General features: G+C 39.6%; 5 protein-coding genes across 11 annotated transcripts in view; 3 read left to right on the top strand and 2 right to left on the bottom strand.

The window, feature by feature from the left end:
- The window catches only part of gatb (glutamyl-tRNA(Gln) amidotransferase, subunit B), a 16,772-nt gene extending 9,038 nt beyond the window's left edge, over positions 1-7,734 (top strand). For both annotated transcript variants that reach the window (XM_042429665.1, XM_042429675.1), the window contains exons 7-13: positions 11-95; positions 1,735-1,779; positions 2,166-2,358; positions 2,581-2,714; positions 6,704-6,782; positions 6,913-7,047; positions 7,147-7,734. In XM_042429665.1, the coding sequence (XP_042285599.1) occupies positions 11-95; positions 1,735-1,779; positions 2,166-2,358; positions 2,581-2,714; positions 6,704-6,782; positions 6,913-7,047; positions 7,147-7,272 (797 nt within the window). In that variant the 3' untranslated portion in view covers positions 7,273-7,734. The remainder of the gene's footprint in view (positions 1-10; positions 96-1,734; positions 1,780-2,165; positions 2,359-2,580; positions 2,715-6,703; positions 6,783-6,912; positions 7,048-7,146) is intronic.
- A 1,444-nt stretch (positions 7,735-9,178) lies between these two features.
- Positions 9,179-42,762, bottom strand: fhip1aa (FHF complex subunit HOOK interacting protein 1Aa). The gene is made up of 13 exons (XM_042425257.1): positions 42,473-42,762; positions 30,235-30,296; positions 28,024-28,244; positions 21,959-22,642; positions 19,931-20,089; positions 19,720-19,806; positions 18,621-18,788; positions 17,492-17,571; positions 17,086-17,288; positions 14,868-15,899; positions 14,581-14,759; positions 14,124-14,244; positions 9,179-11,930 (listed from the first exon to the last, which is right to left on the bottom strand). Exons 3-13 carry the CDS (start codon positions 28,129-28,131, stop codon positions 11,734-11,736), a joined length of 3,018 nt encoding a protein of 1,005 aa, XP_042281191.1. The 5' UTR covers positions 28,132-28,244; positions 30,235-30,296; positions 42,473-42,762; the 3' UTR covers positions 9,179-11,733.
- On the top strand, positions 42,116-62,168 carry sh3d19 (SH3 domain containing 19). 2 transcript variants are annotated; one of them, XM_042425235.1, is made up of 22 exons: positions 42,116-42,170; positions 44,813-44,884; positions 51,778-51,817; positions 53,253-53,293; positions 53,633-53,672; positions 53,935-54,061; positions 54,531-54,720; positions 54,807-55,862; positions 56,619-56,732; positions 56,949-57,067; positions 57,570-57,610; positions 57,715-57,928; positions 58,023-58,091; positions 58,218-58,361; positions 58,481-58,544; positions 59,206-59,336; positions 59,458-59,516; positions 59,611-59,840; positions 60,597-60,646; positions 60,788-60,974; positions 61,589-61,695; positions 61,809-62,168. In XM_042425235.1, exons 1-22 carry the CDS (start codon positions 42,131-42,133, stop codon positions 61,914-61,916), a joined length of 3,243 nt encoding a protein of 1,080 aa, XP_042281169.1. In that variant the 5' UTR covers positions 42,116-42,130; the 3' UTR covers positions 61,917-62,168. The 2 variants fall into 2 exon arrangements, with proteins under 2 accessions (XP_042281169.1, XP_042281179.1); XM_042425245.1 differs by having other exon boundaries at positions 61,592-61,695.
- A 634-nt stretch (positions 62,169-62,802) lies between these two features.
- On the bottom strand, positions 62,803-68,111 carry rps3a (ribosomal protein S3A). The gene is made up of 6 exons (XM_042425267.1): positions 68,004-68,111; positions 67,231-67,334; positions 65,980-66,167; positions 63,607-63,815; positions 63,217-63,326; positions 62,803-62,971 (listed from the first exon to the last, which is right to left on the bottom strand). The coding sequence occupies exons 1-6, from the start codon at positions 68,063-68,065 to the stop codon at positions 62,844-62,846; spliced, it is 801 nt and encodes a 266-aa protein (XP_042281201.1). The 5' UTR covers positions 68,066-68,111; the 3' UTR covers positions 62,803-62,843.
- Positions 68,112-73,619: 5,508 nt separating this feature from the next.
- lrba (LPS responsive beige-like anchor protein) overlaps positions 73,620-144,179 on the top strand; it is a 190,916-nt gene continuing 120,356 nt past the window's right edge. For 4 of the 5 annotated variants that reach the window (XM_042427272.1, XM_042427281.1, XM_042427298.1 and 1 more), the window contains exons 1-33: positions 73,620-74,485; positions 100,631-100,862; positions 102,264-102,364; positions 104,032-104,127; positions 106,583-106,704; positions 107,507-107,633; positions 108,392-108,511; positions 109,733-109,879; positions 110,439-110,636; positions 111,984-112,117; positions 113,128-113,236; positions 113,629-113,781; positions 114,224-114,392; positions 114,764-114,843; positions 115,495-115,557; positions 116,188-116,285; positions 116,663-116,755; positions 117,757-117,865; positions 118,269-118,350; positions 120,458-120,581; positions 120,723-120,915; positions 127,068-128,507; positions 128,621-128,823; positions 129,507-129,660; positions 130,382-130,562; positions 132,312-132,445; positions 133,109-133,216; positions 133,389-133,530; positions 133,959-134,316; positions 140,562-140,731; positions 142,604-142,688; positions 142,973-143,106; positions 143,902-143,963. In XM_042427272.1, the coding sequence (XP_042283206.1) occupies positions 74,315-74,485; positions 100,631-100,862; positions 102,264-102,364; positions 104,032-104,127; positions 106,583-106,704; positions 107,507-107,633; positions 108,392-108,511; positions 109,733-109,879; positions 110,439-110,636; positions 111,984-112,117; positions 113,128-113,236; positions 113,629-113,781; positions 114,224-114,392; positions 114,764-114,843; positions 115,495-115,557; positions 116,188-116,285; positions 116,663-116,755; positions 117,757-117,865; positions 118,269-118,350; positions 120,458-120,581; positions 120,723-120,915; positions 127,068-128,507; positions 128,621-128,823; positions 129,507-129,660; positions 130,382-130,562; positions 132,312-132,445; positions 133,109-133,216; positions 133,389-133,530; positions 133,959-134,316; positions 140,562-140,731; positions 142,604-142,688; positions 142,973-143,106; positions 143,902-143,963 (5,892 nt within the window). In that variant the 5' untranslated portion in view covers positions 73,620-74,314. The remainder of the gene's footprint in view (positions 74,486-100,630; positions 100,863-102,263; positions 102,365-104,031; positions 104,128-106,582; positions 106,705-107,506; positions 107,634-108,391; positions 108,512-109,732; positions 109,880-110,438; positions 110,637-111,983; positions 112,118-113,127; positions 113,237-113,628; positions 113,782-114,223; positions 114,393-114,763; positions 114,844-115,494; positions 115,558-116,187; positions 116,286-116,662; positions 116,756-117,756; positions 117,866-118,268; positions 118,351-120,457; positions 120,582-120,722; positions 120,916-127,067; positions 128,508-128,620; positions 128,824-129,506; positions 129,661-130,381; positions 130,563-132,311; positions 132,446-133,108; positions 133,217-133,388; positions 133,531-133,958; positions 134,317-140,561; positions 140,732-142,603; positions 142,689-142,972; positions 143,107-143,901; positions 143,964-144,179) is intronic. The other variant, XM_042427290.1, reaches the window with a different exon arrangement.

Below are 144,179 nucleotides of genomic sequence, written 5' to 3' on the forward strand. Positions count from 1 at the left end.
ACATCACCAGACTATGAGATCCAGAGACAGATCGATGTCCTGCTGAGAGGAGGAACGGTACAAAATGAGACCCGGGCATATGATTCCAAATTGGGGTAAGAGGATGAAAGAGCAGCGCCGTGTAATGCCAAGCTTTAGCCGCTACAACACCCGGATCTCTGTCTGGTTCATTAGTCCCAAGCTTTGCTGAGGAGGAACCATCATGATAATGATGATGAATAGAGTCATTTGGATGCCGCTGTCGTCCTCTGTTATCTGTGAGCTATGTGCTACTCACAGGCTTATGAGCTCACACAATGAGCCAGCTCCCACACAGCTGAGGCCTTGATCATCTTCTGGTTTTCTGCCTCCTTCCCATGAGGCCTTGCATGTCCGAGTTACATGGTGAAGCGTGTTAAATAGTGTGTTTGATGGCCTGTGATTGGTTCTTTCTTCTCGTTCCTGTGAAGGTGGCTACAGATCTGACTACATTGGTTTGCAGAGAGCCAGAATGACTGGAAGGCATCACTTCACATATGTTCCCACGCTTATTTATTTATTTGTAATTAGCAGTTCTAATACACAGTCTGAGTCACATCTGAGGTTACCAGTTAGCAGGGCTGCAACAAATATTTTTTGTTTTCAATTAATTATCAATTAATTTGCCAAATATTCCCTCAATTAATAAATAATTTAATTTAGTTTAGTTTATTACATCTATAGATAGATAGATAGATAGATACTTTATTGTCATTGTAGTAATACACAATGAAATACAGTTTGGCAGCAATCCTTAGTGTAGCAGCTTGGATAAAACCAAATTTATTTGGTTTTGGAACCAATTTATTTGTCAGGCACCATGAACAAAAAGACATCCATGTCACATAAGGAGAAGAGATGTATTTAGCTACTGGCTCATTTCTATCCACAGTCCCTGGGCAGGTAGACAAAACAGATACAACACTAATACAACGAATGCAATCAATACAAATACAATAAAGTTCAAAATACAACAAATAAATACTTTACTACATGATCTATAAATTATCAGAGTTAAATGCTAATGTCAGCATGCTAACATGCGCATAATGACAGTGCTAACTGTCACTGATGTTTAGCAGGTATAATGTTTATCATAGTTCACCATCATAGTATCTTAGCATGTTAGCATGCTAAAATTTGCTAATTAGCACTAAATAGTGAAAAAAAAGTACAACTGAGGCTGATGGGAATGTCTTTAGTTTTGAAGATATTTAGTAATAAACTGATGATGCCACCGGAAGAAAAGTCAGGGGATTACCAGAGTTATTAGGATTCATTCTCTGGAGACCATGAATTTCTGTACAGAATTTCATCGCAATCCTTTCAGTAGTTACAGATATCTCAGTCTTGGCCATGATTGATTGACAAACCAACATTGCCATCCCTTTACAATTTTCAATGTTAGCACAGGTTGACTTATTCGAATGTCTTGTTTTGTCCGACAAACAATCCAAAACCCAAAGATATTTAATTTACTATTATAGAAAACAAAGATCTAACGTAACCGCAACATCCCTGGTTCAAAACTGGCCGTGGACCTTTGTTGCATGTCATTCGCATCTCTGTCCCCACATTTCCTACCTGCCTCTCAACTATATACCAACAATTAAAGGCAAAAATACCCCAAAAATCGATTTAAAAAAAGAATAACAATTTATTTTTCAAAAGAATGTTATTCATGATCATTTATAATGTTTGCATCTTGTCTTCTAGGGAGACTATTCCTATGAGGGACAAAGAGGGTCTTCAGGACTACAGGTGAGTGTGAGTTTGTGGACTTTCTGCATGTACGTGCTCATTCTTCTCCTGACAACTTGTGTTTATCGACAGTTATGATATCAGAAGGTGATCTTGTCCTCAGTTAGGACTGAAAGCTGATGAGACCCTTTGAGTGACAGCAAGATAGAGAGAAATAAACAGACAGCACTCAAGGTCCGGACCTTAGTGTGTGTTGGGAAGAAGAATGACAGATGATGGTGTCAAATGATTAGGGGAGTAAGTGAAATGTGACAAGTGTGATGTCGAGGACTATAAGTAGCTCAACAAAAGCCTACCTCCTCTTCTCCCAGCTTATCTGTACTGCTGATAAAGTATTCTCCACCTTCCTCTTGTTCCTTTTTTTTTACCACCTGTCCTCCTTTCAGGTTTATGCCGGAGCCCAACCTGCCCCCTCTGATTGTGTATGAGGATAACGCGTCGCTGCCCCCTGGCACTGATGCATGCCAGGCGGTAGTGGTGCAGAAGATAAGGGAAAGTCTGCCAGAGCTACCCAGCATCAAACGAGACAGGCTGGTGCAAACGTACGGCATCCTGCCTGAGCACAGTTTCACTCTGGTGGTGAGTTTATAAGTGGGCGAAAGCAACCGGGTAGAGAGAAGTTGATTTCCTCACTAAATCTGTTTCATGCATCTTTCTTTTAAGTGCCATCTGATCAAGTCCGAGCAGAGTTAGCTTGGCCGCTGTTCTGCTTGAGTCCAGCACTCCGCTGGGCTAATTTGATCCTAATTAGATAATGGGCATGTGAAATGATTAAAGCGTTTTCTTGCCGTTTTGTTGCAGAATGAGGATGGACTTGTGGAGTACTTTGAGGCGGTGTTGAAGGCGACCAAGAGGGAGCCAAGGAAGGTGATTGGCTGGGTGACAAATGAGCTGTTGGGTCACCTCAAACAACAAGACATGAGTGTGAGCCAGAGGTGAGACACAGACACATACAGGCACATGTCTTCACTTTGCTTTTACATTTACGTCTACTTGTTTGTCTCGCAGTTTAGGTTTTTCAGCAGTTTTGAATTTTCAGTGTAGCTGCCTTTAACTTGAGAGTTTAGGGGTAATGAGATACTGTTTTTGTCTCAAACATTTGCTTTATTCTTGTGAAATACTAGATAGTTTTGTGCATCCTGTGCATAATTAATCAAATGAATCCGCCTTGCTTAAACAATTCATCTCTCCCCTGGCACAGTCTGTGTCTGTAGGACTTTATTTTAAGGTGTTACAAGCCACCACTTCAGGGGTTTAAATCATGCGAAAAAGTGCGATTTTATGTCAAGTTAAGCTAAATTGGTAACTAGAAGTGATTCAGTATATCTGATATCAGGCATATCAGCTCCATATCCTGCAACTCATGACTGAAATTTAGTCAGTGACACTCGCATTGAGGAGTTGAACATTTATAGCAAATGGTTATTCAGTTATATTTGGCAGAAGAAGCTGTGCTCTCGCGGCAACAAGGTTTCTGAAGAGGGAACTAATCCCCCCTCTTAAAAAACACATACCTGAATATTAAATCTTAGTTAAATCAACAATTCAAAAACGAAGCTCATAAGGAGGTTACAAGAAGCATTAAGTTTTAATCTATTACACCTGCATGAATATGATTGAATGTTACTAGTCAGCTAGTAGTCAAGCAGCTGATGAATGAGTCAGTGATTGTGAGGCATAAATGAAGCAGCTGATGCCAATTAGCTAATACAAGTGCAACTTCAGTGCTCTGCCTGAGCTAACGCAATGCTCCACATCTAATGAATAATAATAATAATACATTTAATTTGTACGGCACTTTTCATTTGTTGTGAAACTCAAAGTGCTACAGTATTAATAACATAGAACACACAACATAAGGAAAGTGTGGTGCAGCAGAGCAGAAGGCTCAATCCTCCATAGTGCAGAGCTCAGTACTGGGGGGCCCGGAGGAGCAAGCTGCTGGCAGATCAGAGGATGCGGGTGGAGGTTTGTGGTGTGATCAGTTCCACTAGGTAGGGAGGTGCAGGTCCGCTGATGGATATATATGTGAGTAGCAGGACTTTGTAGTCAACCCTGAAGGAGACGGGGAGGCAATGCAGTGAAAACAGAATTGGTGTTGTGTGCTGGTGTTTTCGTACTTTCATCAGGATCCTGGCAGCGCTGTTCTGAATGTACTGGAGCTTCTGGATGCTCCTGCCAGGGATCCCTCTGAAGAGCGTATTGCAGTAGTCCAGTCTTGAGGAGATAAAGACTTGGACAAGTTTCTCTGCATCAGACAGAGTTGGAGATGGGTGGGGTTTAGAGATGTTTTTGAGTTGGTAGAAAGAAGTTTTGCATAGATGTCTTATATGGTCCTCTACAGTCTAACAGCCAGATTGGTGTACCACTAACTTAATGGCGGTAAATATTCTGACATTTCTGTATGCTCAGCAGTCAAAGGTCACATCATATTGAATAAAATCAGAGCCAGGATCCTAAAGATATTCACTTTACTAAGCTAGGAAATGTAATAAGTAGCTCTCCACTGAATTAAGTGGAAGCAAATGTATAAATTAACAAGAATCAAGACAACAAACTCACTTTAGTAAAAGTCTAATTTCAGGCCTCCATTCACTCACAGTTGTTCTTGGCTCAGTATGAAATAGCACTAAAATCCAAGTTATTGAACTGTTTCCTCTCAATTCCCCAAGATGATTTGCACTGGATTAATGAGCATTTGGCCAGGAAAATAAAGATTTTTTTCTGTGTTATAGTGTTCAGAATATTTTTTATAGTCAGGCTGCACAATGCTGCAATGAAACAATGACAGCACATCAACCTAAGTTAGATAGCATTACTCCTTAGTTTCTCATTCTTCATGATCCATTTCTACGCCATACTCTAGTGTGACTGACATCAAGGATTATTAGATTCTTAATGTTCACAAATACTGATTAAACCATCACATGCCATATAAGGTGTGAGTTCATAAGAACACCTGCTACAGTCCTGACAGCCTGTCGGAGAGAAAGCCTGTTTTGACAAATCCAATTACATTTGTGAAATCATTACCTTTTTGGGAGAAGATGTTATTTTGATCTCTCCCTGCTGAAGGGCTGTTAGCTGGAACATGTTGGGTTTTGTAAATCTTCCAAAACGCTCCAGAAATTGAATGAAGTCTTTTTAATATTTAGTAGCAAAAAGAAGTTGCCATGGTTCCTTTCACACTTGTGCTTCCAAAAAAAAAAAAAACCCACAAAGATGCCTATCTTGCCACCGGCAATGAGAAAATAACACCAGTTGTCTCCCACTGTTTCTGTTTATGGCAAACTGTGACACTAAAAAAACAAACACTCATTTCATTGGAGTAGTTTTCTTAAAATGTCAGTTTAATTGAGATTGCAGCTAAAAGAAAAATGAGAATGGTGGGACACATCTGAGTTGTAGTTGTGAAGCTGTGATTGAGGGTCAGTCGCAAGATCACGACGGTTGAAACTTCACTTCACCCCGCTGAGTCCATCTCTTAGCAATATGGTAATTCCTTCAAATGAAAAGTGGTGAGTCATTAGAGAGCGTATGAAACTAAAACAAGTAATGGACTGACATCAGCACGAATGCTGTGAGCTTTACTTTATCTACCAGACTGTTGTGAAGTATTTGTTTGCGAATAAAGCTCAAAGTAGCTGGTGTTTATTTATGCATAATGTTGCATTTGCTTTTGTTGAAAGGAGGAGAGAGTTACAGAAAAACAAAGAGTGGCCAGCAGGACTGTCAGACGCTGCAGGCAGGGAAGAAAACATAGAAACTCAGACTCAGACGTACTTAAAGAAACATTAGGTAGAGTAGGGCTGATGAATACCTGCGACATAAGGTTTTTTCATTATTGATTAATTTGTTTTGTTTTTTTTATTTGCACAGGCAGAAAATACCAAGATATATAATAAATAATTGACAGGGATTGTGCTAGTGAGGTCAACCCCACACTCACGCCAAAAAATAAAGAAATAGGAGAAAAAAAAGGACAGAAAATAGTGAAAAATTTATTGTTTTGTCTGACCAACAGTCCAAAACCTAAATATCACCAGTTTACTAGCATGTATGACAAAGAAAAGCATTAAATAATCACATTTTCGAAGCTTAAAGCAGCACATTTTTGCATTTTTGCTTTAAAAAATTACATTAAAAATTGCACATCGAGTCTTATCAATTAATCGTTGCAGCTCTAATTTTGAGTTCAATGAGATAACTGGCATTCTGGGTATCAAGTAAAAGGTCTGTTTTTGTCTGTCCTGTGAAGTCTGCCCAAAGCTTGTTTGACCCCTCTGACTCCAAAGCCTTGAATAGGATAAATGAAATAAGAAATTGGGGAGGAATAATGGTCAGACAGCCAGAGAGGTAAAACTCCAGACATGTCATTAAAAGCTCGTCCGCGCTCTTCCACCAGCTGAGACAAGTCACTGTTCCAGGGGTTTTTTACCCATGACTGCCTATGTGGGGAAACTCACTGCGGGTCCATTGGCAGATTTGTGGCAGGATGGTGACAGTGTGATGACAGAATTGTGAAATATCTCACTAGGTCTACATTAATGTCACATTAAAAAATGTGAACGATTCGAAAACACAAATATCATGAGAGCTCTCTATTTGACAAATAAACGTTCGGCCAAACTGAGGCGTGCTTGTAAAGATGGATACTTTTCATCAGTTTTTTTCCAGAGTGGAGATGGATTGTCTGGCTTGCAGTGCACTTAATATATTCTAATCTGTTTGTCTGGTAGCCTGGGGAATAAACAAGCAGACATAGGAAACACATTCTAGTCAAATCACAAATGCTGATAGAATTTTTCCTTCTTTCAGTCTGACACTCACTCTTTCTCGCTCTGTCTCCCCCCTCTGTTTATATCTCTAATTCTTCAGTCCATCTATTAAAGTGTAATTAAATTCTCCCTTCATGTGATTTCAGCCCAGTCTCTCCCCCCGCCCTCGCTGAGCTGCTGGAACTCCAGGAAACGGGACACATCTCCTCTTCAGTTGCCAAGCAGGTCAGTCAGCTGCATCGACCCTACAATTATCCCCCTCTGTCTATTACTCAATACAGACACAGCAGCTAGAACTCGTTTGTATTCCTCTTCTCACCTGCGTCCTCCTCGGTGCCTCCTGCACCGCCCTCAGGTGTTCCAGGAGATGTGGAGGTCATCGGGTAAGACGGCCCCGCAGATCATCCAAGAGCAGGATTTGGGACTTGTTAGTGACACTGCAAAGCTGCACAGCATCTGCCAGAAGGTGGTGGACTCGCATCCTGATGAGGTGAGAGTGCAAATGCAAGATCTCACAGGCAATTATATGTGTTATTTTTGCATCTTGTTTAAAATGGGGTTTTTTTTGTATCACTGTGTCTCTTTGTAGGTTAACGCCATCAGAAATGGGAACAAGAAGGTTCTGAACAAGCTGATGGGACTGGTTCAGAAAGAAACCAAAGGCAGAGCTGATCCAGTTCTGGTACGGACGATTCTACAGGAGAAGACTACATGAAAATTGGACTGTTCTTAGAGACACAACTACATCACAGACTGAGAGTGGAATCATGACATATGTAACCTGTGCTTTTATGAAAGACAAAAGACAAGGCGTTAATGTTTTCTGTCTGTGTGAAAATGCAGATATTCAGTCATCATGTCACATGGTGGTACAAGGTACTTGGTCTTCTGTGGGTTGATAAAACTATTGACCATCTGTACTTTCTGAGATTAACATTCTGTAAAAACTGTACAATGTGTTCACTGAACAACAGCTGTTATCTTCTGTATTTATGTGTTTAAAAAAAATGATAAAGCTTTTCAGAGTATTACTCTCTGTAGCAATGTTGTACCATCCTTTGGTTGATTTTTTTCAGGGAAAAGAAGGCACTCATGAATCCAAAGATGCAGTAAATGTATGTTTTGATATTCTCACCAGGTGATGAAATTAAACGCACCATTAAGCTTATACTTTGAATTTTTCTGCTGAAACAGTTAGTTCTGCTTGAAAAATGATGCAAAAAGATCATCAATGGAAAAAAAAGATCTAATGTTTCAGATCAATGAAATGGTCCTGATAGTCAGGAAATTTTAGATTTTGTCTAAACAGACATGCATATAATTTAATAAAACCCTTCCCATATAACTCTATGTGCTACTGGCCACTGCCATATTGGCCATTATGGTCATTTGTGATGCCTGAAAAACACACAGGCAGAAGATAAAACTGTTGACATGACAGATGCTCTCTGTCCAGAGAGGCGAGGTGAGCAGGTAAGCAAGCAGTGAGCTCCCTCTTGTGGTTGAAACACATGTTATTGAGCTTGTATTACTTTTCACACCATGGTACATTTAGTATGAATTTCCTCTTTTCTAGAGGTGCAGATCCTTTGCACAATCTTCAACACTTTTTTTTAACACTTCTATCTTCTTATCTGCACTTATTCTACTTTGTGGTCGATTTATATGTAATAGAGGAAATTCCCTGACCTCATCAGTTGGCTTCAAATTGCTAATATTGCGTACATTCAATTTAGTTTACTCAAATTTCATTTTCAAACAAAGTAATTCCAAAACTAATATGGCAGCTGATCCCACATGGAGATCAGAAAATGAAATCTTTCACATAACACTAACTTCATAAGCAAGAGTGTCATTCAGTGTTGTTTTCTGGTTGGCTGTAACTGTGTGCAGACTGTCTGCAAGGCAACTGCAGAGCCCTGAGGGCTGTTGGGGCTTTTTCATTACAAAATAATTTGATTTCAGTTTTGGTTGCATTAGCTACAAATTATTGTATGTGTTTCAGGAGACCTTGTTTTCAAAGACAACAGCTGTAGCCTGAGGGTTGACTTGGTTTACCTCACTTGACGTGGCAGAAATATTGAGTTACATCAAATCACATTCTGCTGTAACATTGCCAGATGCATGTGACCAACAGACTGAATCTATAGTCTATGATGTGACCATTTATCTTGCCGTGTCATGCTGTTTTTGACCGATGTAATAACCTGTTTGCATGCCCAGGCATGAAGTGGTGCTCTTTACAAAGGATGTTCTTGTGCACTAATGATGCACAGGATGTTTACGAGCTGTCAAAAGCATCTCCATCACAGTTTGCTTCATCTAATGTGTCATAGTTGGTGCATATGAAGCGAGAGTGTAAGCTCCTGTGTTTACCCAAGAACAAGACCTTGTTTTGAACAAAACCTCTCTGGGGGATGGGCTGTTGGGAAAGTAAATGTAGATTAAATGAGGACGTCCACAGAGTAAACAGCCCCAAACCACCTCTGTCAAAAGGGAAACAATATATTGATGGTGTCAGCTGAAAGCTGTTAGGCAAAGTAGCTGAGTTTCTGGTTTGGAAATCTGGCAGTATTTAATTTAGTTTATGGGGTGAAAATAAATGTCAACACACAAATGCATACAGTTTCATTTACCAGAAGTTGTCTTTATTAAAAGAGGCATGCCTTTGTGTCTCAGACACCAGCAACAAACAGCGACCTGATTACATCTGGGACAGAAAACTGAGGCCAAATGGTGTCAGAAAGAACCTTTGATATAAGAATCTACTGAGACAAAAACTGCTCTGTGATCTTTTTGCCAACTTGCAATACCCGTTTTGCTCAAACAGTGATTGTTATACTGTGCTTGGTGTGTTAACACAGACTGAACCGGTTCTGGTTGAGGGGCTGTTTCAGCATGACTCAGTGCAGAGTGGCACTGTAGTATATAAAGGCTGATAAAGTGCTCTGCAACATTCTTTTGCCAGAGAGAAAAACTTACTCAACAATTCAGAAAATGGCATAGATTGATAGAAATATATTTGCAGCCATCTTTGTAGAAAAATACGAGCACACAAGGATTCTACTGCATAATTAATTGTCTGCATAGCATCAAATAGAAACCAAATGGATTTAAATAAGAACAAAAACAAACCAGATTTAAAGTGATCTTGTTGGCTGAACTCATGAGATGACAACATCCATCATTCAGTGTAATTTTACAGCACCGCCAGATATGCAGAGACCTTTTCATCCCATCTTTCTTTTCTTCTGATAACTTCTGTTTGTACAAAAGTGCATTTACCTTTTGTTAGATATACTCAAAGCAGTCCATGATCTCAGATGATCTTGGATCTTTAGGATCCAATGATGGCCATGCAACAAATTGTCTTAAAAGGTAAATCTACCAGGTAATTGTCCACATGATATTAACTGTATCATTCTATCAAGTTATGAATGGAAAGTGATTTTTTTTTTTATTCCTACTCCTAGTTTTTGTCTTCTACACAGTTAAAAGTTAATATAAAGCAGAACTCGGCTGAAATATTAGGACAAAACAATACATGTTGCACTTCTTCAGTCCCTACAGCCGTTACACTTTGACAATGGACAGCTTTAAGTAAGAAAGGAAATATTTCACTATAAACTGTAAGCATAACCTATGAAAGCCTGTATTACACCTGTGTAAACCCATTCTAAAATCAGGCAATAATGTGAACTAAAATCCTAATGTAGGCACTAATTTAAAAGTCTTTCTGTTCTGGTAAATTCATTTAAAAGAGGCATGCTTTGTAACAAAATACATCTCTTGAATTTATCTCATTATAACAACTGTGCTCACCACCTGGACTCAAATAAAGGCAATTTACAACTGGTTGCCCTCGGTAACAGTTACAGTCTGAGATGGTTTTCAATAAATGCAAAACTACGACTCTCCCAACAGTGATATTTAAGACTTATCACAACTAAAACAACACCCTACACAATGCCTAAATAGAAGGTAGTGTTGACAAACCGTCACAACTAAAAAGCCTCCAACATTGTTGAAAAAAAAAAAATATGGCAATAGAAAGTCTCGAAAAAAAGCTTAAATACCCCTTCCCATTCTGAAAATATTCAAAACTTAATTATAACCAAAATATCCTTGATTTGCATAGTTGTTTTCTTACAATATGTACATTGTAAAGCTTTACTAATGTAAGGCAAATTAAATATAGCATCAATAATCCTGGTTTTGGTGCTCTGGTCTGTTAATTTGTATGGATATAGAGAACATGTGGAGCCCATAAGTGTGAGATACTCGTGCATTGTAGTGTAAATTGCTTTACCCAAAGGCTGTTTAAGAACTTAGAACAGATGTGTTAATGTGCATTAAAAAGACTCCTGAGGTACCATCATGAATCAACAGAAAAACACCAAAAGAAATGTACATCTAACACACAATGATAGTGTGAAAACACCCCTTTGTGAGGTTTAAAGAGTTAAGTGACCAAACGTGTTTTCCCCCCCCCCCCCCAAAAATAGTCGGTTGCATAATAATTAAGTTTGGATGTTTTTCTGTGATGACAACAGTTATAATCAAATTACATTTTCATGCTGCTAATTCAAAGGCTCGTCCTCTCAAAGCCAAACAGAGGCTCCACATTGTGCTCAGCTATAGTTTGTACTGTAATCCTACGGCAATGAGGCAACAACACTCCAGAAAGGCCACCTGAGTATTTTTATAGAACCGCACTGAGCAGCAGACATCATACTGTGGTTGGAGCTGGTTGTAGAAGACATTCAGATCGAGGGCTGATGATTGCTTAAAAAATAGCCGTTTTTCTTTTTGATTTGTTAAAAATCGTCTCCCTACAGTCTTTGGTTGGTGGACCTGGAGCTCACTTTTATGAAAATTATTTGCTCATGCAGGTCAAGATTTTCTAGCTCAAAGTTTGGACCTCCTCCGTGGCTGCCGGACACTATACAGAGCTAGAATGATGAAATTAAAAAGCACATGAAAGTGATTATCTTTGCTTGGAAAATAAATAGTCATTTTAAAAATAGTTGTATAAATCACTCGATCTAAGAGGTTTCTTCATGGAGTAGTGCCTGAAAAAGACAACAACAAAAAAAAAAGAAAACCATCCAAAAACAGAGTTTTAAAATCTTTCAGAGTTCAGTTTGACTCATCACAGAGGCCTATCAGGACACGACTACTCTTCCATAGGAATGTATGATAAGATGGAGTGTTCTTGTGCAATGGCAGCCAGTTCTTTGAGGAACTCCGTGAAGAGGACGGTGGCGAACACGTCTGTCCGGTCCAGAGAGATGGCTTTGGGTTTCGGTGGCGGGGAACTCTTCAACATCCTCCCCACATCACCGTGCTTGGAGCCACCACCGCTGTTTTTGTCTGAGAATATGAGGAAGACAATGTAAACAACATGCAGTACATTAAGTATGTTCATATGTGATTATAATAATGCTATGCATATGTTTGAATTTGAAGGATAAGGCTGAGGTTATTCTATGTTCTTCCCATGAAAGGACCAAATCCAACAATTTGTTAGTTCTCTTGTGGGAATTTTCTGTCTTAAAGGAGAGTTCACAAACAGCCCGATGTCTTTAAGTCATTATTGCAATATCAACACCAACATTTGCAAATGGATCAGACAGCTTGTGAGGCTAAAAGATGCTGTGGTGAAGTTCAATGATCATATTTGTACGTACAGCTGCATGCACCACAAAACATCCCGTATTCATCACCCGCGAAGACAAACAGGTGTCTTTTAATTAATACACAATATTCCTTCTGTTCATTCGTATAATTCGTTCACTTATTTATCTTTCTTCCCCGGGAGGTTTCCTCCTTTCTATCTGCTTAGCATAAAAAGTTGAAGGCTTAATCACAGCTTCGCCTCTGATAACTTATCCACACCTGCTGCTAACTGGCAGTTGAACATTTTCATAGGAGAAGCAGAGAAGACAAAGTATTGCACTGTGCATTTAGCCATAAAACAGTATAACATCAGACAGTGCACACAATCTTAAAACTATAATAAATATATGTTGTCTGTCTGTATGAGTTCTCTACCCTGTCTGTGGCTCTCAGCTCCAAAGCCATGTGGTCGTGCTGAAGGCTGAAGTTTTAAAAAAGGCAGCTGGGCACTTTAGTTTTTAGCAAATGTCAGACAATTAAAAAATAGATAAATGGCGCGTCTGTTGGGGACTATTTTCAGCACAGATTACTACACATTTAGTGCACTAGTGAGTGTTAATGGCAGTGTATGTGGAATTAACTCAAAATAAACTACAGTGCCCATGTTCATCCTAATGAAGAAACATGTCATCGAGTGCAACAGTGTGGCTAATTTATGTGTTTTTAACAGTTTCTGAACAACAATGGAGCTCTATGGGACAAATTAATAATCTACACTGTATCAGGCTTTGATACACAGATCACACTCGTTAGTGGGATCAGTTCATTGTTGGTTTTGGTCTTTTCATTGACAATAAGAAATATGTAGAAATTCACTAGCTTAATCCTTTAAGACATTTTGTAAACATAATATATTCCTGTTAATGATTTCTGCATGTATAAGTAATAAGTTCAACCAAAAAGTAAGATCTTAAGTGCTGCTTCTCAGAAAGGAAGAAAGGAGAGTGATCCAGTTAACCAACTTAAAAATTCCCTTTTAAATTCGTGGCTTCTTATCTTTCCACAAACATTCTTCTAACAACATTTTTTTGTAGTCTGTATAGCTCTGAAACTGAGAGGAATCCAGTTCAAAAACATGCCTAAAACTCCAGGGCTCGACTGAAAAGACACAACTTAACAAAATCAAGTAGAATTTATTCTGCTTCCCAACAGAAACCAAAACACAGCCGACAATGAATACAGCGGCTGTTTTGAACTCGAACCATTTTGACAGCATGTTAATGAGTTAATGAGGAACTCAATCATCAGGGTGCCACCAAAATATGCTCCAAAATCTTACAAAACCATAATGAAAGATATCTCAGGTCACTGATACTAATTATTAACTAAATGTTGGATTAAAAATACATTATTAATTTGAAATCTGGTGTCCAATTACATTAGTTTAATAAAGCTGAACCTTATAGAGTATTTTAGTGATGATATTAATATGCTAATTAAAAGTCAAAATATAGAGCATGAGCCTTTCTTGTAACAATTAACCAAGTTAATGAAAGATTTGCAAATACATGACAGCTACCCAGAGTTACAACTGAATATGAATGTTTTAAATACTGGATTTTTCATGTATGAGTCATCCTGTTAAAAGGCACTGAAACCTGTTTTTTTAAATAAATACTTAAACATTACACTTATTTGCTTCCGTGCCCAGAGTTAGATGACAAGATACCACGTGTCTCATGTCTGTGCCTTAAAAATCAGTAGCCAGGCAATCAGTGGAGACACAATCTCAAATTATCGACACCACATGAGAGCTCTTTCAATCTCCTAATCTAACGAAAGAAAATGAGCATATTTACCACATTTAGTAATAAATATTTATCGTTATAAGGAGTGTGAATAACGCTGGCATACAAACAAAGATCGTAGATGTGGGTGTATTATCACCTGCTGCTCCGAACGACGCCTCCCTGGCCAGGAGCCAGTGTTGGGCGGCAGTAATCAGCTCTGGAAAGTCCTTTCTGGTGGCAGCCAGCTCTTCTATCTGGTTCTTCACGGTGGCTAGTACCTGAAGGTAAACACAGAAAAGAAACTGAGGATCCAATTCACACCTGCATTGGTTACAGTGATGCAAATAAACCTAATGAGCACAACCTTCAAATCTAATTGCAGCCTGATTGTCTTAATCAAGGATCGCTTATTCAGTTACACGCCATCATTTATGTTAAGTTAATCAAGAGCAGCCGGAGTACTACGCTCAAATTTCAAACAATTCACTGTAATCATATCTCCACTCACACTTCTAAAAGGTAAACTGCATGTTTCAACATATTGCAGTTTACCCGATAATACAAAAGCCTTCACTCCTGCCTACACGTGCACACACAAAACAAGTTTTTGTTACCTGGTACAAGGAGCGAACTGTCGGCTGAAAGACCAAGTTGGTGTTGAGGAGGAATGAGCGCAGCAGAGGCTGAGGAAAGGCTGCCAACTGGGCCAGTATGCCCGTCAACAACAAGTTGACATGAAGCGAGTTGGACAGCATGTTCTCCAGACGAGACAAAAGCACACTGACAAACGGCCCTGCAGAGAGAATAATTATAAACAATATTTTAATTGTGCAGTCTTAATGTAATTTTTTTTTTTTTGGTGATTAATGAGGCTGCTGCAGCACTATGATTTCTGACTCACCTGTAAAAGGCACTGAATGGTTTCTACTTGTACTTCCGCTTCGAAGCGTGGGGCCAAATGGCGAATGCACTTTCTCTGGCTCTGGCGTCTCAGCAGAGAAGGAGGTGAAATCCATCTCCTCCTGTTCCTCCTCCGCCTCCACGGGTGTGGTGGGCTTCTTCAACTCTCCATCAGATTTGACCGTTTTTCCACCTGCTTCTGTGTCCAACGTACGAATGAGCTCCTCATACTGAGCCAAAAGGTCTTCACCCAGCTCAGCAGCAGCAGCGGCAGCGGCAGTGGCGGTTGTGGTGGTATTTTGGAGGTTGGAATTACAATCTGTTTGACCTTTGGCCTTTATGTCCGAGCTATTCTTACCATTATCAGCTATCACAGAGGTTGGAAGCGTTAGACTGAGTCCGTTTTTTAGGGGAGCTTCAGGTGAACCTGGTTGGGGTTCTTCTGATTCTGACCCGTTGGGTCTGTGCTTACCACGCTCAACATCTGTGCTATCTTTCTTTGCAACAAGATCGTAAACCATGACGTCGTCCTGGAACTCAGATTCCTCAATGTATGAGCCTTTTACCAACATGATGGCTGTTCTCCTCATCTCTTGGATGTGCTTCGGAGGCTCGGCAGAAGGCAGCTGTGGAGGTTTACTCTCAACAGGAGCCTCAGCAGTCTGCACCGGGCATGCATCGTAACTATCATCCCACTCCAGCTCCAACTGGTTGACGGAGGGCGGCTCTGACTTCGGCGGCGGGGCAGGGCGAGGGCGCGGTGCTAGCGGCTGTGGAGCTCTCTTGAGAGTTATCTGGGTTTGCGGCCTCTTCAGTACCGGCTCCTCGAGGACGCCCGGCTGGTATTTCTCAGGAGGCGGGTCCTCGCCGTCGTACAGGGCTGACCAAACCCGGCAGGCCCGGATGCAGCTGCTGATGCTCAGTCGGGCATCGTAGAGGTAATGGAGATAACTGACATCCAAGTAGATTTCTGACCCGATGGTGCAGGAGTTACCCGAGTCATCATCCTCTTCTGAGAAGCTTTCTTTTTCCTCTGGGAAAAACAGATAGGATATGTTGATAAAAGCTGGCGTGCAGCACTTCAGCACAGCGCTAACACAGAGCAGAACTAATGAGTTTGACATGTAACTACAGGGGGTAAAGTGATGTAATACAGGGAAACAGCAGGAAATCTCACTATTTGATCGAATACTTATATTCATCCATGTTATATGTTCATGTCCCCATGAAATGCACATCAACACCTTGCAGTGCACTAAACTCAGAACTGTGTGCAGATTTTGAAAATGTAATATGAGTAAATAAATATTTTGCTTATGCTTTTGAGAGCACTTATATAACTGCCCCTTTTAATGACTTTGCATTTATCCTCCACTTGTTTTGTTTGTTTTGACTGCACACCCCAAGGTCATAACATGCACACAATCAAACGGGGTTACGAATATTCAAATCTGCTGGAAGAATTCAGCCTTGCAGCTGACTTGAAAGCAGCAAATAAAAAGAAAAAAACAACCTATAAAAGCCGATTATAAATATGGTTGAAAAGCAGTCATACATTTTGACTATTCTGTAGCACATAGAGTACTTTAAAATTCAAAAATATTCAGTAGTCTCCAAGGGCATTATTAAAATCTAGCTCTCCTCTCTCCTGCAGTCTGTTCAGGACACCTCAACTACGATAATAATTAGCTCTACTCCATATAGTGCACTATATACTCTCTTTAAGTGATGGCTGGCTGGATAATTCATCTGACATCATTGTGATGACGAAGTTCATTGCTGAGATTTGAAAATATAGAGACATCACTAAAGCCCAACATGGCAAAAAACAAAAGCAGTCAGACAATCAGGCAGGTTGTAAATAAATACCACTTAGCTAAACAAAGGCCAGAAGGCAAAATTATTACAGATAAACTCTCTGTGCACTGAGGGATTATTACCAACATTTTAGGTGTGCAAACTTTCTGTTTTACTGTCAAATAAAGTGGTTTAGATAATCTGGCAAAACTGATGGCTTGTTTACAACCTGTATGATCATCTGAGTGTCCATGTTTCTTGTCTCATCAGACTTCATTATAGCAATGTCTCCATGTTCTCAGATCAGAGCAATTATTTTAGTGATTACAATGTTATGATAACCCAATGAAAACTGCAAAAATAAGACCCACATTGTAATAAACCAGACTAAAAATGTCCCTTCAATGTCCTGCCCCTCTTACCTGTGGTGCTGGTGTTGTTGGGAGTCTCTGCACCTTTTGAAAAGAGGATGGAGTCCAGCTGTCGGAGGGGCGGGGGGCTGTGATCGGGAGAGCAGCAGGACGGCGTTAATGCCAGGATCTTGGCTGCTGACACCGAGTAGCAGTCCCTCTCCCTCACCACACGTCTCTGGCTCAACATCATGTGATTACAGGGGATCAGGTACCTGGGGAGGCAGATAGGAACAGATCCTGTTAGGAAAACCGACGGGTGGTTGTGGGAGGGGTATTGGGAGGGGGTGAGCGGACAGATGGTAGCACAAGTCTGCACAGTGGGAGGCAGAGAGTAAAAGCTCATCACGTCGTACAACCAATTAGATGTACCGACGCTTCATAAGTGGGATAAGCAAGCAGTGCGTGTGCTACTCACCTCAATACGAGCTGCAGCATCACGTCTTCACAGTATAAGCCAATGAGAGTGCGGAAAAGTGCCAGTGACACAATGCCCAGCTGGACCGGTGAATGGAAAGATACAATGAGACAAATGTGAATGACAGCAAACTGTTCCAAATGTCTTCTTTGACACTAGTGCTGAAATGATAAGTCAGTTAATCAACAACTATTCTGATAATTGATGAATCATTTACTTCGCTTATCGAGCAAAAATGCCAAACACGCACTGGTTCCCAGCTTCTCAAATGTGTAGATTTGCTGGATTTCCCCTTTTTAAACTATTGTAAATTCAATATATTTGGATTTTGGACAGTTGGTGATGCTCTGGACTTATGAAATTCTTATGGATGTTTTTCACTGGTTTCTGACATTTTATAGACTAAAGGATCTTCAATAAATTATAAATAAATTGAAAATACAATCTGTAAAATACAGCTATTCAGGAGGTTGTTATCCTCAGTGGTACAGGCATTTATCCTTTGGTTAGCCTAAGTATAAAGTTTAAATATAATTATCTGCCAATAATTTTCTAAGCACTCCTTTCAATCAGAGGCACAAAACCTCTAAAAACTGACATCTCATGCAGCATAAACCTGGAAAACAAACATGGCTACCTTAAAAATGCTGTTGTGCATCAAAGGTAAAGGCAAACGGGAGAGCAAAACTAGCTTAAATGTGGAGCATCTGCATGTTAATCGAAGTTTCATTTGGCTCGAGGAGAAAAATGTGAAAAACAAACATGTTTCTTATTTTTCACTGAATTGCAGGCGCGTCAAAGCCGACTGTCTGCAAACACTGGAGGGAACTCCTTGAGCAATTTACACAGTCGAACAGCAATGTAAAGAACACGTTACTTATTCATGTTAATGATTCATTTTTAGCAAAATATTTGAACAAGATGTTTCAATATATAGGAATCTTTTCCAATGCTGTTATCAGCTGCTTTTATTAACAGAAGAAGCCACTGCAACTGAGCATCACCATGGCAACAATCTACCAGCTTGGGCGCTGACATTTTAAGTTTCTCCAAGGGATTCTGGGGTAGCTTCAAATCTTAGAAACCTGAGTTCATCAGTGTTTTTTTGCCCATTCGGTCCATCCCGTACCTGGAAGGGAGTGTTGATGCGGCTGACCAGAGTATCTAAGATGTGGACGCTCTCATGTTGGTGCAGGAGGATGAAGGAGAGGAAAGTCTGCAGCAGGGCTGGCTCAGTGACACTTCTCAGGAAGAGGTCGAGGTACGCTGTGGTGGTCATCACTTCCTCTAGCGTCAGCTACACAGAGGGAGGACTCGTTAGTCAGCAGTAAGTGTGAGTATGTTAGTGTGTGTGTTTACAGAACAAATAAGATCATGATGCCAGAGAAGAATCTGTTGCATGTGTCTATAAAGCAAGTTTTTTGCATGTTAAGTAGATTTTCTTAAACAAATTAGACTACAGACTGTTTATTAATATGCATGCCCTATTTTTGCAGCACTGCAGAGTTCAGAGCAAACGGAGCAGTTTAAAATGGTCTTCTGGAAATGAAACTACTGAGTAAAGCCACGTTAGAACAGGATTTATTCCTCTGGGGGGAAAATTTTAACAATGCATGCATTGATTTAGAATTTTAATCCCATTCAGACTGCAAAAGACACTAATTAATGTCCCTCTAATAACTATTAAAGTCCAAAATTACCCCAAAAATGGCTTGTCTTATGATTTAAGTTTCATCTGGACAAAGATAATATACTTTGAAGTGTGTCACATGATTTTCCACAGGAATTTCCTTGTCTTCTAAACACCCCCTCCTGTATTTTGGCAATAGCCAAAATGCGGTCCAGAACAATGAGTGGACTGTAGATACTGAGGAGTATGGCAAATATTTGATTACAATTTCCCCCTGGATTATTTAAGGGATGGATACAGTCTCAAAGAAATGTGGTTCTAAACAGTGAATACCTGAGTATTCACATGTTTTTTAGCACAGACAGGGCGTGTTGAATAGGTCACAATTTGCCTGATTTTACCATCTTTATGACCACACCAGGAATGTCCGTTCAGTGAATGCGTAACAGCACTAAAACCAGATAAATTGTGATCTGTTCCACGCTGCATATATCAGCCCACATGATCGTTAGCAACATGGATGCAGAAAATATAAATTGGGCTTCATGGTGTCTATGGGGAATTACACGGATGTGAGAGGAGTAGAAAGAATTTCCACCTTGTGGAGTGCTGGTGCGAGAACAGGCACGAGGAATCCGTTGTAGATGTAGCTCACCAGCTGGTCTCTGATATCAGGGTGGGCCACCTGGGAACAGCACATATTAGTTCAGAGTGCAGTGAAGTAGAAGGCTGTAGCCATTTATCACGTGTAAATAAATTTTTCATGTGGGCAGAGTCATCGTGCATGCAGCTCTCTCACATGTTTTTACCTGAATAACAGCGTTGCAGAATTCCAGTGAGTTAAGAAACTGGACGAGGGACGGCATCTGTAGCCAGTCCTCTCTGTGCAGGCTGTGCCACTCCTCATTGGGAACCTCCAGTTTGGTGGGGAGAGATGAGTACAGGCCGCTCAGCCCTGTGGCCAGCACCTGGGGGAGGAAGAGAAGTGTCAACATCAATGTCAATGTTATTGACTACTGGTACTGTGCGTTTCACCCCTGTTCATTTAGTAAGAAAGTCTGTTGGTTAGTCCACCCTTGGGTCCACTCTTATCTCAAAAACTTGCCACAAAAGTTTGTACAGAAATTCATGGTGCCCTGAAGGATGAATTCTAATGACTTTGGTGTTCCTCAGACCTTTCCTCTAGTGCCACCAGCAGCAGAGTTTGCACTTATCCAGTGAGATATCTGAACATCAGAAATTCATAGTTTCCACATGATGAATCTGGAAACCATCTTTATTAATTTACAAGTCTTTTAACTCTATCCAGTAGAACCGGCACACAGATGTCACCATTTGTTATAGAGGTTTTTCAGAGCACTTACGAAAATGTGTTTTAATGCTAAACTGTAATCCCATTTTAATTTGTCTTTAATGCCATTCAGCCATTCAGCAAAACTACTCTCTGAAAAAGATTCAACCGATAAGATATTTTAAATGTATCGTAGAAAACAGACTGTAAACATAGGGATTGCAGCACATGTAATCTGTATATTGTCTAATGTAGCAGTATATACACAGCTTCTCTGCAGTCAGTTTTACCTTCAGCTTCACAAAACAGACTTATTACAGTATTTTATTACTCACTACAAAGCAAAAACACTTTGGGAAATCATTTCTTCTTTTCCCCTTTTGGATAATGTAATGCAGATGTAAGCACAGCACTGCAGCAGCCTTTCACATACATACAGTATATTACCTGTTCCTCCCCGCATAGTAAGACAGCATGCATATGGATTTATGCCTCCTACATGTCAACTCCGAGACCTTAATAAATATTTGAGCAGCAGAGTGTTTTACTGCCTATAACGCTCTTCCCATAATCACAGTGATATGGTAATTAGGTCACTAATTAATGCATTAATGTCAACATACTTTCAGCATAACTCAGGGCCAGTGTTGATATCATTCTGTCTGTTCTTAATGAAGTAATTCTTAATATTTACAGAGCAGTATTTCAAACAACAGAGCCTATAGCGTCGCAGTCTCATTTAACTGTAGGATGAGTGCATCATTAGTGTTGCATTTATGTATACATCCTCTATAGGATTATCCTTGTTGCCTGCCAGTGGAACCAATTAAATTCAGACTCCTCTTGTTAAACTGGCATTGCATCAAAAGCAATTTTTCATTGCGCTGTCTGCGGCTGTGGGTAATAGGCATTATTTACATGGGATTAGCTTGCAACCGTGCTATAATCCTATGAATGCCAGACATTTGTAACGTTCAGTGCCAAAGATGTTTTAGTTCATCTCTCTGTCTTTCCCCCCAAGTGTACGTCATGTCCAATTTAGTTAGATTTACTGTTAAATATGGACTGTAGATGGAGAAAATGATGGCCATGTTGGTAAAAGCAATTTAAGATTTTTCCTTAAAGGTTAAGCAATCTCTAAGTTCTTGTGTTTTCCTTTTTTTCCCTACATCAGCCTCTATAATTAACTCATCTCTCTCATTCACTTTCTTTCTGCTAATGCTAAACTTGGCTTCCTGTTATATCTTATCTCTCCATCTTTCGAGCGGGTCCGTAGGAGAGGAAAGAGTTTGAGTGTGTTGATTCATTATCTAATCTATTAATTTGTCAAATATTTTATCATGATTATTAAGTCCCTGGTCACAGAAAAGTCAGGGAGTAATAATGATTATTAAGTCCAAACAGTCCTTCATTCAAAAAGGTTCAGTTAACAAGGGAAATAAAAAAGGGAGGGCCTGAGTCTGAGGAGATTTACAGATAAAAAACCACAGAAAGAGAGCAAGAGGAAGGGATAGGGAAAAGTATCTTATTATTTTTAAGGACTGACCGGACAGAAGTAGGTATTCTCTGCTATGTGTTTGGCCACTCGCTCGTTCTCAGCAGACAGCGACATAATGAGCAGCAGGGCGTCTCTGGCTTGCTGGCCCACTGTGCCCTCCCTGTGGATGAAGGGGATGAGCAGGGAGAAGATGAGGAAGTTGGTGGCTCCCTGGTCCTCGCTAGTGTGAAAAAACAGCTCCAGAACTGAAGGGTCCTTGGCCAGAACGCAGCACAGCTGGTTGAGCAGCAGCACCAGCTCGTCTTCAACATCTGGCACTGCGGTGCCCGAACATGATGACAGCAGCATCATGAGCGGCCGCAGTATGGGCTTGTGATGCAACAGAGGCTGGCGTGCTTGGCCCACCAGCATCTCGTACATCTTCAGCTGCTCCAGCTTCATGTCGTCAGTGAACTCTCTACGGAGGCTCCACACAAAGAGACGCTCCATCACGTTCTCCATCACCACAAACTCCAGGATGGGGCCCATGGCGCCGACCTGACCGCTGTCCTCCTCTATTAGCAGGAACAGCATGTGTTCCACATAGTTCTGCACAGCACTCGCCTCGTCTCCGGGGATGGGGCCGCCGAAACGAGAGCCGCCGCTAGAGCCACCGCTGAGGTTGATGACACTTAGGGAGGGCAGTGTAGAGCTGCTGCGAAGGGGATCATGCTTTTCTAGGATCTTCACCACCTATAGCAAGAGACAAGAAGGATATTACTTGAACTGAACCTTACAAGAGTGTGAATGTCAAGAGTTAAATTATGCTTCTGCTACAACATTACTACACCCGCACAGAATGGGAAAAATGCCAGATTGTAGAATTGTATCTCTTTGTGTGAAGATGTACTACTCAGTAAATTCACCCACTGACTCATTTATTCAGACAGCGCTTGTATACCATGTTAAAGTAAAACTAATACATTCATTAAACAGGTAAAATCCTTTTCCTAATCCTAACAGGTTAACTATCAACAAATATGGAGTGTAAACAGACCAGCAGCACAGCACAGATAAACTCAGTTTGGTAGCACAGAGTGAAACAGTCCTTTGTGTATCCAGCCCTTCCCTTGTGTGTCCGCTGCGTAGAAACCAGAGTAACAATAATGGAGCCAGTGTCCCCAGCCTACCACTGCTGCCATGACAATAATTGGCTGTGCACAAGAGAACTGGCTGATGGAAACAGGAGAACAGACTTTATAATCCCTGCCTAAGCCCGAGGGGGCCTGGCCCAGTGGCCTGAGCCTCGGGCATCAGTCCAGTTCAGGCTTTCCAGCCATTACTGCGGTGACAGGTAGGGGCCAAAGTTTGAGATTCACTCAAGGATTTTACCTCCTGGACATCTACAGGAGTCAGACTGTGGTTGTGATCTGCCTGCTGGTATGATACTGACACTATCAAGGTCAGTTGCAGATATGGTTGAGGTTTAATAAACCTCTTGTACAGCAATATATTTATTCATATTTTCAAATAACCTTCAACAATAAGGAAAGAAAATATTCACATTCAGTATTAGGGATAGTATTAAGTGCAATTAAATGAAAATCAGGCATTCCCTTACAGGTTTATTAAACTTTGATGCGTAGAGTATGTGTGTTATTTGTAAAACAGCTGCTAGTAAGTGTGATTTTTTTTCTTGCTGCAGGTCTGGGAGCGCTGACAGGCCAGTTAATAGTCTGTACCACTTGTCAGAATATGGTTTATACGGCTTTACAAATGCAACCAAGCACCTGGCTCAGGCTGGATCAACGTCAGCTCTGGCTGGTCTTGGCTTTGAGTTTTATTTCTCTCTACAGACCATACCCAGGTGAATGATGGGTGTTGGCACAACAGTAGGGTGAGTCATGGGAGGTTTTTCAGATTGTAGATGTGAAGGAAGAGCAGTGAAATTAGTCTCACATTTATGGACTATATCTTTTCTGCTTCCCCACTCTTGCCATTCAAATTAAGTTTCATTCTGCCAGACAGAATAATATTTCTGTTTTGAGGTTCTGTCCTTTAAAACTAACCAACTTGTTTCATATTTAATCATCACAGGACACCACGTGCAGTATAAATCTGAGTGCAGGAAAGTGAAAGAGCAGCTTTTGCTCTTCCCTCATTAACCACAATCGCTCTGGTTAAACTTCTCAGTAGTCAGCAGATCAAATCTGTGCTCTTTATGAAACTTCCCTGAATAAATGAGAAGTTTTAAGAAATACAAGTGAAAGTGATTTATAATCATATCAGAAAAATCATGAAAATGCTGAAACATGTGTCATTTTTTTAAACCAAAGTCTGTACTTTAAAGCATATTTTGAGCTTAACACTTAAAGAAAAACCGCCACAGGCAAGCAAGTAGGTAACAACGTGCATAAATACATTCTTAACAGGAATTTTAACATTTAAAATGTGGCACTATCTGTTTTTTTGGAGGTTTCTCATTAAAATGCATGGGTCTACATATTAATATGCTTGTAAAGTGCAAGCCTGGATAAGCGTCTTGTGCATTTTCGATACTAGATGACATATACAGTGTCACGTTCAGACAATGCACTGAATTATTGATTTATACTGCAGGTGCAGACACTGCAGTTACAAACAAACCCCAAATATTAATTAGGTGACATTTCCTGTCTGTAACAGAAAACAGAAAATGTTTGTTTCTTGCCCACAAACGTAACTTCACCTGAGGGATGGGAGTAGTGACAAAGCCATTTTAAGTGATCCTGACCCTTTTGGTCTATCAAATGGTCCAGTTTAGTCTGAGGTCTGAGAGCTAAAGCTGAGGTCTGAATATGTTCTTAAATGTACACTGGATGGGGGTGTTGTGACACAAACGTTATCAGAAGCACACTCATAAAACTGACAGATTTATTAGGAGGTTACGTGGCATTAATCATGAATGGTATGAGCGAGTCACTCTGAAGAGCCATAGTGACGGGGAGCAAACTGCCCACAATGCACGGTCTATAGTTAAAGATTGTTGGCAGCCGCAGCAACAGACAGCTCACTTTGCGTGTCACAACAAACACAATGAGCTCTGTGAGGCCTGGAGAGCAGCAGATAAGACACAGCAAATGAACATAAACCTAATCTTCAGATGAACCAAGCAGGGTGTCTTACGAGGGTGCAAGGCCAATATTACTTACAACATGTTACTTGGATTTCAAGGCTTTCCGAACTAAAACCAAAGTCAAGAGCACTCTTATCAGGCTACAGATTAACTACGCATGGAAATAAGACTCTGCAGGAGTGAAATTGTGCTGCCAGTTTGCCTAAAGCAAAACAAGCTTTAATCTGGAACAGGGAGTTCTCTCTTTTTTTTTCTCTTCACAGTCAGTAGCTGGGACTAGTCAGTCTCTTGTATTTTTGATTACAATGTCAATCTCAGCTTAAAGGAGAAAATTAAAACCAAGCAGACAGCTAGAGACAAACTCATTTATTGTTTATTATTAAGCTCAATTCAGGTAGTTATTAACACACACAAAAAATGTTTTTTTGTATTATTATAATAGATAAAATATATCCATTTTATTTCAAACCAACAGAAGCCTAAAAAGCAAAATAAAAGTCATATATATCAATCATCATATTAAGCACATAGTCTGTCACTAGTCTGGACTACAATGTCAACCCCGCTAAACACGGTGACCTGCTATATAATGTTAGTTTATAATCAAAACAATAAAAGCTCACTTACAGCACATGGCCTCCACATCAATCTGAACTCACAAGCCACATTAACAGATACATCCAACATAGCGCTTGTCGCTAGAGTGATTCACCAACACCCCCGCCAAAAATATCAAACTGGTATGACAAAAAATTCTTAGCACTCTGTGTAATTATGGGGAAAGTAAGTTCCTTTAAGTGGACCGTGTGCTTAGGAACTATTTCTAAGGTCAATAATAAACCTTCAAGACCAACTGATCAAAGTAATATAAAATAATATAATTCCACAAGAAACCAAGGAAGGCACTTGAGTTACACTAGAAAACCCAAAAAAACACTGAATACTGAAAACTGCACTGAAAACAAATTTAACTGTTAAAGATCCCCTCCAATACTACAATACTCTTCTCGGAATAATAATTAGTGTATGATATAGTTTTTGCATCAAAAAAGTTAAATTACCTTGTTAAATATTCTTAAAATTACATCTACTCCTGCATTGCAAAATCCAGAATCTATGAATGTGATTTTCTGTTTAACTGCTGGACACAAGATGTCTCCTATTTCACTGTAAAGTCCGTTCTCAGTGTATGTGCTTCTGGAGGCTTCAACTTTCCACCTCACACTTGTGCAAGTTTCATATTGAACTGGGAGTGGTTTCCAGAATAGTCAAATCGTGCTCGTACGTCTTAAACCAGTGAAACTTTTGCCTTCAGCAGCTGAATGTGGGAAAAGAGTTTAAAGTACACACACAACTTCCAACCAAATCACACACAAGCTTGCCACAGTGGAATTCAGCTTAATTAAAACTGTGAGCACCATGCTGCCTCCTCATTGACAGACCCCACACTGACAACCACTACTGTAGACATAAATGCAGCTGACACTTAGTTAAAGTACCAACACACTTTTCTATCCCGTCAAAGTCTGGCTAGTGTTATACTGATGTCAGTACGTATAAAGTTTGTTCATGTTGGTGTGGGAGGAGTAGGTCTAGCAGGCTGCCAGGTCCCACAGGGGTGAACAGGGACACATGCTGCTGCTGCTGCAAAGAGCCAGGAGTCTGAGACAGTCGGCGTCTCACTGCCAAGATTCCACTGGCCGTGACCGCACAAAGTTTAGTGTTGTTGGGACAGCAGTGGAGTCAGTTTCTACTGTCAGAGTGTGAGGCACAAGTTAAGTAGAATATGTGTCTTAAAAAGAACAACCTTGACACTCTTTGCGTGTGCTGATGCAAATTTAGTGTAACTTTTGATGTGTCACTTAGAAGTGGAAATTACATAGAGGTTTTGTTTAAAGCGAATACAAGGTCAAAAGTTTGGGAACCACTGTTTTTCGTGAAGGAAAACTAACAGCACGTAATTCCTTCTACAAGCACTGAGGCCCCATTTAAACCTGGGATTAACATGTGATCTGTATCTGGAAGTCATTCATTTCTAAATCACTTTTTGCAAGGGAAGACTTCTAGCTACTATTACTTAGCTGTAGCTTTTGTGGTGCTTGCTTTAGCTGGCAGGAAGAGGCAGAGCTAGGTGACTGTACAGATTGAATTTACACCTGGCTGAGAACCAATCATAACACGAGCCTGACCACCTCCAAATGTGGTCTGGCTGAGCCGATCCCAGTGAATTTACACCTTGCATTAACATACATTTTTCCTTATCCAGGTATATCCAGATTACATTTTAATACCAGGTGTAAATGGGATAAAATTGTCATTTTTAAATTTATGTTTGTGTCCATGTTAAACCAATGAGATACAACATATTAAATAGTGAACTTTAGGGGTGTTAATAGGAGGATTTTTTGATTTTGGACAGAACCAGGCTAGGTTTTTCCCTCTGCTTCCAGTCTTTAGGCTTCACTAAGGTGAGTGTCTCCGTGCTCTAGCTCCATACTTAATGCACAGACATGACAGTAATACTGATCTTCTCATCTAAAGCCTAATTTATAGTAGGTTGTTCAACACTTTTGATAAGTGTCGATGACAGAAATAACATATTTTCAACATTTTCCTTTCATGTTGTGCACCTGGAGAATTTAGCTATGTTGTGGACAGCGTCATATTTTGTCGCGCAATGTGATTGGGTCGTGTTACTAACGTCGCCATGGAGATTGTAGTTTTCACTGAACTTCCTTATTGATATTGTGGTTTGTAATTTTAAATAACTTGCAACGAACGTCCTTGTTTAATTAGTTTAACTAGCTCGTAACCTTTCGCTGAAGCATAAATCGAAAACGTCATGTGACTCTTTAATTTCTGTCGAGTGACATGTATCAAAAGTGTAGAGTGAACTATCATAAATTACCCTCAACTCTCCGCAAGAAAGCTAATTTGCGTATATCTGGAAATGTTCTAATGTATATCCAAAAACCATTTCTTCAAGTTGTGGGATTCTTGATTTGGTGCTGGAGTTTACCTGAGCCCAGTGGTTCTTGAACACAATCATGCAGGTCTCTGGATCCACCCCTTTCAAGACCAGAGACTGCCCGTCTTGGTTTCCATTGGCAACCATGGAGGCCATCATGGTGACCAGATCATTCGTGAGTTAAACCATGTCATAGGCAGGAGAAGGAAGACATTCCTGACTGCTTACTGGGTGCAACCATAACCACAGGAGGAGGAATAATCACAGAGGACCTGAGGAGGAAGGAAAAAAAAAAAAAAAAAACACGTCATCAAACTCAGATCAACAGAAGGTTTTTGCTTCATAAAATAGCAGCATAGTTGCAGTGATATGACTGGTGATTGCTGTACATTGCTCTCCTTCTCTCCCTCTGCATGGCTAGACAGCAACTATGACAGGCATGCAGGAAAGAGAACAATAACAGGCAATGTCAGATGACTCAGTAGAGGAGAGAAAGAGACACATCAGGCTCGACTTTGGCTCGGAGAGTTGCCTCCTGCATTCTGGACTTCAGACAGAGCTGTCAGATTGCTTTTGGAATACCTCAGACGCCCAAGCGGATTCCAGCAGGCCCCCTGACATCACTCTCATTACAGAAACATTTTTTGACATCAGAAGACGAACAACAACTGGGTGTGAACTACTCTGGCTGACTGTGGAGAGTTAAAAAAAGTAAGGAGAGGGAAGGAAAAAAAAAAGAAAACTGCTTGTTTTGTAGATCAGACATGATTTTGGTATGTGCTGTTTTCATTTCTGGAGGAAATATTTGACAAGATTTTAAGCAAGCGAGGTCTGATTTCCTCACACCGCTTGTTTGGATTATATAGATCTATATTTTATGTGTTTAAGGGCAGCTTTGCAGTCAGTTCCAACACTCACATTGGCATCATGGAAATTTGGAAGTTGCCCATATTTTGCCCCAGAAAGGACTTAATTTGTTGTTTCCCTTGGAGAGGACGTTACTGGAAAGATTGATTCTTGTTAAAACAAGACAGAGGTTTTCTTTGACAACACTGGGAACAGAGAGAGTTGTGCTTTTTCAAAATCCCTAATATGAGAGGATTAAGAACTAAAACAACATCTCAGCTAAATCCGGTTCCATAATATAACATGTTTTCAGTTCAGGAGGAAGGATGATAGAATGTGTTTTATCTGCTTGCAACAAGTGAATGTTTTTCATGACTATCATCACAATCTGAAATCACACAATCACAGTCACGCTCTAGAGATCCTACACATGATTCCTCCTAAAACCAAGAACATTTTACAAGAGTTTACAGCCATGTAAGCACCTCTGTGATGCACAGCGGTGCTTTGGGCTAGATGCTAAGAGTAGCAATGATAACACATTCACATATGCTAACATGCTAATGCTAAGGAGGTAATGTTTACCATCTTAGCTTGGCATGTTAGCATGCTAATGTTTGCTATAAAGCACTGACGCTGAAGGGGATATCATTAGATGTCTTTGGTTTGGCATGTATTCAGTCATATTATATATATATTGGGCTACTAAAAGTCTCCAAAGTTATAACTATTCTTCCTGTGGGGAACATGAATGTGTGTACCAAGTTTCAAGGCAACTCATCCAATGGTTGCAGGGATATTTCCCTCAAAATATCAACGTAAACCTCATGGTGGCGCTAGATGAGAAGTCAGCAGATCATGGAAGTCAGTAGACTTCATCCTCTGGGGACCATGAACGTCTGTACTAAATTTCATGGCAATCCATCAAACAGTTGTTGAGATGTTTCACACCTAAGTGGTGGACTGACTGACATTGCCATCCCTTAAGCTACACCGCTATCGTGGCTAACAACAAACTTCCCAATGAGTGGCTAAACAAATCTGTCTCTGAACACCAACACAAACTCAGGACAAACTTTAACACTCACTACCCAATACAGAAAGATATGGACTCTGTCACCGCAGGGGATCAACTGTGAAACAAGCAGCAGCTGCACACCACAACACCAAACCAGAGCTTTGAGGTTCCTGCCCCTAAATGTTCCTCTAAACCAATCACAGCAAGCCCCCTTCTTTTGAATTCACTTTGCCCCAGTACCACAGAAACATCCCCAACAACCGCAGAGTTTAGGCATAACAAGGCACACAGTCAAACTTGCAACATCTGCTTTTGGTTAAAGGAGAATGCCAGCTGGTTGGATTCCTGAAAAGGAATGTTAAAGCAGCGTGGAGAGCGTGTCGATGGGTTTTTCTTACCTTTGCTGAAGCATCTTTAACAGGGACGGGCCGCTAAAGCAGACGAAGAGCTCATTCTTGTCCTGTTGTCACAAAGAAAAGAAAAGAAAGAAAAAAAGACAAAGATGTGTGAGGCGCAGGAAGTGAGTGTCCGTATGAGAGGCGAGGCATGGTGGGAAGTGACTGGACATGAGTAAGCTGCTCCGAACGCCACTTGGATGGAGAGGAGGAGGTTACGAGGAGGAAGGGAGGGGAGAGAAGGAGGAGGGGGAGGAGTAAAAAGGGAAAAGCAGGGTGATAGAAAGTCTAGAGAGAAAGGAGCAGGTATGAGAAAAATGACAACAGTGTTTACATGCATAAATAAGTAAAACCAATCATATGTCAGCACTTAATATTTCTGTAGGAATTTAGCATCAATATCACATCCTCATGATCCCTCTCTCACAGGAGAATAACACTATTGTCCCCTCCAATTAGTGCCGTGATGCAATTGGCGTCCTTCTCAACTGTGAGAGGCCCGTCCCTAACCAACAATACAACTGCCCACTCCAGCACCAGCACCATCCATCGTGGGAATCATGTCACATGACCCTGCAGCTTTAAAACTCTCAGAATCTAGGTTTTACTTTCATGTACAATATAATACACGGACTGCATAAAACTACTGTTGAACCTGCATGCTTTAATCGACTGTTGATGTTTTGGGCGGTAGCAATTCAAAAATGTGGGTTTCTTGGAAAACAAGCACCCTTTCATAAAAGCGTGATGTCGTGTAAACAGAGAGAGTGAGAGGGAGACAGATGGAGAGGGATGTGTGTGTGTGGGTGAGTGTGCTAAGACGAGTCATCAAACACTCATTTCGGCTTTTCAGGCTGATTTTGTGCCTCGCTGTGGACTCATACATGCATTTTTTCCGCTAGCACCACAGTTTAGGCCACCCATGTTCATTACATTCATTTGTAAATTACATTTATGCATTACATCCAATGTGAGTTGCTTACATTTTTTGTTGCATGCACATATATTCGGAGCAATTCTAAGCACAGCGTCTTTGCTCAAGGACTCTTCGACACGTGGACAGAGAGAAATTGAACCACAAATCTTGTGATTAATGGTCGGCCTGCTCTAACAACAGAGATACAGCCGCCCCAAACTCCTTTTCCAATCGAAAGCAGCAGGTTTAAGACATCATCCACAATCATCAGCTGTTGATTGCCAATCTTAACAGAATGGTTGCCATATTTTAAACATTTATAACTTGAATCATAATGTGTAATCATACCTCCAATATCAGTGATGAAAAACAGATGAAAAACACATTTTGCCTGCAGCTCTGTTAAACATCTCACATAAGTGGATTTAACTAAAAACAAGCTAGCCGATCACCTCTGTGAGGATGTACTTAGACACAGTGCTGCTTTGAGCTAAATGCTAACGTCAATATGCTCACTGACAAATGTTAATATAATGCAATGTCATTAGTTTTGCAGGTATTTGGTCGCTCTCAAGTATTTGACAAATTAAAGTTTTGACCTGATGGAGAGAGGAAAAGTCCGGGATCACGAATTAGGAATCATCCTCTAAGGTCCATGATTGTTTGTCCACAGAAATCCATCCAATAATTGTTGAGATATTTCTGTCTTGACTTAAGCAGTGGACTGACGGACAGAAAGAGAAATATTGCAATATTGAATACATTTTTAATTTTCTTTTTTTTTTTGTCAGTGCTACAACAGACTGCTAGATTAGCCTGATGTAATCAGTTGTTAGTCCCTCTCAGACAACAATACACTGGCAACAACTGCCTTCCTACTCACAAATATGCCCCATTTAGTTAAGTATATTTCTCTTGAACTATGAGCCAAATAGGTCAAGACTTGGATTCAATGTACCAACATCTTATAATACTCTAAATTATCCAATGAGGGTTTGAAATATGCATTTTTTTCACCCGGCACAAGAAAGCCTCTTGTTTTTGCAGGATAAAAATGTGCTTTTTCTACAAATCTAGTACAGGCCTATTACTGGAAGTCATGACCTAAATCGTGCTCTCATTTACAGTACCTACTGTTATGCTGTCACAGAGGGAGAGTCTACAGTTACCCACAAGACACTGTTCTACTTGCTCGAAATAGCTTAAAATACAGTAGAGCCAGAAATGGGACAAGCAGAGCGCACATCAAAATGTAGGTTGTTAAAAATACATCTTTTGTGTGTGTGCATCACAGTTAGTTTAAACTATTTGAAGGTTTATATGAGAATACAGTATTGTGTGTGTGTGTGTGTGTGTGTTTGTGTGTGTGTGTGTGTGTGTGTGTTTACAGTCTCTAACTGCCGGCATGCCAGTCTCATCATTATACAGCTCTCACTGGATTCTTCCAATCTGGTCATTTCCAATTATCCAATTAAGGCAATTTGATGATTACACATATTTGTTATCTCCACAGGCTACACGGCCAAGGACACAATAAACAGAACAGAAAAAAAGGCAGTACTGTACATTATACATCCGTCCTTTCCTACATGAGAGCATATTAGATGTCACAGGATCACATTTTTTAGGAAAGCACAATGCTAATGCTAATAAATGTCATTCTGGCAGTGTTTTTCATTCATTCTCTCCTTACAGTATGTTGCTATTAAGGACTACTGACAATTGAACAATCCCTTTCTTCCACCCAATGCCAATCAGCATTTTATGTTGCATTTTACGTATCATGATATTAAATCGAACAATGAGCCTTGACGTATCTATCATCTATCAGTCAGAAAATAAACGCAGTGTAACACATTGCAGTAAGATGCATAAGACACATAATGTTTTTCTTAAAAAATTCTCCCCTCACAACGAGGTGAGGGGAAAATGGCTGCTGCTTTGCATAAACAACATTTGTTTATTTGACCTTTTCCCAAATAATTTTCTATTTATACAATATGAAATGTAATATTTTATTATTTACTGTATAAAAATACTATGCTTGGAATAATAATGTATGTCTGATATGGTTATGGCTTAAACTTCCGAATCTATGAATATGCAAATATTTTTCGTTTTAGCAGTTTAACAGCTGAACACAAGATGTGTCCTACTTCTCTGGAAAGTCCATTCTCAATGTATGTGCACTGGACGCTTCAAGTTTCAACATCACACTTGTGTAGGTTGCATAATGGACCGAGATTGGCTTACAAAATAGGTGTGATGTCATGTCACAAATCCTGCTCATAAACCCGCCCCTTAAAAATCTGATTTTCAATGAGCACGGAAAAACTTTCCACTTTCAGCAGATAAACGTGAAAACAGCCTTTCAGTGTCAAACTCTGTAGCTCAAACATCCAACTGTAGGGAAATCATATTTTTTTTGAGAAGAGGGGGACTTCAAACATAAACTTAGTTTGAAATTACTTTGACATTCAAGCTCTCTAAGACAGACTACATAAAAAGACACAAATGCAACATAATTTGTAAAATAATCCATTTTTGAGGATTATTTTGTTATTTTATCTGTGAGTCTAAGGTAATTGACAGTAAGCACACCAAAAACATAAAGCCCTCATTAAATCTCTGTGTCTTATTTACATGTAAATTACTAAACACAATGCACCCAAACCTTTTACGCTTACTGTGTGTTGTTTCTATAATGGCTCTGGTATTGTTTAGAAGCCCGACTCGTCTTGTTTGGATTACAGCGCAAGTGTCACACACAATGCATTTTTTACTGAAACATGTCTACTGTTCCTGCATTGCCAACAGCAAATTGGTGCATCAATTTAAGTAATTATTTACAACTATACAAATATGGCAGAAAACTGGAATTTCCCCATTCTATTCAACATCAATGGAAATGGTTTGGTGTTGCATAAAGAGCAACAGGCTCTTCGTCTCCTCACTCCCAAGGTAAACATAATGACAAAATGAGAATGTGGGCTATTGTGTTGCACCTCTGTGTTTTGGCAAAGTGGCTTCTGGCAAATCAAAAAACACAAACAAACACATAAAGCTCCAGGCTGATAGGAGCGAACAGAGCAAACATGAGAGAGAAATGTTCGCCTTTAGGGATTTTGTCATCTTTTTTTTTTATTTTTTTTATCTGGTTTCAGGCATTGTCAGCTTTCTGACATCCCTGAGGGTTTCATACACACAGGCGTGGTCTGGACAAACAGCTTAAAGGCAACACACACCCTTGACTCAGAATACAGATCATCTTTCTTGCGAAACAGGAGTGTTTTAACCTCCAGAACAGAAGCTTGTTTTATGAGCATTCAGAGTAGATATGAAATTTAAAATATACAAAAACACTTTTTCTTTTATAAAATAGTCTTTTGTCTTCAGTCAGGCATTTTGAATAATAAATATTTGATCATAAGCCAGTCCTCTGAGTTTCATTTGTCCAGTCTTACAGTCTCTTCTCTCACAGAGGAGAAATTCACAGCGGCCAGGGGGCAGCCATGGCAACCCAGTGACAGACAGGCCCATTAAAGTGATAGCAGCTGCTGAAATATTTAGGGCTACAGGTGAAGTCACTGAAGGGCCAGAGAGCGCCTGTCCTTACTATTTATAGTCTTCACCACCCTTATCTAATCAAAAACACAGCAGGAAGGGAAAAGCCATTCAGTTTCTATGTCTCTATTATTCCCTTCAGCCAGCAGGGCAGTGACCTCTATGATGGACCATTCATCTTTAGGAGAGACAGACTCTGATTGAATTCATAGTCAGAGCAGATTCCAAAGTTGAAATAGATAAGAATATCGTAAATGACTGGACAGCATCTTACTATTTTTAACTACTAAATTTCAAAAGGAGCAATTTACGCTCAGATTAAACATTTTTCACTAATTACTAACCGAGCTCATTTTCATGACAGCAAATAAATGTTGTTTGTTTTTCTGGCAGTATAATCGGTCCTGAATCGTTTGGGTCATTTAGGACTTCTGACCAATGAAAAAGCTGGAGGTGGACATGAAAGGCTGTTGAAGACGTTGTTTATTTAGTAGAATTTTACACGGAAGATACTGAGCGACATTACTATTCATTTGGAGTCATGTTTCTGACCACCTGATGAATGTAAGTCCAATATTCACTGTTTTTTTAAGCTTTGTTTTTGGTCTCCACCAACTCCTGAGGGAAAATCTGGCTCTTTAGCTGCTAAACTGCTCCACGCTTTTTACCAGCTAGTTGCTTACTGTGTCTTTTTGCTGTTTGGTGCTTTGAAGGTAGAGTACAGTAGGTTTTTACAGCTTTTTTTGCTAAAACTGCTGCAGCTGAAAAATGACACTATGAGAGCAGTGATGGCTGAACCAAAAACAGTAAAAGTGTACGCTGGAAAATCAAAACAATTAGCCACAAGCTGAAGGAGCAGAGCTGAAGGAAACTGCAGAGTGGGCTGATAATTCTTTGTGGTTCCATAACCATGAGTGACCCCTTCACATTACACATCATTACACAGTCATTTGATACATTGTTAATATGAAAAAAAAGAAAGATTATGGTCGCTTTAAAGTCTGTGTAAGGCATTGAGTCTGATGCAAAAAAATGAGAAGAACCCTAAAGGATTACTATGAAAAATTAAAAGTTACAGGTTAACAAGATCCATTCTCCTTTGGTCTCCATCAAAAGACAATAACAGAAATATTCTTTACTCATCTAAGAGTAAAGAATGTTAAAATAATATATAATATTATTTGAATATTGCTTTCCTTACTATATCTCCTATAGTTGTAAGAATAGCAAGTGTTTGGGACCTGTTGTACGGAAACTGAAATGAGCCTCCAATGAATGTCATTGTATCAGACATACAGTAAAATTTTCCATATCAAGTCCCTTCAAAACCTGCGAAAGGCTGTTTCCTAAACAACACAACACCAGGCCAACAGGTGCTGAATAATGACTGTAACTAGCTTAGCTGATAAGACCGATTACGTAAGCATGTTGCTCCATGCTGCACGTCTGTGGATTTTCACATGCACGTGAAGGCTAACAGGGTGTGTTCACCTCGAAACTGGTTTCAAAGAGATGTTCCTACCATACTGTTCACTCATCACGGGAAGAGATTCATTAACATGTCCAAACACACACTCAGGTGCCTCATTTAACTGGGAGGGAAGAAAAGGAGAAGGTAAAAGAGTTCAATCGGTACAGCAGTGGTGCCAAACAACCAGAAAGGGGAGAGAACACTGAGCTCTCTATGAAGTAGATAAAGGCTATAAAAGGCCAGCCAGAGGACACGAGAGGCCACATGCACCACTGTTAATATCAAAGACTTCTTGGTCAGATTCACGTGCAGCAACTTCCTTCAGTTTAGTCTACAGTGAAGAGATAAGACTTGGAAGGGCTAAGGACATTGTGTTTCCTGCCATGGATATTCAAGTCTAAGTGTTATCTATGTTTGCACCTGTCAATTCATGTACAGTGTATAGTGTATATAGTATGTGTGTATTGATTTTATGACTTCACCGCCCAGGGAGTAACCTATGACCTTGGAGCTTACCAACCAAGTTACCAAGTTACCAACCAAATCACATTATAAAAAAAGGTTGCAATAGCCTCTAAAAAATAACAATTTAACAATAAGATTATTTATTCGTGTTGGAGCTGCAATGATCAGATAATTTATCAATTAGTCCATCACAAGAAACTTAATCTGAAACTACAACTTGGGGAAAATGTGATGGACGAAACAATTAATGAAATAATGAAAATAACTGTTAGTTGCAATCCTTAATTTAGGGGTAAATTAAGGCCTCATTTATTCAAATATGTTACAGCATTCTTCACATTCAATAACATTCTTTGAAATCATTATGGCTGTTTTGTTCTCTTTAGTTTTAGGTAACGTTAAACCATAATATAGTGTGATTGTGAATGTTTTTTCTCCATAAAACCTAAAGAATACACTCTCTGGTCTCTGAAAGCTTCATTAAGGATTAAACCCCCATTTATTAATGTCTGATGAGGTATTTATGAATGAAAAATAAGATTTGTGGCTCAGAAGTTTGGTACCGAGAACAATTATGAGGAGATACTGTGAAGGCTCAGAATATGAGGGTTAAAAAGTTTCAACATTTGGAAAAAAAAACTGAATCAGTCTTAAAAAACATCTATGTGTGTCATCGTAGAATGAAACTCCTCTTTGAGTCATTATAAACCTGCACAAATTTCCAGAAATGTTACTGAGGACATGTCCTCTGTGTTGCTTTGAATACATTTTTCCCTGTTTTCTTGTGACTCATACAAGCTAAATTACTATATTGTATGTACACAATGCGGGGCTGGTGACATCACTCTAACTTTCATGTTGGTATGAGGAGACCTCAGCCTTTTCCGACTCTACAATAGACTTCTGTCTGTGATAAGAATGTGTTTAGTGTGGGTACATCCTATCTGTGCTCCTGCTACTTCCTCTGTAGCTCGTTTGCATCACATCTTACTTACTGATAAAAAGCCGTGTTTGCATGTGGAATGGAAGGGGGAGGACAGACGATACAGCGTGTCTGTGAAGTTCAGAGATGTTTATCAGATAGACGAGAGTGAGCTGCAGCGCTACACCCGTGTAATTAGTCAAATGGATGTGAAGAGGGTTTTTGATATGTAACGGAGTGAAAAATCTATGGTACACAGCTGACTCGAAACATGGAGTTTTAAAAAGGAATGCTGTGCATACCAAAATGCCTCTCGGGCTCATCTGTGTCAAATATTTGCTTGGGTGTGGATAACTGTGAACCTGTTTTTTTTTCTCTGCTCTGTTTCCTTTTTTCATTGTGAGGACTAAACTTTCGTTACCTTTAAAGCTTTAAAGAATTTATCTGAGAAAAGAAAATGTTTAAATTTCCCTTCAAGTGACTTCACCCTTCTATCTGTTTCCTGCCATGGATATTGTCTATCTAAAATATTTTCCATCTGTTGACTTTTTTCCTCATGATTTTCAAGGCAAAAGAGATGCAAACTCCTAATGACTCCTCTGACAATTTTACTTCACGTCAGTGACTTTACACATAAAACAGAGCAACGGGCTCCATGAACATAACACGTTCCTTCATTCCAGTTCATTCCTGAACAACAGAAGTGGTTCAACCAGATTTTCTTACAATCTCTATTCTCACCACATTACTCTAAAGGAGAGGCCTTTGAAGATAGCACAGAGAGTTTGTGAGGGAAAAGAGGGCAACTCTCTGTACTAAGCTGGAACATGGTCTTGCCCAGCCCCCAAGGGGCCCTAAGAAAAATCTAAGGGTTAACTAGATAATTGAAAGGCATTGGAAAGAAAAAATATTTCTGTTACACAAAATTTTGTTGATCTTTTCTGACTCTTCTCTATATTCTTCTTGTGAATTACTGCATAATTTTGTTTATTCAAGGATCTAAAAATCCTTCAAATGAAACAAATTGAACAGCTTGCATCACGAGGGGTCACAAGTAGACATTCGTTCATGCATTTTAAGGGCCCACAAGCCAAAAAAAGCCAACAAACTGGGCAATGTCCCAGTTGCTGACAATAATAAATCCCTAATCTGAATTTGTCAGAATTTTCATACTATAGTATATGTGGTGTGTGAGTTAACCGGTGGGCTGGGACTAATGGTTGCTACAGTTGAATAACTACCACGTCCGCAGACCTTTGATGCACGTCATACCCCTCTCTCTACCCTACCCATGTTTCCTGTCCCTCACTCCACTTTTGACTATCAAATCAAGGCTTTAAATGTCATTTAAAAATAGTTCGACATTTGAAATAACTGAAATAAATGTAATCACTTTCTTTGCAAGAATTAGATGAGAAGATCGATACCACTGTCATGTCTTTCCATTAATTATGAAGCTAAAGCCAGCAGGCAGTTAGCCTATCTTAGCGTTAATGCTGGAAGCAAGGGGAGACAGCTAGCTGGGCTCTGTCCAAACTTCAAAAATACATCTACCAGCACCTCTAAACAGAAATGTAAAAACACACATTTGTAATTTTGTTGGAGCTGTTCCCCTCGCTTCAGGTTTTATGCTAAAATAGGCTAATCCAGCTTCATACTTTACACACACACAGGAGTGGTATCAACCTTTTCATCTAGGAAAGAAAGCAAAAGGGCATATTTGCCAAAATGTTACACTTTTATTACAATTTTAAAATGGTTATATGAAAAGCTGACACTTTTTCCCCCATTAATGTTATTGCCACAAAGTTTATAGGTTGCTTGTTACTTCTCAGGGTCAGTGTGGGGGCGCGAGCAGGGAGGGTTGGTGGAGCTAATCCCCAACACGGGACAGAGCTGAGCTGGCTGTGTCTGCGGTGGGAAAGAAGAAACAGGTTAACACACACAAACACACCTGCTGCTGCTGTGTTGACAACAGCACCCGTTCCACTTGGATTACCAACAGGTTTTTGTCGTTTTATGTCATTTCTGACTGATTTTAAAAAGAAACTGTTCCTTGCTAATCTATTTTAGCAATATTTGAAAAAAAAACACCAGTTGACTGCCGGTTGTTTATGACCAAATATTCTTGAAAACAATTCTAATTTAAGAGCAACCGCTATTAAGAAAAATTCAACCGTGTTCATAACATTTTGTTTACTATGGGCAGCAACAAGCAAGGTGAAGCTAATCAGATCCAGATCGCTAACTTGTGACCTGAACCTATACATGTAATCACATTAGTATGACCATTATTCACAGTCTAGCATGCTGTGATGCAGACTAACAGAGATCCAGTGTGTGAATATCTTAGTTTCATGCAGGTCCGAGCACTGCCACTATTTAAGACCTGAGTCCCATCTGAACATCACCAGTAATCACACAGATGACTGATTAGCTGCACATTCCCTTCATTCCTCAGAAACTATATCAAAACACTCACATCATAAAGTTTGCTTGCTGCATGTAAGCATTTATGTTCATGTTTTGGATGCCGTTATGAAAAGTGGGAGAAATTGTTCAGATTTACATCTTTGCTGTAGTCTCTGGAGTGGAACAGATTATGAAGCAGAGCCTACGCAGCATGTAACCAATTACAAACAGCAGAGATCACACTGTATAAATTAAGGCAGCATCAGAGAGATTTCTCTATAAAAGTCTTGAATAAGTGCAGCTTTTTTTGAAACCACAGTAAACTACTTCCCTACAATCATCAAAACTTTGTATTTTCACATCCTTTAAAAGTACCGGCATTAACAAACACCGCCTGAAGACCTTCTGTTATGAGATCACACTAAAGAGGAACCCTGATGTATTTACATCCTGTCCCCTCGCAGCAAACCGTCTCCAGTGAGAGTGCAGGGAAGACTCAGTGCGTCAGAGCTTTAAACAGCCTCCACATGAAGAGCATTTCAAGACCAGCTCAATGACCTCATCAGCCACATCTGATGATGACATGCAGACATTTGTGGAGGACACGTGCTCTCATAATTAGCAACGGACAGTTTAGCACGTGGGTTCCCAAACTTGTGGCCTCTTGTACAATGCAATACTTGAAACCCATTATCACAGGTTTGACAGACTTTTTGTAGCTTTATCTTTGTTTTGTTTTTTTCGTCTTTGACCCTGATAATTATCTAGAGAGGCAATGATTAGTCAACTAGTAGGCAACTATTTTTAGAATCAAATAATCATTTTAGCCATTTTTAAGAAAAAATGGCAAGTATTTGATAGTTGCAGCTTCTTAAATGTGGGGATTTTAAACTTCTTTGTGTCATACATGATCAATTTTGGATGTTGGACTGCTGATCAGACCAAAAAGAAGACGTCAATAAGGGCTCTAAGAAATTATGATGGTAATTTTTCACAATTTTCTGACATTTTATAGACAAAACGATTAATTGTGAATAAAAAAAATCATTCATCATTAGTTGCAGCCCTATAATTATGCCATGGCCCCTTTAGATTCATCTCACGACACCTCGGGGATCCCGACCAGGTTGGAAACCAATGGTTTTAGGTGATAACTTTAGGGGTTGGTTAGCTGAAGTCGAAGGTATTAGTGCACAATCCTCATAATATATTTATCCTTTTATAGTCACAGAAAAGGTCTGTATACTTTTAAGCAGTATCTCATTTAAGATCAGCATCAAAATACGCTTGGTGATTGCCAATAATGGGACACATATGTTCAGTTTTTGTCATTCAAGTACAAACATTCATGCAGGTCCAGCAGTTCAAGAGGAAATATGTATGTATATTATATAATTCCATACCAAGGTCACGAGACAAGTTCAAGAATTAACCTTAAAGCTCAAACCAAGAGAAAATTGTTTTTAAAAATGTTGGGAAAAGTTCATGACAAAAGCCATATGTTTCATTATTCAAATGTCCAGTCCACCGAATGTCATTATCATCTGTTAACAAACACACAAACAAATAGGATGGAAAAAATAGCCTCCCTGGCAACAGAGTTATAAATCAGACAGAAGACGGTTTCTCTACAGACAGAAACTAGTTTCAGTCATTCATGTCTGACATCTTTTATCCCCCAAGACCAGCCTGAAAAGCTCATCAGGTGAGAATAAACATTGATTTAGCAGGTGGAAGAGAACACCTGTAGAGGAATGACACTCACACACACACACACAAACAGAAGATGGTCAGCCGTGAAACATTGATGATGTTTGCTGGTAACTCAACACCACCACCGTTCTGCCTCCCTCACAATGGATATTTGAGTTCAAAGCTCATTAGAACCGGGGCCTGAAAGGTGAATCAGGACAGGTACAGGTACTCCAGGCCTCTCCTGTATAGGCTGTAAAATGACTTAAACCAGGAGCTAACAAAAGCAATACGTGGATATTTTTTGTTGGAATGACACTGAGGACATAACATGTTCCTGCAAGATTATGAAACCAGATACATTTAAGAACATGTCATTAAGCAGTGGCTGATATATTGGCAGTGGTTCTGAAATTGTAAATATAGCCTACAGATAGGGTGGGTCTACTTAGTCTCTATGGTGAAGACACAACAGGAAAGCCAAACCGACCAGAAATGTAAGTACGCAGTTTAGTTTTAAACTGCCTCAACTTCAAAATGAAGTCGTTATTTTTACTGGGAATCCCTCAATAAACCAAAGCAGACCACTGGTTACCCCCCCTGACAGCAGTTTGGAGATACCCAACACTTCCACGCACCCGCACATGTCAATCACAGAGCCAAACAAAAACAACAAAACACACATGGTCCAATAAAAGCCAGAAATGTCACGATGAAAGTATAATTTCACAGGTAAGTAAAAGCTACAAGTGTAAACACGGTAATTAAGTGTTGTTTTCGAGCTTTCTTTCCTTCTTACCGTCGGACGGACGGATCCTCCGGTTGGACGGAGAGAGAGAGAGAGCGCACAGCAGTCGGTCCGCCGTCGATCTGCAGGTTTCTAACCACCACAAACACACACACACACGCACATACACACACACACACTCAGTATGTCCTCCCAAGGACTAAATCACCGGGTTCGATCTCGGTCACAGCTGTACAATTTCCCCCTTTAGTAGCCTAACAGTGCGTGGAGGTATTATATGCGTGACCAAGCTCCTTAACCTGGTCCACAGCGCACAAAGGTGAAACTGCTCTAATCCTCATTTGAACTCCTCCCACTGCGCGTTAAACCAGGCCCACATCCACCCGAGCACTGTTTTCATTCTCATATGTCATGCTGTAGTCTCTCTTATGAAAAATAGCGATATGGAAAAATCATAAGTGGCCTCTATCACAATGAAAGCATGAATCACTTCAGGGGCATGATTAGTATGTGGGAAACTATATAAATATTATGATAATGTATTATCGTAATCCAGCCAACACCGTTTGTTTAATCTGTCTGGTCCTGCCTGAAAAAGCAACAAGTTTTCCATGACACACTTTCCAAAAGCTGAATTTGGATCAGAATTTCAGAAATTTCATCGTCTTCCTTGACTGAATTGCGAGATCAGTCTGATTCTGTTGATTTTGAGGCAAGTTAAAAACAGGTGTCATATACAGTAGGTTCCTTTGATCCAGATAAGATTAGATCATTCACAGTTGATACACAGTAAATATCTACAATATGTCGCCACCTGTTGGACGAAGAAGTGAGGCTCAACGAATAAGAGCTACAGTATATGATTGTTTAATGGAGGCAAAAGGAATGTCAAATTGATTTTTTTTTAAATGGGAAAGTCTCCTGTTATTTAATGTCCAGCTAATCCCCCAAAAAACACTCTCAGGTTTTTAAAATCGTCTCGTTGTTGGTAATAAATTCTGTTTTTAAACTAAATGCAAGATGTAGGATGTATATTTTTATCCTCACATCACCTTTTCTATAATAACTGGTTCTGTACAAAGCCAGCTCAGTGTCTCTAAATCCATCTGTATCTTGTATCCATACTCTATAGATATATATACAAAGATACCACCAGTATGTGTGATGCTTGATTAAATATAGGCTTATATAGACCACAATTTAAACAATTAGTATCAAATGTATACATTAAAAAAGCAATAAAACAGACTGTACGAAATGGATGAGTCTGTAGTGACACCTGGTGGACGGGCAATTGAACTGCACTTATCCAAACGTAAATATCAGTGAGCAGGCACCATTGTGTATCCGTGTTAAATCAGTTAAGTTGATCAGGAGATATTCATGCTGAATGAGTATCTGAAAGGGATTCCTGCCACCAAATTCAACAAAAATCACTTTTGTTAAACAGCTGCCTTTGAGGGCATTGAGTTCATGTCCTCACTAACTCAGAAGGTTTTTACAGTTTAAAACGATATTTTCTTGGTTGATTCCAGTATTTTAGACTTATATGACGTTATGTCGATGTTTAAATTTGACCACTTTGAAACCAACACATTTCTCCTCTAGAACCGTGTTCCTGGCGCTGTTTAGCAACATTTAGACCTTCATTTTAGGAAATAACAGAAAATATGATTGCTGAACTTCTGGTGCCCGGTCAAAGATTCCTGAGAAGGGGGGTGCTGCTTGGATTGGACTACATCCCTGTTTGAAGAGTAAATATTATTTGGATATTCAAGCCATATGTGTTTTTCCTGTCTAACACCACCGTCTATTAAGGCTTCCTTATCAATGACTTATGACTGAACTATGAAGCATGGTAAATTATTTGCTAGCCATTGATAAATCCATTAATTACAGTTTATAATCTTATATTAAACACAGTGTCTTGGTTCTTTTAAGTTTCAGTCATAGATTCGCCTGAGGAGACAAAGCACCAAAATCACTGCCTATTTACTTTTTTTTTTTTTTTTTAAGTTTCAAACTCCAAGGCTTGTCTGTTTGCTGATGTTTTACAAATTTAAAAAGAAAGTTGTACCCATGAGTTAATGGGTTAATATCAGTCTAACCCTCCTGCTTTGACTGTGTCCATACAATGTTGGCCTGTGTTGGCTGTTGTGGTCCGGACAGTGGCACCACCTCCACCCTCTGCAGGGAGAGAAAGTGCTGCTGTGAGCAGGACACACTGCAGAAACTTCTAGCGGACAGGATAGAAACCGATGTTTTATCGACCGTGTACAGAGATGAACGAGCACTCAACTGCTCCTAAAGCGTTATTGTTTATTTAGACAAGTTATTTTCTTTCTTTATTTTAATTTAATTTTACATTGTTTTAAACCCCGATGGCTGAAGCCCGGAGAGAAGAGGAGGAAGAGGGGGAGCGCAGAGATCTGCGGGACGTGCGGAGCAGAATCCAGCCAGCAGGTATGTTTGGGAATATAGTGGTTTACAATCCTCTGATGAGCTGAATATAATAATTTCATCTAGTTTTAAAATAATATATATATTTTTTTGTAGTTCAAAATAGGACACAATTTAATTTTGACGTTTGAAAACGGGCAGCAGTGGAGTATAAATTAACCAGACGTTTTGTAACTGGCGCTGAAGTGCAATTAAATGATTTGTTTAAGTTGTTTTGCGTGTTTAACACCTTCACTACAAATCACATAAACATTACATCACTGTTTAGCTATCCAGACTGCTGTGTTTTAAAAATGTTAATGTACTTATCCCAGGCAGCCATATTTCCCCCCATTAATTTCTGTACAATGAAAATCAATATGATCAATAGACTCTTGAAACTTCTGGAGACTTATAATTCATCATAGTCTACATTTGTTTTTGTCAAAGTTATATTATCCTTTCAGCCCAGATGGATATGAAATGTCTGCACTGCTAAGAATAATGTAAAATTCACAAAAGTGAATGCAGACTTGATGTTCATAATAATGGATTGCACAAATTAAGCACATTTCAAGAGTCTGTCATTTGATTTTCATGACTGGAAAGCAATGTCTGTTTAGAAAGAAAGGAAAAATACATCAGAAATCTATAACTGTTCTTCATGCTTTTTGAAAAGACGACATGATTTATAGTTACGGAGCCAAACATGCCAAAATACTAGTATGGTCCTTCAACAACTCAATGACTTATCCTCTTTTCACACACAAAAAAACTGTTTATATGTGTCGTGTACGAGCAGACACACACATCAAAAACATTAGACTTGTCTTTAGCATGGGTGAAAATCTTGAATAACCTAAAAATATCTTTACTAAGTGTGTCAATAGCTGTGAAAACATGGGTGAAACAAACATTAGATTTTTTTTGTGTGTATTTGAGCTTTGACATCTCTCCTTCAGTTGCTATGAAACACAAAACTGTATGAAGCAGTGTGGCTGCAAAACCTGCAGCTGACTGTCATGTTTATTCTACTGAGTGGAAGTGACTGTTAGTAAAAAGTATTTTTTTAATATTTCTTACAAAATACCAGACAGGAAAGTGTGCTTTTTGCTAACTGTACACATCCAGTCTAAAACAATAATTTGATTAACAATGACTTGACGTTACAGATAAAATTCATGAAGTGAAAGTATCATTATTACAAGCCACTGGCCTCTTTGTTCACCATCATCACGCACCACTGATGAGTGTCTCGGTAGATAAAATATGTGGCTGTTACAATTAAAAGTAGCTGCAAGCAACAGAGCTGAAAACCTGTTTGTCTGTATCTTTTTCTATTACTGTAACATTATTTACCTTTTCAGTAAACCAGCTAGTGGGTACAGAAACTTTGGCTCACATCTCATAGTAATGTGTGTCACTTTAAGTTTTGATTTGTCTGTACTCACCCTGTGATTTACCTTAGTGAACAAACATTAGCTTGACATACAAGCAGAACTGTCTTAGTCATAAGTCTTAGTTAGAATTTCTTTCCATTACGGTCCAGAAGAAAGTTTCTCGTCAATATGACACGGTTTCCTTTGTTCGTCATTTTCTCAGCAACACCTGGTGTTCAAACACTTACATCCCCTTTTCCCCTGTGCCCTGCCCTTCCCAGCTATCTGCAGCCGGTGAATCAGCTCAGACTAACCCCCCTAAACCCCCCCACCCAACCGCACCCCGACCCCACCAGCTGTCTAGATGGGAATTCCTGTCAGTCCCTCTGGGCAGACAGGCTGCTGTGTCATGAACAAGTTGTCATTTCTTTTCCTCCCCCTTTTAAAATAACGTTATAATATGATGCATTCCATCATAAGTGGTTTGCATTGGCCTCAGAGCATTTACGGTGTTTCAGGTAGTTTCCGCTTTGAATCACTTGTCTGCATTGACACCATCTAATCTTCTTTGACTAAGGTGCACAACAGCTACTGACATTGTGTTATTCACACATGACACCATAATCTGTCCGCTTCACACAAAATCTGTTGTTTTGACCTGGATTTTATCACAAATTATGCTTCATTGTTTAAATTTTACATGAGCTTGGTGCTGGGTATCACGGTTTGGCCTTTAAATCCAGAAATGTTGTATTTATTCCAGCATGTATCACTAAACTTTTTAGAAATTGTCTCTAACTAAAGTTGGAGACAGACTAAAACTAAACTGTCATTGAGACTTTTCTTATTCTGTCTTCTCTAGTATCTATAGAGTTCTGGCTGGAGCAGCATGACACAGAGAGACAGAGAGGCAGATTGTTTTTCTTTCTTTCCCTTTGTTGCCAGCCTTCTCGCCAGCTGCTCTGCGACTGCTGCTGCTGTGCTGAGTAATGACAGCATGTGTTCAAGTGAGAGCGCGGCTGTGAAGGGAAACCTCTCCTGCTGACCTCAGCAGCTTTGTCGTTCGCTTGTGGTGTCTTTTCAGGTGTCAGCGTTCCCCAAATACGAGGAGTATTTACTGATTTGAAACTTTATGAGCTTTTTCACTGGAAATGTCAAGGAATGTGGGAGCGTTTTCCATTTTCTCAACCTCAGTGCTTAGTCAGTTGAATAATGTTAAATGAGCTTTTATTTGGTAAATCATATGTTAAGTAAATCACTATTCCAAGAGTACTTAATGAGTAAGTATAGCACACTTTGTGCAAGTCAATGTCACTGCAAATTAAAACTGCTCTTTCAAATAACTCCATGTTCTGTTAGGGATGGTAATGCTGGTTGGTCATGTGGGTTCAGAGTCAAATATCTCGATACCTGTTGGATGGATTGTGATGAAATTTTGTACAGACATTCAAGGTTCAAAGAGTATAAGTGATCTCGTGATGGTCACACCAAATTAAGCAGTTTGACATAATTGAGAAGATGTTATTAAGCATCCTTCTGAACAATATATGAACCTGGACCTGACCAGTGCTCAGTTAAGATCTGGCATCATTTTTTGGTTTCCACCCACTCCCACAGGAAGTCAGAAAATGTCAACTATGTGACTTGGATGAGGTTGAGAAGGAAATGCATTTTATTTTCTGCTGTCCATTGTACCATCATCTTAGAGTTAAGCATTTCCTGAAAATGTCTGAAAAAGTGTATATCTGATATAATGTGTTTTAAAACAATACTGTGTATCGACTTGATTTCCTTTTCTTTTGTTCTTCTTGATCCTGTAAGAAGAGTCTTGTAAACCCATGTGGGCTGAGCACCTGGAGTGTATGACACTCCAATAAAAAAATCAATTCATTCAATTACTGTCCTGTAATCTTTGGGTCATGAATTAGGTCAACACTGATAACAGATGAAAACAATTACAGGGCCCTCACCAGGTTTATATTCACCTAAAAAAAATTGACATAACCTGTAACTTGTTTTCCCACAGGTTATAGCAGGATCAAATGTGTTGCCTTTCGATCTACATACCAGTGTGTTTTTCCTTGACACTCTCATTAGTGTCCCCTTTCATGGCTAAGCTCATAATACACAATGCATAACGCTCTTTATAAATGTCTTGTATTTGAGATAACATTGTCTCAGTGCTGCACACTTTCCTACAGCTCAACCTAGATAAAAGTGAAGTGCTGGTTATTGGTACAAAGGCCAATGAACTAATTTTTACAGAGACTTAACCACAGCCCAGCCAACTGGTGAGCTATTAAAATGTTATTTTTGAGTCTGCAGTATCACTAAAACTGCTACTTACCACCTCCAATTATCATCATCATCAAGTGCATCAATTTCCCACCCAAAGCTATACAAAAAGACTAATGTTAATATAGTCGGCTCGACTTTTGTAAAGCAATCTATGATATGACTGAGAACTGAGAAGAAACTTTAGAAGACAAACAACACACATTACACCTATTTTAAAGTCCAAAAACAGACCTGTTAGTTTTTATATTGATTTTAAAATTCTCAATATATATTTTCAAAGCGCTTCATGGTCTTATATCAGACTACTTATCTAAAATGCTTTTAATATATGGACCAGAAGGGCTCCTTGGGTGCTTTGGGAGTGTTTAAACTGAGTTTAGTTCCTGTGCTCCAGGTTGTTTGAACAGACTCCCAGAACATCACAGAGTAGATACTTTTAAATGTAAACTCAAAAGCTTGTTTTTTAGCCTGGATTTTGCTTAGAGTGTTTCTATGATCATAAGCTGCCTCTTAATGTTTGTGGTTTTTAGTATTAGCTGTGTATGTGTGTACTTTCCTCCAATTTATTTGCTTCAGCATTTTGCTTATACTTGTGTGCAATAGTCTCCATTGATTCAGGCTTTTGTTTTGTGTTCTAGATGTAATTTGTCAGTTGTCCTAACCTGTATGAAAGATGCTGTGTATATAAAGTTTAATTAGTTTATTGATAGGTCCATCTTTATTTTTTTAGCCAAACAAAAAGGTAGTGAAGTTGATTACTGTAGCACTTGTAGACTCATGCCAGTTATGGATGGCACAGAGCGACCTGCATGTCCCTGTGACCTTTTACTTGGCAGGAAAAAGACAGTGCAGTATCGTGTAGCACAACCACAGCTTCCTGAATGACCACATTCCTGTTCGTTAGATTGGCCAAGTAAACACAGGAGAGCTGAGATATTACAAGCAGAGCCCTCCCACTCTTCTCTGTTATCTGTGGGTGTGTAACTGCAAGCCTCGAGTTCTTTTCCACATTGAAACATCACCGAGACACTCATTCGGTGGACCTGGAAGGAGGTATGGAGATATCCATGTTGATGGAGATATCCATGTTGATCCTGGAGGTTTTATATTTATTGGTTTAATTCCTCAGCAGGTAGGGTGCCTTGTTGCATAGTATCACCAAAGAGTCGACTTCCGTACAAGGTGACACAACTGTGTCTTTATGTTACGTTTGTGAGACTGCACATGTACAAGGAAGTGATGATACTTTGTTTAAAATACCAAAGCTTAATTCTTTGTCAGGCAAATGCTAAAAAGACTTCCCACCATTAAGTGAAAGTACAGAATCTCTATTCTCACGTGTTGTTAAAGTGTAACTTGAGGCAGCAGCAATAGCGGCACTAAACAGATAACAAGTAACAGGTGTGACAGGTGGATCTGACTGTGAACGAGGTCATGGTTTCAGGCCCACGGCATTAACAACAAAGCTGACTTTGCCGCTCATATTTTTACTTCCTCCAACAAGTGTTGTCTCAAATGGGAGGACTACACTTGAAATTACTCCTGAGAGATTAGATTATTTGCGTTAATGATATTGCTCCTTAGATTGGCTGTTAACTAATAGACTGTGATGTGAAAGCTACTTTGTTTACATCTTGTTGTTTGATTAAGACATGAAAATTAGGTGACTGCCAAATACTAAAGCAAATAATAGAAGTAAGTGTATTGTATGTGTCTGAAGCTTTGCCTGGAAAGTACCAGTGTAGCCGAAGTACACAGTGCTTTTTGTATGGGAGTAGTTTGCCTTTCAACAAACATAATGTACAGTCAGTGTGTCATCTAGATACAGTGCAGCAGACAAAATTAAATGTACATTCATGAAGTTTAAAAATGAGGAATGGTGTAGCATTGTCATCATAGTTTGTCTTTATCTTTTAAAGATAACATGCATCATGTTTACATAATAATTACTTCTTTGTAAATTTAGATTCGAAAGCACAAACACAGTTGTTTTACACTAACTGGTTCATCAAGATTGAATGGTTGATCCTGTTGATTAGAGTTAGGTTCTTGTATTTCTTGTTTAAACAGTCCAGACTCTAAACAGAAACAAATAGGATTTTAAATAAAACGATACCTGTGAGTTCAATTACTGACTCTCAGCTTCAATTTGAAGGTGTTGAAATCCACACCAGATCAATAGCCTATGAATTGTAACCCTTTTTACATTAGAGTCCCCTAATTTTTGTAGAACCAAAATCTATGGGAGTAGGTTGCAAATCTATTTACATTAGTGAGTATCTAAAGTCTGGTAACCATAGTGATGCTTTGCTAGGCCTGTGCTGCATTTCTTGCCCATTTCGGTGACTTTTACCTTCAGTCTACTCTTCATCAATTGAAACACGTGATCGGATGCATTGAGTTCATGTTTCTCACTTGGCCAGTGAAGAGCATTCCACTCTTTGCCCTACAAACTCCTTGGTTGCCTTGTTTGTATACCTACCATCATTGTCCTGCTGTTATTCACTAAATGCATATACAGAAGTGCTAAAAGTTCTTTTCTGTTCAGTCAATATGGATGTGACTGTGAGCACCTTCAAACACCCCTAACTAACAAACTGTGTCACTGTCCTGCTACTGACACACAAAGGATGGTCGATATGACCATATATAGGAAAAGAGTAACGTCCATACACTTACTCCAAAGCCACAATTTTTATTATTCAAATAGACAATGTTTTGATTCAAGTCAGATCTTCATCAGGTCAAAATGTATATATTTTCTTTTCCTATTGGTGCTGTACATAGGTGATATAATTGTACCCCTTCAATATGACCATATACAGTGTATCATGAGATGATATAAATTTGTCTACCATCAGATTTTGCCATATGGTTTATGGGGTGGTAGCAACCCCTTAATATTTCTGAGTGTACAGTATTAGGCCATCATGGGCTATGCTGTAAATCAATGAGCAGGACTGTTTTATGGTAATATTTGATTTTTACATTGATTTCTGCATCAATGTGATAAAGTGTTCCAATTTGTCAGGTATTTCATTCACTGGACAAGGCAAAAGCAGACGTTCAAATCTGGTCAGTTTCCATAAAATGTACTGTATCCTGTTCATATCAATATTGCACAAAAAACCTTACATATATTCTGATAGAGAGATGTATGATAGAGATGAGTTGCCAGGATGCTACCGTGGTTACAACACCTCACTTATGGAAAAAGCAACACTCTGTTTTCCTTCACAGATCTTCCTGAGAGAACCAAGCCAGATCATTTTAATTCCAGGTATGCCATTTTCCTTCTTGAACTTGTGGTTTTATACATCATATCTAGTTGTGTAGCTTCACCAAACTGAATCTGTAGCTGGCAAAATAACACTGTCCCTTTAACAGTCAGATCTGCTGATGGTGAGGTTGTGAATGGACCAAACAATGCACTGATCTATCCTCTCTGAATGACAGACTGAGGTCAAAATGGGGACGGATGCATCATGCTGCTTTTTTAGTTGTTGTTTAGAGACATTAAGGAGACTTTCTAACTGACCCTTGTAGACCTCAGCAAGATCAGGGAAATGATTTAAAAACATAGTTCATGATAGATCACACAGGATATGTTAAGATCCTGGTGTTTACATCTTAAGTAATCAATTAACTTAACCACATGGAACAAAGAGGTGGGCAAGGATTTTTTGGTTTTTCCCCCAGATAGTTTACATCACCCTGCTGCAGTCAGTCCTTAATGAGCAGGATATGTGTTAATGATACGCCTGCCTCCTCCGTCAAGGGAATTCAACATAGCCTTGATGAAGAGAGTGTTGGCGCAGAGTATCATATTAGTTTAATCCCTGCACAAAAACAAGGGATCTTAATGTAATATTGCCGCTGCTGTGAAGTGAAGACAGTTTAGGATTAGAAAAGATCTAAAACCTTTTGAGAGGAAAACAGTCTGAGGATAAAGTGCTTGGTTCCTGTCTGGAGATGATGTAGTAAACAAGAACAGTCATTTGAATTATGATTGTTACGCCTGTATTGACCTAGAAGTGGTACCATCCACTGGTCATCATGTTTTTGTATGGTAGGTGGATTTTAAAGGAGCACATACATCTCTTATGTAACTTTTTTACAATGCTGGAGGCATGTTTGGTGATATAAATCTGTGGCTTTTTTTTTTTACCCATATATAAAATATTTATGCTGAATAGTAATGTAGAAGTGAACTAATCACTCCATTTGTTTCTATTCATGTGTGTCACTTTTATGTTTACATCTCAGTGGGCAATAGTTTGTTCCCTCAGCAATTTCACTGCATACTAAAATGCACTGTATAGTGTATCTTACTGTTTCATATTATGATGCAGACATCTTAAAATCTCAGTCATAAAAGTATCTTTTTTAAATCACTTCAGCCTGTTTTATTGTATTTCCTTTAGATTTTACTTTTCTATTGTTTTGCCCAGCCTCTTTTATTCCCCTATGTATTATCATTTTCCTCTTTTTAGTTTAAAGTTAGACATTATTTTAAATATTTTGTCATTAGATACCTTAGCATCAACAGTATAAAGTATCTGCATTGCCAGAACATATTGTACTGTGTTGCTGAGCGGCAAGTGAAGAGATTTATTTTAACCATTGAGTCACCACTAAGGTATGACACTGATCTTTTCCGTTTGTGTCCCACACCTTAGTGATAAATGGATTTCCTGTTGTGTTCTGTCTTTCAGCCAAGGGCCTCTGTCTTCTATACGAGCTGCTATCAAACGAAGTAAGTTTGCCGACATCAAGGGTTTATCCCTTGAATGTGCAGTTTGTAGAAAGTGAAAAATCCAGAATTATAACATGCTTTATATCTGAGACTAACCTGAGTCCCTGGATGACAGCGTGTCACCTGTGATAGTCTAGGATAAACACATTGTTTTTAAATGAAAGTTTTCAACCAGAAATTTGATGAAAGCTTGATAGCTTGCTTTTAATGAAATCTTCAAGTTTCCATCTGAAATGTAAAAAAGCAGTGTAAAAAATGTGATATACTGTATATAGATTAAATTAAAGTGCTGAGCAGGCAAAGTTATGACAGTTCATATGACTTTTTTTCTTCCTTCAGCAAGAACAAACTCTCAGAGTGACCATACCAGAGACAGAAGGTAATGTGAACACAACTATCTTTATAATCCCTGTTTATATTTACTTGATCATTGTATACTTTGCTGCTCATTAATGCTGATTGAAATACACTAAGATCTACAAAATCTACATCTAATTTGTTGCATGTTGCTTTGCAAATAACCATAACAAAAGCACCATTGTTTGCCAGCAAGACACAAATCGAGGAGTCAATAACAAATCATTCATAACCATTCATTTTGGCATTTTGATTGTGTCACATACATATAAACGGCATTTCAGGCGACCAGAGATCACCATCATCTCAGCAGAACCTCTGGTCAGCAACAACTGGTTCCCAGGAACGTCTGTGGTTTTCTCACCTCCCCCTCAGTCAGGCTGGTCTGCAGGCATCCAAGCTGTTTCCCAGGTAGGCCTGATCTGAATGTCTGTGACAGGGCTTAATTCAATTGGCTATCTGCCAGTATGTGGAGGTTCTCAGAGATTAAGTGTGGTATGACTGTGCTGTTGAAGAATATTTCTTCCTAATGAGGGAAAAAAAAACACTGAACGGGGTCATAGACAGAATTTTTGAAATACTTCGGTGTGAGCTAAAATCCCCCCATTTTCAGAAAGTTTTTACTAGACACCAATTAGGTCTTATTTTATCATATTTTATTTCTTCAGTTAAGTGTTAAAGAGTACGGTCTAGACCTGCTCTATGTGAAGTGCCCTGAGATGACTTTTGTTGTGATTTGGCGCTATATAAATTAAATAAAATCGAATTGAATTGAACACATAACTAAGTAAAATATCCCACCACATACTGTAAATGCTAAAGTACATGGGGAAATAATATGTGTGCATGTGTGTGAACACCTTTCTTTTTCATGACTTAGCCCCCACCATCCTATGACCAGGTGATTAAAGAGACCCAAGAAGAGCACATTTTCAAGCCTACTGCAGCCCCCCGCCAGTCCACCTGCACCACCACAAGTGCCACGCAGACCGACCCTGTGAAGGAAGACACCTCCACTACTGTCCAACAGTGCGTTGCCACTCCACCGACAGCAAAGAAAAGATCTGCTGGTGAGGCATTTGAGAATCACTTGTGGTCAGTTTTAAGTTTCAGTCTATTTCTACAACACAAGATCATTCTTTACATTTACCTGCAGGTAAAAAGCCGCAAAAACCACCAAGGCCATCATTGCCGAAACCAGTGGACAGAGAATCGGCTGCCGAAACTGTTGGACCCAGTGATGAGAAGGTTGCAACAACTACAACAGAATCCACAAACACTGAGGAGCAAAGTGACTCTAAGACTGATGTAAAAGAAGCCAACCAGGCAGACTCTACTCATACATGTACCAGATCTGTTACTGTGCACTGGGATATTCCTGCAAAACATCCTGCACAGCTTCTGTCTGCCTCTGCTATCTCTGCTGAAAATACTCCTTCCTCTTCAGACTCAGAGCACAGTCAACGCCCCGTTCCACTTCCTCGTATAAAATCTCGAAAGCAGACCATCAAGGAAGAAGCCAAAGTTCAGACTTTGGTCAAACTCAGTGAAAATTGTGACAGCGTTCAAGTCATCTCAGGCACTGATCCAGAGGATTTCTCCTCAAATAAGTATCTAAAGGAATTGTTGGAGGTCTTTAGTGTAGAACACGAGTGTGAGGAGAACGGTGATAACCAATCAGACGAGGCCTCTCAAGGTGAAGATGCTAGTGGCGAGATGAGTGCCGGCAACAGTCAACGAAATATCCGGGCCAGGATCCAGGCCTTTGAGAGCCAGGCTGAAGATGGAAATGTGGTTGAACCAGCCAAACCAGAACCTCTACCCAGGAAGACCACTAACAGACCTCCAGTTGCTGCTAAACCTTCGATAGCTTTTAAACCTCAGTTTAACCACAGTGTCGATAATGACAATCAAAATGTACCAACCACAAACATCCCCCAAAGCCCTACACCAGCACCTAGACCTCTGCAGCCTAGGAAATCCGTGGGATCGTCTGTAAAAGAGGAACTAGACACTTTACTTGCTAAGGGGGCCGTCCCACACCGGTCACGTCCTTCATTATTGACCAGAGCCAACAGCATCCATGAGGAGGAAACTTCAGCAGTTCCTCCTACACCTCCAGTGAAGCCTTCTAAGGAACCTCTGAAACCCAACCTTAACATTAACAACCACAACTCAACCTCCGCGGTCAAAGGGAATGAGTGTCTGTCAAGTGAGTAGCATTTAGTTTTGAGGTGGATATTGTGCAAGACAAAGAGCACTCCTCTGTGGGAAAGCATCCTATATTTTTTGTGATTGATTAATCTGTGGATTAACATATTGATTAATAGTTTTATCATAATAATACACTTTTATTTAAGGACCACTTTTCAGAACAATGTGCTGTACATCAGTCAAAGCAATCAACTAAATGGAAGCAACATAAGTTTTGTCTACAAGGTCAAAAATGATGACATCAGTTGTCAGAGCCCAAAGTTTTAAAATGGCTGTCATTTTCCATAGTAAATATATATTTCAGGGAAGTTTGACCTTTTGCGAAATGTGATTATTCGCTATGTTTGTGAGAGTAGGATAAGATAGTTGATACCACTCTAATGTCTGTGCGTTAAGTATGGAACTAAGGCTAGGAGGCAGTTACCTTAGCTTAGCTTAGTTTAGCTTAGCTTAGCGTAAAGACTGGAATCAGGAGTGAATCCGTCCAAAGCTGTATTCGTCAAGAGTATGTAACTCCCTGTAAAACCACAAATTTTTACATTTCTGTTTCAGATTAAACACATGAGATAAAGGCTAGCTCTCCCTGCCTCCAGTCTTTATGCTAAACTAGGCTGACACTAAGCTAGTTTGAGTGCTCTGAGTGCTTGAGTGTTCTGGATTACATATTAAAACTTGATTGTGATGACATGTATCCTAAGAAAACAAAATATTGTTTAGTGTAACATAATCAATATACAATAATCTCTGTGTTCAGATCACATCCCAGTCAAACCCCAGCGTAATGTGGACAGCATTGAAGGCTCATTCACCAGACAAAGTGTAACAAGGAGACCAACCACCATCAGAGTTCCCAGCAAAACTGATTCATGTGAGTTCAGTGTACGGTAAACCATGTGACTGTTGAAATATTGTCTGAATTATGTCATAATATACTGAAGTTCATTTGTTAAAAGTGTTTTGTAGAACTGTGTTTTCTAATTTATACACAGTATTCTGCACATACTGTACATACCTTTTTCTATTTTTAAAACTCATCATAATGTAAGTTTTCAGTATGTTGTAGTAAAGACAGGTCTCTTCTCAGTTTCAGATCATTTTCAGGATAGTCCTCCTCCGCTCCCTGCTCAGAAGCCCATAGGCTCCCTGAATACCTCAGTGAACCACAAACAAGGCCTGCCCCCCATCCCCATCCTCTCCACTCAGGTAGGATTTGCATCACTGAACAGAGTTTTGCAAGCACTGGCTCAGAAAATCCCATCTTCTTATATCAAAAGTTTCCACAGTATTAAGGTTATGCCTTATGTTTTAGACCTGAAAACACACTAGGAGGGTGGTGTTTCTTCTCTTACAGTGCTTTTGAGTTGTATGTTGGTATTTGAGCTTTTAATCAAAAAATAGCTCTTGAGACTGCTTGCCTGAGTGCTATTGGTGTGTTTCTACCTTTAAACTATGATGTGGTGCATTCTGAGCCCAGAATGTCCCTCTCAATCAGGTTTATCTTGTCTATCAGCTGTGTGGCTTACCTGCTTCATTTCCTCTGTTTTCCACAAACAAAGAAAACCATTGTGGCTCCATGAACACATTGCCTGCCATTGAGCTGAAGCTAGCTGTGGTTTCTATGGTTACTATGGTTTCCAGTACTGTACACTGATTCAGTGAGTCTGTTTTACTGCTACTAAAAATGCACAATTGGATTCTTCTGCAGGAGTCTTTCAATGTTGGGCCGGAGCCATCACTACCATCTCGGTGAGTGAAGGGGAAAAAATCCTCATCAGTAAAATTTAGTGTTAAGTGGTAGTGCACTTTAAAAAGATGATGATATGTAACTTGATGATGGTGTTGCACTTCAGGAAGCTCAGTACAAGCAAAAGCCTCCCACCTCGCCCACCTCCAGCGAAAACAGGCCCGGGAAGACCTCCCCCACCCAGCCTGCAAGCCACAGGTCGATCCCATTCAGGACCACGGCAGGCTTCACCTAAACCCCAGACACAGAAGCCCCACAGGAAGGGACCAATCTTACCTCCAAGGCCCAACCCAGGCCACCGTCTCTACAACAAATACACTGTGAGAGAGATCCCACTGCACACCTGTGCGCTGTCACCATGTATCAAACACTACATGATGAGCATTTGTTGAATTTTTTGCTTTCCTCCATCAGCTTCAACTTCCCCATGGAATCACTTCCTCTGACTACAATGGGAGCAATACAGGAGAACTGTCATTTCAGGTGACAAAACTAGCTTAGATATTACCTTTACATAAAGTGCATTATTTCACACATTAAATTACATTGTCAAGTCAAATCCACAATGATTCAGCAACAGTGAACACTTTTTGTTGCCTTTTTCAATAGAAAAATGAAGTGCTTCTGCTGCTAGAGGAGATTGACCACAATACATTTGAGTGCCAAATTGGAGACACTAGAGGTAGAGTCCACAAGTCTCACATGAAGGTCATCACTCCTCTTGACTCCGTCTCAAACATGTCCCCATCACAGGTAATTTGTCTTTCATTCAGGAGTAAACACATGTCTCTGATACTTGAGCATCACTTTCTCTTTTGTGCCCACCAGGCTCTGATACATTAACCTAATAAGAGGTTCTGTTCTCTCTACAGAGTGCTGGTTCAGGTGGAGCTGGGTCTGGGCTAAAGGTTCAGGCCATACATGACTTCACACCAGGTGAGACATCAGTTTTTAAAAAAACAAACAGCTGCTGGTAGTGACAATTTCATAATAGCACTGGAATAAGACAATATATGGATATAGTTTAACATTTTGGGTGTGTTAAGCATGTAGCCAGAGCCTGAAGGGGATTAGTTTAGCATAAAGACCGGAGGCAGGGGAGAAACAGCTAGCATGGCTCTCTCCAAAGTTTAAAAAATCCACTCATAAAGTTCAATAATTATATCTTGTTTATTTAATCTGAAATATAAAAACAACTATTTGTGTTTTTTGTAGGAACAATTTAACATGTTAAGAGATTATTAGAGGTGCTAGAAAGCTGATATTTTAAATTTTGGACTAGGCTAGCTGTGTCCCCCTGCTTTCAGTCTTTATGCTAAGCTAGGCTAACCACTTTTGGCTCCAGCTTTGTACTTAACACATAGACATGAAAGTAGTGTAAATCTTTTCATCTCAGTCATGGTAAAAAGCGAATAAGTCCATTTCCCAAATGTCAAACTATTCCTCTGACATGTTTTCATTTTTAAAAGATAGAAACTGGCTGAAAATAATCAAAAGCAGTGTAAATTTTGTCAAAGGATTTGTTGTACTTGGAAGTTGGATTATATTTTTGGTATCATAGATGACTGACTGATGACTGTGTATGTTCTTGGCACAGAGGGTCCAGGAGAGCTGAGTCTGCGGGCAGGAGATGTCGTTAGCATGGTAGAGCAGGTGGACAGCAAGTGGTATAGAGGCACTTGTAGAGGATCTACTGGTTACTTTCCTGTCAATTATGTCAATGTGCTGGTAAATGTCATTTTTTTCACACAGACATTATATATACATCACACCTTTTTGGAGAGTTTTACATTATGGCTGAGAAATCTCTGACTTGAGGAAATTCATTATCATTGTCTTTTCCAATTAGTCAAATTCACCAAAACCCCTCGTTGAAAGGAAAGTGAAGCCATCATCTGCAAGAGTCAGGTAAAGTTTTTACATCATATCAACCTTTGCACTAGCATTTACAAACTAACATGATGAATTAACCTGATATTTCAAATGTTGCATACTTTTGAAGTGGCCCGAGATGTGTGGCAAGGTTCGACTTTGAAGGCGAGCACAGCGATGAGCTGTCGTTCTCAGAGGGCGATGTGATCCAGTTGAAGGAGTACGTGGGACAGGAATGGGCTCGGGGACAGATCGGCGTCTTTACTGGAATCTTCCCTCTTAACTTTGTAGAGGTCATCGAAGATCTGTCTCCGCCTCCAAGTCAGCAGCAGACACAGCCCAATAGGATAGCACTGCCTGGTAAGATTACCTAGAAGACTAAATCCATTCTTTTCATTATGTGCTGATTTTGGTTAAGTGGTAATATTTTATAATACATTAACATTTTATCCTCTTGATCCTCCATGGAAAACAACAGAGCGGCTGTGTCCATCAGTGAAGAGCCTTTATCCATCCTTTTTCTTTGTGTTGGCTGGCATTTTACTCTGTGGCATGCCAGGAATGTGTGCCTCTGTTTCTGTTTCATTACATAGCTGTTTACAATAGGTCTGTTTACACACTCATGCAACTAGGTCCGTAGCCGGGAGTTTAGAAATACTGGGCTCTGAGTCTCCAAGTTTATTCATTTATATTTTTCATATTTTATTTATCCAATTAGCTGTTCAAATATTTTTTCTGCATGTTCCTTCTTAAATCAACAAGTATTTATTAAATCAACCCAACTAAGTGAACTCAGAGAGACTAATATACCCGTCTTCCTACCACAGAATTAATACTAGATTATATAGTTTTTTCCAAGAAACTTCCAATTAAAATTATAAGAAAATTACAGACCTGCATATAAATTTGTAAAAAATTAAATATACTGACTTTAAAAATACTGTAATCACCCCAAAAATGTGCAAGTTTTTAAGTGCAAAATGTAAACTGCCATAGATTCAATAATGTTTTTTCTTTTCCTCCCCTGATTGGATGTTATATGGTTTTCATTTCAATAATATATTATGATAATTTATAATACATATGTATTATAATAATTTGTCTTTTTTTTCACAGGCATGGGTGCCTCTCCCAGTACCCACCCCAAGGTTGCCAAAACAGATCAGGTAATCAATATTTATATAAAGCAGAAACATCAATAAGGAGAAAATATCAAATAAAGGTCTGTTACAGTTAAATATTATGCATGTGTTCTGTTTTAATTACCATTTGTACCATGTCTTATCTTGTCCCGCTCCACTCTCTAGGCATCTCAGGCCACTGTGGAGTGGGTGGTGGCTCTGTATGACTTTGCTGGGAAGTCAGACGACGACCTGTCCTTTGAACAGGGCGACCGAATCCTGATCACCCAGCATATCAACGAGGAGTGGAGCTGTGGCAGGCTCAACGGCAGAGAGGGCATGTTCCCAAAGGCTTTTGTTGAGAGCAGCGCTGGTATGAAGTTCTCACGGTGTTGTTGAAATGATGAAATTACTGCCCTCTACAGAGTTCACTGTTATCTGCACTAGTTCCAGTTTGCCTCAGTTGTCACTGAACTCATCATCAGAGTCAATTGAGGCAAATAATTAGATGGCACATCAAGGAGACTGTCTTATGTTTTTAAAAAAATCTTAATTACATTAAAGTTAAATATTGTTGGCATTACAGTTATAATTTGCTTTTCATTATTGATCAATCCTCAGATCCTTTTCATAATTGATGTGGTCTATATAATGTCAAAACATGGTGAAAAAAATAATTTCTTAAAGCCCAAGGTGACATCTTCAAATTGCTACTTGTCCAACCAACAGTTGAACATTTTGAAAAAGTCAGTCTGCACTCTCATAAGTCAAAGAAAATCAGCAAATCCTCAAAGTTGAGAAGCTGGAACCAGGTTATGTTTGAGATGTGTACTTGAGGCTACTTAAACAATTAATCAGTTTTCAAAATAGTTCATTTTCTGTCAATCAACTAACTTTTTCAACTCCATAATGGGCACTAATAGTCAGTTTTATAAGACCAACGTCATTATTATTCATTCACTGATATTGTGTATACGTCTTTCTCAGCAGGCCAGCAGTTGTCTAATACACAGCAGAATAAAGCTGCTGGTGGAGGGAGAGCCAAGGCTTTGTTCGACTTCGCATCAGACTGTGATGAGGAGCTCTCTCTGAAGGTACGGTGGTTCATATTTCTCCCCCTATTATGAATAATTTCCATAAATTCACAGTTCAAATGATATCTATTGAAAGCACCGCCACTAAGAAAGCCTAATTCCTTCTTTTGCAGGTTGGGGACATTATCACTAATCTGGAGTCCATTGATGATGAATGGTTTCTGGGTGACTTAAAGGGGAAACGGGCCCTGGTCCCCAAAAACTATGTGCAAGTACTGTGATAGACATGTGGCTTTCAGTACAAAATAAAGGGGACACTGTTGGATGACCAGAACTGAAACGAGGCCTGTGGACAAATGTTTTTCGTAGTGGAATTCATAAACATGAACTTCTTTTAACTGGAAAGCAGTATTTCATCTCCAAGTAGTGCGACATCTGTTTTCTTGTGTAGCATCAACTTAAAATGAAGTGTTTACTGAATGATTTATCTTGGTTATAAATAAATATTGTGTGAATCTGGCTGTCAATTTGAATTGACGTACAAGCTATTTTGGATCCTTCACCAGTTGTACATTTGCACCATCTAGTGGTTTGTCTCTTCCATTACAGTTTGATCACTTGTTGCATATCAAAAAAAAACAAAACCTTAAGTTGTCATACTTTTACTTTTCACCTACAAAACCTTGCCTATTGATCACATGGAATAAAACTTAACAGATCAGACCAATTCAGGGAAATGGAGTGCTTACCACCAGATTAGGTTACATAAATGCTTCAGTAATGTGACAATTTTGGCAGTAAAATTGTTATAGAAGCATCAGTTTCCCCTGAATTGGCAGAATTCCAGAAACTGATCAATTATCTTCTAATGAAACATGACTTACTGTTAAATCCCACTTACTGCTTATTCTCAAGTCACTTAACATTCATTGTACCTATAACATTGGCAAACTACCACCTTGCAATACAGTATTAATGCTGTTCAAATGTAACATGGCATATGTAATGGTCAGATTGAAAACAAGTGTCAGATTTTTTTTGTAAGGCTTCTGGATATGATTTCACTGTTTGTACAGGTTTTTATTGTGTCCAACTGCTGTGTGTGTATAAAATGTTGCAGCCCTTCTACTGTATGCACAAAAAGAAGATTGAAAGAACACAGTACAGTTTGTGGTCATTTACATTTTTTATTAAATCTGTCAAGGTGTTTAGACTGTCTCCTGGATGGGGGGCTCGTAGCCATCAGCCCTCTCCACCTTGGCTCCAGTGTCGTCACCGGAGGCCTTTGCTGCACTGCCGGCACCGCCCTCACCATGGAGCTCCATCAGTTTGCCCACTGCAACAGAACACGATAAGAGTTTAAAAATCAGGGTGATGATTCAAAGTTAAGAGGGCATAAACCCAACCCATCTTCAGAGACACTGAAATGGGGATCCATTTTTTGTTAGGGATCATCAGACGATCTCTAATGGATAGTAATCAGGAGATCATATGGGACCGAAAACAGTCATCATGTGTTCCCTTAAGTACATAAAAAAAAAAAAGAATAGGTGTATATCCAGTACTGTTGTGTACACTTACACTCAAACTTGGGCTTCTTAAGCATCTTGACCTTGCGAACGTAGACGTCGTGTAGAGGGTAGATGGACTGGCAGGCCTTCTCGATGTCCTTGCCAACGCTGTCTGGGATCCTGGAACATAAAAACACAACATTTTAGTATTAGGGTCACCAATCTTTTTCAGAGATGTCACAAATCAACATAAACCATCATGTTTAACTAAACATCACCTGATGGTAAACTCAAATACAAGAAATTGAATCCGCAAAGCCAAGACTTGACCTCTATAATTGGACACAACCCACAATCTAAATCAGCCATTTTGATCACCACCAGCATTAGAAACATGCCATGAATATGCAATAAAATGATTATTCCAGTTCATTTAGCGGCAGGAGAAACTATGACTTACAGCTTGTTGACGACTTCCTTCAGGTCGTTGGTCTGAACCTCACGGGTCATGATCTCCATCATCTTCTTGCGAATCTGGCGGACCTGCTGGTGCTGGGCGTAGGAGGTCTTTCTGATCTGGTTGGTGCGCTTCTTTGTGAAACCCACGCAGAACAGACGCAGAAGGTAGCCATCGGTGGTCTTCACATCCACATGGGCTTCAATCATGGTCTGAGTGGAAAGAAACAACATTCCTGGTTAGATTTTGAATACTGCATATACATATATATTGCAGATGGAAAGGTGGCACTCTCAATGTGAACGTTTCCTCGTTGTGTTCCAAATGTCCTCTCTGTAGTAATGTAACCTCTGCTGTGCTCACATTCCCTCAACCTGCTTCTTACCAGATTTCCTTCATCACCCAAAATATTGTGTTTACAACCTGTAGATGAGTTGTACCAGACTGCATTTTGGTTTACTTGGCGTTGGATATATATTTGCTACTCAATGCCTTGTAGATAAGTTTTAGAAAAACACCACGGATTACTGATGTATGACCATATGTCTTGCAAAGTATGTATTTATTCCAGTAATTACAGTTTTAGAATTTACAAGTTATTCAAGATAAAAGAAATAAGTATCCACTAAAACATCAAACTAGCTGTGCTGTTCTTACATGTAGATTGAGTGCAATAAATATAGCCAAGCTGCGGTTTCAGATGAGAAAAAGTTGCACCTTTAAGTCAGAACAATACAAGTCTGTTGGCTGCACTGTATCGTGCCTACTGCTGCAACTGTCAGTGGAGCGAGTTTCTGTGCTTCCTATGCATTTTATCCTATGAGTACCAAACAGATGCACTGTAAGTATAACTAATGTCCCTGCTTAGCTTCTGATGGGCTAACATGATTTTTTTATGGTTCATGTTTAACAGTTTGCTGCTACTGAGCTCCACTGTTGTGGGACAGTAATCATCAATACCATTTCACATTGTGTGTTTCAGTCAACTACTATCAGAAATAAAGATACAAAAAACTGGTCCATAAACACAAACCATGGTAAGGTGTTAACACCAGAGGAACTTTCCCAGGGGACTAAGAACTGTTTTCAGAACTCAAGATCTAATCCTAAATGTATTCCCTGTGGGACAGCTCAAAGTGTGATAGAAGTAGCTACTTCACAGATACTACGGCTGCTTCAACTTGTGTACCGCTTCATTCATAAAAACAGTACTCTAGTATCAATAATAGCATCATATTTTCTTTACCAAAGTTAAAAACTAAAATATGAATTTAGTTGTTTCCCAATTCAGAAGAAATAAAGAAGCAAGATGCACAGAGTGTGCAGGTGGTTGTGTGAGCTAGAGTGAATGAGAGAACTAAATAAAGACTTGTTTTTAAATGTGACCATCATAAGACTAACAAACACTAAGCAGATCATTAACTGTGGAGAGGCGCTCTGAGTTTTCAGCCTCATTTTCCTCCTCTGCATGTCTCATTTTCATTCACTCATTACATTCAAATCAAACACTAGTCACACAACATTAGATAAGAACAACATGACTCTGGGGTTTTATTCTCATTTGTAAAATTTGAGTTTTAACCACAGTCATATAATCTGTCAATTTACCAAATTTTTATGGTTCTTCAGATGCAGTGGAAACACAAACAGGAATGCACAACAGGAATTATTTGTTCTAAGGTCCTCTGGCTCTATTGATCCTGGAACTTTTTTGGTAATAAAGAGTTTTATATTGCCATCACTTGTGTCCTCCATACGTATTATGGAGGAATTACTGCATGTTCGGAGACATTGAGTAGTAGTAGTTGAAATGACTATGGTTTATGAAAACATGGTTTCCCCCCCACCTACACTAGTATTCTTACAATATATTAGATATTCCACCAATCTCACTGTAAATGGTGATTATGCCTAAATGACATAACTGCATTAAGTTTTTAGCCCTTTCTGCAGTAGATGAAGCATCCATGCTGGTATCTACCAGATACACTCAACCTGCTCAGCTCTTAACTTCTATTGTTGGCTACTACTGCAGCAGTTTATCAAATATCTCAGTAGACACCTGAACTTGGGTTCCTCTCAAGTTGTCCTGGCTGTTCCTCATCCTTCTAGTCACAAGCTCATGTCACATGTACAATATCACTGCTTCTGGAGGTTCACTATGCTCAATTTAACCAAATCAACATTCTTTGATGAAAATAACATAAAAACAAGGCTGGTATCAAACCTCAAGGCTTTTAAAAGAACTTATCAATATGGGTCAAATATGCTCGTACCGTTTCCTAATTCTTGATATTGTTAATAAATCACAGGGCTTAATGGGTGCAGTGAAATATTGAGATATACAGCACTGTTCGTGAAACATGTGATCATTACCTGCCATTTCTTGACCATGGAGCACATTTTGTCACGGGTCAGGTCCATGCCGTGGAAGTTTGTGAGGCAGTTCTTGCCCTGAACATCCTCAGTGATGAGCTTGAACTTACGGAAGGCCACCTCATCGTTCTGCAGGTCAGCAAGGCTCACCTCGAACACGCGTCCCTTAAGACCGTCTGAGGCAATTCCTAAGTGGTGGTGAATAACATAAGAGGGTTAGAAAACAAGAACTTAAAGGACTGAATAAAGGTAGTGAAATTAGAGAAATGTACAGAATAGGAAAATCAGTTGATCTCATAAGTAACCTGCAATCACCATCGGGGACTGAAACAGTTTGTTATTCATTCCCATTGTATCAGAGTATCATCTTTAGAGTCTGCCATGTATTAAAAGTTTATCTGAAGCCAATATGAAGCTTCAACCGTCCAAATTAGCCAAATCAAACAAATATCTTTCAATGTTACAGTCCTTTTAATGCCAAAGTCCCTCTCTTTGTTAATGTATTTCCACCGCAGCTCAACAGGGAAACGCTGTCCGAGGAAACACAAAGAGGGAATTCGATGCTAAAAAGACTGTAAATGTGGCAGATAGGCACTTTATTTGACTTACTCAAACTGCTGAAGCCTCATAAGCTTCAGATAAACTTTTCAATGCATTTTTGCACAAAATGACTGTGTGGACACACTGAGGCCCCCCATCACTTACATTGAAAGCACATTTGAAGGGGATCTTTTAATAGCCAGTATGAATAGGAGGAATGAGTACAGTGATGAAAACCTCTTTCACTGGTTCATTTGGGCATGTGACTGTTATTTTAGGATGGACTTGAAAAATTGTGAACCTATCCTCTTTAACTACAAACAATCTCATCAATCCTGTCAGTGACAATGATATAGTTCAGGAATGGTGTGCTCACCCCTGTTGCAATTAAAAACAACAAAACCTGCCATTCTAGCTGGAGGTTAACACTAAAATATAACATTTCAAAGTACATTTACCTATATTATTCTGTTATGCACGAGGGTAACAAGCACTAATAGTTAAGTTGCATTTTCACACTGAAGAGATCGGCTGAAAGGTTTGTGCTTGTCACTCTTATATTACAAAGAAGATGAAGACAAATATGAGCTATATGCGAACCAGTTTACCTCCAGTTGGAACTGGCACTATAAGCATAACATGTCAGGCAGTCCGTTACGGCACACATTAACTACATATTAAGCAATTTCACTACATAAAATGCAGACTTACTGGTTCCCTGGGTCCTGGTGACCAAGGTCTTGCCAAGATTGCGGATGTTGAACATAGCAGGTGCCTTGACATCATACCAGTCCTTCTTGGAGAAAGGGTCCACACTACAGGAGATTAAGAAGCATTTAGAATTCATTTAAAATCCATTACTCTGCGCGCACACACAGCTCCAACCAAAACACAGACAGCTTGTGAGATAGAGTTAGAGGCTAACACGCACTGCTAAGGACACTGCCCGGGTTAGCACGCACCATAAGAGGATTTGGCTCAATCGTAGTTATTCACAAATATCCAGCGACTTTTTCAGCGCTTGGACACACAACTTGGGTTGTTCATTAATGTCAGTACCACTATTCTTATCATTAAACACTCTATTGTGGAATTTGCCTACCTTATTGATAGATATGATCGGCTAAATCAATGCTAACACATAACTAGCAGCATTTGGCATACTCACGTTAGTGGCCTTAACTGTGCGGCCAAACTCGTACAGTTATTACTGCTTTATTTAACATACTCAGAGCCTGTTGGATTAGGTATATACGTCTAATTAAACCAACTACAAAACGTGAAGATGTAATATCACAGAGTCAAAGGAAACAGCATGTTACAACTGCATCCAGCGCCACAGAGGCCGGCGGCGAAAAGGTTAGCACTGGCCCCGTAACATCCACTTAAAATCAGCTTCATCCTTCATATTTTTTAGACCCAAGCGTTACTAGTGTAATAAGCAATACGTATTTTGTGCTCCGGTGTAGGAATTTTCTACTTACATCTTCTTTTTGGCACCTTTTTTGCCGCCTTTGGTCAGCCTCTTATTCTTGCCGACTGCCATGTTGGCTACAGGGAGTGAAAGAGGAGGAAATACGAAATCACGCGAGAATTAAAGAGACCGATTTCGTGAGATTTGTCCTATCTCGCGAGTCCTCCGTGCCTTTTTTTGGTGCCCTCTGCTGGTAAAAAGACTAAACAGTCCATTAGTCAGGGGTTTCATGAATTAAATGTATTTGTTTGTGTTTATTGAAGCAGATAAGTTAAGTGTAAGTAATTATTTGAAATTCACAAGCAACAGATAACCTCACTGTGAAATGTAATTACTAGTGGGCACTAAATTAAGTTTAAGTTTAAATACACTTAGCTTTTAAATAGACTAGTTTAAATGGAAAACCAAGGTTTTGAAAATCATTTTCAACAGATACATACAATAGAAAGGAAAAGAAAGAACAACAGTTCCCTAATGTAAAAGTCCATACAGTTTTGTATAAAACATTTCCAGTCTCCATCCTAGTATTTCTCTGGCATGTGTGAGTTCTTTGTTGTTCTTGAATTTTACTACTTTCTAGGCAAACTATGTCAGTTTTATCATCCCTCCTTTTGTCTCATTGGGCTTGTTCATGTGACACATCAAAGATGAAAACAGCTTACATTGCATATGTTTACAATTAAGGCGGTGAATATGATCATAATTCTAAAACCACATCCAATACACTGCCAAACCACTCAGATCAGGACAAGACATGACAAAAACTATTGGTAGAATGATTTATTTAAAGATTGCACAAGAATAATAAATGTAGGTGCTAAACTGCCTCCACGGTGTAAAATGATCCCATTTGTTTCCATACTGGAGAATGAAAAAAGGACCCTTGATAATTGTATTGGTACCCAATATAAACCAATACCCAAGTTTAGAAATCAACTGATATCAGAAGAGAAAAATAAACAAAAAGTATTCTTAATTTCTGAATTTGTGGACCCTGGATCGATCGATCGATTAATCGATCGATCAATCAATCAATTTTATTTACAGAACGGAATCACCATTCAGCATGGTCCCAATACACTTTACAATTAAAGAGAATACATAGGACAAAACATACAGTAAGCAATTAAAATAATGAAAATTAAAATAAAACAATTTTAAAACATATTAAGAACATCAGTGTTGAAGGGATGTTAAAAGATAATGGACCTGACTAAGTAGCCTGTAATGAAATGAATAAAGGTTTTCAGTCTTGCTTCTTTAACGAGTACTGGAAGGCCACCCCACAGATAAGGATCATGGTAGGCAAACGCTCTGAAGCCAACTGATTATTTGTTAACTGAAGGAATGACCAAGAGACTAGAATTGAAAGAGCGAAGAGGGTGTGCCAGTGTATATGGTGTAATTATCTCAGATAGGTAAGGTGGTGCAAGTACATGCAAGACTTTATAAGTTAAAAGAAGAACATTAATATCAGCTCTAGCTTGCACTGGTAACCAGTGAAGAGAGGCCAGAATGGGTGTTATATGGTCAAATTTTCTAGGTTTTGTCAAGATTGTAGCTGCAGAAGACCTTTAGTAGCACAACTAGGAACACCAGAGAAAAGGACGTTATAATAATCAAGTCTGGAAGATACAAAGACAAGGATTAAGGTTTCAGCATCATACAAGGATAGAATAGGTCAGATTTTAGCAATATTACTAAGATGAAAAAATGCTGTCTTGGTAATAGCCTTGATATGAGACCAGAATGTCAGACAAGATTCAAAAATAATGCCCAGGTTTTTGATGGTCAAGCTTTCAGAAATTATACATCCATCAATGTTTAAAAAAAAGGTTTTGGAATTGTATAACTTGAAAATACCTACTGGAAATTTCAAAGAGACATTCAAACAACATAACTTTAGAAAGATGTTTTTAAAGTGAAGTATGTAAAACATTTTTTATATGAAAAATCAACTAAAGGTCATTGGAATTTCAATTTCAGTTTCACACAATATCCTTTCACAATTTGATTGCTTATTATATTCAAATTATTACAGCTTTTATGTGTTTCCACACGTGTCACAGGCACCACATGTACTATGTGTTTAATTTGTTACTATACAATGATTACTTTGATTATAAAAGAAAACACCAACATTACTCTCTCTGAACAGGAAGAACCAGTCTCTTGGTGTGTTAGCACATCATGCTGGTGTGTAGGTTACTCCACCCGCACTGTTATTGTAACAAAGGGGAAGATATAATCTGTTGGTAAAATTAAACAAAACACTCCCTAAAAACACAGTTTCCCCAATAAGCAGACATACAGTAATAGTATTAGTAATAGGCTACTGCAGGTAGCTGAGAAGTGATGTTTCATGTGCAGTATTCTAAGAAAACACTGACATTCATGTGTCTGTATCTAAACAAGTAACAAAGGTCTGATAAATGTGATGTTTCTTTACACGCAACAATATTTGGAAAATGTGCACTGCAGCCATTACGTGTGCAAAAACATTCTAGCAGAGATAATGTGTCCGTCAAGATCATTTGTATGCCAGAAATTTAAAATCTTTTCACCTAAAATGTTTGAAGCCTTCCTTACAAATGACAAAACATCCCAATGTCTTATTGTTTTTACACTCATAGTTTATGCCATTTGAAATGTTGACTGAATTATTCGCACAATCATCAAGATTGAATTGATTTTAATAGCAGATTTTATCATGTGGGATTTTCTTTTGTGATCTTTAGCATCCTTTTGCTTTCAGAATGTTTATCATGAATCTTGAAAGCTTTTGTCAAACATAATCTGAGAGTAAAGCTCTAGCTCGAGTGCTAATAGGTCAAACAATTCAGTATTTGCAGGAATGATGACTATTCTCTGCTTAGATAGTAAGAGTTTAGATTTGGGCGGCAGGAAGAACAAAAGAAGATTACAGTGAAATATACAATTTGAATATGCCGCTGAATGTCTCAAGCTTGGAGTCTCATTATTTCTATAAAACACAGTTAGAAAAAGAAATAAGGCCTGGCTTATGTTCAATTTAAAGGTCAGTAAAAGCATTTCAAAGCCTTATTTAAGAAGGGCTATGGGCTGCAGTGAACAAGTCTGTTGATTTTAGGTCATTACATCAGAGACAAGACTCATGGGTGGTGCTGTTGGCTTCCATGACTCCCAGGGTCCCTGAGGGCTCAGCTACACTTCACTGGGAGGTCAGTGGTAACGGTGACGACAGCTGCCTCTGTGGCAACAACACTCATAGCTGCTCAGCCATCCTGCAGAGCAAATATGAAGTCACCGGTATGAGCAAAGAAAGGAGAAGACAAATACTTAAAATAAAAATACAGGCATTATTTAATACATTATACAGTATTAACACTGTTGGATTGGGATTTTACTAATGTAATAATAGACATAAATGAAACTAGGACCTCTGCTGAGCTATGTGAACATCTCACATCATGGGGTATTGGTTGTGATTTGAAAAGGCACGCAAAGCAGAGCTGTCACTCTGCTTTAATGTTTGGTTCCTATTGCCTTGGGAGGCAGACATCTGTCAATGTGCTGTTGTGCTGTAGAAAAACAAAGTACTAAACACATTACAACCATCCTTTCTATTATTCACAGCATAAAACTGTGAAGATGAAACTGTTCAACATGTTCCACAAACAAAAATATGCAAAATTACTGTAGTTTTCCTGTGGGGACGCACATTACAGGTTGGTAATGTAGTAACTTTTCATTTATGGGTTTATCTATTATATGCTGTGAATTATATCTATAAGGAATGCATATTATATCCTCTGAAAATGTATGGAAGAAATTAGGCTTCTTCATGAGTTTTGCCATACTGTACTGTCTATACAGTTTTATAGGCAATGTGGTGAAAGTTTTTCTGGATCTCTTCCTGCAGATGCCTTTTGTTATGTAGTGATATGTACAACTTATGAGGAATGCCACAGTCTAGTTTTTGAACTACTTGAATATATTGTTTTCATTAGAGTCAGCTATCATCACATTTTTAACATCGAAATACATTTTGGTTTCAGAAAAATATTGACTGTTTTTTTTTTTTTTGTTCATTAAAAGTTTATACCGTCAATGCTAAGTTTTCAACTAGCTTTATGGCTATAAATTACGACATACTGTATGTTTGTCAGCCTGCAAGAGAAGAAGATATAATTTTAACTGAATTTTAGTGAGTATTTTGATCCTTTTTTATTGAAGCAATACCAGCAGTACTAAGTAAAATACTCAATTGTGAGTAAAAACATTGAAAACTTTACTTGAATACAAAAATGCAATGCAAAATGTACTTCAAAAGTAGTCATGGTGCAGAATGGCTCCTCTCAAAGTGTACTTATATTATCATATCATTGGATTATAATTAGGAACGCATCGTTGTATGAGGAGCATTTTAATGATGTAACTGGTTTAGGTGGAGCTGATTTGAACTTCTTCTTATGAGATCATCACTTCTTCTTAACCTGCAAAATAACTACAGCTGTCAGATAAATATACTGGGGCAAAAATTACAATTACAATAGTATTCATTCATTCAGTGTAGTAGAAGCAGTGGTGGAAAGTAATTTAGTAAATTTACTCAAGTACTGTACTTCAGTTCAGTATAATTCTAGGCACTTGTACTTGACTTGAGTATTTCCATTTTCTGCTACTTTCATACATTTCAGAGGGAAGTGTACTTTTTACTCCATTACATTTATCTGACAGCTGGAAGTTAGTTAGTTAGTTAGTTACTTTGCAAATACAAATTTTCTTCAAAACATGTGTTTTGAAGAAAATTTGTATTTTACTTGTATATCATGTTATAATATATACAGTATACGTTATTGTAGATTATCCAAAAGAATAAAAGTAGTCTACTAAATTAGCTAAAACATTAAAATTCTGCTTATCTATGAATGCATCAGTAATAATCCAATAATATAATGATATCCTTATAATATAATATGACCATTCAGCCTGGTGCTTTACTGCACCACGCTTGTGGAGCAGCTTTCATAACCATCTGAGGGCAGCACAGACACTAGACTCTTTTAAAACAAGCTTAAAAACCTTTTTATTCAGGAAGGCTTTTTCATCATTATGTCTCTAATGCTGTAGCACTTTGAGAAAGTGAAAATTAAAAGTGCAGTATAAATGAAATGCATTATTATTATTATTCTGCATAGTCTGTGCTTTTACATATAATACTTCCAGCATATTTAGATGATAACAGGCTATTTTTGTACCTTTACTCAAGTAAAATGCAGCAATTTTACTTTTAACATAGTATTTTTGCATGGCGGTATTATTATTCCTAATTAAGTAAAGGACCTGAATACTTCCTCCACTACTGAGTTAAGGTATTCAGCATTGAGTACAGACAGGTACCTCAAAACTATACTCAAGTGCAGTAGAATACTTGAGTGAATATACTTAGTTACTTTCCATTTCTGCCCTTATATATTTCTCTCAGGATGACGGAACATAAATCGCAGTAACTGAGTACAAATGGTTTTCCGTGAAAGCCAGTGTGGCGTGCTAAAAAGCCACCTGAGCGACACACCTGCCACTGAGCTGAAGAGACCCAACTCCCCCACTGCGCATGCTCAGCTCCACTCAAGGGCTACACTGTCATGGCGGTGACGAGCTGAAGCTACCGGGGTAAAATCAGGAAGAGAAAGCAAGCGCAGCTGGGTTAACGCTGACATTTAAGCAGATCAGTGGAGTTTCCCGGGGAGGACGGAGCGGACCTCCTTCCTTTGTCGACTTCCAACGGAGCTACTGACGGACTTGCCCACCCCTTCCAGTTTGTGAGTTTTTTTCCCTTCTGCCAGGCGCGCTACCTGTCAAGTGTCTGGACTCGGTGACAACAGCAACTTCCAACCGCTGTACGGGGGATATTAAACTCACCGTATACTCGTTTACCGTTTGACCGGGCAGAGGAGGGAACAGCTCCGCTTCACCTGCTTCCCTCCTCGTTACCTGCAGCACACTTCCCCACGGCTTTCAGCAGCATTAATCCATCCGTCTGCTATCAAGTTACGGACCTGGGGGAGAGGAGTAGTTCACTGTGGAGTGAAGCGGTGACAATTGTGTCAACGGCTGAGAAACACTCTTTGCTCACTTTCGAGGCTCATTTGCTCAACTGTTTTGGATGGGGAGGGAGACGTTTTGCTTGTGTGCCTGTAGACTGTCAACAACTCAGCTGAAGGGGAGATAGATTTCCCCCCTCTTTTTCTCCTCCCAACCATCAGCTGCACTGTCACCATAGGAGGTGAACAGGTGCCTTACCTGTGAACGCCACCTGTCCCCGTCCTTCCTTAGCAAATGGCTAGCGAGGAGACAGCAGGTGATGGAAAGGACGGGATATCAGGCGCCATGGCGCTCAACCCCGGAGTGCCTATCAGGGGGATAAGGATGAAATTTGCCGTGCTTGCTGGCCTGGTGGAAGTTGGGGAAGTTTCCAACCGAGACATTGTGGAGACGGTGTTCAACCTGGTAAGCTGATTATAAGGGCTCAGAATAGGCCTTGGATAGCACTGTCACACGCTGTAGTGCTGAATGTGACATCTGAACGTTTTGGGAGAAAAAAGTCTGACATCATCCTCATTTACATATAAAGGCGTTGATGATCCCGCAGCACTTTACACAATTAGTTGGGATACTTTACCGCCAGTTATTTTAAATTCAATTAATAGATAGCAGCCACACATTGGAAACTATGTCCTGAGTTATAGGCTAACTGATTGTTCTCTAGTTGCCCTTGTAGCCCTTATATGACATGTTATATTGTTTATATGACAAATAACACCGTGCAACCTTGACTGGGTCCCTCAGGAGAGTTTAAATGTGGATATTTTATTATATCACCCTTATTTAGGCCTTTATATTGTGCCATACAGTTTCTCATTTGGCACATTTATCTCCGTCTTTTCTTATGCTGCTACAGTTTTATACTGTAGTGTATCTATCTACGGTATACATGTATATGAATTGTTTGGCGTGATCAAAGAAATCAGGTTAACTGAATAAGACATGATGACCAGTGTCAGAATCATCATGGCAGGTGGTGCTTTTTGTGACATATCCAGGTCAGCCAATGTGTGTGTGTGTGTGTGCCTTATCTGTCTACTACCTGTTGGCCACATAAAGTCCTTATCCAGTCTTGTCTGGCTATAGCATTGATAGTCCTTCGGGCTGCTAGAGTTATCGAATGACTTTGCGGCACCTGAACGAGAATGAATGAACCGAACAAGGAAGTTCAGCGTGAAGGAGGAGAGCATGCTCAACTGGAGCCTGGCTGGTTAGGTGGGAGGCAAAGACAGGGAGGAGAGGTGGAGGTGGAACCTGCAAAACTGCTTTGTCACTGTGGCAACACAATAGAGTCCTTTTTAGGAAGGGAGGCTCATCCTCTCTACGTCTGTAGTAACAAAGTTTGCTCCAACACCAGCCCCCCACAAAGGAGGGAAATGAACTGTAGTAGTTGTGACACTACAAGGCACAAATCTATTTCACCATCCAACCAGCAAGAAAACCTCTGGGTGCAACAAGAAAGCAAAAAGCAGCTCGAGAGTTGCTTGTAGATTGTAGCTGTAGCTACTATATCATCTTTTTGTTTTACATCTTAAGTTTGAGGTGTAAACTGAAATATTTGTGGGTTTTTACTCTAATGCTAGTTAATGGACAAGATTTTGGAGGCAACAAATGTGGAAAAAACAGCAAACTATAGCATTCAGTTGCCCTGTCCAAAGAGAGAAATTTACAAATCAGTACATATATTATTGTGTTTTTTTGTTTGATCTGGAAAAAGTTAATACTGCACAAACATGAGCTGGAGAGAAAGTCATACAGGCACACGGTATGATTTGACAGAAATGTCAGTGTGCAGCTCTGCTGTGTCCCTGGGTCACCATGTTTAGTACGGTCAGTGTTATTTTAGGGCTTTCAGAGATAGCACCATGCGTTAATCATGTCCACCACTGGGGTGTCACGATTTCGATTCTAAATGGATAATCGATTGAAATGAGCGTTCCATTTCAACCTTCAAAATCGAAAGTAGGATTGGCGATCCTTCCTCTCCACCTCCGCCTACTCACACGTGCCCGAGGAAAAAAGATAAACAGCATTTCAAAGATTACGGCATAGCTTACCGGTAGCCTGCAGCTGCATTACTTTTCGAGACACCTTGGCCACTGCCGGAGTCGGAAATGTTGGAGAAACAACAGAACTGGAAAATCCTCCTGCTTCCCTGAAGTCACCGGTGTGGCAACATTTGCCTTCCCTGTGAGTTGTGTAAACAATGAACACGTTGTTGACAGAAAAAAACTACAGTTTGTAAAAAGTGCAACACTTAAACTTAAATTTACCAGGATTAAAGCCACCAGGATTAATCCCAGTGGCTTTTTGCAGGTGAGGAAACTCAAGCTGTTGTTGTAAAGTCCCCTTCTGCCATTTAGTGGCTCTTCTTTTTTATGTTTAACTGTTTGTTCCCAATTGACTGATGAAATAAGTTATTATTACATTTTAAATAAATTATTTAAATTTGACTATATGCTCTTAGTGTACATTCCCAAAAAATATGGCAGTTTTATCACACTTGATACCTTGTAGCCTATATTTTTAAAGAAGAATTTAAAAATGTAACTGACAGTTGTCAGAATATAAAACCAATGATCTGTTGATCTTTACAAATCAAGACTCAATAGTCTAGCTCTGGCATTGCCGTCAGTGCTGGGAAAAAAAAAAAGTTTATATCAAATCAAATCGTGACCTTAAAATCGAAGGTCAAATCAAATCGTGACGCCCTTACCCTCCACCCTCCACATCCTCCGCTCACCCTCCAGTTGGGCGTTAGTCTGATTTACCACAGAGGCCAGAGTCTTCTCTTTTGTCATGTCTCATTTGCAGCCTCTCACCACATGAGTCCTACACTGTATTTGATTAAATGCAACATAGTTTTCTCAAGAGAATTATCCTAAAAAATTCTAGTGTGACCTAAAACAGTGCTTGTGATGACTCGTGACACAAGAGCTGGGGTTATGAACACCAGGATTCACTGGTTTTAAAAAAGCAGCTCATTATGCCGGCTTAGTTTTTGCCTGAAGTCAGGAGAGCACTAAAGTGCATCTCATATTCTTTGTCAAAGGAGCTGTAACTCAAACTACCGTGTGGGTTTAACACTTTTGTCTCTCAGTTGTTACATCTGGTCCTCTCTAGCTAGATATCTGTTAAGCATGCCATGGTATGTTTCAGATAAAAGTGAAAGTAAATGTGAGTAAATCAGAAAAGGAGGAGTTGAAACCTTTTTAGGCCTCCTCTTTACAATAACTAACAGTTAATATTCAAACTGTCTTCCACAATGTTTTTAATTAAAATTTTTCTGTGTGGTGGAGTATCCTAGACACACAGCCACATATTTACTGTAGCTGGAGACTGGCTCATATTTAGCTACTGAGAAATGTTGTTTGCCTTATCCTGGCTTGTGGGATCGTATCTGTCTCCGTCTTGGTTGACAATCACAAAGTCTGTTCAAAGCAGAGCCATTGCACTAGAAGAAACAAGTTTCGCACCATATTTATTTATGTAATTTCTTTATTCATGCATCCAAAACAAGCATAAGCCCAGACACAACTGCACACAACCTCCCTTAGTAAATATGCCATCTTTGCTGTAGAGGACCACAGTGTGTAGCAAGTTAGATTTCAGCTTTAACCTGACTACATGTCCAATTACACTTAATGTTGCCTGATTAGACGCCTCCTCAGGAGTTTTGTTATACCGGACAGGGTGGGATTATGTCGGCTGTTGTCATTGTTATTGGTCCGTAAAGTTTTCTGACGTCACATAATTCCCAGCATAACTCCACCCGGCTACAACCTGAGTAGAGGTCTTATAGACTAATTAGAGTAATTTAAAACACCTGTGTTATTATTTGTAGTTTTCATTAAATGAAAAGTCTGTGGTCCAAAACATAAACATAGAGTAAGGTTGCACACATTTGACAGTAAGAACCTTCTTTAAACCCATGTCTTGCAGTTTTGAAAGCAGCAATATATTTTGTAACACACTGAATCTGAATCAAAGGACTAATAATAATGTGAAAAGGCTACTTCAAATTCCACCGAGAATCAGTGCCCTACTTCTTCGCTCTGCACAGCTTTCTATCACTGTCAGCTCACTGTTTAGTCGGTCTGACCGATAAAACCAAAACCATACTGGTTCAGATAGAAGGTTAGGCTGAAGCTCCCAGCCCACAAGATGACACATACTGATTATGAGCTTCTTCCGTCGCACAAAGGGACTAGTAAACAAAACTGAACATCCCGCAAGCCAGAGAGACCACGTAGGACCTCTTTCTGGTTACCTGTCAAATGTTCAAAAGTCCAAAGGTCACTGGTGTTTTAGCCCCAGCTTGGTCTGCCAACTCTTAAGGAAAACAACTGGGTCTCTTGGGTTAGTAAATGTTTGACTCTCTTCCCCAGTTAGTCGTTTACTTCATCTTTTAAGGCAAGTACAATACAGTCAGTTTATGAGCTCCTGTGCTGTTAGCGGCTTCCCACATTTAACAGGAAACAGCGTTTTGTTTTCTTGGTTTGGCAAAGCAAACAATGTGCCGAAAGCTGCAAACAGCTGCAAAATGAGCTGTTAATTCTCAGCTGGATCGTCTGCAACAAAGACTATTGACTAATGTTTCTGCCTACTCTGATGTCATTCTCAGTCGACACTAAGGCGGCCTTAGCCAGCATACAGTTAGCATAAGGTCAGCATGTTTATAGTGTAAACACCCTCACATAAAGAAGAAGATTTCCATGCAAAATTAGTTTTCCCTGCACCAAGTAAATTGTTTTTCTGAATCAGAACACCTCAATGGACATTATCACTGTCAAAACATGAGCACCCACCTAGGAAACAAAAGGAAGCGCAAAGGTTATAATCCTGTATCAATGGAATTATGATACAATGATATGAACATTTTCTGAACTTAAAGAGGTCACTTATTGGACTATAAAGTTATCCTTAACAGACTGGACCATTTTTTTCAACTGAGATTTCCTTCTGTCTCATCATGTCACACATGTGCTGAATAGTGTTATAAAACTATGAAAGTTGATATGTGTGTTTTATGTCAATGATGATGTTGTTGACATTACTTGGTCCACCGCAGTCCTCTCTTCCACTGAGTAGAGCAGAGAGTCTTCCAGGACTCCGTAAACTATTGACTGATATAAAGCTCTGTGAAGGAGAGCTGTCCTGAATCGGGCTCACAGCTCCTCTGTTAGGTGACACTGGAGATGGGCGAGTTAGTGGTGTGGAATGTAACTTTGGCTCGACATGAAGACAAGGTCATGAGGCTGGCTGCAGGCTTTGTGGACAGCAGCGGCAACCGGAGGTATCTGACCACGTTGTCATCGTTTATTCCTGCAGTTTGAAGTATTACATTAAGGTTATATCTGTTTAATTTGAACTAGATCTGCAATGATTAGTTGATTAATTGCGCCATCTCGGGCTTTGAGAAACTGTTCTGACTAATCGATGAATTGAGAAAATAATCACTAGATTAATTGATAATGAAATAAAAATTAGCTGTAGCCCTAATTTCAATGTATATTGTATAGAGCACCAAAGACAGATAGTCTGTCACAAAGGACAAGTGGAAGTTGAACTCATTGTGATGTTTTGTATATTTCGGAAGGATTTATTTCATATATGAAACGCTCATCTAGGAGACTAAAAATCCATGAATGCATGTTCCAGTGCCTCAAAAACCAATGTAATTCTGTAATACAGGACTATTTGTAAAACTGCAGTCTAAAGCTTGTCGGGAACTTATCTGTAATGATTCATAGAGTGCTTCAATTTGATGCCTGAAATAATTTTCTGTAAGAACAGCCTTCATATTTTCCTCAGCTGCTCTCTTTCCTCTCGAGCTACTGAGCATCTCTGCTAAGCTGATTTCATACTTTGCACATAAACTTCCAGTCTGCAGGCGGTTTTGTTAAATCTATATTAGGCTGTAACTATAGCTTAAAAGTTCTCTTGTGTTTCAGATCTTTTAATATTTCATGTTATGCGCCTGTATTTAGTTTCCTTTGTAAGGGGCAGCCACAGAAAACATAGGCACCTTGTTTTGTTCTGAATTTCAGGCTTTCTGTACCTCTTATTTGTGCCAAAGAGAGGGAAAAAAAAAATCAGTTTTATATTTGTTCAGTATTATTTTAAGGTGCCATTCTTTGTCTCTTTGTGTCTGAACATGCACGGTATCTGTTTGATGGTGTGTACTCTATCATCTCTAGCACTGATGTTGACACAGAGGATCCTCCTTTGAGATAGGCTGTCATAAGTGAAATTAATTGTTCTAAACTGCATCTTCTCTGCGTTTCTTTAAATAGTCTACTTAATACCTTTTCTTACTCACCACTGCGGGGAAAGAATTATGCAATGAATTTGCAATGTGTCAGGTTTTAAAGTCCTGAAATTGATTTTTAGTAGCTTTGTTTCAGCAGAACACTAGTATCAGTGGGTGTAGGCTTCTTTTGGCTTTCACTAACTAGGGATGGTATAAGGTTTAATGCAACCACATTGGTATTTTTTGCCATTTTTAAAGACCTTAAAAGTCATATTTCCCCACTTACACCTTTTGGTATCTAGCCTCTAGAGAGTTGGGTCCATTGACCTTTGGAAGCTTTACCACTGCCAGTATTTCTTGCGTAATCTTCCATCAGAAAACATGCAGTAAGAAAATATGAGCACTGAGTGATGTGAATGTAGTAGTTAAAAACGGCTAAATGAAATCAATAACAGCAATAACATTGCGCTTTGATTACGACCTTGAGAAATGAAATAGAAAAGTGCATCTCCTTCTAATTCCTAGCCGTGCCTATGTGCATATAATGAAGACAAGAATGGATCAAAAAACAAACAAACACACACACACACACACACACATATGCTCCCTGCACACAATTTAACACAAGTGGCAGGGAAGTGAGGGCGATCCTTGTCCTCTCTCCAGGCATGCTTCACCCTCTCTGGCAGTAACAAAGAGTCCTCTAATCTGACACATGAATGAAACTCTATCTGCTTCTCTCCGTTATCTCTTGCATCAGCCCAATTCTACAGTCACACCTTTCTCCTCTTTTCTCCACTGTAGCTGAATTTAGTTTGGAGCACTTGAGGACTGTTGTTGGAAATAAGCGTGACCTGACTCGGTTTATACTCTTTAAATGCAGGATTTTTTTTTTTTTTTTTTTTTACATCAACATGACCTTCAATGCTCTTTGTGTATGTAAGTGACCTTGTTATTTCCCTACACAAAAGAGGGCATTTTTGTTGCCATTACCCCATTTTGGCTGTAACATCTTGTTTACAGTTGTAGCAGTTTCTGCGTCGGGTCAAGTTTTGACCTGAATAGGAATAGATTTTGTGGCTTGGAGTGGGTGCATAGGCTTTACTTTTTTTTCCATTAATACTGCCTTTTAAATAGCCTTTCACCTACACAATGTGCATATAATTACACCTCTACAGTCATAGCAGTGAAACTAACACAATGAGCATCATTTGGGTGTGAACACAGGTTTGACTAACCAGCCTGCATTTACCTGTAAATAAACTGGTTCTCAACAAACCACTACTGGGATGTCCGTTTTTCTGCTTACCTGTCCTGTATAGTGAGTCATTACTTAGCCCTCAAGCAGATCAGATAATGCACCCATTATGCCTCATCGACCGCTGTGTGCTGACAAACATACAGATGGCCTCAGGATTCAATGATGTTTGAAAGAGATTTGTGGCGGCGAAGAGACCGCAACATCTCACGCAACACGAATAACTGTACGAGAAAGATTGAGATACAGTACGTTTGGGATTTGTAACTGGGATGGGGTGGTATTGTTTTTAATTAAACAGAAATTTGATTTGATTATTAACACTATAGTGAATAGCCCTTATCACAGGAACAGTATGTTTGTTTTCACATCATCCTATGGGCACAGTGGTTATGAAAACATGTTACATTCGGCAATTAAGTGCTTAACTACCTCAAGAGATTTTTGTCTGTTCCCCCACTAATTGTAGTAAGAGATGTGGACAACTGTTGTAGGGTAAGGGTTATTCCGTGCTGGCTGTCACAGAATTTTGACACAGCACAGAATAATCAATTAGCTCAAGTGTTTGTACACGCTTCAGCCCAGTGAGCACGATTTTAATTATTAATTTGCTTGAATTTTCTGCACTTCTTTGTAGACTAATTGGTTTGTGTGTACAGTCGGTAAACAGAAGAATAGAATACATTTTCTTACCACACATGGTGCTTTTCGAAGTCATGTGTAAAATGTTAATGGAACGCAATAGACACGTTCACATCCATTGTTTACTTGAAAGTTGGTTTTAAAGCTTTTGGAGTTAAAATAAATTATTCACAGGGAGCCAAACTTTGAGAAAGACTTCAACTTCTGTTGTTTAGGTGGTTTTATATCTGTGGATTGGTATCCCTCTTTCAGATAAGGGCGATAAAGTCATATTTCTTTGGTGAGTAGTGTCTCTCTACCATCAGCAAAAAAAAAACATTCTTCACATTTTTCAATCATTCAACTTCAAGTTTGAGTGTGTTTAGTGAAGGATTAACTAGTCACAAATCATTTATCTGGGTCTGAGATGGCTGCCATGACGCTGCCTGTTTTTAGGAATCAGGGCCTTAATATAGTCTACTTTTTGGCCTACATCTGCCAGCTCACAGAGGCAACAGAATGCTACTGGTTATGTTGGACGGAGCTGGGAACAGGAACGGTCGGTGGAGACTTTCAAAGACCAACAGGATGATAATTAAACTGTGCCTCAGAATCAGCCACAGGGGCAATTAGAAACTGCTCCCTAGTATTTTTGAGTGTAGACTAATACTGTACTGCTTTACGAGGGAGTTATATGAGCAAGCATGGGCTTCAAAGCTGCAAAACTGGGAAATTTCACATGTTGGCAGCTCAGAAAAACAGTAAGAATTTCTTGTTCTCACTGACAAGAAGTGGGTGAGGGGGTTTTTAAATTCTGATTTTCCATCTGCTGTGTAGTGTGTGTATAGAGAAAATTTCCCACTAGCGATCATATCCTACACAAGAATGAGAAACCAAATATTCTACTTGACCTCAGCCCCAGTTTGGTTTTTGTTTTGACACACATTACCCCCCCCACCCCACCCCACACACACAAACACAAATTACAACTCGCTGGACTTTTGCAAGATCTCCCTTCCCCCTCCCATCCATTTTCGAGCTGCCCACTCCAGTCAGGGTAGCAGTGGCAACAGGGAAATCAGAGCCTTGCTGAATTCATTTTCCCCAGTAACTTTCCATAGAATTCATTGCTGGTCCTGGGGCTGTGAAGAGCTCCAGCTTATCCGAGGTTTGCCCCACAGTCATCGGTCATGCAAACCTGCAAGTTATACTAAACTGTTGACTATAAAAACCATACATTTTCTGGTGCTGTTTGTTGCTCAGTGTTAACTACTTCCAGAAAAATGGCCAAACCCAAGATTCATGTCTTCTTCTTAATTATTTAATGTTTATTTGTATAGTGATAAGTATATGGCATAAACTTATACCACATTCCCCAGCAATTATATAACTGGACTGCATAATTTCACCTTTGACCTTGGGTATGAAGGTCAAAGTCATTGTTGAAATAAAGGCGATGTGCATTCCTTGGACATGAGACACAACTGGGGTAATGAGCTGTGGAAATGCACAACAATTCTCGAAGCCTAATTCACACTGGTTGCACAGACACACACACACACCATGCAAAGAACTATAGCTACTGCTACGTTAATGTGCTGGCATGGTGGTTAAATTGACATGTCGGAACACTATAGCAGAGCTTTTGGCTAAACAGGAAGCGATATTAACCTCCCGGCCTGCTATCGTCTCTTCTCAGCAGGGGGTGTAATGATATGCTAATTCTGCTTGCCTGCCAGCCAGGTTTCAGTGTTGGATGCTGAAAAGGTGTGAATATTAAAACATGGCATGAAATGCTGCTCCTTTTGTAAAAAAAAAGAAATAGTATGTTGAAGCCTCAAGGTGTTGGCTCACTGTAGTCCCTGTGGTGGGGATTTCTCAAGGGAAAACACAATATAATTGTTCAGTGAGATCAGTGAAGCTTCTCATGGTGTGTTCAGAACAAATGTGAAGTGAATTTTCACCTCATGTTACCTGCGGGGGTTTAACCAAGGGATCATTTGTGTTTATTTGCCCCAAACAGCCAGAATACATTACTGTACATTAGCCGTAAGCTAGCAAGCAACGGCAGGCACCGACTGTGTCTGAGGGGGTGTGTCTGTTTGTGTTCAGTTCAGCCTCTGACTGAACTCGAAACTCACCAGGAACTCTGGTTCTTTCTGTTATTTCCCTCCAGTCTCTCTCCTTTTGCCCTCTCCTTTCTGTATGTTCATGAAGTACATTTATAAAGCCCAGCAATACATGCAAGTTTTTCACTCAAGTTGAAACATTTTTTGTGTCTATTCATGTCTTTGCTTTAACTTTGTATGTTATTGCGCTGCATAAAAAATCCACTTCGTGTTTGGTTTGAACACACGATAACAGGTTTAATGCATGATGCCTAAATTCCAACATGTTTTTCCCTCCTAGTGTTTGAGCACTATCTTCTATCTTTTCCATTATTTTTAGGCAGATGAATTAGTAGGAGTGTATACATTACTTTATGGTGAAGATGCACCTTGTTTTGGAGGTATGTTGTGATGATGCAGTGGCTTTTTTAGGGCTACTTCCAATTAAATTGCTTTATATTTCAATAATCATTGTCTGTATCAATATGAGTGCCACAAGAGATTTAGCCTACACTTTCTCCCAGTTCAGGTCTTAAAGGATAGGTTCACAGTTTTTCATGTATGTCTTAAAAGAACAGTCAGGTGCCCATATGAACATTGAAACATGTATCTCTTGTCATTCCTCCCGTTCATACTGGCCATTAGAAGATACTCCCAAATGTGCTCACAATCTAAGTGATGGGGGACAAAATCCACAGTCCTCGTTTTGAGCAAAAATGTATTTAAGTTTATCTGAAGATAATATGAGTGTTCAGCCAACTGAGTCAGTCAAATGAAGTGGATATCTTCTAAAGTTAGTCTTCTTAGTAAAAAATTCCCTCTTTGTGTCTTGATTGCAATGTTTTCGTGGTCAGCTGCAGTGAAGGATCGTGGGAAAAGAGGGAATTTGGCACTAAAAAGACTTTAACTTTGTTGTTTTCTTGTTTTTGGACAGACTTGAAAAACTGTAATGGCCGACCTTTCTTGACTACTTTACCCTTTGCTCAAATTAATATAATTTTATGTGTTTAGCATATCTTTCCAGCAAGCATTTAACTGGAGGGCCAGTGGCATTATTACTGTACATTCATTTGCACTCGCAAGAAGACAGTGTGCACTGAGCTTCTAGCAGTGTAAAGCACTATCACACTAATGGTGAGTTGACACAACTCACTCACATGCAGTCACCATTAAGTTGGCAACTCTCTATGGCCTCTCTAAGGACAATGGGCATAAAGAAGTTTTAAGGTCATACTTGCTTTTTCTAGTATTTTGCTATGATTCCATGCTGTTCAGTTTAGTCCACTATGTCCAGTAGGTTTCATAGAGGATCAGTGCAGATTGGATATTCTGCCATCCTCTTAACTTTATGATTTCATGGATAGATAGTGATGGTGGTGATGCCATCTAACAATTTTTCACCTCAGACAAATCAGCCTTTGTTTCACAGGACTGTTGCTGAATACTGACACAATGGTGACCATTTAAGCCTCCCCCCCCCCTCCCTGCTTGTAAGCAAATGCTCAATGTGCAGACCAGCCTGTGGGATGTTTGTCTGCATTAGTCATGGGATATACTGCATGATTATACTGTTCTTAAGGGATCATCTGTTTCCCCCCAGCCTATAGTTGTAAGGTAGTTTAGTCTGTCATAATATTACTATGCATATCACTCAGCTAATGCTTGTGTGATACAACTGGTATGTTGAAATTGGGTTCTTCTAAGGAGAGACTCCCATTGGCAGATGCGTGCATGTTTCTAGGCTTTATGTGTAAACAGATACACGCATTATAATCTAATCTTCTGCTCTAACTGTGAATTTGGAGGTGTGATTGTGCAAGTTTCTGTGAGTTTAAATGGCAAGATAACAGGGCCTCTCCTCAGATAGATGGCTAAAGGCCAAATCTGGCAACCAAAATTTTTTGGCCGCCAAGAAATCTGAAATGATCTCTTACTGGGCTACCACAAAACTTTTAGGCATGTTTTAGAAATGTTGTGTACATAAATACGTACAAAGTCTAGCAAATGTATTACTGTGACTTGCTGTTTACTACACGTGAAGCTATTAAATAAGCCATATAGACAGGGAAACACGATGTTGTGTGATGCATGTAAGAAATGTACAGGACTGTGTCTTCACTGTTGGTCTTCCAGTGAACAGTTCTGAAAAAACAGGCCCTTGGGCGAACATGACTGGCGACCCCTGGATGGTTCCGCTACCCTTGACCTGCTTTCAAACTCTGCATCAGCAACTCATCTGTTGCCAAGGCCTGGCATGCAAACTGTAGGGAATACAGGCTGCACATCAGAGGTGCAGCCTATGAGTAAATGCTGCACAATAAAATGTAACACAGTATTTTTTTTACTAGAAAATATTCAGCTTGTAGTGGATATCTGAACAGATATTGTTTGTCAAACCAAACAAAAGCAAAGATTCAGACTGGATGGAAGCTCTTTCTTCTCCAACTACTTCAGACATGGTTAGTAAGAGGTGCCTACCGTTCATAACTGTTGTTTCTTAAGCTTTGTTATAAATTTGCACCTTGCACATACAACTACACATCACTTTTTTACACTGCAAGGTTTCAGTGGTTTGAAAACCTCAGCAAGATCTCAACTTCCTGGGTGCCATGACATTACTCAGTAGCATCCTTCTTCTTTTTGCCCTGTGTAAACTTCAACCTATCCTGCTTTAATTCAATGACAACCTGTATCAGTCAAGTTCTGAAACTGTGCTTCTTAAGTTTACTCAAATGCATTAAATCCCATTTGTTATCTGAACTGTTTTTTTAAACAGAAATAAAAAGATTTTTGATGATAGCAATATCTAACAGGACAAAATTTTAAAGCATAATTAAAACTGTAAATCTGAAATCATGTAACATTTGTCTGGGGACTGTATACTTTTGACTAACTGGTATGTTTATGATAATTATTATGTATGTGGTACCTGTTTTTTTTAATATTCTAAAACTGGCAACACTGCTTTGATCCACAACAGATTAAGACTTGATGTAAATAGCTGGAGAACTATATTCATGTAGGCTAAATGATTTGATGTTTAGCATTCTTTTAAAATATTCACCATATAATTATTCACGGGATCTCTCATGGTGTTTTGAACATATGTTTTTATTGAAATAAGTTTGAAGGCAGTTGCCTCTCAACAAATGATTTATGTTGCACCTCTGACTTGCACTCATAACCTGAAAACTATAAGTAGAAAAAAAAGGAAAGATAGATCAGAGTGGTCACATGGTTCACCGTTGTTTTACTCGGAATGAAATGTGTATAATTATATTTCTGTCATGAACTCATATGTTGTGAATAACAAGACTTTCTTTAACTACCAGAACAGTTTAAGGAAACAGATATTACCATGGCAACTGACCGTCCAATTACTGTCTGTACACTGCAGTTCTCAACATGACCGTGATGTTACAAAGTCCTGCTTGTGCACAACAGCAACTGTTTTACCACCAAACATTTTTTTTGGTTTAAATGTGTTCGAGACAACTGTCAAGAGTCTTGAGTGACTTGGTGCAAATTAAGCTTTAGGCCTCATATATAGAAGTTTTTGTAGAATACTGCATAATTACTTGCTAGTTCAAGTGAAGTATACTTGCTGAGGTTTTCCATTTCGACTTATTTCAATGCAGTCTTTACACAATGTATTCTTTTAGCATACTTATTCATATGCAAATAGAAATAAGTTTTGATTGCTATAAAAGCCCCCCTTCGGAAAATGATCTCTTGTTTTGATTGTAATGTCTGGAAGTACCAGGCTGTGCTTCAGGAGAAGGTGGAGGAGGATGAGAACATGTTGTGGAAGGTGGGGAAGTATGCATATCTTAAATCAGTGAATTTGTTTGGGCATAACGGTTAGTTGAAGACCATGTAATCCACACCCAGATATTTGATAAGCTGCCAGAACCACAGATAGGCATTTTCAGATTTCCTTAAAAAGCAGGAAATTCAAAGCATGTTTATTCCTCTTCATTTCTGGAAGAGGATGAAAACTATTAACTTATTTCCAATATTTGAGAAAACCTTAAGTTTAAATGCATGATAAATATCAAATAGATATTTTCAGGTCTCAACCAAAAATGGATGTTGAGTTATGTGGTTTACACGTGTGAAGGTGATCAGGTTTGCCGTCTCATGACCTTTAGCTATGAATGAGAATCTCTAAGGAGTAATCATTTCCAAGTTCCTCATGGTTGTAACCAGTAAATGACTTGGTAAAGGCATCATGTAAAACCTTTTTTGAAAGTTTAATTTTAATTGATTTATAATAATGTTTAGTTATTTATCCCTTTTTATAATTTAGTAACAGCTCCCTCGTATTGTAGGCAATAGATAGAGATGTAGCTTATCTGCAGTGTGATCTGTGAGTGACATGCGGAGAACGGCACAGCTGTTTGTTGATGGTACTTGGGATTAAAACCACAAGTTTCACAACACCATTTGCATTTAAATGTGGAGATGCTATCAGTTCAATCCAGTTATCCATTTCAAAGAGACTGAAATATGTTGGAATGTTGATAGAATGTAGTGCAGTTGTTATCCCTTTACATTAAAAAATCATGACAAATCTTGCCCATCACAAGTTACCTTGAAAGTTGCTTATTTTGGTGATCAGAAAGCCTAAAAGTTATTGGGCCTCATGCAGGAATTTTTTTTCGTATTCTTATCCTAAAACTCTCTTTACTTTTTTCTGTGAGGTTTGCTTGAGTGTTCAGATTCAACACACTCTCTTAACTGCCCCGAACTAAATCGTATGTTTCAGCCTGATAATGTCACCTGTTCATGAAGAGGTGCGTGTTCATAAGATTTGATCTTTAGCATAATCTACACCCCTAAAATTGCCATAAAAGGCTACGTGTACTGCTCCGTTTGTTTTAGTGATATATTTTATTTTTTTGTTGATTTTGGTGTTGTATTTAAACTCCAAATTAATTCAGATTAAGACATTATAATTCTAAGTCAACCAAGAAAGGCAGACTATCTGTTCATGACTCGTATGACAGGTCCGGACGGCTGGTAAATTTTTTTCGTACCTAAGAGGAAATTCTAAATGAGAGAAAATTGATTGACTTTACAATAATATGGAACTAACAAGCAAGAATCCTCATGTTTTGGGTGATGGAAACATCAAATATTTGGGATTTTTACTTTTTATACTTTATTGATGATGTGCTCTAGTCTATCAAAGAATAGATAACCAACATTGTATCCAAAGATTATTGTATGCACAAGATATGATGTTACTCATCCTGCCATAATCCACATCCAACATACACATAGGAGTTTTTTTAGATGTCAAAAGAATGATGCACTAACCCATAAACAGTGACTGTCTAGATATCATGTCATGCCATCACACATCCACAGCACCATCAGACAGGCAGCACCTGGTCACAAGCCACAAAAAGTAAATGTTAAAAGGTCGAGCGTGTTCATACTGGTACATCTTGGGGTTTATCAATTTGGCATCTTACATCTCGGATGTTTCATTGAATTATACCCGCATCATCAAAGTTGAGCAGTTAGTTTTGGTGTCTCAGAGACAACTGTGTCCATATTTGAAACATCGAATAATTCAGCTATAGCTCTTTATCTTGGTTGGTTTTCAAAGACCAAACTATAGTTTTTGTGTGTTTTAAACCTAAATTACAAAAGACTTTACTTGTGCTCATTTAGTGTATATACTACAGTATATACACAATTACAGTATACTGTGTACTGGTGCACAATATGTTTGTCTTAACTCATAGTTTGCCATTGGTTTCAGTTCATTTCAGTATAGATACTAGACTAGATAATCCATATATCTTGTCTAGTATCTATACTAGATGGCATGAGGTGGCTGTGGAGGTCGAGTGGGTCGTCCACTAATTGGAAGATTGGCAGTTCAATCCCAGGCTCCTCCAGTCCGCATGTCTTAGTGTCCTTGGGCAAGATACTGAATCCCAAATTGCTCCCGATGGCTGCGCCAGCGGTGTGTGTGTGAATGTGCATTAGATTAGATTCTGATGAGCAGGTTGGCGCCTTGCATGGCAGCCTCTGCCATCAGTGTATGACTGTGTGTGTGAATGGGCGAATGTTGACATGCATTGTAAAGTGCTTTGAGTCGTCAGAAGACTAGAAAAGCACTATATAAATACAACCCATTTACCATTTACCATATATCTTATTTTTGTGAAGTGATTGCTCCCACATAAGGATGGAAATACCAAATCACACTGTCTGTCAGGGAGTAAACTGGCGTTTGCACTGTGTGCTTTATTCAGTAGCATTCAACATCAGCTTTTGTTGATGAGAATTTTAGGATTGAGAGAGGAAGCTGCAGTGACACAGGAAGTATAAACTACAACAAGCCCATTGGAGTGCAGTAACTGTGTTAGGATATGCTGCAGACAGTTTCCTGATTCCCCATTCAGGCTTTCCCTCTGGAAATTCTTTAGCTGAGGTGTTGGAGATTTTATACTTTTCATTTGCCAAGGAAGTCAGGAAGAATGCTGTTCATAGCCCATTAGGTGCACTGGGTCTCATGAAATGAAGAGGATATCAAGAAACCTCAGACAGTCTAAAGTTACTCTTTTCATTACATGAACTACTAAAAGTTGACCTTAACTTGATCCTAGTGTCCTTATTTGTTCATCCTCCTTTGTCGTGCTAGTCAGTCACTGTAAGAAATGTTTAATGTTACATTTAAGACCAATAAGGTTGAGTTAGGGCATCAGCAGCTTAATCAGATTTAGCCTGTGGGAAAAAACTAGTGGTGCTTTGCATCAATGTTTGGATAAGCAGGTCCCTACATTGTATTGTTCTGTATTCTTTCTAGTACAAGCACGAGGATGCACATGCAAACCATGAACACGGGGTATATGTTCGGTCAACTGCAGAAGGTAATGCATATTACCAGTTAGTGATGGTTATGAGCTGTAAAAATGGAAAATGTACCAATAAAAGGCAAGACCTGCAATACTGGTTTCAGAAAAAAAAAGATAAACTAGGTTTTATGAGGTAGCGATTACAATCAACATGTTTGTTAGCCTTAAGGATTTGAACAAAACTGTGTTTGTTTACAATGATAACGTCACCGGATACCTTTTTCAAATTGAAGTATCTAATCTAAGGTGGGTCCTTCATCTTGAAATCCTCTTTTCACTCCTCCTTCCAACAAGGCAGGCTGAAATTCCTCACTAATGTTTATCTCTTTCCTTTTTCACCTCCCTGATCCAGCTGCTATTTTTAACACGTTGCACCAGAGCCAACCTTCCCATTTACTGCTACTATGCAAACTTAAACCATTGACGTTGATGTATCAAACAAGGAAATTCTTTGTTTTCTTCATGATTAAATCTCTCCTTTCCATGTCTGCATTCACACTGTCGTCTCTCTAACAAAAAACACATATTCTTCAGCATTAATTGTGTTAATACTGGATATCTCATTCCAGACAGATTTTCTGAAATAGAAAGCCAAGCAGTCAATAGATCGTATTCTAGTATTCTTTTAATTTTGAACATCTCATTCCAGAAGCAGACGACTTTAGTTGGTCAAGGTTGTCTTGGAAAAATGGAGATTGCCCTGAAGCCTAGACTCTGACGTCTAATGAGGACCATTTCCTGACAAGCCTTTTCCTTTTGTTGACAATAGCAGTCACACTGCAAGTTAGATTGCCGTATAGTTCTTGGCTTAAAATTGTCTGTTATACAGTGCACCTCTTTATGTAATGCTTTGCCAAGACTTTCTTTGCTTAGTGGTCAAAATGGTCAAAATGCAGCTACTTATTTTGATTCAAAGTGTCATCCAAATGCACAAGCTTGTGTTTGCTGAAACAAACGCGAAACATGTGTGATAAATGCATGACATGGTGTTCCCATGGATTACATTCGTCGTCCTCCTCCTTTTTTATTAGTTAAAAAAAACTCTAGCCCATTTAGCACTAACTTTATTACTTCAGTACAGAATAAAGAGGATGACGCACACAAAGACATCCCCAGAACTCTTCCTGTCTTCAACAAAGTCTTTGTAATAAAGTTGAAGATGAAGTTTTATCTTTCCATTAGGGTTGTTGATTATATTCTTGATTAATTAATTAGTCGTTTGGCCTATGAAATATCAGAAAATGTTGATCATAGAAGACTAAAGAAACCATAAAATATTTATATTTAAGAAGCTGAAATAAGAGAATTGTAGCATTTTTTTCTTTAAAAACGACTCAAATGATTATCAAAATATTTGGGGATTAATTTTCTGTCGACTAATCAATTAATGACCAATAGTTGCAGCTCTACTTTTCATGTTAACTCAGGCTAATTCCAGCTCCTGTTCAGGAGTAACTTTAAATTGTATTAAATAAGAGGCGTATTTTGGAGAAAGTTCGCATATTTGAGCGGGAGCCCATACAGGAAACAGGAATGCTGATAGAGATATACAAAATTGGTATTTGTGTCGATACTGACCTTATTAAGCGGATCGGATAACGGTCACGGTGTGAGCGATCCATATTAAATACAGTTTCCTTGTCAATGTCAACATAACATTGAGCGTTTCCGCTATCAGTTACATTAATTCAGTCATGGTTGGCTGCTGATTCAGTTTTTAGTGCCACAGCAATCCCTGTCCTGATATTACCTCACATAAAAATCATTCCAGTGAGTTGAGGTAACAGAATCGGCATCAGGAGAGAAAAAGTTGGATAGGTGTATCCCTAAATGCTGACGTACCTGTAATTTCAGCAAACCTTACTCTGTCAACAAGTAAATCAGAAAGGATGGAGCAGCATGGCTATAGGGAGATCTTCCTAAACCAACTTTGCTCTTATTTGTTTGAAGTTCCAAAATATGTATCTGCTATCTGTTTTCTTGCTTTGGATCTTTGCTTCTTCCTCATTAATCCCATCCCATGGTGCAAATGGCATAATAGACACATGAGTGGACTGATGGCAAAAATTTAATGTAATCTAAAACAGCATCGGTCAATTCTATCTATGTGTTATCTGTTGTTTTTCTCCATGTTGTATCAAAACCTGTTTTCTTAGAGAAATAAAATGGAGCAACAAAGGAAATTATTTGTTGATCAAGCTGCTGCCCGGGAATGATCACATTTAATGTAGTGTAAAAATGACTGCCAGCCAGTGTTTAAAACCAACGCTTGGCAGGTTGCCCTTCTGAAGATATTCTTAGAAATCCAGCTATTAAAATATCTCTCTCCGCCTCTCTGTCTCTCATTATCGTGTTTGTCTCAAAGTGTAAGAAAGGTAACATTGTGGCACTGATGAGAGAAAATGTACTCAACAGTGTCAGATAATCAGTCTTCTAATTTAACAATAATGAGTCAAACCCCCACAAATGCTTTAACAGTTTCAGTTTAATTATCACTATTTGTTCATTATTCCCAGTGTTGACGATCAACACAAAATGAGTATTTGGTGCCATTTCTAGAAAACCTTCATAAAGTGGCTTTTGAATAACAAGTTGCTCTATATGAAGAGAGCGAGTCAGGTAAAAAAAAAGTGGTTGTTGTGAGCTGTGATCATTGTACCAGTGTATTCCATGGTCACTGCATGCATAATTGTCACCACTTTTCTTTCCACTCCTGCTTTGACAAATGTAGAGTGGCAGAGTCCTTTACCAGGCTGGATGTCGGTTGGATGTTTTGTGAATGTTTTTCACGACAGGAGCAAGAGTAACAAGCCATAGTGCAAGACCGTATAACAAGTAGTTATGCATGATTCTTTAGTTCTGTGGTTTGGTCGTGTATAGAGAATCACCAATCCACCTTTTCTTTCCCAATACAGATTCTGATACCTCATCTCATTATATCTGCTTATCCTGAACTGATCTGATAGCAGTGCTCTCTTTTTTTTCCAAGATTTAAATCTGTATACATCACTGTGTCGAACTCATTGGCATCATTTTCATGTAACCTATGGCGAGGGATTGCTGCTGTGACTGAATGAATGTAACCGATACAGGGAAACGCAGTTTTATAATGACACTGACAAAGAATAATAAGGTCAGTATCACAGTATTGTAATATAAGTATCCAGGGAGCTTATGAGTTGTGACTGTGTTGAAAGCAGGCTGATGTATCTGTGAAAATCTCAAAAATAGTGTGGTTGATCTGTGTTGATGAAGGTTGTTTTAAACTACGAACATATCTCTGTATATAAAATACATTTACATTATTAAACAGTCAGTAGATTTTTCAGTTTTACTTCATATTTTGCTGCATCTTTAGCATGTAGCAGTCTTACTGCTCTCCTCCGTTCCTTAGTGTGCACTTGTTTACATTGGAAAGGGGATGACTTCCTTTTCCTGTTGACACACAATTAGCTGGTTGAAAGAGATTTATTTTATTCCTTACAGTAATTTGCAGAGCAATTTCACCTCACAGTTGAAATGAATATATTTTTTTCATATTTTGAGGGGAAAAAAAGAGTTGTTTTATTGCCTAGCACTAGAATATTTTCCATATTTTGATAATCTCCAAGTTATCATCCGATCTTTCTTTTTTAAAGAACAGAGCTTCAAATGAACATTTAGCCCAGATGTTTCTCTTTCCATTTGACTGAATTTAAAAGACATCCTACTGCGAAGTCATTTGATATAAGCTTTGAAATTCAGTGAAAATGGAGGTGGTTGTGCAACAGTGATTAACAGGAATGATTAAAGGAAATAACACAGTATTTGTTAAGCTGAACAAGAAACAGTGGACAGACTTGAGCATGTACGAGCTCAAAATATATCCCCCCCATTCATCACTGAAATGGTTCTTGCGTGTTTTATAATCTCTTTCGAATTCACAAACCCCTTCAAATAAAGTACCTCCTTTTCACTCCGAGGCCCTCGTCTGACTATTTCCTCTCATCTACTCCATCAGAAGCTCATTCCTCCGTATCACCGCCTGCACTAGAGGGATTTGAGTAGGACAGATTATTTGGTTGACCTCCCTTTCTGCTGGAACCATTTCAACATCTCACATCAAAATATTGGAAATGTGAGTGTTCATCAGCAGTGAAGAGCGCAGGATTATAAGATGTTGTCATATCACGAATCATGTGTTGGGTCACTGTTGATGGATGTTTCTGTTTGGGTAGTGTGTGTGGAAGTGGGGGTAGGGGGGAGAAGGGGGGCTCATGGAAGAATAAGCTAAACTGCCTTCGGTTTGACAAGATAGCTTGTTAAAAGAGATTTAGTTAAAAGAGCTGTTGAAAAAGTAGGCCATCGGTGTTTGGTGAAAGCATGGTCACTCCGACAGCCCATTCGTTGAGTATTTCAGTACCTTGGTTTATATAAAAAAGACTGAAAACCATAGGCAGGATGGGTTGTAATTACACACAAGCTGACATTTATAGTCCTCTTGTAGAGAACAAATTGAACTTGCTCTGAAAAATGACAAGCATTTACATATTTTTTTCCATCACTGAAGCATCACAACACACTAACGAAATCAGCTATAACCAACCATTCAGATCTTCTAGACCTCTTCTCACGTCTAATGAGAAGATAACAAGACATCGACATACTGTATTCTGATTGCTCAGAGCAATTCAAAGCCTGATTTAACCCATCTAACAAACTACTAACATGAGACATGCTAGACGTGAGCACACATTTATCACAGGCATTCTTCTGTTGTCCATTTTTGCAGTTGTCTCATTTAGGCAAATTACTTCATATTCAAATGATTTCACCCATAGAATTAATTGCAGTTTCATTAGGGAGAGAACTGAAAGACGAACATCAACACGGACACACGGACACACAATGAGTAGAGGGGCTCATCGCCCCGCAGCCGTGGCTTGGCAGCATCAGTGTTTCTGCCTATTACATTTAGATGGGTAATTTTCTCCCCTTTGGTGCAAAATGACCATCATTTGTTGCTCGCTCTCATCCTCAGCGTCATGTAGCCGTCTGTAATGCTTTAGAAGTCCCTCAAAAAGCTCTGCTCTGATATATTAAACCTTTACTTGTTAATGTCTCAGTTTCTTGCTCACTGCCAAAATGTATGGTCTCTATCTGTGTTTTGTAAAAACAGTGGAAATTATATTGTTGACTGATGAATTGTAGCCTTTATAGAAACATATGCAATGCTACATATGCGATGATGTTACTCCTAATACCTTTGGAATAATAGTTTTAAACAAATATTAGAGAGTTTGGCAAAAATGTGCATGTTTCCATCAACTAGCTGTACACAAATATACTGAAGAGAAGATGACAACTTAGATTACACGATTGTCTTTCTATTTTATTTTTTTTTATTTCTGGTTATTTCCAAATTGAAAATGTGCATAAAATAGGTAGGCAGGAAACATAAATTAACAACATGTTTTATTTCAAAAGTCCCATTATGCAGCCCATAAATATTGTTGACACTTTTTGTTTTAACAAGGATTTGGGGATATGAAAGAAATATTTGCCCTGTGGATTCTAGTGACATGTTTGACATTGGATTTGGAATCTCAGTTTTTCAGAAGTCCTAATCCTTCGTTGCTCCGGCTATCAAGTAACCTTGAATACAAGTGTAGCTCCGGCAATAGATATGAATTCTGGTTGTGGCTTACCAGTTAGCCCTGCCGTCCTCCCATGTTGTTCTCCATGGAGACCATAGAAGCCTGTTTGTGCTTTGTGTTACGGCCCAGTGGCTGCTTGGCTGCTCAGCCATGATTAATTCAGGCAGGCCTCAGGGGAGAACAGCCAGGCTAGGTTACCCAGCCAGGGATCTGGTGTCTATAGCTGCCATAAAGACACTGACTTTATGGCAGCTTTAGATGCAGGTGCCTCTCTTGGCTGTAGTTGAAGCTGTAGCTGGCGACGTGTAACACTTGTTCCTAAAATAGAGCAATGTAAATGACTGAATTGAACAATTGAAGAAATTGAAACACTGTGAACCTCTTCAGCATGCACCGATAAACACATGAAACTTGTTCTCTCACAGCTATAGGAAATTACTTTTTGTTTTTGCTGGTGCAGTTGGTAATGGTGGCAAAGTGGTACATGGTCTCCAGGTTTGGAGCAGAGTGCTACCATAAGACAAAGTACGTTTGAACGTGACATTTTAATTTTATATCCTGAAACACATTTCTATAATAAGATACGCCATTGAAACAACTACACAGCGTTCATCTGCTAGTTATACATGTCAGTTATACATGTAAAACATTCACCTGAGTAGCTTAACTTGGTTGGTTTGGCCTCTTTTTGAGAATTGTGATAATATTTGGCTTGATAAAAAGAAGTAGAAGAAAATGACAGATTCTATACAGGTTAGTGTGCCGCTGCAGTCCAGACAGACTCTCTAGAAGTAACGGTATTACTCTCCTTGGGCATTACAGACTATAATTCCTGTCACACAGACCTTAAATGAATGTTGATATTGAAGATTTGAGAGGCCAGTACATGCTGTAATGATGGATAATGTCAGATAATGTTATGTTTCTTTCTTTTTTATAAGCAGATACTTCCAAAACAGAACATAACACTCTTACACTCACAAATGACAGCTGTGGTCAAATTATTGTTTGTGAATTTCTCTTCTCTACTCAGCTCCGCTATCAGTCTTTCACAAATCACTTGAAAGTTGTATACAAGAAGGTTGATTTTTCACATCACACTGCAGAATTAGTGGACCCGAGGGGATTTTTTTTAACTGATTGCTTATTTTATCTGACCAAAACCCCCCAAAATTTACAATGAATGACAAGAAGAAATTGTCAAACTTAAGAATCTAGAACTTATTTGGTAAATGACTTAGATATTTAATTCTTTTCCAAAATAGTCACTAGTTTACTTTCTGTCTATTGACTAATCATATTATCACAAAGTGAAGTAGATCATGGTGGTTGTGGTTGACGATATCAGTTCCTCACATCACAAGATGTTCTGACAAGATAACTGTTCAATCTATCTTGAAATCAAACATGTTCCCAAACGTAGGAAGGGACAAACCCACAAACCCAGCCCAAACTCTTTCCCCGTTATCCTCAAACGTATGCCAGGTGTATGTAAATGTAGTGTGTGGGGTGCTCTGTCCCCATCCCCATATTGTTCTCCATCCCCTTGGTCAACTGACTCTGATGGATGGATGACTCGCTCACAGTGTCAGGCTCATAAATCAACTGTTACTGTGGCAAAATGGCACCCAACATCCATTAATGGCAGACCTGGCTGCAATCGGAGGCATCCACCCCCAAGTTTATACACGCTACTCTGTAGAGAGACGCGTGATTTATCAGTGACTTGCATGGAAAGAAAAAAATAATGAAGGAGACAGGTTGCCAGTGGGACATTAATGAATGCATGTGTTAATATAAGTGTTTTTACATAGGCTTTGGCATGTTGCCCTAACAGCTGGGCTAGCTGAGAGACCTAATCGGTCGTACAAAACAAAGACATCATCTCGGGCACTTGAAAAATGTGATGGACATTCTTCACGGTATTCTGAATTTTTATAGACCAATAGACAAATAGAGAAAATAATCGGCAGATTAGGCTAATTGATAATGATAATAATTGTTAGTTGCAGCCCTAACTGGCAGCGTAGATACTGACAGAAACAGAAAGGTCAGTGTGACATAGAACGAATGTCAAAATGGCGACGTTGCAGTATTAACTACTTGGCCACCAGAACGCCCCTTGTTTTTTTTTTTTTTCAACTGACCCAATCACTTCATCCAGTGGTAAAGTACAGAATTAACATTTCTTTTTTGCTTAGGCTATATGTTGAGATATCTGTTGTCATATAACGTCTTTCCTTGTATGTCAAGCTGACACAGTGAACATGGTGCTTGTCACAGGAACAATTGCTAAATATGACTGTTAAAGATATTTTGGTGCTTAAAAGTATATTTTTTGTTAAAATTATAAAAAGTAAAGTATTATAATCGGTATGATTATTGGCATAACAGTATAAAATATTTGTACATTGCATATTAATGATAAACAACAATGTATGAAGATTAAAAGAAATGGCTTTTTGTGTATTTGGTGATGGATAGTCTCATTGTTTTCATGTTGACGCCTTGACATGAGAGAACAAATCGATATTCTGTGAGACGAGGTTAAAGGGACGATAGGTGGGGTCTGCGTCAGTGTTATTGTCACTTTATCTCCTGTCCTATTGGATGTTGGCGGCGGCAGCGTTTCCCCAATTTTCCCGCTTCCCTATCTCGCACACAACACACACAAACACATGCACAAGGAGTTAATCTAGCTTCACTCATTTTAATGGGACAGTTTCCATTCCCCCGTACCCAGCGATTATTGTTTTCACATCTAGCCCGTGTAATGGCCGAGTACGACTATCACATGTTCATTTTTTTGTCCAGTCACACCTCCTTGATTCTAAACATGACAGCCTTACTCTTGAAATTAATTTGACATCAGCATTGTTATTTTCCTTATCTTTTTTCTATTAGGCAGGGTTCAATAATAAAAATGTCATCACAACTATTAAGAAGTGACAAATTATGACATTTATGGCTCATACAATTTATTTCCACACACCAAGAACATTACTCCTTCGCAAGAAGACAAGCATTCTGCCTCACCACTCCCTGAACAGGCTTTAGCTGGAGCTAAGGGTCACTGACGGGGTGGGATGCATTTACATTCTTTCTTGTTGTCCATGAATAACATTTTGTGTTTTTGATGTAAAACTCGCTTGTGTAAAAGATGTGAAGCTATAATGAAAACAGTGCATACTGGGTAGCCCCTGGTCTTCGATGTAGATTTTAGGATGAGGTTCAGCGGTATCACTCTATGTATTCTCTTGAATATCATAAGTGAAAATTAATCTCAACTCGGGTCTGTGTCTGCCAGGCTGTCAGATGCTGTTAGTATTCCAGTGCCTCCTACAGGAACAAAAGACCTCTAAATACTCATTTCACTGTTTGGGTCTGCACTGGATGTCTAGCTTAGTTTCACTGACATGGCTACTTTTTTGATATTTCTTTGCTCTGAGTTTATCACAGTATCTCAAGGCTAGCAGTAAACAGTTGAATCCATTGTCAGACGTACAGACATACAGACAGAGACCTGTGTTTTCCCCCTGACCTTTAATCCACTTGGCTAGCAGCAGCTCTGATGCACGATTAATCATCTGTCTGGGAGTGTGCACACACATAGTAATGTGAATACATTTGTTTATGCCTTTTTGAAGCTCTTGGTTATGTTTAACCGGTGATAAAAGTGGAGTTTATGGCACATTTGTGCCTATTGCTCTTTTCTGTTTTCATGATTGCTGACTGACACTGAACACTCTCTCCCCCACTCCCTCCCTCCCTCACCTCTCTCTTTGTATCTGTCCTCCAGCTGGTTGGCGGCCAGTTTGACCTGGAGATGAACTTTATCATCCAGGAACCGGAGAGCATCGTGTGCATGGTGGAGCTGTTGGACAAGTGCGAGCCCACCTGTCAGGCCGAGGTCTGGAGCATCTTCACCGCCATCCTCAAGAAGAGCGTCCGCAACTTGCAGGCGTGCACCGATGTGGGGCTCATCCAGCAGGTGGTCCAGCGTATATCCACCACCGACAGCATGATCGCAGGTACTGAAGACAACAGCTCATCTTGGAAAAAGTGTTTGGAAGCATGGGACACATTTTCCAACATGTTTCAAGCAATATAACTTACCCATCTGACCTGTCCAGTTTAACTCATCTGAAGCCATTAATTGTGGTTAATTAGTCTGTAAATATTATTGTTTTTTAATTTAAAGGTAGTTGGGTTGTGTAGCAATTACAAAGACTGTGCAAGACACCGACCAAGATACTGAATCCCCACAACCGCTAGAAGACATCTGTGTGAAGGGGGAAGAAGCTATAAGAGGAATTCCAACTTTGAGGATGAATTGAATCATCTCAAATAAACAAACCAATCTTAGCATTTTACCATCCATTTTTCGTGCTTAAAGTAACTTCATGGTTTCGTCCTCCAGCATTGAAGGCTAGAGCGTTCCCTGATGTATTGCAGTAAATAAGGACACAATCATCCTGTATAGTCTCTCTAGAGTCTAGTCTGTTGCCCATCTGCAAATTAGTACAAATTAATCCTACAGTGTGCGGCTCAGTGAACTTTTCGCCGGCTAGAACAGTGCTGGCCTAAAGGGATTGTGCAGTCAGGCAAAGACAGATACAGCCCAGCAGTAACCAGGCAGCTGAAAGTGATGGTTATAGTAATATTCACAAAAGTACAAATGCTATGCCTTTTAACTTGTATGCAAAGTCTTCCTAAAGAGTTGTTTCATAGAACAGATGTACATTTTTAATTGATTTCACATGAGCAACTTTAACTGCATCATATTAAGCTTAAAGATTAACCTTTGCCTTTTTTTAAATCCCTCTTTCGTTGCACTCACAGTAGATTTGCAGGCTGTCGCTTCCTCTCTTCACATAATTTGTCTGAAATACTGACTGCGGATGACAGAACTGCTGAGTTTGGGTACTTATGTGGAAAAAAGACCTGCCCAGATATGACTGCCACTCATCTTTATATTTAGAGAAGTACATGTGCATGCTACTCATAGATCTGTCATACTCTCATCATTAGTCAGTAATAACTGATGAAAGTCGGTGCACAGTAGCTGGGACTCCCAGAGTGTCCTCTCTATTTTAAGTCTCCTGATTTTTAACTTGGATCCTGCTCATCCTACTTTAATTATTCTCAGCTCCTGGTAGCTGGGACATCACTGTAATATTAACACATCAACGTCAAGATGAAATCACTGTGAGGTTGATGGAAAAACTGGCTAAAACTGACCATTACGTTGAAAGAGCACATCTTGAAAGGTTTTTTTTTTTTGAAATGCAGTCATCTGGAGCTTCCTCTCACCTTCAGGGTTCGATTATTACATCTTGTATTTCTCTGCTATGCTATGTTCAACCCCTGTATGTTTCTATGTTTAACCTCTGCCCCCGCTGTGTGTGTGCGTGCACGTGTATCTCTTTCAGACCTTCTGGTGGACATGTTGGGCGTGCTTGCCAGCTACAGCATCACAGTCAAAGAGCTGAAGCTTTTCTTCAGCAAACTGCAAGGGGAGAAAGGCCAGTGGGTGAGTCAGAGTCATACCACGGTGATCTGTCTTGGTTGTCTGGGACCTGCATGAGGAATGTGCTAGCAACACTTCAACTGCTGTCGTCCCCCAGGCCAATGCCCTCGTCACAGAGACAAGATAAATCATGTGGAACCAGCCTACTACTCCACTACAGTGGTCTTGAATCCAGGGCAGCGTTACATTATTGATATTACGTTGTTTATGAGATTAGCCTTAGGTTCTGAATTTGAGTTACCTTTTCCAGTCTATATTTACTACAATATTAAAACATTGTGAGCCAAAAGACCTAGTTGGAGAAAATAAACTACCATAGTTGTCGTGTGCGGCTGTAAGGGAATAGCCACAGTAAACTGAAGATGTATGATACGTGTATAGAAGATAAGTTACTATATTAAGACAGAACCAGTGGCACAGAGGGAGAGACAGATGAGGCAGGAAGAGAAGGAGAGTTAACCCATTGATCACTGACACTAATCAAGTTGTCAAGGAAATGGGTCAAGTTGCTTTTATGCTTCTAGATTTCACCTCTCTCCCACTTTTTCAAGCAACTTTTGCCACTGCTCCTCTCTTCATTTCATCCTTGTGAAATATCCGGGGAAATGGGATGGATGGGATGGGTGCAGAATTTAACCATATCTAAAAACTTGTTGAAAATTGCATAGGAATTTCTGACACTCAACATTTATCCGACCCCAATATCAAAATTCTGTGAGTTAGAACAGCGTATTTTTGATAAACGTACTTTGCGATATGCATCACTTGTACGCCGTAAGAAATTAAGACGTTTCAGTGTTCTGCTACAGGAAGTAAATCTCTTTGGATGTCAACGTCTGATAAGTCTGAGAGTTAAATTTAAAGCAGTGGCAAAGCTGTACTTGCTTTTAATCATCTGTGGCTGCAACCATGAACTGTAAGGGCCCTATTTTAATCGCGCAAGCGTAAAGACAAGCGCAGGGTGGCAGGCCGCGGGCGCTCCGACTGTGTGGGTGTCTCTAAGCACACCTGCTATTTTGGTTTATGTAGGTGCAGCAGAACAAAGTGCAAAAGGGGCGGCTGACGTGCAATATAAAGTGCGGGATGTGATAATTAATAAATACACTATCAGCCGGTCACATCACAGCTGCGCCAATCAGAGTGAAACATGTTAAAAATAGCTTAACAAATGGAAAAGACTCTTCTCCAGGAAATCATATTGTTGTGTGGATGGTGCAGAACGTTGTGATGTGAACACATGATTAATTAGTACAATGTACAATAAATAACTACAATGATGATGATAGAAATAAGTAATAAAAAAAACTTGGTGAAGCTGTTTAGGTTTGATTGCATTGCAAACAAATGATTGCATCATTCCGGCGCTGTTTCAGTTTTAATCTTCTAAGACCCAATTTCCACCAATATACCAACAACTGGCTTTGCTTTGCCTCATTTGAATGACCTCCCACCTGTCTGTGCCTCTCCTCCCACCTTTGCCCTTTGTGCTTGGCACCAGACGGGCAAAGCAAACTGTCTTAGAGGTGGTGGTTGTGCTGCCACGAAAGTAGGAGCCTAAGATAGTAACTAGGGTTTAAATGCTTTTTTTTTTTGTGCATGTGTATGCGTGTTTGGACATTTACACTGTCAGCTGTCAAAAATGATCCCCATATATTGTGTTGTCTCCTCAGCCTCGTCATGCGGTGAAGCTTTTGTCAGTGCTGAAGTACATGGCTCACAGGAATGGCCCAGACTCCTTCTTCAGCTTTCCAGGGAAAAATGCAGCCGTGAGTACACTTCGTAATGCCACAAATGTTGCCACTGCACCACAAAAATAACTTCTCCTTAAGTGTTAACCCATAGATGATGACCTAACAAGTGTAAATTTAGTGTTAGTGAATGCCTCAGTGCATCGAGTTGCAAAATTTCCCACTAAATATTAATGCGATAATGGTCAGCCGCCAGAATGTGGAACTGCACCACAACCACTTCCCAAAATTTTCAAGAAGTTCCATTTCCCTTCAGACCAATGAGAGGGAGAAAGATGGGACTTCAGATATTACATGATGATCTCTTTGAATTGCTTTCCATTGTGCCAGTCATTCACTGACACAGGTGATTTTTCTCCAATATATAACCTCCACACATTCTCTTAGTTAATGAAAACATTGTCTCGTCTGCCATTATCACTCAGACCTTCCTCAAACCTCAAAGGCTGTTACACACTTACAGAAAAATATCTAGAAATGGAGCTAATAGCATGCTCTTTGATGAAACTGAATGTTTGAGCACTATATGTTTATATTATTCATGTGTCTCTTACTCGTTGGAGCTGTTGCTATTCGGGTCATTCCATGCCAAATCAGACAGAATCCAGGAAACTGGTGTCAGCACCGTCTCAGATTTTGTTCAGAGTTTGTCTATATAATGTTTGGGTCCCAAAACTAAGGCCTGTAAAATATTTTTGTTTAATTTCAATGTTTTTATATTTTTTTTGGCCTTGGTATGTTTTTTTAATTTCTACAATCTCAAAACTGCCTCATCTTGGAAGCCATGCTTGGGCATTAATATCTTTAAAAATATTATTCCTAGCCTCACCAAACATTGAAGGATGGAAGACAAACATGTTGACTGAACCATTAAAAGTTTGTACTGCATGCCTTTTGATTTTCTAGACTTGGAAAAAAAGTGCAAAATTCCTAAACAAGAATGATATCGAGGGTATTATCAACCCATTTTTTCAAATTTTCCAGTTACCCCACATACCCCACATATGGTTCTGTGAAAACGACCATAACATGCTACCGCGCCTTGTTTTACTTCATAATATCTTCATGTCCATTGGTGGTAGAGACCTCAAATATTGGCACAAAATTAATGAAAGATTGTATTTGCAGAAAAAATAATGATTGATATCATATTGGTGCAAAAATGCGGCTTTGTAGTACCCTCAACATTTAGGAATTTTGCTCTATTTTACAAATCTAGGGCCTTATAAGAATAAAATGGCATGCAATACAAGGATTTAATGGTTTTGGTATACAGAACACATGTTTGTGTTTCATCCTACAAAGTTTGGTGAGGCTAGGAACAATACTTGTAAAGATATGAATGCCCATTTTTGAGGCTATAAAAATGAAATAAAATTGAGGGCTTAAAAAATATGAAATCAAAGGATTTGTACAGAAATATTTCATAGGCCTTAGTTTTGGGATCCATTTATGATATAGACAAGATTTGAATGAAAACTGAGACGGTGCTGCAACAACTTTTATCTAATTTGACATGGAAGGATCCATTCAGCTTTGGACTATTCAAATGGTTGTGCTTTGCCTGCACATTAGTTTATTCAAAACATTGGTTGTTTACGTTCTGTAGATATTGCTTTAAATACCATACAACCACAATTAGGTTTCAGGTAGGAGAATGACACCTGATGAGTGTTAAGTATACAACATGTTTGGATGAAATACAATAAAATGCACATTACAGGATCAGAGATTACCTAGATTATTGTGCAGACACTTTAAAAGAAAGAATCAGTCATTTCCTTGAGCGATATCAAACAGATTGTTTATTCATTTCATGTTAGATTTGTTTGCGCTCTCCAGTTTTAATGCTCATTGCAATTATTTTTTTGTCTTGAATTTTAGGATAATTTTCCCATCACAATGACTCTTTGATCAGTCATTAATCGCCAACAGTAATTAAGTCTGTGGGACATAGCAAATCATTTTCTTTTTGATGTTTTTCTTGATTTATTTGTTGTAGGAGTAAAGGACAGATAACGTGATTATTGCAACATGGAGATAATTGAACTTTTCATCACATTAAATGCACAGGAAGCTGCGTAAATATGTGCACCATTGAATGTCGCATCAGTCAGGCCCTTTACATTATGTGTGTGCATGTGCAGAAGTCTGCCTTGTGGGTTTGGGGTCTCATGTGGTTGATCTGAATTTCATTAGTACTCGTCTGTGTTTGTCAGCATTGTGTTTAAGAAGTAACACACGTACCTCATTCTTCCTGCTAACAAGAGGGGAAGGCCTGGGAGCACACAAGCCCGCACACATACAGAAACAATTTTAGAGTAATGGTGTCCAAACTTCCTGGAAGGGCATGTTTGCTTGATATTTTTCCCCAAAATAGTATGTTTTCTTTCCTGTTTGTTAGTTTTGAGATGGTCAGAGCGATACATATCTCACTGTCATCTGCTGTTATGTTTTTTTTTTTCCCTAACAGGCTATAGCTCTGCCTCCCATAGCAAAATGGCCATACCAGAATGGGTTTACATTCCACACATGGCTCCGCATGGATCCTCTCAACAACATAAATGTAGACAAAGACAAGCCTTACCTGTACTGGTAGGTAACATAGAAACACTGTTCTCTAACCAGTAAACTCTTTGCCTTTTAACTGTTTGTTCAAACTTCCTACATATGAATTGCTGGAGTGGTCTTTTTTTTTTTTTACCTCTCACTTAAAAAGTAGTACATATTTTTAGTTTAAATAATACAAAGAGAAGGGGAATTGAATGAAAAGTTGGGTTTGTAAGTAAGTACATGTGCATGAGTAAATCTTCATCAAAGTCTCCAGTACTACTGTGGTATATCTATAAATACATTTGAAGCCTGAAACTGTGCTGAAAATCTGCAGCCTCCAGCCTCACAGATGAAAAACAGTTGTGCTTCCCCCTCCATCTTTCCTGTCTCCTCATCCTTCGCTCCCTCTGCCAGAAGCGAGTAAATCAAGCCCTCCGATCATCTCATTTTGAAGCAATAATTAATTTTCTGTCAAAAATCTAATTTATACAACAAAGATCTGTTTGGGCTTCTGAGAAAATGATAACCAAGCCGGGCAGCCAATGAGCTGCTTGAGAGAATCTGTAATAAAAGCTCCTCTTCAGCCCTGTGTCCTTTTAAAAAGAGATAAATTCACTAAATTGCATGCAGGGGCCCCGTCCCGCCGGGACACGGTGAATGATAGGAAGACTTTGTGGAGTTGAGAAATGATTGTTTGCTATCTTTATCCTTTTCAGACCCTTTTTAAAGTGTTTATAAGATTTATTGGACACTATAACCCTTGCCCTTGTTGCCCTTGAATGTATTCGACATAAAACATTAACTCAGAAACTAAAGCTGTATGTTTCTCTTTGTTTCTTTTTAGCTTCCGCACCAGCAAAGGCCTAGGTTACTCAGCACACTTTGTGGGCGGCTGTTTGATAGTGACCTCATTAAAATCCAAGGGGAAAGGATTCCAGCACTGTGTGAAGTACGACTTCAAACCACAGAAGGTATGAAAAGAAGTAAAACAAAACAGAGCACAGGCGCTGGTCTGGTAACCCAGACAAACCAAATATTCATGCACATAAAAAGACAAATCCTGGGAAGGTCTCTGTAATTAGATTACAGAATTCATATGTCATCACACGCATAATCAATCACATAAACACACACAATAAATCTAAACCTTGCTGTATGAAGGAACTGTCATATCTTACCTGACTCTGGGGGGAAAAACAGAACCAGAAGAAGGAGGAATGAGGGCGATTTAAGAGAGGGATTATCTAATACACTCAGTCCCTTCCAGGCACAGTACTCACTGAAGATCATCACAGTCAGAAAGATCCTTTGCCTGTGGACAATATGAAACTTCCTCCTTCTTCCTCTGGACATGAAGGCACTACCTTACCCCAAAAAACCTCATGAGGAGTCAGAACTCATTTTAGTTGATTTTTCAGTCTTATTTTTAAGCTTTCTGCATGTTCTGTCATGTCTGTCTGTCCATAATAACCTATTTCACAGTGGTAAGAGTGGTAACCTATTTCACTGGTTGTAAGGCTGAGGAGAAAACTATAAACCTAAGTAGGTGGGATTTTAGCTCGAGGGGACCGAGTACTGAAACATGATGGAATCAGGCTAATGGAGTAGGTTAGATGACTCTCACCGTATGCTGACTTATTGATATCTTGTGTGTGATTGATACCTCACATATACTGTAACAGTTTCACAGTGTGAGAATATGCTGCTTTTTGTTTTGTTTTTTCTGCAGTGGTACATGGTAACTCTTGTTCACATCTACAATCGCTGGAAAAACAGTGAAATTAGCTGCTACGTGAACGGGGAACTGGCTTCCTTCGGAGACATCGCCTGGTTCGTCAACACCAGCGACGTAAGTAGCAACAGTTCGAAAACGTTCTTCGCTGTTTGCAAATGTTCTTTGGAATCAGCCGCAAGCTTGTGTAATATTTTCTATCTGAACAAATTCTCATGGATTATTGGTTAAAGGGATCGTTTGACATTTCGGGGAATAAGGTTATTCTCTTGACCAAAGTTAGATGAGAAGCTCAATACCACTCACATGTCTGTGCAGTAAATGTGGAGCTACTGCCAGCAGCTGGAAACAAGGGGAAACAGATAGCAGTACAACTAGAGACTGGTATCAATCTTCTTATGTAACTGGAAGAAAGCGAATAAGTGTATATTTATTTCCCAAAATATCAAACTAATTCTCCAAGTGGACCGTTTCTATAGCTGAGTGTGTTCTGTGTGTGTGTTTGTAAATCTTGACTATTGCTGCACAAACCCCCCAGGGCAAAATTTATGGTTATAATTCTACCTGCTGCATCGTACACTTTACATTACATTAACTAGACATGTGGGTCCATGTAACAAGTTTTCTGTCATATATCAAGATATTGCCGCTGGAGCGTGTACCCAAAACTGAAAACCAAACCTCGCTTTCATGCCCTTCTCGCTCACACATAGATCTAATCTCAGTCTTTGCTATCAGAGGCCTTGGGGGTGAAACCATTTTCTCCCATCTTTTTGCATGGATAGTACAGCGGAAAAATGGTTACATACACTCTGCTCCTCTCACACATCACAGTACGAACTCTGTCACAGTCCCCAGGATTACTTTCTGTCATGCTGAGATATGAGATTTTTAAATCAAATTTTTGTAAGGAATAAAAATGCCTCCGCAGTGTAATATAATCCTCTAGATGTGTCAGTATGTCAGAAAGCAAATTAGCTACTTGATTGAGATGTGGCCATATCATTCTCAACATTTTTTCCGTATGCCTCACTGACCATGACTGGAGGAAGATTAACATTATCATGTTAGCTATGCTCGTAGTTTGAGGCTGTGTGTTGCTGTTTATAGTAAGTGCTAACATGAATTCCTCTTTGTTCTTTCTTGCTATTTTGCTCTTTCCTGTCTTTTTTTCCCTTCCTCCCTCCCTTCCTTCCTTCCTTTTCATCTTTCATTCTTTTCTTGATTCCCAAACTAATTGTTTTCTGTCTTTTTTTCCCCTCCTTTCTTGATTCCTCAAAACCCTACCTCAACCACCTCCCCCTCACCCCCCCTTCGCTTGCATTCTCTCTGCTGCAGACATTTGACAAGTGTTTCCTGGGATCGTCGGAGACGGCAGACGCCAACCGTGTGTTCTGTGGACAGATGGGGGCAGTTTACCTGTTTGGAGAAGCTCTCAGTGCTGCTCAGATCCTGGCTATCTATCAGCTGGGTCCAGGTTACCAGGTGGGAGGGCATAACACTAGATGCAATAGTATTTTTATGAGAGATATTTAATAACTGATACAGGGAAGTGATGTGTGCTTTTCAACCATTCATGGATAACTGAAAAAATATAGTGCCAATGTCATTTGTTATGAAGGAGGCAATGTTTTTTTTTTTTTTTAAAAAGTCCTCCTAATATCATGGAGCCTTTAAAAGTACAGAATTTGCTGCATTTTCTGTGGTCGCTTATGACAAATGTTGGTCAGTTTGTCAAGTCCCACCTGTTTTGGTTGACAACGCCAATAAAGTAAAGAAATGATTTGAGGGCAACAACATATGGAAAGTTGTATGAATCAGCCTTAAACATAAGCATGATAGCAGCATACTTTTGAACAGTGCATTGCTCAATGTAATATGGTTGTAGCTGTGTACTTACTTTTGTTAGTGCTAGAATAGTCTTGGTCACTGACCCTTTTGTAATTTAGAAAGACTGTTTGTCTGTTTTCTTTTCTCAGACACTGTTTTATTTTCTCTGGCACTAAATCTCTCTCTCTCCATTCTCCTTCTTCCTCCTCCTCAGGGCACATTCAAGCACAAGGCTGAAAGTGACTTGCTGTTTGCGGAGCATCATAAGACCTTACTGTATGATGGCAAGCTGTCCTCTAGTATTGCCTTCACTTATAACCCTCGAGCCACAGATGCCCAGCTCTGCCTTGAATCCTCCCCCAAGGACAACGCCTCCATATTCGTCCACTCACCCCACGCACTCATGCTGCAGGTAATAACGCCTTCAGTGTAACTTTTTGCGTGTATATAGAGTGGAATTGATATTGCTGGGGTTGCCGTTATTTCACTTGAATCAGAATCCACCTTGCTGTCACCTTTTTTTTGAAGCAATACCAGTACAAATTCATTCACCACCTGTTCGCCTGCTCCTTCCCTCCCACTGTTCCGTACGTACCGCGCTTTACTCTTTCTTTCCACCTCCGTGATAATGAAAGTGGCCCAGTTGGCATCTTTTCATTTTAATAGCCTCATTAGGGCAGAGGTTCAAATATGTTGAGCTAGCCAGACTGCTGCAGCTGCTGAAAAATGCCATGCTGGTGCGCTAATTATGGAATTAGCCTTCCTTTGGACTTACAGTTTAGTTTGGAACTACATACTGTACAAGAAGTCCTGCATTTTTCTTTTTAGAAGTAGGTGGTGATCTTTGTGGAAGTTTGCCACTTTGTGCTTGCACTCAGGCACGCACAAACACACACACACACACACACACGCACTCACTCACACAATACTGTTTCTTCACTCACTTTGAGTTTTCTTTTCTCAAGCACTAATTGAGTTTTCTCTCATGCCCTCTCATCAAAGAAGATGCTTTGTTTCCTTTGTGAGTGGAGCTTTTGCTGCCACAAAAACATATGCCCCATCCACCACACAAACTCGCACACAGTGTGAAATATGGATGAATATGTGACCTATATTTTCAGCTTTTCCATGCCATGCTCAGAAATTCCAATCCTATAGAGATGAAAAAGTTTTGTCAAGCCACTGTTGGTGTTGCAAAATACAACAACACAGACACCAGCTCATGCACCAGACTACCAAATATTAAAAGAAAATATGATCAGTTTCAGCCTCGTTTCCTGTGTTTTTCGACATTCTTATGTCGGTAGTCAACTAAACTAACAAAACTAAAGAAAATCCAAGGGTTAACACTTGAGTTGGAGTTCTTGAATCATCATCTTACAGAATGGCATCATTTGCTCTCTCAAACACTGAGCATATCCATAACCTGGAATTATTATAGAAGCTATAGTACAAAAATATGTTAGGTTTAAGGTACATTTTAGCGGTCAAAGATTCAAAGAGTCCATTATGATTTGTGCCTGTTAGGATAGAAAGCAGATTGTCGTAGTACAATAAAGTATCAGTATTTTACTCACTTGTGATTATTTAGTATTCTTTCAAATACATCAACACATAGAACCAATTTATTTCACATCACAGTGATTAAAAGAACAAAATATTGTGACTGAATTAGATGTTTGTGTGATTCATATACGAATGCTTGCCCTGTTACATGTTAAATGTAGTCATGTGGATTCATGTGTGTTTGTTTGCACAGGATGTGAAAGCGGTGGTGACTCACTCAGTCCAGAGTGGCATACACTCTATCGGTGGTGTGCAGGTCCTCTTCCCTCTGTTTGCACAGCTGGATTATTGCCAGCCCTCCAGCCACGAGCTGGACACCTCTGTCTGGTAACCATAAACACTAACACACACACACCACACACACACACACACACACACACACACACACACTTAAAATGTTCAAGGAACAATTTGTAGTTTTTGTTTATCCTTCATTCAAGTTTATCATTATTTTGTTTTCTGGTATCAAGCCATTCTGATAGTGTAGAACATATAAAGTGTAAATATTTAGGCTGCTGGTTTGATGGCTGTAAAGTAGCATAATCAGTCACGTTCGCTGCAGTGCTATACTTCTGCTCAGGCATAATGGAATCTCCTGCTACTGCTGTACTTAACAGCTGAGTGGCAATCCTGACAATCATGTTCTGCTTACAATATACAACTTGAACTAATGCATTATAACCTTAATTAATGTTTTTCTTATGCCAGAAGAAATTAAATTGGCTAAATACTTCAAGCCACTTAAACAGTTTGAAGATGTGTGACATTATTTACCTTATTTTTAAGATGATATTAAACCTAGTGTTTCCCTTGATGGTTAATGGTGAGCTGAATTGTTTACTAGTGTAAAATAACATTATGTCAGGCTAAAATAAAGGTTCTCACTACATGTGGCTGGTATACAGAGAGCTCACAGAGCCTGTTATTTAACATTTTTAATTGGCCCTATGTTTTTAGTCCATTACCGCTGTCTTTACAGATACAATACCTCAGCTGTCTGTCAAAAATTGTTTGTGCTATCGCTGTCAAACTACAGTAAGTGTTTAAAAAGCGGTCATAAAATAGGTTATATGTTATATGTTTGATGTCCTGCTGAGTTTGAAAGCTGTGAGGCCGTTTTACTTGTAACTGCAACGTTGTTGTTGTGTATGCTGCCCTCAAGGTGATGCTAACTAGAATCTGTTCTCCCAGCACAATGGAGACACAACACCCTCATTCAATCACATTTCATGTAGGATATGCCCTTCACAGCCAGGACTTTGTCAGCAGCTTACATAGATTATTGTCACTGTCTCTCTCTCTCTCTGTCGCTGTTTGTCTGTCTGTGTACCTCTTAGCTGCACTTTGCTATCCTTTGTGATGGAGCTCTTGAAGAACTCAGTGGCTATGCAAGAGCAGGTCCTGGCCTGCAAAGGCTTTCTGGTCATCGGCTACAGTTTGGAGAAGGTAAGACAAACATAATTTGGCTCAGCTGGCAAAGAAATACACGAGAGAGCTATCTTCCTGCGCTCATAATGAACCCAGCACAGTATTCCCTTAACACCACAAACACACTAACACACGCACACACCAACACCAACACTCAGTATGAGACGGACTTTGTTTTCCCTCAGCTGTATTTAGAGGTCACAGCTGGCTCGTGTGCTTGTTAGGCAGAAGAGGAGCTCCTCATCTTTCTCTGCATGTGTCCTTTATCTCCCCTTTCCGTGTTGCACCTCATTCACCCCTTTCTGCTTTCCATGTCATCGACTCCGTTCACTGACCTATCATCCTCTCCTCCTTTTTCCACCTCCTATTGTGCCACTTTCCGCCTCCTTGTCTCCCTGTCTGTTCTCCAGTCTTCCAAGGTGCATGTGACGCGGCCCGTCCTGGACATTGTGCTGGCCTTCTCCAGATACCTTAGCAACTTGCAGAATGGCATCTTGCTGCTCAAGCAGCTATGTGACCACATTCTGTTCAACCCTGCCATCTGGATCCACGCCCCTGCCAAGGTAGAATGAATATACTGTTTGAATACATGCATACACATACATGCACAGTAGCACATTATTTTACATTTGGTTACATTTGTAAGGGATGCAGATAAGCACATTCACATGTAGACTGAAACACATATTGGTTACTGCATACAGATGTGCACACTCACAGATCTGCAGAGTCAAAATCACCTTCTTTTGCTCTGTATGCTCTTGCCCCAATTTTATTTTCAGTGTTTCAGAGTTCAGCTAGGAGTTCAAGGTTATCCCTCCACCTGTGACTCAGTGACTGCTATTTAAGTGAGAATGGGTTGCCGACAACCCTTAGAGGCTTAGAATCCTCCACGTTCTTCTCATAGGAACAAGAAACAAGGACACAGTAAAACTGGATTATTCCACTCAAACTCTAAAGTGTGTAAGTATATGTGATTTCTCATATGTGCTTTATCTCCTGCAGGTGCAACTGACACTGTACACTTACCTGGCGACAGAGTTCATCAGCACAGTGACCATCTATAACGCCATTCGCAGGGTGGGCACTGTGCTTCAGGTCATGCATACACTGAAATACTACTACTGGGTTATCAACCCTCAGGACCGCAGCGGAGTCATGCCCAAAGGCCAAGGTGAGACTGCCCACAAAATGCAAAAATTAACTGTGTTTATAATGTAATACAGTAATGGAACGCTATTGATGTATAGTGTTCCCATTCCTCTTCTCACTCTCCTTTCAAATATGTAATCGAGACATGCGTGTAAAGACAGATTTCACATGCAGACATGAGCATTTGCACAGAAATGTGTGCACACATACGAACACACACTCTCACATTTACTCACTGCGAGTACTCCAAGTGATAAATCAGGTGCAGAACTTTGCTTTTACAAGAAAAAAATAGACCTTTAGAATTTCTTGCCTTATCTTTCTGGATCTTGCCAAGTTGTTCATTTATTAGCCTACTTTCAACAGTCATTGTGTGCTGTTTTGGGTTTTCAGATGGTCCAAGGCCAAACCAGAAGGAAATCCTTTCTTTGCGAGCCTTTCTGCTTCTGTTTGTCAAACAGCTCATAATGAAGGTATGTTTATGCCTCATGACACCAAAAACCAGACCCACCCCCTACCCCCGCCCCCAACTAAAACAACTGAGGAAGTGGCACATTTGGATGCCAGAATTATGCTTACTAGTGGTTCCTGTAGCTGGTGTTTGGCAGTGGTGCCAACATGATGCAGTATGCGTAAGAACAAACTAACCGCCACTTTACACAACAGCAAACATAGTTTACTCTTGGTCAACCCATAATATAATAACCTTTAGATGTAAGTGAGGGGATTAAAGCTTTCAGCTTTCACTACAGCTGTCTGTTGGCCAATAATTTGTTATACACTTAATAATGTAGGTGCATACATTTTTTTAGTTGAAGAGTTTATTCAAACTGGCATGTAAAGCATTTAATTAGCATGTAAGTGTAAAAAAAAAAAACCCTGCATATTCATAATCTTGGATTTATTTATTATTTGAAAAGCAATCAAACACTTCTAATAAATGGATCTTATGTGAATATGTCTGAACTTTTCCTTTGTGTCTTTTATATTGAACCATAAAACTGCATAATGTTGTAATTAGTTGAATGTACATCTTTTCCTAAGTTTCTCAGTGGTGCACCTCCTCTCACAAATCAAGTTTGGGTTTTCACAGTGGTGAAATAATCTGTGCAAATATATTCTAGGATCATGGAGTCAAGGAAGACGAACTACAGAGTATCCTCAACTACCTCCTTACCATGCACGAGGTAGGGACGCATACAGTACCTTTGTTCATGCAACAATGAGCAGCCGAAAGCTCACCACTAGGTGGCATCATAACACTTCTGTACTGTATTGTGTCTTCCCACCACCTGATATGCAGAGCAGGAGCAAACAATTCCTGTTGCTCAAAGAAGAATTACTGTTTCTTGTTATTTTTCCAAGTTTGCCAGTTAGAGGTCCTGACAGAAGTGGTTTTGTTTACAGTGGATTGATGCATAACAAATGAATCAGTCAGTTTGGTCAGTTACACAATAAAACTATGTAAGAATAAGGGGTCATTACAACATGGCTCAAAAAAACCACTGTTATGTAGCAACCCTTGAATTTATAGAGCACATATTGTTATCCTTTAGTTCAGACGTGTATAATGTATTGCATTATTTCTACTGAATTTTCACTATGTTCTCCCATTACTGCTGCTACCACCACTACTATATATTACAAGAATAAACAGCAGTAAATAACTACACATATATCTGCCTTGACATAGAAAACTGACTTATACTGTATCTTCCTCATAATTTAAAATATCACCATGGAAGCTGATCTAATTCAGCTTTACTAGATGCAGTTTTACCACAGTAGCCCCACGTCTCCTTCTCTTTGTCCCACAGGATGACAATCTCATGGATGTGCTGCAGTTGTTGGTGGCTCTGATGTCTGAACATCCTGGGTCCATGGTCCAGGCCTTTGACCAGCGCAATGGGATTCGGTATTGATCACCTTTTGATATTATATGCATATGCATATTACATATGTACTGATAGCTTTATCAGTGTTACTCAGTGTCAAAATGGTCAAAAGTGGAGTTGATCATTTTAAATATTGATAACTTTAGTCTTGTATTACTGTAGCTTTATGTAACATTTTTACGGTGGATACTGTATGCACTCGTTTTTGTTTAAATTAACAACAGATCAAATTCTGTTTTGAAAATAGAAATGTGTTTTGCATGAACATGGTACATGCTATATACAGCTAAATCTCTAATGAAATGCTGAAAGTGTGTAAAATATTGTGCATTTTAAATATGTGTTTTTATTTTTAATTGATTTAAAACATCAATTGAATTTTTGTCTTTTTTTACAGTGTGATTTACAAGCTTTTGGCATCAAAAAGTGAAGGAATAAGAGTGCAGGCACTCAAAGTGATGGGCTACTTCCTGAGACACTTGCCACCAAAGTAAGTACAATGAAAAAGCTAAAATACACATGAATATATTCCTGGACTTAAGAGGTTGTAGATTATAAAATTATTCATAAACACACACAATTTTGATATTAATAAAATATGAAATAACTGAAGTCAATTTTATGTATGGCAAAGTCCATTTCCAAATGTTCCCAATAGTTACAGAGCTACTGCAAAGTATTGTAGTGTGCAGAAGAATCAATCTTATATAGATAAAATTGTAAAACAAAAAACAAAAAAAAAAGTTGCATTTGACCAAACTTGCCTTATTTTTATTTTGTGCATACTACTGACATAAATGTGACACTTGTAGGTTGCTATTTTGTCTAATGAGCAGTACATATACTGTGTTATTTCAGTGTTATTGCTTTATTGATTGATGTTCAGGTCATATTGTAAGCTGTTCCCCACTTCGTTTTTACCAATAACCACCAATTACAGTGTGCGCACCTTATGCTGCAATCGTAGTACCAGAAACAACTCTAGTCTTGCCCTGCTGGCAACAGCATTGTGATCCAAATGCAAGATTGACTATAAGGCACTCTGCAAACAGTGCACAGTTTTTTAGCTGATTTATAATACTAAAGATGGAACTGATCCATGATCAGAGATGAAAGCGACAAAGACTTTTCTGTGAGGGACTGCTCTTACTTAGTCAGCGGGGATTCTCTTTTTCATTTCCTCCGTGTCAAACATCAGCTGGAGCTCAGCTGATTTATACTGCTAAAGATTTCAACCGTTGCAATTATTTGACTCATCAGAAACTCCAGATTTTGCCCTTGTCATTTTAAAAAATTTACAATAATATAGGACTGTTTGAATATTATTCAGTATTACTTTTGAGATAAAAAATACATCGTGCTATCTCTGTGCAGTTACATTAAGCCAGTTGTGTATGTACCAGTTTAAAAAAAAAAATGCACTGCATTACTTTCTGATACAGCAAAGTCATGTTTACTGACAGACCTTTGACCTCCTAATGTCCTAATTAGGAGGAAATCGGAGGTTATGCTGAGTCACGGCCTCTTCTCCCTGCTCACTGAACGCCTGATGCTCAACTCCAACCAGTTCACCATGACAACCTACAACGTGCTCTTTGAGGTCAGTCGGCCTACGTTCACACTCGAGGCCTGCGCTTACAAGACAGAAATGGTCCACAACTGCCCGAATAAATATTTATGTTCAACTGCATGACAGTATTTATTTTTAATATGTGGTATGTGTGTATGAATTATAGCAGTTTAAAATGTTTGCCTTATTAGATTACTGTTTCTTCCAATTTTGCCTTTACTACTCAATATAAATATTTAACGAATTATACATAACAATAAATTGTATGGCCGACCACCTGCAGAAACTGGATTTGACAATTATTTAGCAATATACAACATGATGGTGAAACATAAACATAGCTATGTGTATCTATTGTGTAGTTTGTTTCCCTGTTATTGTTAAGACCTATGTAGATATTTATGACTTGAATCCCCTCTCCGTCCCTCGGTAGATTCTTACAGAGCAGATCTGTACTCAAGTGATCCATAAACAGCATCCGGACCCCGACTCCACTGTGAAGATTCTCAACCCACGTAAGTGCCTCCTCTGCGCCACACTACTCTCCTAAATCATTCCCTGCAGCGTACCCTCTACATACCTATTGCTCCATACTGCACTGGAGGATATTCCCCATGGAACCGTGCGATTGCTATATACAGTCAAACAAATGAACGACATAAATTTTGCAGCCAGAGGGTATTTTCATACAACTGAACCTCTGATGTAAACCTAGCATGAGGATAGCTAGATAAAATATATACACATGTGCTAGTTTTATTGATTCTCTGTATCATGTTTTGTCAGGATTAATTTACACATAAAGGAATGATAAATGAAATTATTACGTCACTTAATTCAGTTTATTAACATTTTATATGCTTATGAAACTAGACGTATGTATTAAATTAATTCAATCAATTATTCAATAATATTTAGGTGAGTTTGTAATTTATTGTTTTTAATGCATTTGTATAAATCATTTGGAGTAAATAATGCGAAATGTTATTATTTTTGTTTTTTTTTACCTTCAAACTTAGTCTATCATGTTACCTTTTTGTTGTATGTATTTTATAATTAAAGATTACATATTTGTTACAATGATCATAGCATGTAATTAAACATAACATGTAATCAATATTATTTATGACCTGAATAACTATGTACATACTTTGCGTACGTATATGTATTACTATATACTATATTACTACTGTATATACTAGCACACATGCAGTTTTATTTATGTTTTCTACCAGTGCATAATTACAAGAAGAAAGTGCATAATCATTTTCTATATGCCGCAACATAACCAGCTGAAATGGCGACTCCGGGCTTTGATCAATGTTCCCATTCTATAATTTACTTACCTCAAATTTCACGTCAGCTCACAACATTTTTTTCTTATGGTGAAATCTTAAGTATTCATTTCAGCTATGAAAAGAAAACTTTCCTCTCACTTTTATGCTCATGCTCCTGCACAGGCACACGCACCTTTTGTGCACACACATTCACATACAAAACGGCTTTAATCAGTTTGAAATCCAAGCACTTGGTATAATCACAACCAAGGTTTACTTCCAACCAGCCTTAATCTGACAAGGTCCTGCTGTAGTCACACATTGATTATCTTAAGCCTTTATTGTGTTAAAAACTCTTCTACCCAACCATCCTAGACAGGCGGTATATATCATAGAAACCTTGTATGGGTTCGTACATGTGAGCACATTCTATGGAACATAGAGCGGTGGTCTGTTTCTCCTTTGCTGTGCATTCTCTTGATTTAATCTGTGACAAACTCCCAAAATGGCCCCCTGATTGCAGTCTTTAGTAACGTCAGAGCCAATCAAACAAACCGAGGAAGTACTGTTTCCCTCAAATTAACTCAAGGGAAAGGAACCAAGAGCAAATGGAAAAAAGAAGGGAATACGCCATCCCTCCATCCTCATTCCCGGTACATGCTGGGGTAATTTTCTGGCGGTAAAGGTTCAGCGACTCATAATTTGAGTGACTAAGGCGTAGAAACAACACAACCGTCTGCCGGGGCAAGGGGGCATCGGTTAGCGCCAAGGTCTGAAGAGACAAGTGAAATCCAAGCCCTGCCGTCTCTCTACTCAAAGTAAATGGACACTGACATTGCCTAGATAATTAATCTAAACAGTCAGTCTCTTTGGTTTAACCGAAAGCTAAGCCTTCCAGAAGGGCCTGCGACTCTGGCTCTCTCATTTGAAACAATACCAAAACCATTACAGTATGATAAAGATCAATGGCCCGGACTTTTATATTTCTCCTCTGTTATGTTTTTCTTACCACAGGCACAGATTTTCAGGTGTGTACAGCTGGGAGTTCAGATAGTTTGTGACACAATGATTTGCACATGTTGAGACCAATGTATGATTTAGTTGTTGATTTGTACAGTTTCCTTTTCTGCGCCCAAAAAGCAAGTTTTATGTCTTAGCAGAATGCTGAATGTTTCCAAATCCAAGCCTTGAAAAAACAAGCTTGCCATAATGTATTATGTTACAAAATGGACAACACAGACATGGAGAAGTATCTTATTTACATGCACTGTATATTTTAATGTAACTCTATGAATATTTTTATTTTAACAGAAATATATCCATTCTGTTTAATGTTTTTTTTTAGAGATTCTGAAGGTAATAGCTGCTCTGCTGAAGAACTCTCCCCCATCCCCCGAGAGCATGGAGGTGCGCAGGGTTTTTCTGTCAGACATGATCAAACTGTTCAATAACAGCCGAGAGAACCGCAGGTAAGAATTCAGCCTGTTTCACAGGAATCGAGAACTACATCACACACAAGTCTGAACTGTGTTTACGTGCTCCTAAGATTCACATTCAGCCCTACACCACCTTCTCATACTATAGCTGTGTATGCTTTTTTTTTGTTTCAGGAGCCTGCTGCAGTGCTCGGTGTGGCAGGAGTGGATGCTCTCTCTGTGCTTCATCAACCCGCGAAACAACGAGGAGCAGAAAATCACGGAGATGGTGTACGCCATCTTCCGCATCCTGCTCTACCACGCCATCAAATATGAGTGGGGCGGCTGGCGCGTCTGGGTGGACACCCTGTCCATCACCCACTCCAAGGTCAGAGCGCTCATTATAACCATGCACGCCTCACACACACACACACACATGCAGAGGTTATCCACAGCTTTGTTTATCTTTCTCTGTGGATCTTCTTCTATCTCCTCATCTGTTTCATTTTTACATTTTTTTTTTTTGTGTTTCGTTTCTGTTTCTCTTTGTTTAAGCTCACACGCTCTTTATCTTTCAAGCACGCACACACACACACACACTCAAATCTTGCTGCAGTATTGTCAGCCTAAACATTCACCTCATGACCGTAACCACGTCTTTGCACTTACCCTGCTCCTCAGTTTGATTCCAGCCAAACGAACAGCAGTATTCAGTCAAAGCCATCAGCTCTGTCACCCATATGTTTAGTTTGAATCTGACATAATGCAATTCATCAAATAAGAAATTAGAGAGCATAATCGTCTGAACCCTCTAACTTGCAGCATAGACCAGCATAGTAATTAAACCTTGCCTCTCAGTGCCCATCAGATTAAGCTATGGAAGCCATACAGTGATCATTTAAAACCTAGTTGCACTATAAACCAATGAGAATGAGTCCAGCAGCCCTTCCATTCTTTATTTATGTATAGAGTCTCTTTTCTTTCACGTTGCACAGATAAAAATAAACTTCTGGCACTTCTTATTTCCAAAAGCTGAATTCAAAATACTGCTTTAGAAATTCAGTGTTGATATCATATTACGCTACTCTGTTCCAAAGCAGTGAAGTAATTGAGGTTGGTGTCAGATTGTGGTCTGGGGGGTTTTTAAGCCTGGCAGATTGAAGGTTGAGTTAAAGAAGTGCTTGTGATATGAGACGCTTCACCGTGGCGTGGGTGCTGTGAGCGTTGGCGTCCAGTAGGGGGCACAGACAGACTGCCTGGGAGATGATCAGTATGAAGGCGGCAGTTAACAGGACAGTGTGTGTGTGTGTGTGTGTGTGTGTGTTGAATGCTGGATGCTCTGAACTCCCAACATCTCTCCACATCTCTGAACACAGTAGAATTAACCTGCAGTGAAAATAAAACATGTACATGCAGAGGCTTAAGGAAATTTTCCACATTGGCAGATAAGGACGGTATTTGATGTATGACAGTCAAAAAGATGACTACGCAACAAGAAAAATTTGCTTGATATATAGTGTTGCAGTGACAGTAAAACTGTGACAATGAAAATATAACATGTTTATGTAGGTGGTATTGTTAAAATAATAAAAAAAAATCCAGTTTTGTTATCCCAAGTTTAAAATGCATCTGCTTATAAATATAGAAAGTGTGATTTTGATATTTCTGTTTGGCAGTGACAAAAAATCGTAGTGTAAATATAATCATCTGAGATTTTGGCTATTTATGAATAACATCTTGTTGATGAAGGACTTTTGTCCTTTCGTCTGTACATATTGCTGGAGTGTGTTTAGGTTTCACTTTGCAATGTAATAAAGTGTTTAGTTTGGTGTTGTGCAGAAATTGTTTATTCTCCTTTGTAAACGACAGGCTGTAATTGCCTTTTTTTCCTATAATTGCACAAGATTAATGCTGTTTCTCCTTGGCTCTAGTAACACTGCACTCGTGTAACAACGAAATTTCGCTCACAAACTGTGTGTGAATAAACCCCAAGCACTTGTAAGATGTGAGATATACACACAAGCACACATAAACGTACACACAGTGCAGGGAAGCCGCCTGTGAATCGGATAGTTGAGGTGGGTGCTAGCCACCAAGATACATGCATCTGCTATAAAAAAGCTAAAGAAACTCAATTGCAATTTTATTGTCCCGTTTGATAGATTTCCTGCCACCTTTGTAGCACCGAAGCTGTTTGTCACTGTTGCTCTCTCCTCCCACTGCTGCAGGGCTGTGTATGTGTGCATGATTGTATGTCTGTGTGTGTGTGTACAATCGTGTGTATGTGCGTGTCTGTGTTTGTGCGGATGTGAGTTAGCGGGCACGTTTTCTCTTTACCCTCCTTTTCTCTCGGGCTCTAGGAAGCCCTTCTCTCTCCGAGCCCATTGAATATTCATCGGAACCATGCGAGAACAATCAGAGAAACAAGGCCTCATAAATACAACCAGCCCACTGGGAGCCTCTTGATAAGTGCATATGTGTGTTCACAAATACATATTTGAACGCTTCTTTCTTACGTAGGCTTTATGATTTGGTTTGTCTGGTGTCATATTGGTAAAATTGTCAGTTTGGCATGTATAGAGATGACATGGCCTATGCTAAATGCGTGATTTCACCCCACTGCTAATAGAGACAGTCTACATAGTAGAGAAATTGCCCATGACTCATAATCTTTGAACTGCAGTCCCCATTAATGCATTATTGTTTTCTGTATCATATGTTTTTTTTTTTTTTTAATTTTTACATTTTTCAAATTATTTAAGGTACATGATTAAGAAAGCTTCCATTTTATTTCTACTTTTATTTTTATACTGGCAAATAATAACTAACAAGAGGCACTAACAACTAAATGTAATATTTGTGAGAATTAAAAAGTCTGTGTGTTTTGGGTTGCTCCGTGTGTGTGTGTGTGCATGCTTGTGTTGTGTATCCTTATGTCAGTCATTAACAAGTACTGCAAGTGTATCTGCATATGTGTCTCTCTGAAAAGACAGATGTTCTTGCAGGTGGGCACGCTGACACAACAGCCCTCCCACTCACAGCCCACACACCCACCCAAGGTGCCCCTCGTCCATCTCTGCACACAAATCAGTCCGAGAACAAGGAGTTCTCCCAAAGAGAGAGATCGAGGCGTGAAGGTCCCTCTGTCCTTCAGACTCCCACTGTCAGCTAACTTCATTATACCTGTCAGACATTTTACCACAAAGATAAATATGAGCAGAAATGAGCCAACAGATCTTTGAGAAAATAGAAATGTACATTATGAACTGCTAATTCTATAAGTAACTTTAGAAGTGGAGCGTTTTTGGAAGAATTGAGTTTAATTGTATCAAATCAGCCTTTTTTAGTTAATGATGGAATTGTTTTTCAGTAAAGCTGGTGCGGTCTGTGGTTATTGAGACATTACATACACAAGTCTCGAGCTGTTGTTCTTGGCAAAAGGGTTTCAGATCGGCGCACTGACAAGTGGACAAAGAAAGGAGAAGTCAGAACATTGAAAAAACCAATGCTAGACAATAGCCATGCATCAAACATTGTCTGTGCTACCCAGTAGCCCAAGAACTAGTATCCATGACTTTGATCTACTACCCTGTAATTCTCAGGTAATTATTAAAATCGCAACGTGAAATGTATAATAATCAAACGATGGCTTATTTAGCCCGCAAGACTCCTCACTTGGGATCTTTGCGCAAGCTTATCTTACTATGACTGCGATAGACATTACAGATAAGGAATGTATGCATATCACTGAATCAGATGGGCAGGAGGAAAAACTAAGAAGAAAAGTGTTTAAACAGGGAGTGAGAAATGAAGATATTGTGAACAAGAGCAAAACCACACAGCCAGCTCCGCAGTAGCAGATGACATTGATTTTGGAGGAGGAATTGCATTTAGCTAATCGGATTAGAGCCACGCTGCCCTCCCCATTTCCCCTTTGTTTTGTGGTTGCTCTCTATCTATTGATCTAAATGGGGACTCCCAGGCTCCTACTGCGGGGGTCTCCCAAGATCAGCACTTTGCCACCCCGACCCTCACCTACCAGATTGTGGTGTGGGGCCTTTGCTTATTCTGGATCTGTTATACTGCACAGACGTGTGGACAAAATTGTAGCTTCTGTTTGCTTTGTTTTGGAAATGCGATAGCTGATATCTGATGCAGTCGATATCGTTCGAGTACAGGAAAATGGAGATTTTATTTCTAATTCTGTTTGTTGATTTTTACATGATATCTTTTGTCAAAAAAATTGAGTTAGAAATGAAAATAGTAACTAGCCGTATTGAAATGTATTTTTGTTTATAATGCCCCCATCCCAGGCGTTTCAAATCTTTTGTATAAGCTGGCCATGCTGTGCCCAGTTAATACCATGTTACCTGTCACGTTAGAAAGGCCCACCATGTTTTTGTACATTACCATAACATTTTTCCATACCCCACTGAGGCCAGGCCGAGTCATGGAGTAGGATTAAATTAGATTAGATCAGCGCTGATGTCCTAGCCACCCAAGGCAGTTTCTATATATTGTAGCAAGGCTAAACGCTCTTTTAAAAACCACAGAGACATATACTACCTCTGTCTAATGGTAACTGGATCTGTTACAGAGCCCCATTTAAGGCCAACATACATCATCTTAATGTACAGACTGCATCCTGAATCTATGACGTTATGTGCAACACTGCTCTCCTGCATAATTTCCATCGGAGCTGCGCTCTGAATGTAGCCTTTTAATTGCTAAAAATGCTAAATGTCAAATTAAGCTCAAACTAATGGGGTAGAAGGTCTTGCTGTGTGATCACTGGGAGAGACGGAGGAAGAGAGAAAGAGATGGACGACTGGTGCATTTAGAACAGGCTGTGCACTCAGAAACAGCTATGGATTACCAATCACTGCTTCCTACTACAGAAGATTAATGAGCACCTGTGTAGCAGGCTAATTTAGAACAATAACGCCTAATTAATTACAAATAATCAGCTTCTTTCTCTCCCTTTCCTTTCTTCCTCTCTCAATGACTCACTTTCTTTCTCTTCCTCTTTTGCAATTTCTTATTTTTTTTTTTTCTTCAGCCTTTTGATCTCTGGCTTTTTAATTTTCTTTGTTTTTCTCTCTCTCTCTCCTCCTGTCCAAATAGCCTCAGGTAAAAAAGCACCAAAGTGGGTCTAGTTTCACCCCCACCCCCCCTCCCCTCCACCAACCCATCTTTGACTTTCTGTCCTCCAAGCCCAGTGATTAATGCAGGGTCTTAAATTAGGCGTGGGAGGATTTGCCGATGCTGGACACGCACTCAGCACAGCTCACAGACACACACTAATAGTATCTACTGCTAATCTATGACTGCTTACATGGATGGGCTCTTCCTCAAATGCCACTGCAGACCATTGTCGTTATAGACTAGCAGTCTAGTCTACCCATATCAGATGGTAAGGAGACTGATAGCGGTTAATAGGCCGTGGGCAGCTGTACATGAAAGAGAGGAAAAGTTTTAAATATGGCGCAGTTACCCACAAATGGTCCCAGTGGTTACATGTAGAAATTAGGTGAAAACTAAACAGCATTTTGAGAATCTGTTGCTTTCAATTTGAAGTCTGAAGAGATCATTAAAAGACCAAAAGTTTAACCAATGGATATCAGTTAAAGAGAGGAACTACAGAGGTACATCATGAAGTAACCACTAAAGTGTATCTTGATGGGTTTATAACATGAATCATCAACAGTGTATTTGAATAGTTTATGACATGGATCATCAACTAACAGCTGTGGTGATTTTCATTTTACTGTGATGTGTAAATGTCCTATTGATGCAGCATTTAATGATGCCTTTCTATGCTCTCCAACAAAAGTGTATTAAAGAAACTACACTTAAAATGAATTAAAGTTAATTAATAAAATTAATTAAAGGATAATTTCAGTTAATATTTTTGTTGTTTAATAATTGTAGTAGTAGTAATAAAATGGTTATAGTCACCAAGTTAATTGCTGAAATCTGGAAGTGCAGCAATATTAAGATGAAATTCAATGGGGCAAGAAAGAAAAGCAGTCAGGTGATGATTCAGGTTTTAAACAAACCCCCAAGTTCTTTTTATTTGAAAATGCTACATGTTTGGAAGAGAAAACAAAAGTGAATGTTACAATTATTATGAAAACTGTCTGTTGCAAACATCCACGGTTATAGACTTCCTGTAAGTAGCGTAGTTGTATGCACACAGTTTTCCTGTTCAATGTCGGGATTATCATTGACATTTTGGGTAGGCTCACTTTTGGTTAGATCTCCAAATAAATTTAGCTAAACAGTTGGCTTGTTAATAACCTCTCTGTCTTGCCCTGTCGGATGTTGCCCTGTTCTTAAATCTGAGCAATTACTTTGATTGGAACAATGTTAATGTAACTGATAGAAATGATGGTCAAAATTACAGAAATGGAACCCAAGTTGTTGTTAACAGAATTATCCATTGACTGATTAAAGGACAGACCAATCTGGTAGATTTGTGATGCCATAAACCAGTAGTGTTTCATGTATTGTAATATTTTTTTTGTGTGTGTTTTGCAGGTAACCTTTGAGCAGCACAAAGAGAATCTGTCCCGCATGTTCCGTCAGTACCAGCGGCACGAGTCTGCGGGCTCTTTCAGCACTGTCCGAACCGTCTCTGGTGCCAGCCAAAGCTCGGAGACCGCGGAATGTGTTAATGGGCCACCTGCAGAGGAGACCGCCCCTTCCACTGTCATTGAGCTGACAGTGGACAAGCTGTCCCCGAAATCCCCTGACTCAGCATCGAGTTCCACCATCACCTCTAGCCAACTGGAGGCTGCTGATGAACGGGGACACACATCCGTCACTGTGTCCAACATCTTGGCGCAGGCTGAAGAAGAAGACCAAAAACTGGTTCAGAAGTCTTCTCCAGATGGCTCAGGTGATGGGAAAGAGACTGAAGATACTGTGATACAAAAAATTAATAAAGAGGGACTGAGTGAAGAAACCAACACACAGGAACCAGTGACTGAGGCTTCCACTGAGAAAACCGATAATCTACAAACATCAGTTAGTGACCAGCCTGAAACGAAGGCAGCTGAAGTGGTCAAAGACTCTGCTAAAACATCTGTGAGTGACGACACACAAACACCTGCAACAGATGACGAAAAATCTGAGAGTGAACATAACAAAGGTGAATCATCAAACTCCATGACAGATGACTCTTTAAATGAAGCAGACACAGAGCTTCCAGTGACTTCAGAGCAAGAAAGTAAGAATGACCAAACGTCCCCCGAGACGACGTCTTGTCTGGAGAACAGTGTGCTGGGTGGAGCCTCTGTCTTCAACGAGGACTTGGTTGACGTGTCGTCTGTTAGTGACCAGATCCACCCTAGTGATGCTGATGATAGCCAAGAAGAATCCTCTTATGCTTCTGCTGCTGCCGGAGAGGAAGTGGAGGTAGCGGAAAAGGAGGGAGATAAACACGATGAAGATGATGAAGGCAAGAAAGATGAAGGACAGGAGTTTAAAAAAGAAGAAGAAAAAGATGAAAAACAAGAAGTTACAATGGAAGAAAAAACTGAAGAGAGTGAAGAAACTGAAAGTAAACAGATGTCTGATTTAGAGAGTCAGAAGTTGGAAACGACTCCAGCTGCAACACCTGAACAAAACATGACAGAACCACCAAAAGAAATAGTTGAAGAGGATCAGTCTTCCTCCATCACTGAAACCGCTACTGCAGACCAGCAGCCCGCAGATCCCACACTGCCCTCTACAGCCCAGGAGGTTGCAGCAGCGTCAGACCCCGTCTCCACCTCACCTAGCCAACCTTCGGAAACCCCTTGCACTACCGGGGAGGAAACCCTGTCCGGTGCCCCAGACAGTAGCACCGCCACCTCAAGCTCTGACACCCAGAAAAGTGCAGACGGCAAGACCAAAGAGATCAAAATCGCTAGACTTGACGTGTCTAATGTGGCCTTAGACACAGAGAGGCTCGAATTGAAGGAGACCTATACAACAGTATGCATCTCTTTGATTCATTTCTCTAATTTTAATTTATAGATTTCATTCAGAGACAAAATTGACAGTTTCAGTCCCTATAACTGCTTTCTGTGTTGCCGATGTGTCTATAGGAAACAAGCCAAGGCCAGCCAGCGGCAGCGGCAGCAGCAGCACCACCAGCAGGAGGGTCCGCAGGCCAGCCGAGAGAGAGCGGCACCTCAGCCCCTCGTTCCACCATGTTTCGCATCCCAGAGTTCCGCTGGTCCCACATGCACCAACGCCTCCTCACTGACCTGCTCTTCGCTATTGAGACAGATGTCCAGATGTGGAGGAGGTAGGGTAACAATCTGCTGACGGTGACTTTACTATTGCCTTGAGCTAACAATAATTTTGTTAATTGATTAATGGAATAAAGATTTATTGACTCTGTGTCTCTGAGGAGCAGGCGGAAGATTTAATCTCACGAGCCGTCTGCTCATCGAGGGGCGTCTGAAAGAGTCTTTCGCAAGTCTTAGTTTTGTTGCTGAGATGTTTCAATTGTAGGAGTTTCTCTTTACATGTTTATTCATTTAAAGGGAAGGAAAAATAGTGGCAATCTTTTTATTAACCACAATCTTTGCACAAAACAGTACTGCAATGTACTCTACATTAAGCTTGAACTAAAGTCTCTGTTGATGCAATGGAATTAATTTGTCATTGAGGACCCTTTACATCAGACTTGAAAGTGTAGACCAATGCACTGGAAATATTTCTGTAAAGAAGTAGGATATTTATATCCAAGAAGCTTAGTAGTGCAACTACTGTAGGTAGAGCTATAAACACTCTCTGATCTGTAGGGTCTTATTTAAGTTATCCAAGTAAATTAAATGTCCAAGTAATAGATGCTGTAAGTGTTGTTCCACATTGGTTTCATTTTAAGTTTGTGTTATTTCTGCTGCTGTGGAAGACCATTTCTGTTTCATCTACTTTGTGTTTCGGTAACAAAAACAATCTTTTTATTTTCCTCCTTCTCTTCAGTCACTCCACAAAGACAATTTTGGATTTTGTGAACAGCAGTGAGAACGTCGTATTTGTCCACAACAGTATACACCTCATCTCCCAGGTGGTGGACAACCTCATCATGGCTTGCGGAGGCATTTTACCTCTGCTTTCTGCTGCCACCTCTTCTTCTGTGAGTCTCCTGATGTGTGTTGCTTTGTGTGTGTGTGTGTGTACACTTGTCTATGGTTGCAGCATATGTAGCTGATGGCTCCAATCACAGGAAGCTATTCATCCTCAATGACCTTTCCCAATCACATTAGACTACAGTTAGCCCCTTCCTAACATTGTTAGTTTGTTTTTGTGTTGTCTGACCTCGGTGACTGTGGCCGTCTTACATGATTCTTTGCTTCTGCCAATGACTTTGCCGGCCTGTTGGAGAAACCGGTTGATGTTCAATTCCATTATAATTCAGTTGTTTGTGCTATGTAACCAAATTTAAAAGTAGAGGTTATAAATTCCAATTTTATTGTAAATAGTGTGTCATTGTGATGTGTTTACAATATAACTGTGCCATACATGTTTAGGTATATTTTATATTGGAAGTAATTGTAATGCTTAATTGTTTCTTATTTATAATTCCTGGAAAATGTCTTTGTGATTAGAGCCAGCATAAAATCTGCATGTAATTTTACTTTTGTTCTTCTAGCCATTGGTCTGAGTCGTAATCTAAAAGTCAAAAATAAAAGGTTGAATTTATTATCTATTACCTGGACAAGATATAATTTTCATCATCTTATATACAGAATATCTTCCAAAAATGAATCTGTACTTAATATCTACTGAATCAACAATCTGTTTTTTTTTTACTTATCCTTCAGTTACTATATATTTTTTCCTCTCTCTACTTCCAGCATGAACTAGAGAACATTGAACCATCCCAAGGCCTGGCAGTGGAGGCTTCAGTCACCTTCTTACAGCGGCTCATCAACCTCGTGGATGTTCTCATCTTTGCCAGCTCCCTCAACTTCTCCGAGATAGAAGCTGAGAAAAACATGTCGTCAGGAGGCATCCTCCGACAGTGCCTTCGTCTTGGTAGTCACGCCGCAGTCTTTGTTTTGTTATTTTTCCCCATGACTTGCTCCATCTTTTTCATTTTAATGGAATCAATATTCCTGAAACTGCTCATTTACTTCTAATCTCATGCATTCTTTCCCTCTTATGTTCTATTTTTAAAGAAAAAAATGTAGCGAGTCAGAGGTTTAGCTGTCTTTCTACTAATGTTCCCCCTCACTGAATTTCCTTTGTTTATCTCCTCCTTCGACCAAGCCCTCTGTCCTCCCCTGTTCATCGATCCACCTCATATCAGCCGGCAGTAGCCTCTTATATTAGCCCCAGTCATGGCTCCCTGTAGCCTTTTTGACCCTCCCTTCTGCGTTGTCTTTCTTTTCTGCCTTCTCCCTCTCCATCTCCCTCCGCTGCTCTCATTCCCTCTCCTCTTTCACTCTGCTCGTATCGGCGCTCTCTTATCTTGTTATTATAACCCCACTGCATGGCAACACTCTAAAATGGCTACTATCATGATATAGTGAGTTCTCCATAATGGCCTTGGCTGTACTGTACTGCAGCGTAGCCCGGGGCCTTTTTCTGCCTTCTGTTCCAGGCTATTAAAGTTTCCTCTGACAGCATCAAAAAGCCAAGCCTCGCTCTAGCTGAATAAAAGATATTGAAATTCTTACATTATTCATTGGTGGTGCACCTTTTCAGCAAACACAGAACAACACAGCACACACACACACACTCAGAGTGGAAGCAGCGCAATACTTTCTACACTGATTTAAATAATTTCTTCATGCTTTGCTCCATATATGTAATGGTGCATATCCAGGTATCCGTTTTTGCTTTTAGATACTCATTACAGTGAAGGTTGCAAAACAAAAAGGCTGTCAAAATGCAAAGTTGTAATACAAAGACCACTTCTTCTCTCAAATATTATCCTACCATCCTACGCTGTTGAGGTTTCGCAGGAAAGGGATGCCACTGTACTACAGGTCCAGTTTTAGAAAGCAGCCGTTATGAAATGAATATTTGATGAGGTATGTGCTCCCCATTGCTGGCACCTAATCTGATTTTGGAAGACTGTAACAAGGTTTTAGCGTCTCCACCCCTCCCTCCCCCTCTCTTTTTATAAATGGTTGTATGAAAGAGTAGTCCTAATGGAAAAAGCGAGCCCATTTCCAGACGGAATAATTCCCTCCTTCGTAATCTAAATGGCTCAGAGTTAACATTTGTCAGTTGTCAAGTACAGCACAGTGGGGGTTGGGAAGGCCTCCAACAGAGGGAGCAGTACATTAGATTACAAATGGTAAGCGTGCCAGCTCAGAACACACCTAAAGTTGCGGGACCACGAGATATTTTTTCGTGACGAAGGACGTGTTTTGCTTCTGAGCACGTGCACACCCTAGCAGCGTCATTTGTTATGGAGCTCTATACGGTGGATGTGATTCAAGAGCACACCCTTGCACTACGACCTTGGGAGGAGAGGTGGAGCAGGGAAGAGTGAACGATGCTGCCAGAGTTGGGCCAGAGCACTGACCTTGTCATGGCCCCCACTTTTTCTCTTTTGTTTTTGTCTCTCTCAGCTGCTCCTCCTGTGTCTTCTCTCAGTTTATGTTCTGGATTTTTACTGAAATGTCTCTATTTTTTTTTTATGCATTTGCCATGGATGCGATCTCCTTTTAAGGCACTTTCACACTATTTCAGACTAATCGTCATTCACACGTTTATTTATAAATTACTATTTATAGAACGTCACATAATATCTCTGTCTCCATCCTTCTCCAGTGTGTGCTATGGCAGTGAGGAACTGTCTGGAGTGTCAGCAAGCCCAGTTTAAGCACAGCAAAGAAGGCTCAGCACACAGCTACACAACCATGCCCAGTGCTGTGCTCGGAACAGCCAAGTCTGCAGCCGCTCAGGCAAGTTATCCAGAGTATCATTCTACACATTTTCAACAACTCCAATTTGTTTACCACTTTCATCTTGCTGTCTTTTAAGTCTTTATTATACATAACTATATATAGTGGCTTTTTTTGGCCCCAAACAGATTGTAAATAACACTGAAAATCTCAGCAATCTGCTCTCGCTGTTGCCATTATTTTAGTTTTATTTTTGATAATAGCTGCATCTTCTTTCACTGTTTTCCCCCTGTACTCGCCGGTAGACCAGAAGAAGCTCTGCCCTTTTGTTCTCCTCGCCAACAACAACCAAGTGTTATTGCATTAGCTCATATCTTATTATATTACCGCACTGGTTGCTATTTGTTACACAAGACAAGGCCTTGTGTCATTGCTCCTTTGATTTGATACAGTGACTTCCAGTAAACTCATGTTGTTCTTCCCTGAACCGGGTGTTAAAGCTCATTTATAATGCAGCGGCTCTATAGAAAAGCCATTATGTTAAGGACATGATCCCAGGAGGAATAGCTTCCCTAAGCTGTGAAACCTTACCCTGCTCCATGAAGTGCACATGGATTAATAAACATCCTGATTGGTGTTAAAGTGCATGAGCTGTTTGCACTTTACTTGTAGACAATAATACGTTTCATATGGAAATGGTTTGATTTTCATGCTTGCATGCAGAGTCCTGTTGACGCAGTGACAGGTGGAATGTCTCCAGTCAGAGATCTGGACCGGTTGCTCCAGGACATGGACATTAACCGCCTCAGGGCCGTCGTCTTCAGAGATATTGTGAGTTGTACAGCAAACACATTATTGTATTGCACACGTGTACTGTAACAGAGTTCATTCGGAAACACATATTAAATTACTCAACTATCACAGCTTTCTGAAGAAGACACACACACACACACACACACACACGTACACACACAGATTGTTTAGTGTGTGTTGTTTGTTTCAGGAGGACAGTAAGCAGGCCCAGTTTCTGGCTCTTGCTGTGGTCTATTTCATCTCAGTCCTCATGGTGTCCAAGTACCGCGACATCCTGGAGCCCCACAATGACAAGAAACACCCTCAACGATCCCAGTCTTCCAGGAGCACAGGTATAAAAACAGCTCAAAGGAAAACATCTTTCATCTAAGATATTTATCTGCATAGGAACATAATACTGCATGCTGTAATGCAGTGGTTCTTAAATTGTTTTGCTTGTTACAGTCAAGTACAGTGCCATTTCTACCTCTGACCTCTTGATGAAGAGTGGTGTTCCCTTTTTAAGGGAATAAATATGTGAATGAGTTTATAGCCTAATAAAACTATACAATTTAAAACTATACAATAATAAAAAGGGAAAATATTAGAAGAAATTCTAAAAAAAACCCCAAAAAACCCATGATTTTATGTTGCTGAATTTAGCCTCATGACCCATTTTTTGTGTCCCAACTGCTATAATTATAATCATATTATTATAATATAATTTTTATAAAATGGCTTCATTGCTAACGTTTCTTCATTACTATTTGTATCTTCTTAGATAGTGGTGCCATTTCTGGTGGACTAGAAGTGGAAAATGGTGTCTCTTTCCGGAGGTATGATTCTGGCATCGGTGAAGACCACACCTCAACCGCAGCGAGCGAGGCAGATCTGTCATCCTCTGGCGTGGCTCATGGTCCAGACGCCATCTCAGAGGCCTTGTCTACGCTGTCGTCTGAGGTCAGACCCGCTCTTCCCGCTGATTCAAAGGGCAAGAATGTGAAGGACATTCTGCGCAGCCTAGTGAGCACTCCGGCTGATGATATCATGGTGGATCCAAGTCTTCTGCCACCAGCTTTTCTAGGAAGTGTGGGCGATGCAGCCAGAGAATCATCGCTGCAGTTCCGCTCGTTTGATAGGTGAGGGCTCAGGTTCAAACATGGCTTGACACACACATACAGTACACCACCATATTTATAGGATATTCTATTTTTCTGCTCTGCACCTTGGTGTTTGTGGGGGGAAAAAAAAATCTGGACCAAATTCCCCTCCTGTTGACATGAGTGCGGACCTGACAGCTTCATCAGTTTCTCAAAAGCCCATATGGTGTATACTCTTGTATTTCTCCTGCTTCACAGTTGACAGTTTCATACCGTTTATCCCAACATAACTGCAGGGGACTTTTGAAAGTCAGACCTTGAAGACATCTCAGCTTGGTATCCTCAAGAGGAAGCTTTGGTGGATCTTGAAAAACATTCTGTAACAGAAAACCCTTTTGAACTGGGAAATCCTAGTCTCTCCGATTCTTTTCCCCCTTACTCCCATTGTTCTTTCTGTTAGCTGTTGATGCAGGTCCTCATCCAAAGCAAACTGCCTTACAAAGAACCTGTCTTAAGGAAAACGGGAGTCATGTCTGGGATGAAGAGACTGAGAGACAAAGCTGGCAGGAAGCTGTTTCTTTTCACCATGTCACTGATATTTAACGAGTTTCTTTTTCATCTCTCCTGCTGCTCGTCTCTCCCTGTCTAACAGTGGAAGGGGTATCCCCCTTTTTTTTTGGCATAAAAGCTGTATAATTTGCATTACCCCTGGAGGTGCTGAGGTGAACAGTCAGGAGTGAGGCTTCAAAAGCAGAGCCATGTACTGAAGCCACAGACGGGCCCAGGTGAGAGAGGATGGTCACCGGTCTGGTTTGCATTTGGAGCATTGATTCTGAGACAGACATTCACAAACGGCTGAGGGGTGGGGGGGAGAGTGGTAAAGAGTGAGAGGGAGATGGGAGAAGGAGGGGGGGGGAGAGAGAGAAAGACGCCTCCATGGGGGTGATGTCAAGTCAAGGTTCTCATGTATTGAAGAAAACATTTCCCCATTTCTTTCTCTCTCTCTCTTTCTCTCTCTCTCTCTCATACTCACAAACACACACACACACACACGCTCAGTCAGTCTGCCTACCCCCAACTGTGGGAATTCCACGGCATCTCTGTGATCGCATGTCTTTATCTGAGGAATGCTTTGTCAGGTCTCAGGGCGCTCCTCATATCAGGGGGATTAGACTGGCTCCTGTCCGCTGAGCACACTCGGTAGGAAGAGAGGACGTCAGGAGAGCTGGAAAACATAGACTAACAGCTCGCTCACTGCTTATGGGAGCCTCTTCATATGAGGCATACAGCCCAGGCACAGCCAGCAAACTTTCCCTCAGCTATCTCTCAAGAAGAGATGGAAGCTGCTCTGAAGGGTATTCACACATGAATACATGGTAGGGCTATAAATAATAATTATCATTGTCAATGACATAATATTTTTTTTTTATCCCATGAAAAGACCAAAGCCAACAGTATGTTAGTCCATTTCTCAAGAACTGCCAACTTCCCCACCCCATCTGTGACTCAGTCCCAAGCCCATTTGTCACTACTGAAGACATAAAACTACAAAAACAGGTTATAAATATATACTTAAAAAAAAAAAAAAAAAAAAAAGATAATTTACTAAAAGCTTGGCATTGTAGTCTTTAGCATATGTTTCTCAAAAAGGAGTAAATAGCATATGTGTTAGGGACTATTTCCACCTGTGTATTTGTCGATGTCGGATTTACTCAGTATAAACTACAGTGCCCATGTTCATTGTAATTAAGGAGCATGATGTCACCCAGTACAACCTTGTGGCTCATTGATGTGGTTTAATAGTTTTTGGACAACAGTGGGAGGTCTGAGCTCAGAGGAATAAGGTTTGAACACTTGGACTGAGAAAATAAGCACATTTTCATATTTGAGAAGCTACAATCTGTGAATGTTTGGCATTTAGCTTTATAAATGACTCAAACAATTAATCACTAAAATCAGCACTAAACACCTGCAAGGCTTTCTTTTATTATTATATATTATTATGGACTATTATCCATATCATCCAGTGGCTTTACACCTGTATTTATTCTCTTATCTCCTCAGTTTACTACTTTTTATCAGCCTGCTGTCTCTCAATCCTTACACTTGCTAGTTCTACCTACCATGCACGTACATGTAGTATGTACTAACAGTGTTTATGATCTTGTTGTAATGACTCTGTCACTGCTCGGCATCTCCCCCTAACCCGTAAGTCTCCCAGTGACACCACTGAAAGCCAGAGCTGACATTCTACACTGACACGTCCTGCCAAAACATGGCAACTTTCTTCTAGCCCAGAAGGCTGGATTTACGAGACCAATGTATGAAAAAAGCTGGGATCTCCCAGATAAAAACTGGGGGTGGGTCAGGGGGTGAAGTATCCTTACTGATTTATTTACCAGTGGAGACCTGTTGGATTTCTCCCATCCATTTTTCAGCCATGCCCCTGTTATGACAGCCAGTCTGCAAATATTTGCTGACACTAACCAGAACTAAACAGTGTCATTGTACAAGCCAGTGATTTAGACTGCATGGTTCAGCAGAATATGCGAGTGTTAGACATAGGGATATACATGGTGCAGTTGTTTAGATTCCTGGCAGCAGACTCTGCATGCATGTAAGAGCCAATGTACAGAAAAGCTTTGTGTTGATGGTGAAGTGTTGTTAATGTAGTGCTTAGAAAGAAGCTAAGCTTGTCAGAAACAAACACAACTTAAAGAGTGAAGGTAATTTGCCTTCCTATTGAATTTCTTCACCGCTATTTACAAGAGTTGATGCTAAAAATAAAGGATTTAGCACAGTGGATAAAAACGGGGATTCACACAAGTTCACCTGTTGTGATGCACCTGGAGCAAGTTCTCTGGTGATCCTGCTGTACATCAAACTGGCAAACTAATCAACTCTTTTGTAACCATGTTACATACAAATCAGGCATTTGTATGGATTTATGTTAGACAACAGACTTTACTGGTTCCCTCATGTTACTTAATTACTTTAAATAACTGAGATTCATATTAGAACCTAATCAATATGTTCGATTGTGATGTCCTTCTGTATCAATATTTGAGAAGGGAATTAAGATACATTTTCAACCGGAAGCTTCTTTAACTGAGAATAATTTAAATTACTATTTGCTTCATTATTATGAAGCAAAAAAAGGATTAAAATACATTTAAAAAGCAGCCTATAAAACATTTATGTACCACAATTACTACTAGCATATTTCCCTATGTGAGCCAAGCCCATATTGGCACAGGCTCTATTTCACTTGTACAGTATTGTGTGATTTTCAGTCTTAGAGCCAAGTTACCCAGTACTGTAAAAATTGTATTTATTTATTTATTAACAAGCATCATGAAACATGAACACAAAGAAAATACACATGAAGACAGGCCTAGATACCTCCCAAGATTACAAGATAAGTATTGCACTATGTTGCCCACAGTATATGCATATATAAACACGTACACCTGTGCATACATATAAATATGTACATATATACAGTACATACAAGTTCAAAAATACATATACTTTAATAATACAAAAACCTTTTTTGCTACTTCAGACGAAATTTCAACATTTTCTGTCTTTGCCTGATGTTTTCTGGCTGCCCCCTATTCTGTATATATAATACCCAATGTATGCATTTCTAATACATATATACATCATGCATGTATACTCGCATACACTGCAATATCCTTGTGCGTGCACACACATACACGCACACTCGAAAGACCTTGAGATTCTGCCTTTCTCATACTCTGTTGGTCCCAGTTGCTCCATGTCATCAAGGTAATGCCCCGTTCACGCGAGCCATCATCATCATCATCCAATCACAGCTCGAGAGAGAGTGTCAAATGCGATGGACTTTTATTAGAGTTGATTTGAAAGTGTGCATGTGCAAATGTGTCAGTGTGTACAGTGAATGAATAACATTTAGAACATTCACATGCGAAGGGCTGCATGAAACAAGGGTGAAAGGGGAGATCAAAGCTCTGTCGGGGTTTACGCTCGCCTCCCTCACATGAGTCGGCTCTGAGGTTAACACTCCAGAGAATGGTATTTTTACACACACGCACACTCACACACACACACAGCGTTCACACTTCCTTACTCAGTCTAGCGTTTCTTTTACCTGAAATAGCAGAGATTACTGGAACACAGTGTTTACTGCACTTATCCATTGTGGGTTAAAGCCTTTAAATAATTCAGCCTCAGCGTACACACACACACACACACACACACACTGCCCTGGGCCCCTGTTTGTGGGTTGAGTGGGGCCGCTGACGGCTGATTAATCGACTGGGGCGGCCCACTCATGATAAGTGTGGCTAATGACCTGCTGAATAATTCACTGGGCCTTTGCTGTGGAACAGATGGAAGGCCAAACACATACACGGACATGTTCACTGGCAGACTCGTACACACTTGTACACTCGTGCATTTATTTGTACACTCATATGCATATATTCAAATATTTGTGGAAACACACACACACACACACGCACACTCCTAGCCTCCACTCACCAGAGGTCTCCTGTCTCTCTGTCTTTCCCTCCTGCTGTTGACACCAGGGGTGCTTCACGTCAGCGCCGCCCTTGTTTCCTGATACCACCATGCAGTCTACTCACTATCTGAACAAAAAAAAAGAAAAGTAACCAGATACTTTTATCTACAACCTTCCTGGCTATCAATACTGATTTCATGTTTTTTTTTATGTATCACTCTGGATCTTTTCAGTATGTGTTTGTATTTTAAACACAACTGTCAAGTCTCTGGGATCCTAACGCAGCTCTATTATTCTCAAATCATAGATCACTCGAGGCAAAGGTCAACTGTCAGGGTTTAGCATTCACAGTAACTTTTAATAGATCAGATCAGCTGCCTTAAATCAACCGAGAACAGCCTTTGATACTGCAGCCAGGTATCTGTCTGCACCACAGGGAGCCAGACCCAACTATCCTCTCGTGTGCATACATACACACTGAGTCTGGGAATGTGCAGGAATGTATGTTAGTCTTTTGTCTGAATGCACACGTTCTTTTCTCCGTGTATTCAAATCTGTGCATTAGATGTATGCTTGCATATCTCGGTAAGACTGCATTGGTTTGTGTTTCTGAGAGGGAGCAGTAGCCGGTGATTAGGCCCTGCTTCCCCTGTGTCAGCACTGATAAGCAGGGCCAGGGCTCTCTTTGATATGGCCAGTGGTCTGTCAGAGCCTTGTTCTAAACTGACAGCTTATCTGCATGCTGCTCTCCTCCCATCTGCTGTTCGCCGGATGAGAATTGAACTCCACTCAGTTGTACCACATCACTATGTTGAAACATTTCCCGTTTACTTAACAGGAGGGACATCTGAAGAAGCAGCATTATCATTTCCTAGATAACTGTGTAGAGAAAAAAACAACATCTAGTTGTCAGTGATTTTGCAATGATTTGTAATGAGCTTCGAGTGTTATAGTTACACTTGTGATTTTGTTGTTAATGTTTTTTTTTAAATGTATTCTTTGATCAGAGATTTCTTGATCTAAATTGGAAAACCAGTGAACTTTACTAAATTTAAATTGTCATTTAGGCAAAGTTCTCCTACAGCATATATGCATTTAGGAGTTTGACATATTTTGTTAAATGAAAAAAGTGGTTTTATCGAAGAATATTCCTCAAAAGAAAGTATAGAAAAACTTTTTTTTAACCAAAACTCCAGTATCATGCCAAAACTGTTATTACATTGGCACCGGTGACAAAAAGTTTTATATTACACCAGCCCCACCACATGCTTATAATTTTTGAAGAATTGCATTTGGTTATAAAAACTTTTAGCTTGTGCTGCAGAACTGTGAAAGTTAGACTGGAAATGGGCTTCAGCTGTCTTTGTGTGCAGTTAATTGTAACTACCAATACAATATATTTTGATTATCAAATCAATCTCTAATTCAGCCACCTGAAATGTTTCCTTTAAAGCCTGAGAGACCTCACAAGGCTGTTGTATTTTATTAGAACTAGATTTGGTGCATGAAACAATTAGCATATTGGTCCAGATAAAAACCGCTGCAGGAGTCCTTTTGGTTTATGGAAAGATGGATGTGACTATTTTAAAACATTTTGTGTAAGTAAATTGTCTCTGAAATTACTCTTCCAGTCTAATGGATTGATAATGTTGTTCTAGCCACGCTGTGTACATAAAGGTCTTCGAAGGCTCGCTGTGAACTGGCACCATCAGCATTTTCTTACAATAGTTCTGTCAAGGTGACAGTTAAATGAATAATTTGTCTCCTCTCTCTACAGAAGTGTCGTCGTCGCACCTAAGAAAGCGGGCATGACGCCGTCTCCAGGCACTTCCACTCCTGTCCCAGCAGCCACTGCTGCCTCAGTGTCCGGTGGGACACCTATTGACAGTGTCGCTGTGGTATCTTCTGGCGACGCCTCTCAGAGCACCTCTGCAGACTCTGCAGCTGGTGAGTACACACACACACGCACACACACACACATATACACAAATATTGGAAGGGCAGTGTTTCTGTGAGGGCAGCTAAGTCATAGCGTCGATGAGCTTGCTCTGAAAAGTCAATATTTATTTAGAGCTTGTGCACTTCTGCGTGTCTGACAGAATAATATGGCTGTGTTTGTACAACGTAATCCAGTTATCTAAGGACAGACAGGACATGAAACACTAGCAGTTACAATAATTCAGTTGCAGTTGCTGAAACAGCTATAGTCTTGGTTTTATGAAGTAGAAATGGAAAAAAGAAGAAATGCATATAATAAAAATAAAAAAATATAGACTGCAAAATAAAAATGCATGCACTTTTTATAGAATTTGTTATTACAATCATTTCTGATAGGATGTTTTAAGGTGAATCACCAAAATAACAAGTCAAACTTTTTTTCATTGCAACGCTATGAGCACACTAACTCTCCTATATTAACTGATTTAGCATTGACAATAAATAATGAGGTTTTTTGTTACCTTTCTGCATATTTGAGTGTATATGAATATGAAATGCTTCTTTATCATGGAGTCTGTGTGTGTTTAAGAGAAGAGAGAGCGACGTGAGAATGCAGTTTGTGTGTTTTTGGAGAGTGTGTGTATGTGTGTCTGTAGGCGTGCGTGTTGTTTGTGCTTGTGATTAATGGTCACTGCTAGAGCTGTGTGCGTAGTTGTGTCAGTTTGTGTCAATGACCAGTGTTGAGTAAATATGCTTTGTGAGTTTGTGCGTGTGTGTGTGTGTGTGTGTGTGTTTTAATGGGGCGGTGGGAGGACTAATGGAGACGTTCATTTACTCCTCTTTGTTTGAAGGAGCTACTTCAGCTCGAGAGGGATACTCTCACCAGGCCCACATGGCACTGCTTAACACCTTACATGCACACACACACACATGCACACACATTCCAGGCCACATTACACTGTCTGTCATTCCTTAAGAGTTATCCCTGCTTGGAGACTGTCCTGGCTGGAAAAACAAGCCCGCTGAAACACCAGAGGAATCCCCCTCCTCCATATTCAGCTGGGCATTAGCTTATTTATGAGCCACAGGGACGTGAATTTACTGCCAGATCAATCAAACATGGACTTTGTACCTTGTGTGCCTCTGTCTCCAGAATGAAGTCGTAAAGCACCTTTTAGTTGTATAATGAAACAGTCACAAAAACAGCCCAGAGGGGTAAATTGGTATGTAATGACAATAAAAGTAAAAAAGTAAAAACAATAAAAAACAAGCTTTTTTTTCCATATCTCACATTCCAACACAGGTGTAACACTGAAATATTACTTAATTATAACAACTTAGGTATTATTTTGCATGTGTCTATATATGATATATGGCTGCAATATAAAAAAACAAAAAAACTCCATCCAAAAATGATCACACTGCTTAAAGTATGACTGTAGCTGACAGTGAAACCTTACCAAATCTCTCAGTGTACAATTTAAAGGTTTCCATCGTGGAAACCTCAGAATTGTAAATTGATAAGGAAGACATATTGTGCTCGGAGTACATCATCTGCTATCTAACCATAAAATTATACTTGTACCCCCACTTGCCCTATTCGACCATAAATCCCCCCGTTTCTATACATTTGAATGGAGACCATTGTATTATTTCATAAGAGGCATGTTTCCACGCAGGTTTATGGTGCTGCGCTGGCCGTATAATGTATTGCTGTGTGTGTGTGTGTGTGTGTGTGTTTGTGTGAGCGTGTGTGCGAGATATGTGTATGTATGTGTGTGTATGTGTGTGTGTGTGTGTGTGTGTGTGTGTGTGTGTGTAGCGTCCTATTCTTGTCCAACATCCAGACTAATAACAGAGTTCTTTGGTTTCTCCCTGCAGCAGGCGGCCAGGTTCCAGCCAGCGCTAGCTTGCCATCTGTCCCCCCACTCTCCCCTGTGACCCAGCACACAGCCCCCAATATGAGGTGATTCATCTTCTTTTCTCTCTCTTTCACACACACATGCGCACACACACACATACACTATCAGCTCCTTATGCATTTAAACATACACAATCACTTATTTATATTATCAGCTGATTGTTGCTTTGTCCTTATTCCAATATTTTTTCCTCTTAAATTAAAACCATATTTTACTGATGTTATATTGTTAAATGACTGAATGATATGATTTATTTTGTAGTTGCAGGCCAATTTAATGGCACTCATCATGTATTGTGTTTTGTGTGCTGTTTGCATTACATCTCTAGTATCTCAGAGCGTCTGGAACATGCTCTGGAGAAGGCAGCTCCTCTGCTGAGAGAGATCTTTGTGGACTTTGCCCCTTTCCTCTCTCGAACCCTGCTGGGCAGTCACGGACAAGAGCTCCTCATCGAGGGCACCAGTGAGTACAGCGTCGCACAGACTCAATACAGATTCACACAGACTGTTACCACTTATCCCCTCTGCTTGTTTACGATATTGTTTCCCCTTTGTCCTTGCAAACCTTCTTATAAGTGCTGTCCTCATTTAGATGCAATAACATCTCCTGGCTGTTGTTAATCCAATAGCATGATGAGAGTGCGTTGAGCCCAGAGCTGGTAGTTGTGCTGAAGGTTTCCAGGGGGCCAGGTCAGAGGCCAGGCCACTAATAGCAGTGTTTGGGATGTCTGCTGCCACCAAACAAAATGGAAAGTTGATTGATAGCTGCAGGGGGGCCTGAAGAGAAGGCAGGGGGAGGTGTGTGTGTGTGTATGTGTATGTGTGCGCGCTTGTGCATGCATGTGTGTTTGCCTGCATGTGTCTCCATGTCATATGAAGAGCAACTGAAAGACCAAAGGCTACTCTGCCTTCTTTCCGTCTGTGCCTCTGCAGCAGAGTCTGGACACTTTAGTTGCCCCCTGCCCTCTAAAAGCCCAGAGCTCACCATTAGGGATCAATGGGACATATGCTGGCCAAGTCAGGCCTGTAATACAAGGCCCAAATATGTATTAGTTTACAGTAACATCATGTCGGCTCATTAGGCCCATCAATACTATCTGCTCCCTTGCAGATGGCACAAGGTTAGGTAATCCCATGTCTGTTTGTGTGTGTTTACGTGCATGTATGTGTTCCAATGAGTTGCAAAGCTTGTTGAAGTAAAAAGGCACCAAAAATAACTATGAAATGTTCATTACTTGCTTTCTTTTCCGTTCTCCAGGCCTGGTGTGTATGAAGTCCAGCAGCTCAGTGGTGGAGCTCGTCATGCTCCTGTGTTCACAGGCAAGTCTGGCATCTTTATCTTTCCTTATCCCCGTCCTCCGCTTTTCCACCAATCTTGATTTATCAGGCTCACCTTGAGTGTAGTAAATCCAAAGCCCAGAGTGGACAGTGAGCCATCCAGGGCCTTATCTCGTCTACCTCTCCACATTCACCCCGTCCCTGAGTGAGGGCAGAGAAACCGGAGAGAAGGCATCTTTGGCTACAAATATTGGTTTG

Source organism: Thunnus maccoyii, chromosome 2 (genome assembly GCF_910596095.1).
Source record: "Thunnus maccoyii chromosome 2, fThuMac1.1, whole genome shotgun sequence".
Classification (NCBI taxonomy): Eukaryota; Metazoa; Chordata; class Actinopteri; order Scombriformes; family Scombridae; genus Thunnus; species Thunnus maccoyii.

Bases quoted from the DNA above. Each gene is read 5' to 3' on its own strand.
- rps3a (XM_042425267.1), bottom strand. From the start codon at position 68,065: ATGGCAGTCGGCAAGAATAAGAGGCTGACCAAAGGCGGCAAAAAAGGT. The intron at 67,335-68,003 runs GTAAGTAGAAAA...AATCTCCTGTAG, and splicing joins AAAGGTGCCAAAAAGAAGAT to TGTGGACCCTTTCTCCAAGA. The intron at 63,816-65,979 runs GTAATGATCACA...CTTTCCACTCAG, and splicing joins CCATGGTCAAGAAATGGCAG to ACCATGATTGAAGCCCATGT.
- fhip1aa (XM_042425257.1), bottom strand. From the start codon at position 28,131: ATGATGGCCTCCATGGTTGCCAATGGAAACCAAGACGGGCAGTCTCTG. The intron at 14,760-14,867 runs GTGAGTCAGAAA...TTCTCTCTGCAG, and splicing joins CCATTCAGTGCCTTTTACAG to GGCCGTTTGTCAGTGTGCTT. The intron at 11,931-14,123 runs GTGATAATACAC...TCATATTCTCAG, and splicing joins GGCGTCGTTCGGAGCAGCAG to ACAAAAACAGCGGTGGTGGC.
- sh3d19 (XM_042425235.1), top strand. From the start codon at position 42,131: ATGGTGAAGACACAACAGGAAAGCCAAACCGACCAGAAAT. The intron at 55,863-56,618 runs GTGAGTAGCATT...CTCTGTGTTCAG, and splicing joins AGGGAATGAGTGTCTGTCAA to ATCACATCCCAGTCAAACCC. The intron at 58,092-58,217 runs GTGACAAAACTA...CTTTTTCAATAG, and splicing joins CAGGAGAACTGTCATTTCAG to AAAAATGAAGTGCTTCTGCT.